This window comes from Sander vitreus, chromosome 17, assembly GCF_031162955.1.
Source record: "Sander vitreus isolate 19-12246 chromosome 17, sanVit1, whole genome shotgun sequence".
NCBI classification, from domain to species: domain Eukaryota; kingdom Metazoa; phylum Chordata; class Actinopteri; order Perciformes; family Percidae; genus Sander; species Sander vitreus.
The window spans coordinates 7197986-7342164 of NC_135871.1; the positions used below are offsets into that span (position 1 = coordinate 7197986).

General features: G+C 39.8%; 1 protein-coding gene across 1 annotated transcript; it reads left to right on the top strand.

Moving 5' to 3' along the window:
* Positions 1–13737: 13737 nt before the first annotated feature.
* On the top strand, positions 13738–82656 carry cfap46 (cilia and flagella associated protein 46). Its single transcript, XM_078273107.1, is given in 60 exon segments — positions 13738–13786; positions 13913–14034; positions 14590–14721; positions 15079–15143; positions 16041–16205; positions 17123–17246; positions 17958–18069; positions 19107–19275; positions 19452–19551; positions 19975–20073; positions 21683–21873; positions 22399–22624; positions 23016–23133; positions 25698–25827; positions 26549–26673; positions 26849–26973; positions 27513–27625; positions 30420–30632; positions 31245–31446; positions 34494–34637; positions 37818–37928; positions 38854–39035; positions 39454–39585; positions 39727–39892; positions 41276–41348; positions 42146–42281; positions 42396–42579; positions 43047–43200; positions 43990–44213; positions 44349–44427; positions 44430–44476; positions 44898–45059; positions 45516–45664; positions 46237–46335; positions 46425–46485; positions 46685–46837; positions 47088–47288; positions 47389–47495; positions 52618–52800; positions 54266–54404; positions 55882–56079; positions 58431–58619; positions 64552–64674; positions 65465–65650; positions 66009–66182; positions 67759–67856; positions 68208–68281; positions 68961–69139; positions 69350–69456; positions 69605–69675; positions 70613–70786; positions 74672–74751; positions 75137–75188; positions 75314–75346; positions 76138–76240; positions 76370–76482; positions 81057–81138; positions 81368–81504; positions 81622–81720; positions 81924–82656. Coding segments are annotated over 60 exon segments (7851 nt in total). The 3' UTR covers positions 82037–82656.
* The last annotated feature ends 61523 nt before the right edge of the window (positions 82657–144179 follow it).

Below are 144179 nucleotides of genomic sequence, written 5' to 3' on the forward strand. Positions count from 1 at the left end.
TATCTGTTTATCCAGGCAATTAAAAATATGGTGCATTGAATAGTAAATAGACTTGCATTTAGTACCTTTCTAGTCTTAGGACTACTTAAAGTGCTTTACACTACATGCCACATTCACACACACACACACACACACACACACACACACACACACACACACACACACACATTCATAAACTGATGGCAGACGGCATGAAAGGTGCTAATCTGCTCATCATGCGGACTGGAGGAGACGGGGATCGAAATGCTGATCTTCCAATTAGTGGACAATTTGCTATAACTCCTGAGCAACCGCCCCATCATACAAAAGCGGAATCATACAAAAACCAACACCTTTGCCATCATGTATCATTCAATTCAATTCAATTTTATTTAAAGTATCAAATCATAACAAGAGTTATCTCGAGACACTTTACAGATAGAGTAGGTCTAGACCACACTCTATAATTTACAACAATTACCGTAATTCGCTCAAGAGCAAGCATTAGCAGTGGCTAATGCGACAGTGGCGAGGAAAAACTCCCTTTCAGGAAGAAACCTCGGCAGACCCAGACTCTTGGTAGGCGGTGTCTGACGGTGGGGGTGTGATGAACAGTGGCAATAATAGTCATAATAAAGATAGTGGAACAGTGACTACAATGGTAGTCGTAGTAGGGCACAGCACGGCGTTACGGGGTGTAATGCGGCACAACAGAGCATGGGTGGACGCAGTGGACGCGGCAGGACGCAGCCGGACACTGCAGGGAATCGCAGAGAGTAGCAGGGTGTAGAAGGTCCATAGCGACAGCTGCACCCAAGACCCAGGTCTTGGTGCCACCCTAATCTAAGGCGATATTCTGGGTGAAGAAGAAACATAAGGACTCCGGGGAGTAAGAGCTAGGTTAGTAACAAGCATTTCTGGGAGAAGGAAGCACACAAAAGGAAACAAATGAAAAGAGAGATGAGAGAGCAGCTCATTGTGTCATAGGAAGGAAGGAACTTCCCCAGCACTCCTACATCAGTCATATGTTCACATTGGGAAACACATATCTCACATACCTGATGCAGTAAACTCAATGAGCCAGGTGGAATGTATTGGGATGAAACAATACAGAACATAGTTGACATATGATTCAGTTGACATTGTCTTGTGATGGCCTTTTTTAGGGGCTACAGCTAATGTTAGATAACTAAAAGCATATTTAGGCCATCAAACCAAAGATTTGGTTAGAATTCAATCTACTAGCGAACACGTCACAAATAAACCGCCACGTTGCTGGAAAACATTAGCAACAAAACATAAAGCTGGCAAACTGCCAATGAACATGCTAATAAACAGTTGAACTGCAAGCATGTTACACTCAACCTCTTAACAGCCAGTGAAGTTAAGGTACCAGATGCTTTAGACATAACATTCTTTACTTGGTTTTCCGTCTGCGTAGCAACACACTGTAGCTGAGAAATACTAAATACAACAATCTTTTAGTTTTGGCTAGTGACAGCTCAGTTTTGCAGATTTGGGTTTAAGTCCTCATCTAAACCTTATCACTCCTTTCCTATTTTAGCCTGCTGCCACACAGCTGATTGAAATATTGTTAACCCTCCTGCACACACCTTAGGTTTCTTTATAGTTTACATTTAAAAGTTCATTTTCATTCATTGAGTTTGTTGACCTTTTGCAACAGCCAACAGATAAACTATCACACACAGCTTTTGTTTAATACATCATACTTATAGTTTATTTAGTATTGATGGCATACATTAGTATCTATTTGCAGTGAACTAAATGTTCACTTCTGTACTCACGCGTTGCCTTAAGTTGTTCAAATGTCTGTTTCTTTGAGTTACCTGTGCTGAGGGTTCCGCTTCTGCTGCTGGAGGGACATGACTTGCCCGACTAGAGTAAAACATGCCCCCCAAAAAGCAGAACTCTTCCAATGTCTATTAATTGATGTTTTTGGTTTGATTAATTTCTAAAATAGTTGGACTGATACTGATAGACAAATTGTCCACCTTTTGTTTTATTTGTAGTTGAGGCGATAGTGTTTGTCTTTGGATTATCCCATTGTTTCAAAAATGGTCTGTTCAGCTATAGCTTCCTTTGATTTCAGTTTTTATTGTAGTTTCTTTTTGTAGTTCTTTCTTTGTTTGGTCTGTTTAGTCCGTTTGATTTACTTTCCTATGGGACTCAGTGCACAAGCTACAGATTATTTATGACAATGAGCCTGAATGATAATCCCCTTAGTGAAGAGACTCGAGGTGCAGTTATGTCTATAAATATGATCTATGGTTTATGTTCAGGTCAAGCTGTACTTAAGCAGTCAGGTGGCAAAAGATACGAGGTAAAAGTGCAACCAGAGTGTGTTTTTAAGTGGTTTATTGATGCCTGTCAATGGAAATCCACAGTGCGGCTCATCACAACCGATACCCTGAGTGAATGGCCTAGAGATGGAGGTGTTGGAACTTCTTAACAAGATCAATCAGCCCAGCTGATCCTTACAGCAGGCTAAGTGGAAATGATTTAAGTCTATACAGTAGGCATTCTGCAGCACTGTAAAGCTGAAATGTTCTTTACATATCAGAAACTTTTTGGATGAAAAAGACAGCTTTGCTATTCTTAGATTGTTATCATTAGTAGGGCAAAAGTTTAAAGTCAAAAGTGTTTCTTTTATTGCGCAGATATCAGAAGTTCCAAAATGTTGTTTCCAAATGTTCCTCTAAATGCAGTTTAATCAGGAGAGACTCGTTTAGAGTGAACAATTATTTATTAAAATGTGCACAGATGAAAAACAAAGTCTTTGGCAATTAGACCCATCATGACGTCATCATGATGGAGGGGTAGAGAAGCCGTGAGTAGAATTAGATAGCGAGGAGAAGTGGCTGAATCTGATTGGTTTAGCTGAAGAGTAAACACACCTTAATTAAGAAGGTAGGTGTCACTACCCGATGTGAGTCAAGTGCAGATGGGAGCTGCGCATGCTCAGATTTAAACGGTTTACGGCATAATGTGTCATACTGAAATTTGTGAAATCCATAAAATAATAAACTTTTCTCATTACAAACAATAACAGAAGATGGAAATCATTTCAAAAACGTTTTAGCTAGCTATCATTGTTTGATTGCTAACGTTAGCTCAAAACGCCATTCAAGTGACAGCCTTTGTTGTGTTTGATTGCTAACTTGTAGCCAGCAGTGAACAAACTATGTAGTTCCATTTTTATTGTATTGACATTACAGAAGGCTCTCGTTAGCATCTTGTAGGCTACTTGTCGCAAAGTGACGCATGCGCAACTCACATCTGCACTCGACTCACATTGGGTAGTGACAGTAGGGACCAAGAGAGGGTTTGTGAAGTAAGATAGTCTTCCTGGTTGAACTTACGCTAAGCTTAGGGTGACCAGACGTCCCGGTTTGACCGGGACAGTCCTGATTTTGAATTGCATGTCCCGAGTCCCGACAAAAGCCTATCGGGACGCTAAAATGTCCCGGTTTACACCAACCATTATGACATTGTACCGGTTGTCAGTGAATACATAGCTGACGTGGTCTTATTATAGCCTGATCATTAACTAAACCCATGTAGAAAGACTAAAGCGTCCAGCGTATGATTTTAACAATGTGTGTGTGTGTGTGTGTGTGTGTGTGTGTGTGTGTGTGTGTGTGTGTGTGTGTGTGTGTGTCAGTCAATCGTACCGGTCTGCATAATCTGTGCAGCCAGCATTACAATGTAGATTATATTTATAAAAATTGTTGCAATGCCTCTTATCTGTCTCGTTTTAACCAGTCCCTCCAGGACTTTCCAGTGGACGAGTGCTGGGTGGAAATGGGGACTAAACTAATAACACAACTTAACTCACATAAATGTAACAGTGGGGTGTGTAAGTGTAGCAAAGTCGTGTTTGCCATGTGTGGATGAGTGAATGAATGGTGTGTTGTAAGATGCAACAAACCAAACAAAGAAGAAAATGGTGGATGGATGCAGTAGGACCAGCTGAGAGAGAGAGAGACTCCCAGGAGGGCAGTCCTTTATGCCTTCTGTAAGCCACGCCCAGATGGCCAGGTACAGACGACCCTCCCAGCTCCACCTACCCGCCCACTCCCAGTACCTGCAGACAAAGGAGCAGAACATGACAGGCAGGCAGATTGGGAAGGGTCGTCACAACTAAACAACCCACATATCTAATGCTTTAGTTGTGTTGTTCGACTGTTCGAACAACACAACTAAAGCATTAGGTATGTGGGCACATCATTATGAATTATGATTTATTAAGCATGAACATGATTATTTATTGTTCTGCAAAAACATGTGGTCATCACTGCACAAATTCTGATTTGAACACAACTTGTGCATAATGATGTACACCTAGAAAACCTTGAAAACTAGAAACTAAGGGGCCATCCATACGGAGACACTTTTTGGTGCAAACGCACGTTTTGCAACATTTTGCATCGTTTTGGCCGATTGTCCAAATGAATCGTGTAAACTCACTGCCTGAAGACGCACTTTTTTTAAACCTGGTCCCAGGGTGAAAAAATTTGAAAACGCCGCCCTTGCGGCTCGTTTGGACGACGAAGCTGCATACTTGCGTATCGATGATGTCATCCCCACACCCCTCGACCTCTAGCCTTCGACCTCTTACCCTGTGACGACGACTCATAACAACAACAACACCTAAATAACATGCATCCGTCCTAATGCCCAACCAACCACTGTAGCATATAGCCAGCTAGCTTGTGTTTGGTTTCTTCTTCTGCTGTCTGTTTGTATACAGCGCGCAAGTTAAAGAAATGGACCAACAGATCCCGTTGCTCTGGACGGAGACCAAGGGGGTAAGCTTCTCCTCGGACCGCAAACCTCCTATGCCGCCATTTTGATGCTAATAAGCCATCACCTCCCGTTAGCATTCAATTGACTGCCATTCATTTTGGCGCCACTTTGGCAGCGAATAACTTTACATCTGAAGCGTTTAAAGACTCTATTTGTCCATTGTTTATTTCTAAAGAAACCCGACAATGTATAAAAGGCTCCATTACCTTGTACCTCACGTTATGGCTCCGTAGCAGACGTTTTTGTAAAAATAGGCTAACGATTGTGTCATAACCACGGGACTTACTGTCGCATAGTAGAGGAATTACCATATAGTACAAGAGAAGCGCGCAGGCAGTTTCGTCTCACATTAGCTGTTTAAGTGTAATTACTAATGTTAACTAGCATTTTAGTTAGCAATATTTAGCCTGTGCCTATGTTATCTCCTTACATATACCTACGCTCACCGTCTCTGCAAGATTCGGAATAATTGAGATTTCTCTTGGCACAGCTACCAGAAGACAGGTTGCTCACGGCACATTTACGTCGTCTCTCTCAGTTGGAGGCTGCTCAGTAACGCTCAGCGTTCACCGGAAAAGTGCTTCTAATGGCCTTCACTGGTCTCCGTCCAGAGCAACGGGATCTGTTGGTCCATTCTTATATACTGTCTATGACGGAGACCAGTGAAGGATATTAGAAGCACTTTTCCAGTGAGGGCTGAGCATTACTGCGCAGCCTCCAACTGAGCTTGAAGACGTGAGCAACCTGTCTGAAAGTTAAAAGTCTTCTGGTAGCTGTGCCAAGAGAAATCTCAATTATTCCGAATCTTGCAGAGATGGAGAGCGTAGGTATATGTAAGGAGATAACATAGGCACAGGCTAATTATTGCTAACTAAAATGCTAGTTAACATTAGTAATTAAACTCCGTAGGAGCTACGCTTGCCAGACGCTCGCTTACCCCCTTGCGTGCAAGCTTTATGCGCCTCTTCTTCTCCATTTTTGGTGAATTTTGGCCTGGAATATGAAGTAGCGTGTTGAGTCATTTACAAATGGATCCGTTTGGATGCTAATTTTCTTGGAACGATGCCAGGGAAGACGGGGGGAAAAAAAGATTGTTTTGGTACATGTGGACATGGCCTAAAACAGCTAATCCAACTGAATTGCCACTTTATTTCGCTTCATATTTAATCTGACATCGTCTTAAGGTTAGTCATTTTCTGTTGAGCTAACAAGGTACCAGACACCTACAATATGTGAATCACTGAAAAAATCTTCAAAGTCTGGAACATTCTGAAACATTAAGCTAGCTTCACAGACAACTCTCATTATAGTAAGCTAACAGTGTTCTTAATACCAGATGCTGAATGCTATCTTTACCATGCTAAAATGCTAATGATAGGTATACTGTAGAGGTCAACTGAAGTATTGGACAAGGGAAAAGCTTGACCCTTTGCTGGCGCTAGACCATCCAACTAGAATTCATAAGATTTATTCTTTGTGGACCATAAACAGACTTTATTTTGGCATTTAAGGCCTTTATTTGATAGGACAGCTTAAACATGAAAGGGAAGAGAGATGGGGAATGACATGCAGCAAAGGGCTGCAGGTTGGATTTGAACCCATGGCAACTGCGCAAGGACTGAGCTTCTGCTGGGGGTGCATGCTCTACCAGGTGAGCTATTCAGGTGCCCACAACCAAAAATAGACTTAATGTGATGGCAGTCACTCCAATAGTTATCTGACATAGATATAGCACTCTGGTCCAATGTATTAGCCAATGAATTGGCCAACCAAAATTGCAGTCCTGAGAATCACGCCTCTACTGCGGCTGACAATACATCTGCGAAATAGAATATGTCATTTATCTTTAATGAACTTCACTGTACAATTGATGAATTACTTCCCAATGGATCAGCAACCTCCATCCGATGCATTAGGGCTTTTTAATCAGTCTGTTGAGCAATTGCAGCAACACTTAAACTGTCTAGTAATGATTTAAGTGTTTTCGGGAAGACCTTGCTAGAGCAGACATTTTAATATTTACATGGGTACAAGATAATCACCCATAAGCAATGAGATAACCAACAAGCACAATACAATAGATTCTGGTGCAGTGAAATGTGAAGCACTACATCAGAAGAATTTAAAACTGCATGTACTTCATGTATTATTGTACCCTTGTTTTACAGCATAACCCCAAACATAGTGTATATATCTTACATATTGAATCTACACTAACTGAGAGCATACATGTAATTTATATGCAGCCAAACAGTTTGAGTGTAATGCTTTGCTTCCATTAATCGCTCTGGAGTGTAACCAAATCAGCAAAAACATGCAGTGAAGGATTAGGCATCGTGTCAGTTATTGCTACGTATGCATCCATGTATCCATCAAATCCAATCCCCACGCTGATGATGTTTAAACAAATCAGTGACATCCATCATCTCCAATAAGTTAGTAAGACCCTCATTAGCTGTCTGAACACCTGCTTGCGTAGATAAGAAACTGTGTGTCTGACGGGCCAGCGCTGACAGACCAGATTATTTTCAAATGTCGAATTGTTTAAGACAGCAGACTGGGAAACCACATCATCCTCAAAGTGTGTTTGCCTAGTGTGCATAAAGTAGGACACTTGAGGGGTACAGGACACATAAACAGCTGGATACAAATTTAGAGGAAATGCAACATTAACACACTCAGTGTTAGAAAAATCAGATTACAAAAATATTGAGGGAAGCATATGTGCAAGCAAAGAACCTGTAAATGATTTATCACTTTAGATCACTCAGTATTACTTGGGGAGAGTGGTATTCTGCGCAAAATCTATGAGGTGTAACAAATGCCTGCAAACGGCTAAAAGCAGGAATCATATTATTGATCAATTAATTAATTAATTTCATTTCATTTCATTTATTATTCAGGAAAGGATTAAAAGTAACATTAAGTTACAGTTTAAACGGGCCTGACTCAGTTTAAAAACTGGTTTCCAGCAGGTTCCTGTTCTGCAGAAACATAGAACATAGAACACAGTTAGGGCACATGAAGACAGAAACACTTGTACAGGACATTAGCATGGGCTAGACAGATACAGACAACTAAAAACAACAATACAGACAGTGCAAACAAGACTTACATGAACAATCAATAAGTGCAAGTGTAACTGTAGAGAAGTAACATGTGATGGTAGTGTTCTGATGTGATGGGGAATGTCATTCCAAATTCTGGTGTATGTACACAACCGGTCAAAAGTTTGGGGTCACTTGGAAATGTCCATTACACTCCATTACAGACAGAATACCAGCTGATCTGAGTGGGTGGCTGATCTTTATCATTATCAGCAACCATTCATACAATGTTGCAAAGGCACATTATGTTTACTAATCTGATATCATTTTAAAAGGCTAACTGAGAAAACATTGGAGAACCCTTATGTAATTATCTGTAATCTGAAAACTGCTGCCCTGGTTAAAAAAAAGCAATGCAACTGATCTCAAATGGTATTCTGTCTATAATGGAGTGGAATGGAAATTTCTAAGTGACCCCAAACTTTTGACTAATGAAAAAATTAGTTTTCTGACCATAGTTGTTTTTGTATGGGGGGGACTGGAATGAATGCCTGTGAAACTGATCTAGTGAGGCGTATGGTCTGTGCAGCAAGTGTTGGTGAAGTGCTATTTTGAATCTGAAAATAAAATATAATAGCGTGGCTGTTTATGTAGTTCTGGTAAGTCAGAGCGTTTGAGCGTGTGAGTACAATGCAATGGTGAGACCACTTTGGAAGATTACTGTGGATCTTGAGAGCTTGATTGTATAGTCGTGCTATTGATTCAGTAATTTCCTTAGTGTTAAGAGACCAGATTGGAAGACAGTAGGACATTGTTGAAAACACAATTGCATGTAGGTAGGTTTCAGAAATAGAAAAGGAAAGATATAATCTAATCTTGTTATACACATAAAGTTTCTGATTCAGCTTTTTTGTTAAGTTAGAAATGTGTTCCCGGTATGTAAGGTGTGAATCAAGTAGCACAGTCTTTGTGACGACAAGATCTTGGTTTGCAAAGGTAATAGAATCAGTGAAAGAAGACTTTTTCTGGGTGAGTGAAAATACATACATTCAGTTTTCTTTAAAACAATGGTCAAGTAGTTCTTTTTCAACCAGTCATGTAAGAACTGAAGATCGGATTAATAATGAATTAATAATTACCCCTATTTAATAGAAAAACCTTATTACTAAGGGGAACTGAACATTATGAATCTATGACTGAAAAGAGACATCATAACAACATTATTTGCCACATTTTTGTTTGGCCTGTCAGTTGAGTTCACGTTAATAACCAAATGATTGATTGGCTGAAAGGATTTGAAATGGGCACTTGGACAGGGCTTTGAATTTAGCCTGGGGCTCATTATTCAATCAATGACTGTTACTGTATGTCTATTTTTAAAAGAAGAGGGCTTTGGTTCACAAGAAACTAATCATACCCATTTTAAGGTGGGCTTTCTTTGCAAATGCACATTGACTTTTGGATGCATTCATTTACTTACACCTACATCTGTTTAAAATTCTGTGCTGGTTGAGTTATATCTTAAATGTGGGTGGTCATGCTGATTAGCTGCTTACTGCGCAGAAAACACTAGCAGTTACGACTCCCTGTGCCTATGCATATGTATAGTGTGTGTTTTTAGCCATGCTAGTAACTTGGCTTTAGGATTTGAAATGTCGGTTGGTCAATCCACCACTTTTTCCAGGTTGAAATATCCCAAAAATTATTAAAGTCCCAGTGAGAGAGCATCTTTAGGTTCTGTACGGTGGCATATTTCCCAGTGAAACAGAATATTTAAGTGGTGAATTTAATCCTTTGCATTTAAAAAGGCATTTTTCATTTCATCTCAACTTTAAAGCTTTAGTGCGTAACTTTTGTATAATAATGAATGTCCGTTACGTTCAAGCCATTGCCAAATGAGTTGATACAAAGCTAATAAAGACTATCAGCTCCACACAACTCTCTCTGTATTTCTCAGTATGGCTGTGTTTAGAAATTGGTGTCATCTGGCGACTTTCGTGCGCAGAAACTCGAGTGAACCTCTCGAAACCTCTTCTGAAGAGCCCATCATGTTTTTGTAATCCTCCTTGTCCTCTTTGGCTACTTAGCAACTCCGTGGAGGACGGGTGGGGGCGGTGTGCGAGCACGGAAGGCTTGTGTCATGTGGATGCACCAACAGAATTGTTGTCATTACTTACAATTCCTCATGGGGGAGACAGAAACTACGCACTATAGCTTTAAGATTTGTTAAAGACTACACTTTAAAGATTAGACTTTAAAGCTATAGTGCGTAGATAACTTTGTGTTGTGTTGTGTGGGAGCATTGCGTTTCTGTTGGCTGTGTAGTCTGTTGCTGTGTGTTCTGTGAGTGTGTTCTGTGAGTGTGTTCTGTGAGTGTGTTCTGTGAGTGTGTTCTGTGAGTGTGTTTGTGTCTGGAGTCTACCTTTTGTCTCTGAGTTCCAGTTTTTGAAATCCTGTTCTGTTTGTTCTGGAATTAGTTTTTGCCTGTTGCTTTCTGGACACTTTTGGTATGTACTTCATTTTTGTTTAATAAATCATCTAAACTGCATTTGGGTCCAAGCCATTCCTGACAAACCGTGACAGAGACGGTGAACATGTTACACATTGCCACATAGCATTTCCATTGAGAGCATGCTGGCATGTTTATGTTGGCATACATTTATCAGAGATTTCTAGTAACATGGCATGTTTGCTCTACCACGAGCCACGTTACTAGAAATCAAAGTAATTTTCCCAAAGAGTCTGTACTGTAGAGAATTATTGGGAAAAATACTTTGATTCAGACCAGTGTGAAACTTGGTACTAGTTGCAGATCATTTTAATAAGCCTATCAAAGACTCACCACATCTTTCTTATACAATATTGATAACATTTTACCAATTTTATATGAAATTCACAAATCTTACAAACTTTTTTTCCCTCATGCCAATGTGTCATCATCTTAATGAAAGGCTATTTCTAAGTATTGCTCTCTATTGCAGTTAACTCGCTCAAAGACTGAAGTGTTTTGTAAACATGCAGATAAAGAAATCTCTCTTTTCAATCGTAGATGATCATAACATTTTTTTGGGCTTTGAGCCCAACAGCAAGACATCTGGTTCTTATTTATACTGTGTTCATATAGTAAAGTAAGTGTACAGAAACAACATAATTTGGGCTGATGTGATCACTGTTTGGCTGCTGCCATTCTTGTGTATGTGGGCTTCACATGTGCAAAATGCTTAAATATTGATAGCAATTTGAGAGTTGATCAATAATTGATTTGATCCTGCTGATTTAACATCTTAAGGATATGCTGGTATTGTGGGGATTTTCAGAGATGTTGAAAGTTATTCCATCAGGGGGCATATAATGCAAGAGTTTATTCCACACAATGGCTTTAATTCATTATAAATGAGAAGGGAACTTTTGCATGTACGTAGCTTGACACAAATAACTACATTTTATATCCAAGATTTGATGTTCAAATGCCTGTTATCTAACAGCAAATTGTCTCAACTTTTAATAGAATTAAGAAATAATTCAAAAGAGCTTCTGTGCGATATATCTTTTCTGACTCTTGTTTATCTGAATGCATGTTTACAGCGAGCTTCCTGCAGTGAAACGCTGGAGCGACAGCCTTTTGGGGTTTTGCTTCTATTCATCTCTGGAAAATGTCGGTGATTAATGTAATGTCGCTGCTGGTGATGCATTGTTTATCTTTGTTCTCCACCTTTTGTGTACATCAGTGCTACTGACAAGATTGTGACGTGGTTAAATCCTCATGTAAATGTGGTAAGCCTCTGTGCACTGGTCCAAAGATAACTCACAGACACAGCAAATGCATTTATCACTTAATGGTATTTCAATTTCCTTTCTTGTCTTACAAGAGACCACGACCCAAACATGCCGCGTGTATGATGGCGTGTAAACAGAAGCTGAAGGGAGCTAAATTCTGCTATTGAGCCCTACGTGGACTTGGCATTGGATTCGACTTCAACGCACTCTTCAGTTTGTTTAATTTAAATGCTGAGGAGAGTCCAGGCTTGTTTTTCATGTAATCCAAGATAGTTAAGTCTCTTTGTGAATATGAGCTATTCTGAGGCAGCTCCAGTGAAATATTGTGGACTGGTTGTTTTTCTGGGACATACTCTGTCCTATACGGTCTTAAACAGATACATGTCCTCTCCAATGAGGGTTTTAATTTTTTTTTTTTAAGATTACCTTTTGGGGCATTTTGTAGGCATTTATTTCCACAGGACAGACGAAGACATGAGGGGGAATGACATGCAGCAAAGGGCCACAGGTCAACTGCATCAAGGAGTAAACCTATGTGCGTGCTCTACCAACTGAGCTAACCCGGCCACGTCCCAATGAGGTTTTGCACTGACAATACATGTTGGTTGATAAGTGAATGAGATTATTGTATGAATTCTGTTTCATATGATTATATAGTAAAGATTATTGTAAACTATACAGCAGGGAAGGGGTGTATTGTTGTAATAAAAGCCTATTCATCATCATATAATACCATCTGTGTTGGCCAGATTGTCTGGCTACTGATTTTTCAAAGCCAGCCACACCCTCTTCTGATATGAATTGATTATTTTATGGATTATCACTAACGTAAAACAAAACTACCTGTTCTGTACCTTAATTTTAAGAAAGTATATTGTGCATGTTTGGTCGCATGCCCATAATTGTATCACTAATATTTGGAATTGCATGTATTATGCACAATGCACTGATACAAAAATCTTAAGAGACATGTTTTGAATTGTATCTGTACACCTGACCACATCACTTTTAAAGGTCCAATCACAGTGATTTGTTCATCCCCTCTCTGAAATGTCCAGGAATACAGCATTTAGTTGCTTTCTCTGCAACTCAACAGTGACCATACAGTAAAACTCACATTTATCAGGAAAAACACTGTGGTTCCTTTGACAGTTGTGAATTTTAAACAAATAAAAGCACCAACTCAAACCATTAAGTAGGTCAAGAGGAAAAATATCTTCCAGTAAATAAATATACATTTCACATTTAACGCAATCCCAAAGGGTGAACATTCTCTTTGTGTGTATATTTAGAGAGATGCCACGGTAAACTGCTTTAACACATTTGCTTGAGGGCCACTGAGGAGCTATGCTGCTTTGAAATTCTGGCAGGTAACACATGATTGTCAATTTAACCTCAAACTAGAAACCAAAAGTCCATCATAGGGAGAGCCACTGTACTTTGCCTTGCCTCACTACTTTCTCCTCTGTCACATCAGTAGCAGTATTTGGTTTGACCAAGTAAATTATGTTTGCACACTGAGGGGCCTGATTTATAATGATGCACTTTGGGCAGGTCACAAGTATAAAGAGGTACTTTTTATGTGTGTGTATGCCTCATTGGCATTTTATATACATTATAGTCTTTTTATTTTGTCTATATATTCTTTTTAAATGAAAATGTATTTTGAAATGTAGTTGTGACATAGATATTAATGCCAAACAAGTATATGGACAAAAAGGGTGACAACGTACGTTATGTCACCCTTTTTGTCCCATTTGTTTACCGTAGTTCAAGCCCAGTCTTCGGTTGCTGAGTAACGCTCCCTAACTACAAACACGGATGGTAGGATAGTGTCTAGAATTTACGTCGACACTGGGTTAACGTTAACGTGGTTGTTAAAGAAACTAATAAGTGGCATATTTACCGTAACACCACATTTAACGTACGGACGTGTTGCTTTTCTAACGGTTTAACAATTTTGCATTCTTGTTGACACCTGTACAGTTTAAATGGGGTAACGACTGTCTGTCGTAATGAACTTTAGTTTCACGGTAACGTTAGCTAACATACACAACTCATTTTTAGCTTAAACGTATTAGCTAGCTATCGTTAACTTTCTCATGTCATGGACCTGGATATTCGCCAGTATCTCACCAAGGCAAAGGAACAACAAGGTTTGTAGCTACGTGTTAACGTTATTTACGTCAATTCAGGAGCAATTAACGTTAACCTACAGTTTTAACGAGTTGGGAAAGTATACCTTCGCTGTGTTTAACGTCATGTAACGTTCATTTATGTAGACTCTGAAGCTCTGCAGTCAGCCTACCAGTTAATTAAGGACATGGCAGTAGCTGGAACCAGTGGACGAACTCCTCGCATTGCCCCAGAGTTGTGCGTTGTTTGTGCGGAAGCAGCTCTGCAGGTGAGAGACTTAGCTAAGGCAGGGATGAGTCATTGTTATATGTGCCTGTTGATGTAGTCAGGGTACGTTAAGAAGGGTCGAAGCAAGGATTTTAGACATAACGTTAGCTAGGTCATCATGAGTCGCAGCCCCTGGATAAAAAGCCTCTGAATCTGTTGAGTGTGTGACTAAGGACAAGAGTACAAGAGTGCTTAAGGACATACTGTATTTCTAAGACAGTGAGTTCCTAGTATGTTGTCCTAATGTACAACATACAGCTTTTATTGAGGGGCTGGTTTCGTCTGGTCTGTTAAAAAATGACCAAACAATTATTAATTTCAATTACGCAAGTAATGCGCAACTTATAACTCTTAATACCAAAAGTGCCAATGTCATAATGGCAATGCCATTTAACTCTGAACTGCACCTGACGTTGCTATTTGCCAAATTCTACTGAATATTAGTTCAATAGAGGAATTAAATTACTACGTACCATAGTCTTATACATTTTGTCACTAGGTTCATATAGAATCATGTGTAGTGTGTCTTTTTTCGTCTCCTTTTCTATGTTTTCAGCTTGGTTGTTTGGAGATAAGCACAGCGTGTCTAAAGATGTTCTTTGAAGGGAATCCGCCGGCTAATCAATTTTTGTGTCGAGCCTACCTCTGCCAGGGCCAGCTGAAGTCTCCACCGGAAAGTGGGAGTGTGGTGAGGACAGTAAATTGGGTACATCTCTTCAAGGGGGTTGTGTGTATTTGTGTGACACACACACACACACACACACACACACACACACACTCACTTACTGTAGAGATATACTTTACTTATTCACACAAAAAAAGGAGCAGATGTCCTAGCTTTGTAAATAACTATTTTTCCACAGTGTGATTCTTAAAGGTATAGCCTAATGGCCTTTGTCTTTTTACTGTTTTGTGTATTTACAAGTTTTTCCTTGGTATTTTATCAAACTGTGGTCTTTATTGAATAGTTGGTTTGTCTGATCTTTGTATGTTTGCATGAAGTGACAAGGTCTCACTTCCCCTTTTGCATTCTTTTCTATTTCAGGAAGACTTTGAAGAGGCTGTGCTTTATTTCCTTAAAGCAATTGAAATTTCAAAGCATGAACCAAGGTATGTTACCTCTCAGAAGTGCACTTGGCTGTCAACTGTGTCAATAAATTTGACCCATTTATGCCATGTACAGTTTATCATCTTATTGTTGGGCAGTTGCCATTATAGTGCTAATGTGCACCTCGAAAGATACACAATGAAAGTGAAATATTCTCATATATTTTTTTTTTAGCTATGATAGGTTATGATGGTTCAGTCCGCTTTATACAATATATTCTGGGACATGGAGGTTTGATTTGAAAAGAACATTGTTGAATATAACATGATTGTTCATGCTTCACCCCAGACCCTTATTCACAGCTGGATGATATTCACCATGTTTTCTTCTAAATTTAACAGCTGACTGGATGTATCGACGAAAAGCATGATAAATATAGATGTAATATTATATATCGTAAAAGATAAGTTCTGTTGTTCCTTGCTCTGAAAGATGTGTTGGGGGATAGCGGTTTAGCCTTTGCGAGCAATTTGCACTGAATCTCTTCGCTAATGAACTCATAACCTGTCAATAAAAGAGCTCAGTGAGCAATTCCAATTAACACTAAAGGGCATACATATTTGATACATCCAGCCCAGACTAATGCGCAACACACTCTCTGGTGAATAAATTAGCAGCACTCAAATAGCCTGTTCACACACTTTCTTCTAAAATAGCGCCTTGAATTCATAAATTTTCCTCATTTTACGTAGAAAGCCATATGCATGATGCTCTGCTGAGGCTCATTCGACGATGGTTAATCCACACACATTTGCAATTCACAGAACCTCTCCATACAGAGTTGACACATGGTCTGAATTTAGTTGTACTAAGAGATGAAATGGCCTGCATAGGCATCATATAAATAATTCAGTGTTCTCTGTCAACATATTTTGCGTATGTGGTTTCATTTCCTACAGATACCACTTCATAGTGTTCAATGCCTCAGTGCTGTACTTCCAGTCAGTGTATCCTCTTCTGCAGCCAGGGCGATGCCGCCACCTTGTCCCCTCCCTCAGGCAGGTGGTTCAAAGTCTGGAGGAGGTGGCAGACCAGGACCACAGCTGGAGGGCTGAACTCATGATGCAAGTGACCCCGCAATGCCCTTTTAGTTCTTCTTCATGAATAAGTCCAGTCCTGATTCTGTCTAGAGATGGTCCGATACCATTTTTTGCTTCCCGATACCGATTCCGGTACCTGAACTTGCGTATCGGCCGATACAGAGTACTGATCCGATACCAGTGTGTCATATATTTGATTATGTTTTAACAACTGTATACTACTATCCCTGTATGGATGTGATATGATTTCTATCTTTGTTGTCGGTCTGGCTCAGGTTAAACTCTTTGTGAAACACAAGCGATGAACGCCCCAGAACTTTCTTTTATTCTGCAGTTTGACAGTCAGTTATAACAGAAAAAGAACATAAATAAACTACTTTAACGTAGATTTTCTTTAGGGCTTTATTACGTGGTATCGGATCGGTGCATAAACTCCAGTACTTCCCGATACCAGCATTTTAGGCAGTATCGGAGCCGATACTGGTATCGGAACAGCTCTAATTCTGTCCAGTCTCATGTTGGATTCATAGGGGATGAGACACAGGGCTAGTTAACCAGCAGTCCATGTGTGACCACAGCTTTCTGGTTTCTGCCTTAATGGAGTGGAGAATCTGTTCTAATCTAAGCTGTTCATGTCCTCCCATGACACTTCAGGCTCAAATGTTAGTTTATCTTTATTCAGGGGACATTGTGTACCATTCATACGGTGTTGTCAGTGATACAGTTAGCCAGGGTATTAATAGGATTGGGTACACTATGTCTGAAATTCACTCATTCACAGTAATAAACTGGGAACCTGGTATAGTACTGTGAATACTGGTGTAGTAAAACTCAACATCATGATCAATGTCCATATGTTCCAAATCCTAGTAATCATTGCAAAACACTGTTCTTTCACACTGAAATAGTATCAGTCTCATTTGCTCTCTGTTTCTATTCAGGCATCTTATCAAATGCCTTATGGACTCTGGGAGAATGGATGATGCTGCAAGTTTTGCCAAAGTTACAGAAGAATTCATCAAGTCACATACCCCACATCTTTACCCAAGACTCTTTACAATACTGGTAAACAACATTTCTTTGTGACTTACTAAAATGATAAAGATTAAGGACTTTTGTAGTAGCATTTATTTCGGGAGTTAACATGTCCATTGAAAACAATGTATGTCCAGAATGTACATTTTTCACTAAATAAGATAAAGAGCATTCCAAGTTTTTAATTGGTCAGAATTGGCCATTGGGGGGACACACATTAAGTGGGGGGGGTCTCGGGCTAAAAGTAGTTCAAGGTTCATTTATTGTCATTGTAGAACACAGGGTTGCACAACAAAATGCAGCTGTGGTCCCTTTATGCTACACAAGAAAAACAAAAACAGTAATGTATTCCTGCATTTTTTTATTTTTTTTATTTGCATCATTAGGAATGTAAACAGCAACAACAAAAACACTGGTGAAAGATTGAACTTGACTAAGATGATACTTGACTAACCAATACTAATTTGCATCTTTATTACATCTCCATAGATTGTGTAACCAGAATCCTGACTTTATCTCTACTTTCACCGTGACCCTAGGTGTAACCCATTGTTAACCTGAACCTATTTATAAAATGTACCCCTTGCCTATACTAGACTGGACACCAGCTGTCTGTGGACTACTTTTCATGCAGTTAATTGAGTTTAAAAAAAAATATAATAATAATAAGTAGACCTTTTAGTGAAAGATTTTGGGGTGATAAATAAAGATTATCTTCTAACTTTACTCTTCACTTCTTAGGTACAACACAAGCTGACAGAGAGGGATGTCCTCATTGAAATGAGCAGGCAGTGTACTACCTTAGCGGTCATTTACAAAATACAGGAATTTAAAAAGTAAGGACATTTTCTTTGTTATATTTATGTAAAATATATTATTTTTTGTGCTCTGAAATTGCTTTAGGATTTGTTTTGCAGAAAGCATTGTTTTTGTGCTCATGATGTCATGATGACAAAAATTGCAAATTTCATCTATCTGCAGTTAAGATGAAGAAGTTGTACTGCTGCTGGAGTTGTTCCGACAAACATTCTTAGATCGCCTTTCATTAAGAAGGCAAAACAGTATTTGAAAGAAAATTCTTTATTGCTTGCTTGATTGTTTGCTTTTGTTGGTCAAAGTTTTACCCTTCTGTTTTTTTTCATGTAAAGTATCATTTTTATATACTATATCATGTTTTCTTAAGCTGTAGGACCTAAAGTGGGATATTGATGCATTTTTGATCCTGAAGGTTGTATGCTTTCAGCTAACTAGGAAGCGCTACAAGCAAAAAAAAAAAAAAAAGTTGGTCCACTGGCGCTCAGCTTAGCTTGTGGCATCCCATAGTGATATAGAGTATTTATTAGAAGCATAACCCTTTGAGATGAATCATCTCATTTTCGAGGGGGTCCTTAAAACAATTCTACAGAAAACACAAAATACATTCACACATGCACACTACTCAAACACCGACTGATTCCCCCCCGAAATACTAAAAAAATAAAAAATACAGTAAAAAAGTAAATACACAATACGTTTGAATATATCCCAGTTGTGCTACCATTTACATTATGCACAAACACATTAAGGAGCAGAAATGTAAGAAACTAAGAAAAAAAAAAAGAAGAAGAAAAAAGTCTGTATGCCTGCCTACAGTAATGGTATAGTAACATGGCTTCTGGTGTGGCATAGTACAAACCCAGTCCCAGCCCCCACCCCCTTTCTGCAGGCATGTATTCAACATGTCAAAGCTCCTTATGGCTCTTCAGCTCAGCTATAAATGTTGGCAGTATGACTCAGTCTGACCCAGCCATCGTCAGCATCATATAGGTCATTTTGCCTAAGGTTTATGCACTGTTCGGATGCATGCATACTTTTGGATGCATAAGTGTTTGTATATTATTGTACAGACAGTTTTTTTTTGTGTGTTTTGTAGCAGTTTGGAAGAAATAAATGAGGATGAGCCAACAAAAGAGCAGCTTGAGCAGATTTTTCATCTTCTGATGGATTGTACCAAAGCATCTGCTATGCCTGTGAACTCCAGTCCTCTTCAGAGCCCAACACCCATCCAACCAGCTGATAGGTCTGTGACCCAAAGCGTCCTATGCAAATCTGCTATCCAACAAGCTTACCTTTGTTGCTCCCTGTCCTTTTCCTAAACCTCCCACTACCACATATGAATATCCCAAGGGCATGGCTCAGATTACTGTACTGAAGTGTTGTGGATTGTATAAATTATGTTTTATCTGGGATTTGCAGAGTTGCCTTCCTCCTGGAGATGGCTCTGCTGGCCTTGCAAGTGAAGCATCAGGAATTAGCTGATGACTGTTTGAAAGAGCTAAAGTCGGTGGGAGAGGCTGTGAGTGTCCAGTATTCTCTTAAAACCTCAGGCAGTAGCGTGGCTACATGCTGTAACTGTACATATTAAACTGTAGAAACATACAAATGTGTGCATGGTGTTTTGACATCCCATTTTAAGTAGGCTCTTGACAGTAGATGAGATTGATTAGCTGAGCTCATGCCTAAGAGCTAAAGAGGTTGCTGCATCTTTGATTACTTTCAGCAATGTAGAATTTATTTTATAGAAAGGTGTGCAGTCTTTTCAGAAATGTGCCACTTCTCTCTTATATACTTTGCGTCTTAGGTGAAAGTATGACATAATTAGCAACATTGCATGTGCAAGAACTTTTGGCATAAAATATGACTACTTAGTTGTAAATATGACATCCTCTCTTCCATGCATTACTCAACGCTGACTCTTGAGATGTTTTTGTCTTTTTAGAGTGTTGGCCAACGCATAATAATGGAATGTATCAACTGTGAGAATAACCTCCTGAAGAGAGAGGCGAAGATGAACGACTATTCCAAATCCAGTGTGGAGGTGCTCAACCAGTCTGAATTATGAGCTATGCGTTTCTGCCGCAGGTTATGCAGGCAGTGGACCCCAGTGGCGGCGCCAGAGATGTTCTTTTGCTGGTGCTTTGGGGTTGCTGGACGTTTCAGTGAGGGTGCTCTGAAATTTTGAGTTTCCCTTGACACAAATAGGCTAACGTTACACACACTCGCGCAGATGCCCGCCCACCTCCGCCGTGGTTTACTAACGAGAGAACGAGAGAGATTGATTTAAAGTTGCCGATACAACAGCACCATAGAACTCTGAGTAGCCCACCAAACATATTTCAAATACCAGCCAACAAGCCGGGTTCAAACAATCATTACTGCAGCTCTCATACAGTGGCTCAGAAGATTAATGCATGTATCCTCACACAGTTTTCACACTTGCATATATGGTCAAAATAACGTAGTCATATCTGTAGTGACTTAATATATCGAAATAAGCCACTGAGGGCGAACGCGTTTTCTGGGCTAAAAATAAACCGATGTCCAGTGCGCTGTATAACTTTAGATTCAGTGATCCATTTATTCACATTTCTGTAAAACACATGTTCACTGTAATGCTCTTCTACGAGACAGAGATAACAGTAAAGTTCTTGCATGGACCCCTATCAGCTGACTCACGCCTGGCTGTTCGATCCCCTGATCTAATGTCATGTACAGCAGGGTGACGTTAAGCATCCTCAGCAGCAATCACAGCCGTGGTCAGATCACCTTCCTCCGGCCGCTTTTCGTCCCGGTTGGTGACAAGTTCACCATATCATCTCACCATCTCTCAGTCTCATTTACAGATTTTGAGAAACACTCCACACCTTGACGTTTAGGGAGTAAAAAACTATCAATTGCTAGCGTTAGACTCACTTCTCTAATCCTAAGGGCTCCACATATTGAGCTCTTCTTCTTCTGTGTGAATACGTTACTGCGGAAATAAGGTCAAAAGTTCAATGTGTGCTGCACCCTTTGACCGAATACGATCACCTGTGTTTTTTAGCCTAAAAATAATCGGTTTGTTTTATTAATGTATTCATTCATTTTTCAAATACAAATTATACTATTTACACATTAACGATTTTTAATTTATTTGTAAATCGACCACAGCAATTTCTTGGGGGTGCTATGGCAATCCTAGGGGTAGCTACAGCACCCCCTAGCCCCTCCCTGGCGTCGCCTCTGGTGGACCCTTTGGCAGAGTCTTGATTAACTGTTCAATAACGTTTTCTCTAATCTCATTCTTTGTTTAAAAGCAGTAAATCCAGAAATCTTTTTTCACTTGAATTGGTGTCCCTGCCTTTAGAACTGCTAACCCATCTAGAAGCGCTTCATCAGTTATTGTTTCAGTGAAGAAGTTTAATTATCATATAATCACCCCAATATATCTTTAGGAATGTTTCGTCTCTGACAAGAAAACAAAATGTTAAAGGAAGTAGGACTATGCCATCTCATTTTGTACATATTAGTTTGTTGTGAAAACTGTCACGTTTAAAAATTGGCACCACCTATGCAATCCAATTCAATCCAAGTATACTTGCCAAATGATAGTGTTTTGCTGTCTTTGCTACAGGAGAGACTTTGAATCTGTAGTTGTTATCCCACAGGCCCGGCTGAAGGATATTGGCAAGCAGGATCAGTGGCTGCAGACTGCAGTGAGGGAGGGGGACCCTCAGGCCATGCAGACAGTGTGTGCTACCCAGTGGAGCCTCTGTCTGCCCCTCTTGCAGCACAACCTCAGGAAACGTATCAAGGCACCTCTGCTCAGGGTGGCCCAAGTACTGGAAGACATGCAAAGGTTTCCAGTTTCTTTAAATCCATCATGATACTTGGTTATGTGTGAATGTCACGGTGCTTTTCCATTTTTTTTTATTGTTGTTTGCACTTCACTGGACATATGTTTGGCTGTGCTCTGTAGCTCAGTTTATCAAAAAAAGTGGCAGACAAACAGGTTGTGTCCTAATTCTACATGCTCTCCATAGGAGCACTATTTTACAGTACACACAGTAAACAGCATGGTATCATGTGTGTGTTATATTATAGCTCAACTTATGCAACTTGTGCATTAGATGCAATAATGTATAGTTTTCATAATGTTCCTTGGTTTTTGAGTTAATGCAGAGTCTGAGTGTAATTTATAGCTTTGAGAATTTTTTGAGTATTATTATTACTGAAAGCCAACCTTTAGGTATTTTTCCTGATGACATAAGTACATGTCATTACTATCTCCCTATTTTAAATTCTGTTATGAGACCTACATATTTGTATTCATTTTGAATGTATTAGTTTACGTGTGTTAAGTGTTTGTTGGCTATTTTCACAGTATGTTGCTGGCGATGCGCTGTCAAATCCACTCAGAGCTGGCAGTTATTGAAGAGGAGGACGGGCGCCTTGAGGCTTCTTTGACTCACCTTCAGAAAGCTATGCTGCTGGATAACGGGACACAACGAGAACGTCTGTCGTCTGCTTTCCGCCTCCTGCAGCTCAGAGGGACCCTCTACCAAACGCCCACCCGGACCGAGGACAAAGCCGCTATGCTTATGCAGCAGGTTGTCAGCCCATCTGTGTCAGACAGTCTAAGACATTACAAAATGAAACAGTTCTTTAAAACTTAACAAGTCAAGACTTTTACGCATAAACATTCTTGGCTTATCAACAGCAATCATACATAGGTACAGTGAAGGAGAATAGCATCCTTTTCCCCAGAACATAGCTTTGCATGATTTTTGGGGGTTAAATTCAAATCATTCTAACAATTAACTCTCATGCAGTGTGCAGGTTCAATGAGACAAGAGTAAGTGTAATTTGTACGCCATAACATAAACATTCAGTTTTTATGTATGGCGTTGGACTTGAAGTCACAGGGGCGTGTGCCTCCTTAGGGTATTTAAGCATCAAGCAACAAGTATTTCTGATCTAACCCTTCCTTCTCTTTCTCAGGCCAGGGACCTGCAGCCCCAAGATAGGACAGACATTCATCCCATCCTGGTTGCTGTGGGTCTCCTTTTGGCCCCTGATGATTTCCAGATGGTGCTGGATGCTGACAACACCTCCAAAAGTACAGATTTCTCTTCTTTGCTTTCAGTTTTCACTAAGACCCAATATCATTTTCTTAAGGCATTTCCTTTTTGCAAGATTGTTGGGATAGCTTGAAACACACATCCATATTTACTCAGCCTTCCACCCCTTGTATCTGCACCTGGAATCACACTTTTGATTTAATTTACTGGCCTGGAAGAATATACCCGAGATACCTCTTATCTGGGTAAAAGTGCACATTTCTCCTTTATGCAAATACATTTAAGGGAGGAACAAGATAATATGATACGTATCTGACTACTCTATGGCATCAAACAATGTTTGGACAAGCACTGGTGTCTTTGTGCTCATTATACTTGAACTTAACATTCGGTCACCTGTAAAATTACTTTAGGCTTCTAATCTTTTTCTCCATTTTCTCCACCTGCTCTGTTTTAAGCTTCTGTAGAAACAACTGCTCGGTCCCACGCATCTCTCTCTCTCTCTCTCTCTCTCTCTCTCTCTCTCTCTCTCTCTCTCTCTCTCTCTCACAGCTATTTCTGCACTCAAAGTGATTTTGGTACATTGTTTTTTTGTCATTCTCTTTGAAGTTTAATTTAATGAGTCCTGTTGCATTAATGATAATAGGCTTACAGATCATGACATTTTATAAATTATTCATTTATTATTCAACAATCATTGCTCTTAGGTGTTGAACTGTTGCACAGATAAATATTTTGGAATCTTGTTAGCTCATTAATGACTATTTCAATGCAGCAAGACTACTTTATAATTTATTTTCTGAGCTCAGTGATCTCAGACAAATCCCACTGTTCTGCACCGATTTAGCACTCCTTTAAAGGCTCTGACACACTAACCCGACGGCCGACCTTCGGCAGAAAAGGCAGTCGGACTGACTGCCCCCCCCCGAGTTGGTCAAAAAAGTGCCTCGGAACACACCAAAGCGACACCGACTTGCGCGTACGTTCTGTGCGTGCTCGAGACGTAATACGTCTCCATAACGGCAGGCGGCGCTAATCTGCATTGTCGCCCAAAAATTGAAAACCGGCAGCTGATTGGACGAACGCGTCACGTGGGTCTGGCTTTCTCCGGAATTTCAAAGCCAGACTATCATGGCGGCTTCGTTCGGAATACGATCTCATATTTTACGAAAATAGTTCACCGAAACGTGTTTCTGAAAACGTTTTAATAGGCCGTGCAGTTGCTGAATCTGTCTTCATTTCAGATCGACAAAGGTCAGTTTAAAAGATTTTCATCAGATTTTGAGAGTCACGCTCATCCCGCTCGTCATTTCCGGGTTAGAACTCCACCAATCAAATTGGTCATTGAGTCCGACTGCCCGCCCTCCGATTCAACAAGTCAAATCGGCCCAAATGAAGGCCGACGGCTCCTCCGACTGACGACGGCACGGGCATGGTGTGTCAGAGCCTTTACTTGCAAAATGCACCTGCAGTCCTCTGTGCTAATTGGGTAATGGGCTGCTGTCTCAGTAAAGCAGGTACTGATTTATACGCATTTTGAATGCAAATTGAATGAACGCCATAGAGCAAAATTGATGTGCACTGTCGTGTTTGCAAATGTGTCCATTGTTCTTCAAGTCTGGTCAGAAGGTCTGTCAGTGGCAGTGGTAAACTTTGTTGCTAGGTTTTGTAAAATGTCTGAGAATCAGTATGTCTTCCAGTGGAGCTCACTGCAAAGCCATATCAACTGTGTGCAGTGGATTATGCAGCAGAGGGGCCTGAACTCTGGGAGGGCCTTTGATCTCAGACTTATTCCAGGCTCCTTGGTCCACAGCATCAAATGAACATTCAGCAGTCTTAATAACCCAGGAAAGAACTCACAAAGGTTCGGTCCGTAGGGGCACCTCTTGTTTTTTAAACCTCAAGCCTCCCCAGATGATGACACTTAACCATTGTGTTTGGAGCTTCAAAGCCAGCACACCAAGTATCCCTTGAGAGGAGGTTTAATTAATTGTAGCATGTATTACTGACACAATTTTGTATTGTTCCTCAGATGCTCATCAACGAGAGGTGTGTGTGCATGCGTGTGTATTCTTAGGGTGAGCACACAGGCACTGGAGCATTTTGCTTATTTAAAACACTTCAGTTAAAGTTCCAGACTTCTATTTATATTCATAAAAAATACCCCTGGAGACTGGTCTGAATACAAATCTGGAACATGCTTCTTTGAGTTTAGTTTTCTGTTTTTGGTCCTAATATGTCTAAATCGGATTACAGTCAGTCAGTAACATCCCTGTTTGAAAGAGTTGGTAATGTTGGAAATGGGCCATTTAATCTTGTAGTCCCTTACTGGCGTGCATTGAAATGACCTAATAATCATTTTGTAACGTCCACAAAAGGATAACATTCTCACTATGTATATTAGTGCACATTTATTACATTTTCTATGAATTATAGACAATCATTTAGGCCCAAGGGTTTGTGTAAAAGAATGACTAAAGATTTTGATATGCAAACTAGACGGAAAATTGTATTGATTAATTTTTTAGAGAAAATGCAGAAGCTTTTCCAATAGCACTAATAAAGATCAACTTATGTATTTAGTCCTCCAACATTTGTCTAGTTCCTGTAGGCAGTCTTGGATCTGGACCAGTGTCTCAGCTCTCTGCTAAGGCTCAGCATCACTCTACATGTATACAGAAGGTGGATGGACACCTGACCAGACAAGGAGATGACACAGACCACACAGAGAGGTGTGTGTGTGTTTGTACATTAACATGTATTATTTGTGATTATACATGTATGTAACTTGTAACTTGTCTTCTTGCCAGTGTAAAGTTCTCTTAGTAATTATGTTTTGGTTGTCAGGCTTCCAGAAACCCAGTTGGAAAGTTGCCTATAAAATCATGCTTTTTTGTGTTGTTGGATTTATTACAACTTTTGACTGCCCCCCCCCCCCAAGTTGGTCAAAAAAGTGCCTCGGAACACACCAAAGCGACGCCGACTTGAGCGTACGTTCTGCGCGTGCTCGAGACGTAATACGTCTCCATAACAGCAGGCGCCGCTAATCTGTATTATCGCCCAAAAAATGAAAACCGGCAGCTGATTGGACGAACGTTGTTGGATTTGTTACTCCTTGCTGTTACTGAACATTATACACTAATGGATGTTTGATCTGTTGGTCCTCTCTACAGTTAAAGTTATTGTGTGACTATAGGAGTCAACAACCTTCTCCTAAATATCCTTATTCATAGTGCATAGTTGAGTCCCCCCCTGATACCAATATCATTTCAGTAAAAAGTGTGTGTCATCAGAAATTGCAGGCTTATTGGTCAGCAGTGAGCAGAGACTTGAAGATTCCTCAAAGGAAACTGTTATTTTTCATAGCCCTGCAAACAAACAACCTTAGATCATATACGGTGTGCTGCTGTGCCCTGGCCCTGACCTGTGTTCTTTATGTCTTGGCTGCTCCAGATTGATTTTGTGGGCAACACTGGTGAAGACAGCCAGGAAACTGGAAGTTTGGGATGTGTGCCGAGCTGCTTGCCGATTCTGTTTGCTTTACGATGATGGGAGATGGAAGATTTCCAAGACTGACAGTAAGATAATGAATGATCCTCAGACTGATGATAAAAAACAAACAAAAAACAGAAACATTCCTCTAATATTAGAATATTGAACAGGGAGTAGTAACTCTAGTTGTATTATTCAAAATACAAGAAAGAAAGAATTTCCTTAATTGAAATAATTCACAACACAGATTTTGTCAATTAGATCCAGAATGTGGCTGCAAGGAGGAAGAAAGCTGTGCAGAATGTCTTGACAGTTGCAATGGAAGCCAAACCTGTGTGAGGGATTTGCTGCTCCTTTTAGCTGAAATCTGCTTCATCAGTGCTGAGGTGGGTGCTTGCTAACTTGTGTCAGAGATTGTTGTACTTTTCTTATGAGCTTGTCTTATTGTGTAATCCTATCAAGCCTTTAGCTCCAAGTCATTATTAAGTACATACAGAGATTACCTTGACAGCACTTTGAAGAAAATGGAGACATCCCCAGCAACTACATGACCTTGTCAAACCTGACTAGCACTGTAGCCTCTATGCTTGCTCCTCCCAGTATTTCTCTCTTCGTTCCATGACACATGGGTATTCTTTTTTGAGAATTGGGTCATAATTCATTAATTTTAAAGATGCGTACGTCTCAGCCTGATGATAAAGACAAGTTGTTGTCTTACCTGAGTTGGCCGCCACTAGAGTAAAATGCTCACCATTCGTTTCTTTGTTCTTTGATGTACTACAGTTGAGCTTTAACAGCTCTCAACAGTCATTCCCATACTGTAACGTGAGGTCTTCTCTTTTCCTTTTATTATGAAGTGATCAAATAAGGTCAACTTTAATATTATTTTTGATGTTGAGAAATGAATGTATTCTGTCTTGTTCAGGCCACTGTCCAAAAGTTGCTAACAGAGGGGGTGCAGCTTAACAGCCCTGTTGTCCCTGCAGTGGAAAGTGAGCCGTGTGTGTCTGAAGAGGATCCACACTGGGTTGTTTACAGGTAAAAAAAACTATGCTCACACATGCTAGAATCATGAAACTAGAATACTCTGTCCGTATTTTTTTTTTATGTTTCTGATTGATTATTTCCATATCACAAATGTAATACATTATTCATTCATTTCTAAGTTCACATTTGTATTAAATGCTTTTACATTGTACACGATCATATCAAACAATTTCAATTTGATGTTGTGTTTATGACTATTAATATCTATAGCAGCAATATCAGCAGCGATTTAAAGGACAAATCTGGCGCAAAATGAACCTAGGGGTTAATAACACGTGTTCTCTGGGATTTGTTTTCATGCTAATTGAATGTGACCAGTTTTATCGCAAACCGCTAATTAGCTTATAATGCTAGTCGTTGTTGCACGGGTAAAGTAAAAAGAAATCGCTATTTCTATATTACTAACAAGGCTCAAAATAGAACCACACTTTAATGGTAGCATAACGAGGGTCCCTACATGTAAACCGAAGCATTGAGAACTCTGTAAGTGTATAGAAAGTTTATTAAAAAGATAGTTTAGAAAGACAGTACCGTTCACGTATACAGGCAGGCGCCATCTTGGGAAAACAGTCTGACCAGTCGAATGACAAACGCCGTGCATCGTGAGCTGAACTGTCACTTGAAATCTCCCATGGTCCGTGGTTTCCCAATGGGTCGATAGGAATTACGTTTGTGAAATGTAATTACATGGAAATGCATGAATTATATCGGTTTATTAAAATATATTGCACGTCGTTCCAAGATGGCGCCTGCCTGTATACGTGAACGGTACTGTCTTTCTAAACTATCTCAATGCTTCGGTTTACATGTAGGGACCCTCATTTTGCTACCGTGGAAATGTGGTGCTATTTTGAGCCTTGTTAGTAGTATAGAAATAGCTTTACCCGTGCCCCGACGACTAGCGTTATAAGCTAATTAGAGGTTTACACATTCAGTTAGCATGAAAACATATCCCAGAGAACACGTGTGTTATTAACCCCTAGGTTCATTTTGCGCCAGATTTGTCCTTTAAGAATTCTTGTACATTTGGTTTTCTTTTGTTATCCAATGTTATTTTTAGATAAGTAGTTTTGACAAAATCATTACTTAATTACATTTTTTGTTTGTCTCACAAAATGTAACTTAAGTTGATAAAATATTGGTAGTGTGTTGTATATCATTATATAATCCTTCACTAATGCCAATGTTAACTGGGAGTGTTGTTCATTTAACATGCTTATATTTGTGGTGAACGGCAAACTGTTATGCAAATGATTAACTTAAACGTGAACGGCTGTTAAGGGTGCTCACGCACAGCTAAATCGGAACCAAATCTTAACCACGGAGGGGGTGCTACGGGAAACGTAATTTAACTGGCGAACAGACTTAAACGTTAGCCACATCAGCACTGAATTTGAAACAACACCTCAAGTAGAAGCATCTGACCAGTCTCTTAGTTCAAAATGATGAGCTATAAACGTGACTAACTAGTTCTGTGTGAACTGAACTTGAGCTAGCTCTTGTGGGAACTTGCGAAACACTGACTAATGCCGCTATGTGCATTGTCAACTCTAGCTGTTTATAGTCTCTGTTGGTGTGGTTATAAAATGTAAGTGTATAAAGGGACAATAACTTGTACTCCAGGTACAGTGGCTCATTTAATGGGGCAGTGAGCAAACTCGTCAGAGGTGATGACAGGCAGTGATGGGAATGAAACAATCTCTTGAACTACTGTATAAAGCCATTGACTAAAAGAGGTTTTGTTTCCTTATCTCTTAAACCAAAACTGCACAACAGAACTGAAACCATTTCTACAACAATAACGTGGTTTAAACAGCCTGAATCACACCTAGTCTCAATAGCCTATTTTCTTTACTGAATTGACAAGACCTGACCTGTTCACATTAAGCAGTGGAACTAATGCACTAAGTTTACCTTCAGCACATTGTTACATAGTGCAGGCTGAGAGCTAAACAGCTCAAACTAATTGGTGTTGAATGCTTCATTAGATATAACTTACATGATGTAGTTAAAGTGCTCATTTTATGCTTTTTGGCTTTTTCCCTTTCCTTTATTGTGTTATATGTTTTTTTGTGCATGTTATAGGTTTACAAAGTGAAAAAGCCCAAAGTCCACCCCAAAGGGACTTACCATCTCCAACAGAAAACACTGTTCACAAACTGCTCCAAACAGCTCTATTGTAGTCCAGCCTTTACTTCCGTGACGGACGTTCGTCACTTTGTAACACACGTTATAATGCTCGCCTAGCTGCTAGCGTGGCACGCCCTCATACTCTGCTTCTGACTGGCTAGTAGTCCTTACCTAGGTACTGCACATGTGCGACTCCCAACAAAGATGGAACAGAAGTGAGATGTCTCACTCTGTAGCTAAAACAGAGAGCTCAACACACAGGGTGAAAAGAGGAGCTGCAGTAATGTGCAGTACAACAAAAATATGGTGTTTTTTGAAAATTAAACCATGTAAACCTATTCTGACATAACCTCTAAATACAATTATGAACCTGAAAATGAGCATGATATGAGCACTTTAATTTGGGGTTCCACTCTCCCTTGTGCATCATGCAGTAAAGCCTGTTAGCAAATGTATTTATGTACATAAAAATCCAATGCATTATAAGTTTAAACAAGCAACTTTATAAAAAGTCATCAACTTTTTCACTTTTGGTTTAATTGGTCACTAGAGACACCATGGGGCCAGGATACTGTCTTTCTCTCTCACACAAAACACACAACTTTCTCTCTCCCTTTCCCACTCTCCACTGTACTTATCTACCTCTCTCACCCAGAGACTGGATCCAGGCTCTGTCTGCCTACGCCACCTCCAACTTCTTGCGGGCAGCGGAGCTCGGAGTAGAGATCAGGGAGCCGTGGGTGGTAGCAAATGCAGCCATTTACCTGTGGAACTACAGCATTCACTTGTTGGAAGCTGGGGAGTACCAATGCCTGCTGCCCACCTTCCAAAGTCTAGTGGCGATGCTTCAAAAGACAGAGTTCACTGGGTAGGCTGGGTCTCTAAATTAGTATCAGTTTTTATTACAGTGTATATACCTGTTAGGTAGAATGGTTTTGGTGTTTGACTTGGACTTCTTGCAAAGTTTATTTCGAGCCAAGCTGCTTCACCAACAATGAATGAAAGAAAAATGTGGGTGTTCAGTTTTTTTTTTTTTTTAATAAACCGGTCTAAACCAGAATATCACGCGTTTGATAAACAACTCACAAAATGTCAACATTTCAGCAAACATGAAACGGCTGTTTTTAGACTGATGACTGTACATTTTTTAAATTACTTAGTGAGTTTTGAAAGTGTTTCATCAGCCCAGCAGTCATCAAAAACGGCTGTTCTTATTTTGGCTATAGAAAGAAGCAGTGAATATTCATAAAAACCGACCAAACTGTCCTAGGGCATACAAATAATTATGCGAATGTTGGGATTCAGTGATATTCTCATGTAATGATGTGGCCAAGGAGACAAACATTTTGCAGTCCTAATCTGTGGTAAGGGTTTTTCTTTTTATTTTAGAAAGATAGGATATTTGGCCTTCAATCCCAACTTTCAGTCCTTGTTTTTCCAGATAATGTCAGTTTGGAGCATTCTTCAATTGTATTTTCAGGAATCGTGCTTTATTTGTGCTGCTGTGTGATGCTGTGGCCCGAGGGTTGATCCAGCCTCTGTGTAGACCAGACAGCGCTGAGCTAGCCCTGCCAGGAGACAAGGACATAAACAAACCTAAGAGGGGGATGGAGAAGGCTGCTGCTGTCAGTGGGGTTCTCTCAGACCCTGTTGCCCTTCAGGATGTCCACAAGGCATCAGAGGTATGTCAGTATGTGTATGTGGGATGTGGGCCATGGGCACCTGTGTGTGTGTGTGTGTGTGTGTGTGTGTGTGTGTGGCTGTGAACTTTCTTATTAATATATTTAATAAGTACCATAGAAGTATTTGTGACGAATAGTGACTTTCGGTTTCGTTAAGTTAAAATGCCTTTTTAAACAAACCCGCCTGTTATGCAGTAGCAGGGGTGAACCACCACCTACACCAGTTCATGTCCCTATGTCCATAACGTGTGCATAAAACCTACCTATGTCAACCTATTTTTCCATAGAATTCTCTCTGACTCCATATATTTTTTATAAAATCATAACCACAGTTGGATACAAACTTCCTACGTCACAATACAGCTGCATTAAAGCTGCACACATCACTATGCATTTGCTTCAAAGTGCCCTCTCTTACCATACATTTATATTAAAACTCCCTATATCAACATTAATTTGCAAAGCAATTCATTAAGTCACCATATTTGCATAAAAGATAATCACTTAGATGGCAACTATCTGGTAAGTCACTGATTATTTCTTATCTTCTACATAATTTTGGGCAGAATTAATCCCGAAGAAGGATTGATGAGGTGGAGAAGGTTTCGAAACCTCCAATTAGTATGCAAATCATGAAAACTCAGAAACCAGTTTTTCTGGGACCTACTGTACATGAACCTCAGATAGTAAAGTAAAATAAAACATGTTTAGTTGGGAGTTTGTTGATTGGTTGTATTTTGTTGAAGCAAACATGATTGACCCTCTGTCAAATCCCTCCCAGACTGAATGTGGTGGCTTGAGCTGCTTCTTTTCACTCTCTGATCTTTCCACTGTGAAAACAAGTTCTGAAATGTCAGCTTGAAAACAGATCACAATCTCTGAAAAAAGCTGAATGGAGTGTGAGTGAGACTCTGAAAGGAGCATGGAGTTTGCCTAATCGTTGCAAGACGTGTTCAGAAACTCAAATTTTAATCTTTTGCACAGATACCGTATGTATAAAACGGTTTACACGCTGACAACTCGTTGCATGTTTTAAACGTTCAAATTTCCTTATTCAAACTACATTTCAAACCATCACAGCTTGCTTTCAACCCTCCACGTGTTCTCTCTTAAATTTATGAATTAAGAAACAGGTTTCAAACCTGTTTTAAAGAATAAATGAGAAGCTTTTTTTTCATGTTATTTCCAAGCTATCAAACTTCATGTCATCCTTGATAAAATGTGGCTAACAAGTAAACTTCTAGTACATCCATCTCTTGGAATGTACTGTATTTCAGCCCTTTTATTAGTATTAATAATACTATATTATTATTACTATGCCATAAAGGTAATGGGGTTTATCAAAGCATACAAGAATGCAAAGTCACTTTTTATATCTTGAGGCTTAGCAATCGATGCAAAAAAAGGGTTAGGGACACTAGGGGTGGAACGGTACACTGAAGGTACACTGAAGTCACGGTTCAGTTCATACCTCGGTTCAGACATCACGGTTCGGTTCAATACAATGGAGGGAAAAGCATAACAAAAATGCAGAAGGCAATTTTTTTTATTGTGCATGTCTCAGGCTGTACCACCTAGTGTCATCTAGTCTCTCCCCTGAGCTAGCTGTAACAGCTTGAAGCGTATTAAGTAAGATGTAAACAGTAAACAATAAGTAGGCTACCCCACATCATCTCCAGACTCCATCTGGAACTTAAACAAAATAAGACAATCAGCTAGTAGTGTGATATGGGAGACTAGCGCTGCTCTCATATGTGAATGCACAGAGCAGGGGTGTTAACAGAGCAGCTTCGGTTACACAGAGCAGTTGGCGAATTGTGGCGTTAGCTTCACACGCTAACTGCGGAGCTAACAGCTAAAGGCGGAGCTAACAGCTAAAGGCGCAGCTAACGGCGGAGCTAAAAGTGGAGCTAACAGCAGCGCAAACAGCGAAGCAAATGGGCCTGGAAGCCATTTGTGGTTGAGGCAAGAAGGGATACAGCTACAGTACATCCGTGTTTGGTTGTATATGGAAGGGACTAGTTTGCTTCGTGCGGTCTCACTGGACCGACTCGACATGTAGGTGGAGCTCGGGAGCTTCAGAGCTAAGGCGGGGCTACAGATTAGGTGTCCCTAAGAAACGCGTATGTAACAGTAGTTCCACATTACATTAATTAATTTACATGCAAGTTTTATTTATTTTTATACCGTGTATTCTCCGTGTAAATTCATGTACCGAACCGAGACGCCCGTACCGTTCCGGTTCCATACGAATACATGTACCGTTCCACCCCTAATAGACACAGACATTGTTTAAGTTTACACATTGCATTTGTATCTGTATTTAAAAACTATGAGGTTTTTCTGTCTGTGACAGATGTTGACATTCCTATGTTCTTTTCTCGTCCATCCTTTGACACACATTACTCCATGCATGCACACACATACATACACACACTCGTATGTAGCTTCCATGACTTAGTGTCTTTATGCCATTGAAGTCTGATGTCTCTGTTCTCTTACTGTGCTGTAGTTGCCAATTAAACCCCGTTTCCTTTCTCCTTTTCTATTCAAAGGATCCACCATGAATATCAGCTCTAAATCCAGATGAAAAGCACACTATATATATATATATATATATATATATATATATATATATATATATATATATCTCTCTCTACTCACTCATCATATCACTCATACTCTCTCTCTCTCTCTCTCTCTCTCATTCCAATACATTTCAGTCTTCAGTACAGCAGGGTCAGATACATTGTCTGACCTGAAGAAAGTGTTTTGTGTCCCTGCAGCTGATAGGCTGGCAGAGGGCCTTGGGCTAGAGAAAACCCAGGTTGTACAGAGTCTTACAGATGTGTATCATCATGTATAGTATTTGATAGATACTTTGATCCACATTAACATTTTTAATATCATTTAGGATTATGCCTAATCTTGACTATGTAAATGTCATGTTCTACTTATTGAGCTTCTCAGACTGCTAATACCATACCAAGTACTCCATCTAGTTTATAGAATGCAAGCTCATTGTTGTTTTCTACACTTCCTCCTAGCTGTGTGACTACGCCCTTTGCATATCCAACATCCCAGGGGAGACCGTCCCCATCGCAGCAAGGAAGCAGGTGGTGGCCACATGGGTGCAGATCAAGAAGCTCTTGCAACAGCAGATTGGCTCAAAGATGGACACTAACGATGAGGTACCATCCTCTGTGTCGTCTTTTTTAGATTGCTAATCCGTTTTTAGGGCATAATCAACATTGTAAAGCACTGTTTATAACATTTTAGTCCAGGATTAGGTTGCACTAGTTATTCATAAATCAATTACTATGTTTGAATATAAAGTCCTTCCCAAGCTCCATCCCATAGTAACTACTAGCTAGTGATTTACTAAATCAGGTTGCACCATTAAAACTTAAGAAATGTCTTAGCTATCAAAGATTTTAGTAATGTGTCGATTATTTTGTGAAATGTAAGATTTACATCATTATGAAAGCATTTGTCAATTTTCAGCTTAGATATGTCAACTTTATTCCATTATTACCTCTTTTACCCTTCACTCATATATTAGCAAGCTTTTGTCCATTGGTTCATTTTAGCCACACAATGGTTAAATCACTAAATAGGAACTATTTAGTATCTTTAATCTTCATGTATAAAACAACCGGTCATAATCCATTGATGTGTAAAACTCCAATTAGTAAACGCTTACTGTATGTTAGAGTTAGGCTAAGTTTGGACTTACAAACATTGGGTGCAACCGGCCCCAGTGGTCGGCAATCTTTTCTCAACAGATTACTGTCAATTAAGGGTTAGCATGTAATTTACTTTCAATGTATGCACTGATAGTTACTAGAGTTACTAGATAGTGACACTGTTATTGGAAGTTTTATCTTGCTTATAATAATGATAGAGATGTGGGCCAATTATTTGCACAGGGTCCCCTCTTTTTGTTACTCATTCACACATATGAAGTAGGGCTGCACAATTAATCGCAATTTTATCGAAATCGCAATATGGACTAGTGCAATATCCAAATCGCAGAGGGCCGCAATATTTGTTAAAGGCGAAATATGTGTCAAACCATTCTGAATGAAGTATTGTGGTGCTGCAGAGACGTCCCGGCCTACAAATCCTATCCTACTGACTACAGAAAACATCTTTGTTCGGTACAGATCCTCGCAAAAATCACACTAAAGATTTTTTCTTCTTTTTTTAAAGATTTAATATTAGTCAACGAAAATGAGAATAATGATACAAACATGATCATTCCCTTTAATATCGTGAATCATATCGCAATCGCAATATCAGTCAAAATAATCGCAATTAGATATTTTCCTCATATCATGCAGCCCTAACATGAAGCCATGTTGTGATGTAGGCAGCTTCTGGGTAAAATGTAAACTGGTCTTACCAATTCTAGTGATCCCTGGCCCTGCCTTTCGCTGCTCAGTTGTACTATGTCTGGTCTGCATGTTGATACTTTCAGCTGCACACATGCCTCTGAATGATCTGTTGTCACCCGACTGTGAGATAGATTAAGCACAGTCTTGAGATGTGAAAAAGATTTGTTTACACATGTAGGTAGATTCAAATGTTGAGATTTATGCAAACGCCATCTTCTTTAAAGAAGCTTTGAAGTCACTTTACACTTCCATGCACCACATTTTAGAAGTTTAATGTTCTACAAACTAGGATTTCTATGCAACTTGTGGGAAAAGCATACTGTGACTGTGAAAAGAACCAGAAATAGTTCAAAGTTGGGTGAATGCATTAGGGGTTGTGATCCCTGCATCACTGCAATTGCAGTTTTAGAACACAGTTAGCAAGTGAAAAAGTGCAGAATAATGGCGGAAATATGTAACCTGTAATGGAAAAATTACATAGACCATGATTTTCTTAACCATGATTGATCATCTATTGAGTAAATTTTAATTATAAGTAGATCCTTAAATATGCCTTTGAAACATGTGCCTCCTAAAGATATTTCTTGAAACAGTCCTCCAGTTTAAAGATAGCTGAAAAGGGTATGACCCTGTGTATTCTCTACTACAAGCAGATGGCAACGACGCACAGGCGTCTGTAGAGATATGCAAAGGTCAGTTTGTCCAAAACCTAAGGTTGGAGCCTGAACCAATCTGTAGACGAGATAGATTCCCGACTCCTATTGAAGGACTTTTTTGACGCACTAGACAGATGTACAGGAACAGTTTTAGACAGCAGTGTTCAAGATTAGAATGTTTTCCAAACATGGTCGTGTTTTCTGCTGTGAAAATGGGATATAAGGAGTTGGCATATGTTGCGAGGCACAGATCGGCTGTCACTTTGTAACTCTGTTCATTGTGAATTGCTGTTCTTGTCACTGTTTGATTGTTCTCTCGAGAAAATAATTAAACCCTTCCACCGAATACCTAAACTTTAATCCAGTTTGCAGCCTGTCTTTATTCTGTTTCAACAAGGTCTCTTCTTCACCCAAATTCCTCCCTCGCTGAACAGAAACTTCCACAACAAACCAAATTGGTCAAAAAAATATTTAATATTGCAAATTTTGTGATGTATGAAGGATGATATTTGTATACTTTCCTATGCAGTTATGTTCTATTTCTTGGAGGGGCTAGTATCCTCTATGTATACTATGTCTAAGATTAAAAATAATCACACGTGTGATATGTAAAGGAGGGTGAATATCTGCTGGAACTGTATAGCTGATTTTCATAACATAATCATGTTGCATTCAGAATGTATTATGGTCTCAGGTCACAGTTATTTTAGAATGTGTTTATAATATTGTAGACTGATGATGCCTGACATTTTCATTAATCTTTTTGATGTGGTAGGTGTTAACTTCCGCTGTATCCATATTACATTATTGTATCCGCTGGTTTGTAATCACCTCCAGCTGTCTTATTTCCTGATATTACTGCTTTTCAGTGGGACAGAAATGTGGGCGCTTATGTAATTTGTCAGTTAAACAGTCAAAATAATCCTACAACCATTTGTCAGCCCAGAATTTCCTGCCCTACATTAGTCCCTTCAGCCTGATGTGCTTTGAGTCACAGCTAAATGGGGTTTGTTTCTTGCTAATTAAGACATCCGGTGTTAATACAGTATAAATGGGGTTGTCTCTAATCTCAATAAATCATTCATCAACTCATTTTCCACACAATAGCAAGTCATACATTATCAATGAGGTTATCTCTGTGGTATTTGGGATACATACTATATCATATAGTATGATAATTACTGCAAGGCCATGTATAATTTATAAGCAAATAGTAATACATCTATATGTCTTTTGAAAAACTAAAGTTAAGGGCTTGGTGTATATTCAGCAAAGGACTGCTTTGCTCAGTATGCATCGTTCTGTTCCCCATTTGCAGAGTGAGAATGACGAAGTGTCAGTGATGACGCGTGTGCTGGTTGGAGTGGAGATGCTCCAGTGCAATAGGAACCCGAGGCATATGGAGTTCTCTGTTCCCAGTCTCTCAACGGTATGTACTTCTTTGGTCATGTTTTCTTACAATAGCTGTTGCCCAGATGGTAACAACAGATGCCAAGATGGCCTATGAGCTCTCAGACCCTCTCTGCATCTCATCATGTGTCAATCTCTTTAAAATACTCTAGCTGCCTTTATTATCATGCTTTGGTAGGACCAAGAATTTCCTTGACATGAGATGTGCTGTGCAAATCTGTGGAGAATCACACTGAAGGCCCTTTGTCCTTTTTCTACACCTATATCATCTTATACTCTCATCCGTCCATCATTCCTCGGCTTTCCTCCTTCCTTTTCTTTACATAAATGCATCGTGTCCTCTTTTGAATCCTGTGCACTTGCCCCATTTTTCCCATAATCTTCCCATCACTCTCTACCCCATTTTTCCTCATCCTTCTTCCATGTCATTTTTCATTTTCTGTGTACCCTCATTCACTATTCTCATTCCTTTGCTACCTTCCTCTCCATCCCTGATTACCTCCTACATTTGCTTTACACCTTTATTCTTTACTATTTCTTTTTCCCACTCTTGTCTTTACTTTTTTTTAAACTACCCCTCTGCTTACCACCTCCTGTCTTTTTCTTTGGCAATCCTTTCTTCATCCCCTTTCTTTTTGACTTCCATGACTGTTTTTGCCTTTCCTTTGCCTTTCACTCACTCCTTCCAATTTCTCCATTCCCTGCTTGCCTTAATTGCCCCTCCCACACACACACACACACACACACACACACACACACACACACACACACACACACGTTTATCTCCCCTGTTTTCATTCCCTTCCTATTTGCCTCCCCTACCCTCTCTCTTCTCATCTTTTCTCTCACTCAATCCTCCTCTCCTTTTCCCACACCCCTCCTTTCCTTTAACCCTCACCACCTCCATTTTCCTCCCCTCCCTTGTTCTCTTTCCTGACTTAAAGCTGGTGAGCATGGCGTCTGAATGCAGCTGGACTGACGCCGTGGTGGAGTTGCATGTGTGGTGCCAGCTGGCTGCCTTCTGCCACAATACCAAGAACCACAGCTTGGTGTTGTGCTGCACCAAGAACGCTCTGCAACTGGAAGAAGCAGCAGCAAAGAGCCTCAACACCATGCCCTGTGTTTTGTAAGTGTAGTTGGCTGATTAGTTTTAACGTTATTTCAACAATAAGAGAATTTTAGAAATGCTCGGGTAGATTGGTCTTTTTTTCTCTAATTCTTAAAAATGGGCAAGAGACAATGCACTTGATATGAATGTGCGCACTTTGTTATGGAAAGCACTAAAAGTAGGTGTTAGGAGTGGTTGAGACTTTTGCTTCCAAAGCTCTCTGTGGAGCAGGTGACATCTTGTGCATATTAGGGTTAGGGTTAGAGTATTGCAGTTTATATTATGAATGAGCAAGCATTGCTTTCCATTTTTATATGAAGTCCCAAAGTTTGAATTTCATGAATATGCAAAATTCTCAGTTTTCTAGGTAATGTCAGTTTTACATAGTGAGTGAGTGAGTTTGAATGACAGCTAATACATGTCTTCATATCCCTAGGTATGGCCCGACTGCGGTGAATGAGATGCTGAGCAGTGCCAGTTGTTTGAGGGGTTTAAGTTTAGTCCACGAGTCCAATGGAGATCTACACACTTACAGAGAGGCTTTGAGGGTGCTTCTGTCCAGTGTCAGGTGCTGTTTACAGTCAGTTTATGTATTGACTAATGCCTTGGGCAGCTAAAAATTAGTTTTGAAAGATTTTCCCCTAATCTTGTCACCCTACAGTTTTAATTATTCACTTTATATGTGCTTGCTATCTTCTCATGTCCATAGCTATGCAGAGAAGGCTGGGAATCCAGCAATGTGTGTCACTGCTGCCAGGCATTACTGGAACACATGTCTACCCCTGACACAGACTCCTGAGGATAGATGGCAGCTCCACGAGTCCCTGGAGAAGATTCTGTTTGCTCTGGTTCATACCAACACAAAACATGCACATGTATGGACCCTTCTTTAGCCATATTCACACATTCACTATAATCCATTTCATTATTTATTTTAGTGTTATGTATAGGCATGAGCCAGAGTTGATTTTTCCTCTAAGTTTTATTGTGAACAAAAGCAAAACTAAATCCTTTTGAAGATACGTCTATGATGTTTGTACCCTCCCAAGTCTTTATCAGGCAAATGGTCAACGTGACGATAGACAATGTACTGTATACAGTAGATAACTGATGACATGTTGTAGTCTTAGCCAAGTGATAAGACAAGAAATATACAGCCACACACAACATTAAAATTGAATGTTGTGAATGTTTCACAAAAGTTTAATAAATTGCAAAATGTAAATACAATATTTCAATATGTAAATATTTGAGATATTTAAAAAGAGGTTTACAGCATTTTCCAGTGCAGTTGGGAGCTTTAATCTAGTGTCCTCCATTTCTCCTTCACTGAATCTGTTATTCAGCACCTGGCTTAAATATAGTACAGCACACAACTACCTTTTTGCATTTTGTTTTGTTTATCAACTAAGTCTTATTAGTGGTGCAACTTCACTCCTAAGCAGGAGCAACACAACAGCACATCAGCAAGAAAAACCATAGAGACACAAAGTCAGACCCTCTGTTTTTAGAAATGTTTCAGCCCCTACCAAGCACCAGCATCAGACAAGTCTTTCCCAACACTTTCAATTTTTAGTCTTGCCAACTGCTGACAGGACAAAAGTTCCGCCATAAAAGTACTAGCAACACAATGAATAGCAAGTGAGCAAAACAAGAGTTGAATGACAGCCAAACTGACATTTCATGTTCTGCTATATTTATCAACTGTACTTTAGTTGCTATTAAACGGAGTAAAATATGCTGCAAAGTTCTTAAACTTGCTCAGTCATGTTTAATTAATGATAGAATTGATGAAAAAAATATTGAGGGTACTACACGGGAGAAGTGGGAGAAAACCTATCCTGCCTGCGGACAGCAATCTAGCCAGGGGGATAAACACTTGTTCAAATGCAAAATAACTTAATATCCATAATTCATTGAGAATGATGTTCATCTGTGGTGGTTTTTCCAACTTATCACAGTTCAGCAGTGCTGCGAATCACAATAAACATGGAAAAAAGCTAACCCATACAGCTGTGTCATGTCTAAACAGACAATGTGATTTGTTTTTCTGCATGGGATGCCCAAGTGAGAACCCGGTAATGGGTGTGAAAGGAGATTTACAGATAAAGGGGCAGAGTGATATACAGGGCAAGGCCAGATAGCAATTTCTGTTACAGTACACTGTACATCAGTAAGCTTTAAGTACGACCAACTATCCAACACTCATTTATCACCCTTGTAGCAACTTAAGTATTAACGCTTTCCCTTTTTTTCAGAAACTGGGTAGAGTGAAAGGCTTGCTGACCTCAACAGCACTGCCTCTCGGGAGTTCTAAACATGAAGCAACAGGTGAGTGGTAAAAGGACCCTGACATGTTTCAACTGAAATGTCTTTTTGAATTTTGGGAGATGGCGTCCTGTTTGTTTTTTTGCTTCCTGTTGTGATTCTGATTGTTTTTCTAAAAACGGGGGTGGCTGTAGGGAGATGGGTTGGGAACCGGCAGGTCGTTGCTTCAAGTCCCCGTATGGACCAAAGTATGGTGGTGGACTGGTAGCTGGAGAGGTACCAGTTCACCTCCTGGGCACTGCTAAGGTGCTGTTGAGCAAGGCACCGAACCCCCAACTGCTCGGGGTGCCTTTCCATGGGCAGCCCCCTCATTCTGACATCTCTCCATTAGTGAATGTAGAGGTACTGAGCATGTGTGTGTAATTCAGACCTGTGTGTAATAACAACAGAGTGAAAACATTGTAATTTCCCCTTGCGGGATTAATAAAGTATACATTATTATTATTATTATTATTATTATTATTATTAATAAATATATATAATATATAGATATAATAGTATATAGATGTTAACTTTTTGCCATTTGAAAAAAACATGAATTTGGATTTGTCTGCATTTAACACCAATTTAAGTTGAGTTAAATGGGACTGAACAACATCAAAGGCAGACTACAGGAATTAATTATGGATGGAACAAAACAATGTATTTATTTCACAACAAACAATTAAGCTTTGGTGCCTGTGACATTTGCATTTGGACGGCTGAATTTCTTAGATCTACATTGATAGTTACATTATTACCACACGCCTACATTAGGTTACTGATTAATGATCTAAATATGCATTTCTGTCTATCCATAGATGAAGAGGACCTAATCCTGAGAGCAGCCATTTACAGCGTGTTGCTCCACAACCACATTGATAAAACAGCCTGGAAAAGTGCTTTGCAGTTGCTGGACCAAGCTATTAGAGACATGCCTCACACCAGACACCGACTGTGAGTAAAAAAAATAAATAACGTTGGGCAAGAGGGGCTGGTGAACAGATATGAGAGGGACTGGCAAGGTAGATAGAAAAGAAAGAAATGTTGTTGTCCTCTGTGTTTTACCAGACCTCTGCTGAAACACCGAATTCTGGTAAAAGCACGACTGGGAGAAAATGTACTGACGGACATGCAGACGTTACAAGACGAAGGAGAGCAGTGCTGTTCATTTATGTGGCACCAGGTGGCACTGTGTGCTGGCAGTCTAACCCAACAGCTCACCTGCTACCAGAAATCCATCACCTCTTTGTTGGTAATACCTCTGTTCTGGCACCATTTTTACATCCTTACCCAAACCTGATACATCAGCAGATTCACGCGGATAGATCATGTTGGAATCTGTCATATTACGAAGTTGTAGTCGTGAAGTTCATAATTTGATCTCCTGTGTAGTCTGACACTGAGCAAAGGCAATGTTTCTAGCAAGGTCTCCAGCACCATCATGTGCAGCCACTGTGTCATTGCAACTGTGTTTCCAAGTGCACATTGCGATGACTTGGAATACCGGAGAAGAGCCTCCCTGTTGGGGATAGGTTGAGTTTAGTGTAAGAGTTAGGCTTAGGATGAAATAAATGTGTTATACCATCAATAGGGGTCACTTCCAAAACATCCAAAAGCTCCAGGCCACAAAAATGACTATTTCCTGTCAACTATCAAACGGAAATGGAAAAAAGAAATGTTTTGATTGACTTGTGTTTTTGTGATGCCATTTGTGAACAGAATGTAGAGACTCAGTGGCAGAAGGCCAACCTTCTACTAGAGTTTGGAGAGTGGCTGTACTGTCACAACTTCCCCAAAGGCAATGCCCAACACCAGGTCCAGTGGGCCATAGATATCCTTCTACACTTGGAAACTGAACAGGCAGAAGGAGCAGGTACAAATCATTGACTCACCTTGTTCACTGTATCATGACAAAACTTTGTGAATGGCTTGTGAGTTTTGTTAATTCTGCTTTTAAATCTAGAAGAAAAGGTAACAGATTTAGAGAATTCTCCTTAACGCATAAATCTCAGGGGTCTTATGCCACATGGATTCAGTTGTGGCTGTGTACTTTTATTTTAGAAAATCCCTGAAGTGTTACACTAAGGGGAATGTATGGTTTTAAAACAGTCTAATAAGAATATACGAACAAATTTCAAGTTACATAACTCGTAAAACACAAACTTGCATTGTTTTACGAATTATGTACCTTGAACTTGATTTGTTTGTTTTAACACCATATAATACAGTAACCTCTGATCTGTCTGATCCAGAAGAGAGCCTTGCCACAGCTTTTTGATTGTTAGATCAGCAATGGAACTCACTGTTTTTACTTTCATTTCAATTGTTACCCTGTGTAAACATTAACCCAAGCAAATGTTCAGAGGAAAAGGAACTGACCAGACAAAGACACTGAATTCTTAACATCCCATGTGGGTACCGCTGAGAATTGCATAGCACTGTCTAAAAGCCTGCTGTGAGAAGTCTTTTTAGTCTCCTGCTATGAGCCTTGTGAACTATTCCCAGAGAGACAAACTGAACACTAATTACATAGATATGTGCCTCTGCTAAAAGTAATGGTAATGTTGCTGTTCAAATATGCTTACAGATTATTGTACATATCTGTCCTGTTTCCTGTTAAAGTCTTTATCACAGTAAATGTTATATGTTATCTTTCCTCCAGAGGATAAGTCCAAAAAAAGGGATTTAAGCTCCGTGAAATGTGAGTCCCTGGTGGGAGTCCAGGGCTTGTTATTCACACAAAGTTTGTCAAATCTGAAGGTGGTGCAGCACCTTGACAGCTTGGTACGAGCACACACTCTGCTCGCTGTCATGGCAGACAAGACCTCACCTGAGCACCAGCTTAACCTGCTCAGAGCCTACAGTTTTGTGCTTCAAATATGGCAGGTACTGTATCTTTACAACTTCATAACATTGTCCTAAACTCACTCAACTCTGACAATGTGGATGAGGATTTTCTTCAAATGCAAATTATGTTTAAGTTGAGTATGGGACATCTATGTGCACTGTTTGTCACTCCAGGTGTCCATGGCAGTGGGTTGTGAGATTTCCAATGAGATGGCAAAGAGCCAGCCACCCCAGCCTCCTCCCTCTGCTGGATCCAAAAAGACAAAGACAAAGACAAGGGCAAAGGCAAAAAAGTAAAAGATGTAGGTCTGTTAATGTGTAACATACAGTACTAGGTATTTACTTTTGAAAAATAATGCAGTTACTTGTTTGTCAGTAACTGTCAGCTATTGTTCACCCTCTCAGTCTGTATGATAAAAAGAAATAATGCTTTGAAATGCTATCTAATGATTTTTTTCATGTTCACTAGTTTCAGTATTTTATTTATTATTGGAAACAAGCTAGGATGTTTTCACCTAATACCTGACACTACACAATATGAAAACTTACAGTATGAAAATTATTAAAATATGACATTTTGCGTATTATTTGTATAAATTATTATACACAAAATATTCTTTACAGATATTTACTTAATTGTAATTAACTGTGGTTTATTTTAAATGCTGACTGCTTTTTTTTTAGTAATAAAGTATCAATTCTGTGTCTAATCTGTTTGACCAGCCTCCCCCTGCAGAAGAGAGACCTAAACCTGTTTCCTTGGATCCGGCAATTCCCTCCAGCCCAAAGGACTGGGCTCGCTACGTCTGTCCTGATCAGGCCAGGCAGATCTTCAGAAGCAACATTAACCCCCACTGTATCAATACACAGAGCATAACAAAGCAGGCAGGACTCCATCTCTTTCCTTTACATTTCTCTCAGTGTCATAACCATCTACCGTCTAGGGTATTGTCACTGATTTCAGTCTTGTTTTTACCATAGCAGGGATTGCATTTGGTGGTTATATATGATCAATGGCTCAGCTGCCTAAAGCATCGACTTGTTATCGATGACGCTCTAAGAAGCGGTCGTTTATTTGTCAAGAGGATGTACATTTATTGATCTGTGTGGCTCCAATTAAGATGTAAGGTTGAAAGCCAAGTATTCTGAATTCAAATGTGTTGTAACTAACTCAGTAGTGGATCTCCAACCGGACTGGGATGGCAGTAATATGATAGAATTGAGAAATGGGGCAAACAGGTGAAACCATGGGCCATTTCCTATTATTGTATTACACTTTTGTGGGTATCCCTGTAAGAATAAGATTTTTATTTTTCCATTTATTTGTTTTTTTTGCTGTAGACTCAAAGCCTGTTTTATCTCAATCTTCTGGAAAAAGAGCTCCACTCTCTCTCACTTGACCACCTCACCCTACCCATAATGCATCTAGCTGAGACCATTGCTAATGACCTTTTGGATAGGAGGAGCCTCTCTGACCTCTACCGACTTAGGTAAGAACATAGACTCCATAGATTTTACATGTTAAAGTCTTGAAGAGAAATATTGTACAAAGCCTCTTGTGGCCCCCGATGGACAACATCTGATAAATTGTGATTTCACTCTGCAGGCCGCTCCTCATCTTTGCTTGAGGCTAGTGACTCCAGGCTACTTTAGCTCTATAACACACATTCTCCAACCAAACTGTCAGCAGTTCAGTTGCATTGTGGGTTATCTAGATGCCAGGTTTTGAAGAATGAGAAAGACAACATCTCTGGTTCTGCTGCATCAATTTTGATCTATTCATCATTTTTCTTCACTGTAAATCACAAGTCTGAAAATGTTATAGTACTACTCTTTTTTATATTTCATAGGGATATCAACAGTACTGAGATATGTCTGTTTTTTTTAGAATACAGGCTGTTTCCAATGTATTTAAATTGTGTGCCACTGCAAGATAATGATTTGACTAAAGTCAGCTGTTAAACGGTAATAAAGTCCCATGAAAGCAGAGAAAACTGCGTAAGTGAGGAATTACATTTTATGTAGTGACTTTGTTTTTGTTGCTTTGTTTTTTCCTAATTAGAATTGTGAGGACCTGTTGTCAGCTGGGATTGGAGACACATTCACCATATCAGGAGAAGCTCCTGAATCTGAGTAGAATCCAAGAACAAGAGCAGATGGGGTATGTCAACTCAGCTATAGCAAAACAATTACATTTTTGTACATTTTGCTTTAATGACCGATCTTACGATATTACGTTTATAATTCCAGGTGCCAAAAAGCGATTGCTTTTTTACAGGAGAGGAGAGGCCTTCACAAAGCTTACAATCAGGTCAGCCTGCTTCTCATAAAATAAATGTTTAAAATTTGGCATCAAATGCTCCCAAGTGTTTAAAATTAACAACATTTCATGATTGGCAGGCACTCACAAGGTGACTTGTATTGGTGAAGGAAATGTATTATATGCCTTTATTAGTACTTTGATAATGTAAACACTGAGTGAATTGTCATAGATCTTGGTGATTTTTCAGAAAGGTAAGGTGGATGAAAAGGTTGCGTCTGGGCAACAACGTATGGATGTGTGTGCTCAGGACATCTGGCTGGACAAAGCTGAGGTTTGCCTCAGCATGGGGCTCTTCCAACCAGCCAGGCAGCTCCTGGCAGAGGCCCACTTTGTGGCTATGGTGAGTTATTACACAGGAAGACCACAGTGTCAGACTCGGTCAGAATCTGACCAATCAGTCTTGCTCACATTGAATTTTCAACAACATTGTTTTACTATCTTACACCTACCAGACTGATCCATTTTATACATCTGCAATGTTGACAAAAACACTGATAGCCGTTAAGTTATGCCCACTAAAATAATATTATAATGGTTCTGCTAATTTTCTGCTTCATTATAACTCTTTTTTTAAATGTGTCTCCGTTCAGGAGCTCGGAGACCAGAAAGCAATGGCTAGAAGTTTGCTCAGTCTGGCCCTTCTGGCTTGTGAAGAGCAGGACAATGCCCTGGCTTTGAACCTGCTGGATAAAGCCCAAGCCCTTGGTGGGGATGAGGAGTTCTGGTACCAGCTCACCCTCACCAAGGTCAGAGCTGTAGTGGGCCAGAGAGACGAGGACGCAAACACCAAGGTCTACAGTAGAATCACTACCTTCCAACAGCCCTCCACAATACATTTACATTCTTTTTGAAGTGCATACTTTTCCCATCATGTCTTTTTTTCTTTCACAGGTTGATCAGATTATAAAACAAGGCTGTGGTGCTCTGAAGCTGCTTCTGGAGCAGCGGGTAAACAGAATCCCAGGAATCACATTCCTGATCACCTCATTAGAGATGAGGTAACCCCAAACTGCTGTGTTCAATCCTGCTAAATGTGTCATTTTTCCTGGTTAAAATGATCTTCAGCGCTGTGTTATCTTTGATTAAGATTTCTATCATTTTAAAGCTGCACTATCCATTTTAAAGCACAATAAGCTCACCGTACACAAGCACACCGTACAGGTCACCCTGTAAATATTTTAGACAAGGTGACTTAGAACAGTGAACTCTAGAGTATGCGTCTTGATTGAAATGTCACGTTGGTAGTCTAGTGCAACACAGTTACTAAAGAACTAGTCTGGCTTACCGGATGTACAATGTGTGTATAAAGCCTAAAATCCAGATGTCAGGCATTCTCCTCCCCTTCTGCTATCACTGTTATCTATTTTGCTAGGGCGCCATCGCTGTATCTGGAGCTTAGCGCTGCCCAGATGATTGTGATTAGTTTAAAGAAATACAAACAACCCAGAGCCTTTTTTCCCCCTATACCAGAATGTTAACTCATGCAGCCAGACCCTCCTCCTTAAGATAGGTCTGGCAATGCAAGACTACCCAGTTTTTTTTCTTTTACTGTAAAGCGCCCATATTATGCTCATTTTCAGGTTCATAATTGTATTTTAAGGTTGTACCAGAATAGGTTTACATGGTTTAATTTTCAAAAAACACCATATTTTTGGTGTACTGCACAGCTCTCTCTCACTGCTGCAGATCCTCTTTTCAGCTGGTCTCTATTTTAGCTACAGAGTGAGACCTCAGTAGCTCAGATGTAGATCATGTCAGCTAGCTAGCTCCATAGACAGTAAAAGAAAGGCTGTTTCTCCAACTTCGGTCAGTTACAAGGCAGGATTAGCTGGGAGACTTCTAAATGAGGGCGCACATGTAAGTAGTTCTTTTGTAGATTATGGTGAACTTGTGTGTGTTGTAGCAGTGCTTTGCAATTGAGATCAAGGTAGCATGCTAGCGTTAGCGTTAGCATGCTAACGCTACGAGCTAATGGTTGCGGTTAGCCAGCTCGTTTCGGCTTGTGACGTCACAAGCCGTGCCGATTTTGAACAGCTCACCCAGAGACTGAAGACAGGACACATTCAGAAACCGTCTCTCACTCTAAACAGCATGGATGGATTTTTTTCAAAGTTTGAATGCATGTGGAAGCACCAGAGACAGAAAAGAACACCCCAAATCCCAGAAAAAGTGTTTTTTTTTCATAATATGGGCACTTTAAGGCTTTATTATGAACTTTTATGCATGTGTTTCAATTATTCCAATGTCTTTTCTAAACTTAGATGCATTCAAGTTAATTATTTTTGTCAAACATGTGACCCTCACTACTTTGGGGATATTTACTGAGGATTTCCAGCACTTTTTAGGCACTAAACAGTAACATTCTGTTAGTCCTTATTTACTAAAGGAAAATGGAAGAAAAAAGCATTAGAAGCATTGCTAAAAATCGTGTGTTTGGCCTAATGCCATATGCATTTTAAGGCCGTCCTGTTCAAAGGCACAAAATATAGGAAGAAAGAATGTAAAAGCACACACATAGCGGCTGCACCTGTTTTATCACCACAGACTGATCACTGTGGCAGAGGAAACTGCATCTAAAATGTAACGTCTGGAAAAAGAAGGTGTAAAATCTGCAACACTGTTTTATAGGACCTATAATTTGTATCTCTGCCGGTGTCTTAATGTATCATGAATAAACTTAATATGGATATTTTACTCAAACAAAAGTCAACTTTAACAAGTGAAACCTACTTTTAGCATGTAACTGCATGCATTTAAACATCCAGTCAATGTCATATTTTTCCCACGGTCATGGAAAACCTGGAAAAGTCATGGAATTACTTGAATCCTTGAAAGTTTTGAAAATGTCATGGGATTTGTTAAGTTTAATGAAATTAATTGTTACATCAATCTTCTGTGGATAACCTTCCACGTAATGTAGTTGTAATAGATGTAATGTAGCTCTAACATGCTTCAAAAAGTTTTGTTTACCATCACGTACGTTTCTTCATTTTCTCCCCTCATTTCATCTCTCTCCATATATGTCAACTAGCTGAAATCATGTTTCAATAGAGTTTAACTCTGATATGATTAAAAAAAGGCCGCAAAAGTATACATTTTATATTTCATGGCTCTAAAATTACCAATACAATTTGACCGAAATAAATTGTCATGAAATATTCTGAAAACATGTAGGCTACATATACTATATTGTTTTTCAGACTTTAATCTAGAAATTAGTTTAAATCCTCCTCCCCCTCTCGCTATCTCTAGCGCTGCCCAATTAGGTTGTGATTAGTTTAAAGAAATGAAGACAAGTCAGAGAGTTTAATTCCCCTATCCCTTAATAGATAAGCTGTGTAGCCAGGCCATAATCCAGCGCTGACACAGCACTGTGGAGATAGGTCTGTCAATGCCAGACTAAGAATACACTGATAGTACAATCGGTTCTGTTTCCCCTCATGTTTGAACACCAGTGCCTGACTAATATACAGTTGTGTTCAAAATAATAGCAGTCCAACATCACTAACCTCATAAATCAATTTTGATTAGAAGTGATATTTCTACATGGCAAATAATGTACTAGTAAGTGTTGTAGAGTCATAGAAAACCAACAGACCCAACAGTCATGACATGCATGCTGCTCATTCTGTGTAATTGAATCTGTAATTGAAAGGGGCATGTTCAAAATAATAGCAGTGTTGTGTTCAATTAGTGAGGTGATTGATTCTGTGAAGAAACGGGTATCAATTATGGCCCATATTTAAGGAAGGAAGGAAGCAAATGTTGTGCATGCTGGTTATAGTGCATTTCACAGCGATATACTCAGCAAAATGGGTCGTTCCAGACATTGCTCTGAGGAACAGCGGACTTTGATTAAAAAGTTGATTGGAGAGGGGAAAACATATAAAGAAGTGCAGAAAATGATAGGCTGCTCAGCCAAAATGATTTCAAATGCCTTGAAATGGCATCCAAAGCCTGAACGACGTGGGGAAAAAATGGTCAACTACCATTCGAATGGATCGAAGAAGGCTCAACCAATGATCAGCTCCAGGAAAATCAAAGAAGACTTAAAGTTACCTGTGAGTACTGTTACGATCAGAAGAAGGCTATGTGAAGCAAAGCTATCAGCTAGAAGCCCCCGCAAAGTCCCATTGCTGAAAAAAAGACATGTACTGAATAGGTTAGGGCTGTCAAAATAACGCGTTAATTTCGATTAATTAATCTGAGAAAAAATAACGCGTTAAAAAAATTAACGCAGATTAATCCATTCCATATTGACGTTTGCATACAGACGAAAATCTGGTGCCACTGATATGTCTGCGCTCCCCTCTGATGCTCTGAAACAGACGTTACAGGAAACACAAACCCCGCTGCACATGACGCTAGTTAACACTATACTCAACAGCAGCTAACGTTAGCCTACCGCTAGCTAGTAGCTGGATTAAACACGGTTAAAATGCTGACAGCTAACGCTAAACGGTGTAAAGTTTGACTGTGTTTTACTGTAGAGGATTCAACACCGGTATGTAACAATCTGCAGCTGCCGTCGGAGAAACAACACAGGTGGTGGGGAAAAAAAAAAAAAAAAACACAGCCGGTGCATTCAATGAAACTGGTAAACTACAGCCTCGTGGTGCATTTGAAGTTATTGTAAATGTCCTTTTCCTATCTGGTTGTTGTTTTTGTCGTTCAACAGCAATTTACTAGTGAAATAAGTTATTGTTATACATTATTATTATTAAATCATTTCATTTTGACCATATGGCCTTAGCAATAAACAAGCCGTTCTTTAATGCCACTAACTGTTGTTTAGTACCCTTTTTTTTTTTTTCTTTTCTTTTTTTACTTTCTTAAAAAGTATCGGTTCAGGCACCGTTAATTATGTATGCGATTAATTTCGATTAATTAATCACAGAGTATGTAATTAATTGGATTACATTTTTTAATCGATTGACAGCCCTAGAATAGGTTGAAATTTGCCAAAGGACACATTGACTGGCCAAAGGAGAAATGGGGCAACATTCAGTGGACTGATGAGAGCAAAATTGTTCTTTTTGGATCTACAGTTTGTCCGACGACCCCCATGCACTGAATTCAAGCCACAGTACACTGTGAAGACAGTAAAGCATGGTGGTGCAAAAATCATGTTATGGGGATGTTTCTCATACTGTGGTGTTGGGCCTATTTATCGCATACCAGGGATCATGGATCAGTTTCAATACATCAAAATACTTGAAGAGGTCATGTTGCCTTTGAAATGGGTCTTTCAACAAGACAATGACCCAAAACACACAAGTGGGCGAGCAAAGTCTTGGTTCCAGATGCACAAGATTGATGTTATGGAGTGGCCAGCCCAATCCCCAGACCTCAATCCCATAGAAAACTTGTGGGGTGACATCAAAAAATGCTGTTTCTGAGGCAAAACCCAGTAATGCGGAGGAATTGTTGAATGTAGTTGAATCGTCCTGGCCTGGAATACCTGTTGACAGGTGCCAGAAGTTGGTCGACTCCATGCAACACAGATGTGAAGCAGTTCTCAGAAATAATGGTTATTCAACTAAATATTAGTGCAGTGATTCAAAATAAAGCAAACCCTTGGGACATTTTTCAGTTTATACAGTAAATGTTTGAGTTTGTAAAGAAAAATGCAAATACTGCTATTTTTTTTATACAGCCTAATATTCCTTTTTCTTCACTTTCTGTAAAGGTATAACACAAACTTGATTTAATTTGGAATTGAATGTGCAGTGTTCCCAATGCATTGATATTATGGAATTAAAATCTATTCTAAGGATTATTCACTTTTTTAAACACACTGCTATTATTCTGAACACAACTGTACTGTAAGTGCTTGTAAAGTATAGGACAGTGTATTGACTGTGCCTGTAGTTTGAAGTATTTGAAGTGACTATGAGCATAACCAGTTGGTTTCAGAAAAGGTTGCTGTTTATGTCCAATCAATAATTACCATTTGGAGTTAATGGTCATGTACATTTTATTATGTGTCCTTGAAAAGTCACGGAATGTTTTTTTTTAAAAATGTGCCTATTTAAATGTTTAGCCAGACACACTCAAATAAGTTTTGACTTTAACGGGCATTCATGTAATCCTGATCTGATGAGATGTGTTGTGTTCCAGAGGTGCCATCGAATGTATACGTTCCCTTGGTGGTGGTGAGCCTGGAGGGCCACTCAGCACCGAGGTTGTCGAGAGGCTAACAGCTGCCTGTGATACACTCAGAGAGTGCGCCAGTGGTTTCACTAAACTCAGCTATAGAGAACACGCAGCAGAGGCACATGCAGAGTTCACACATGGTCTGAGGTTAGTGCATCTGCAAATAGAACAAAAAAAAAGATAATTATGTGGCAACCAGTAACTCCAGCGGTGACGACGTGCACTGAGCTCAGACTCGTACACAGGAGGGGTAGAGTACGCGCAGCGGGGCAAAGAGGCATTTCACTGGTTCTTTCTAAGTGGATTGGTGGGGGTTTTTACAGGACTACAGCAGCAACAGATGATGGATCTTTTTCGCTCCTTATTTGATTTGAATTTTTGATTTATTTAGCACACCAACAATGATACATTTAAGAGACATTAAGTAAAAAAGCACATGCAAAGGAAACCCAGAAAACCCTCACGGGACTTGGCATGTTGGGTTCCCTAAAATTACACAACAATACATAGCATGAAGAAAAAAATTAAAAACATATAGTCTATGAAAAAGGGACAGAAGAAAGGAACAATTAAACGAGGAGAGAAATAAAGGGTGAAGAGAGAGAAAAGGAAAAGTAATCATAATTAATAAATGTATTGCTGTCGGGGTGTAAGTAACATTTCAAACAATATATAAAAAAGTGTTTATTGAAAATAGTTACCAACTCTGCCTTTAAATCTTGACAAGTCAGCACATAAAAAGGTAAGAATGATTTCATAGTATTATTACACCTACACCAGACTCGCACACAATGGAACTGAAGAACATCTTCTTTTAGGCATTTCTTCTGTGATGCTTTTTCCAAGTTGTACTCACTAAAGTTTCTTAACTGGACAAAAATCACTCGTTTAGCCTGATGAATGCCACCTCTTCATGAGGAGGTGCAAGTTTGTGAGATTTGATCATTAGCATAATTAACAACCCTAAAATTGCCTCATACTGTAATGCTAATTGTTGGCTCTGTTTGTGGGCAAGTTAAAAGATTTCCACACTACAGGAACTTTAAGTCTTGCTGTCAGCAGACAATAAGATAAGTTTAGCAGTGTACTGTAGTCATATTAGGGGACCTGAAACAATTACAAAACATTTATAATACAGCTTTTAACAATGTGCCATCAGTTATGTGGCGCTGTTCTCTGATGTAAATGAAAAGTGAATGGTTTAACATGAAGTTAGATACTTAAAAAAAAATGTCTTTCTGAAACAAAGCAGATAATGGCCTAATACAGTATGAGTGGGTGATGCTACACTGTCGATGCAACAGAGGATGCTACTGGACAGCGACCTGCATGAACGCCCTGAGGCAGCTGTTGCAGTAGAATCATTTTATACAGATTAGGGCAATATTATTTCAGGTCCTGACCACTTGTGAATTTCAAGAGAAAATTCTAACTATGAGAAAGTTAGTGAAAGCCACAAGTTCTATAAATTACTTTTTAAACTGTTTGTACGAGTGGTTTTTGTATTAGGCCCAGTGTGATTTTTACATAGTCCGTTTGATTCGGGCTCATTTGATGTCTCACTCAGAAACTGATACTTTGTTTTCTCTGTCTTAACAATATTGTCTTACAGAATCCTAGCCAACCATACCACTTCCACAGAAGACAAACAACGCTTCCTGCTTGATGGGCTTTCCCAAATGCAGCTCGCTGTTACAGAGCAGGAACATGTGGCACTGAATGCTCAGAAACTGCTCATCTCACAGGAGGAGGTAAATAAAGGGCATACATGTTTCTTAAAAATCCATCCTTTACTGTGATGAACCATGGGAGGCGTTTCATCTCTCACATGTTCTGGGAAGCAGTGCGTCGTTTATTATCAACACTTAACCAGTCACAGCCACTCTACTCAGGGGTGTAGCACAGAATTCTGGGCCTTGTTGAAAGGCATTCTCAGTGGGCCCCTCCCCGCATCCACAGCTATTCATTCTAGCACATTTTTGCCCCCACCCCCCCAGTCCAACACCCCTGACTCTACTTAACTTTCCTTCGAGGACACTGATTAGCACAGAAGCTGGCTGAAAATGAACACCAGAAATAGAGAATCTAATTTAAAAAATTTAAGGACGTGCAGATGGCAAAATGTTTGATCCTATTTAGAGAACTTGTATCTGAGCATTTTCTTTCACTTTTGAAAAGAAAAAAAAGGACTTTCCTGTGAAAAGCTCTTTTTATGGCTAAATGACAGAGAGAGAGGCTTTGTTTGTGCTTTCCGAATCTCATTTCCTAAAGAGTCTAATTGACCGAATCACAGTTAAGCTGCTGCATGAGGTTAATTAGGCCCTGTTGTGCCTGTTGTCGTATTCTGGGCTTCTTGGCTGTGTGATATCTTAACTAAATAGTTGTGTGTATGTGTGTATTGCTGTTTATATCTTAGAGATGTTTTGACAAAGATAAAGCCTCCATTACTGTTACTTGTCAACAGCAGATGGCTGTTAGAATCCTATTTTATCTAGACACTATACAAGCTGTCCTACAGATGAGGTTATCTGAGGGCTTCAGTGCCAGAGATGGCCTGGCATTCCACTGGCTGCAGCCTTGATTTACATGTTGATAGAATCATGAAAGATTGATTGAACTCTCACACCTGCTGCTTGCTGTATTCCGTTTTTGATTAAATTGTCTGTGGATGTTTGACTCAGCTATTGGAGGCTGGATTGTAGCAGTGTGCTTTCAGCAGATGGTGCTGCTGCCCTGCTAAGTTTAGCATCCAATCTGCTTTGGAAACGAGAGAAAAAGCTGAAATGTTCATTTATTAATCTTCATGAGCTGGGCTTTTGTTCCATACTCCGTTATGTCATGTTTAAATGATTGGTTTTCAGTCTTATTCAGACCATTGCCCACATTTCTCATTTGCCTTGTCTCACAATATGTGATCACACATCTTGTCTAAGTTGCTATTTGTCTGTGAACTCATCATCACAGCCTACTCCTGCACCCTAACCTGCCACTTGAGAAGTGTTTCAAATGACCATTTTAATTGTAGTTAGACTTTTTAATATTATAAAGAAAAGGTGCTTCTGATTTCAAAGTGGCAGCCCATTGAAATAGGAAAGCAAATATACTGCTGTGGTGTTTTATCATTTAAACTTGAGTTACTTGAATTTCTCCATACTGCATGTGTGTGCCTACAATTTTGAGTGCATTTTCTCTTTTTTGTTTTTATGTTGGTGCTTTTATCCTTGCCAGAGTCATGGACTGTCACTGAGAGCCATGCGGAGGCTGCTGCGTCTGCGAGTGGCCCTGGCAGAATTCTGTCTGGCCGTGCTGGAGGAACATTGTGCTGAAGAGAAACGCCAAGCTCTGGACCGCCAGAGGAAGACCTCTGCTGAGATAGCACTGGAGGAGTTTACACGCTGCACACCTGAGCCCAACTCTCTAACACAGGTTAGACAGTACACAAACACCTCAAACCTGGGTTAACTGTTAGATATAATCTATGACTGCTAGATATAATCACCTGGCACGGTAATGATGTAGACTGTAGTGTTGCCCAATCAATGTAGCAAATTTACAGATTATGCCAAAGCACTTTTACACTAACAACCTATTGCATTACCTACCTATTACATTTCTTTATTATTAGGGTGCAGGATCTTATTTCAAAGGATTATTAATTGATCTTTTTATCATCAATGAATAAAAAGACCAATACCAACTATTTATTCCACTCAGAAATCCAGCGTATACCTGTGTCTCGTAGAATCCCATTGTTGTCTAAAAACTAAAAACATTTTAAGGGCATTGCTTTAGGGCAATATTTCTTCATTACAATATACATGACTAGTTTAGGTCAGCATATTTAGATGAGCTGTTAAACTAGATAAATATATATTAAAAAAAACATACACAAATCACACATACACAAATCAGGGCTGGAAAAGATAGAAACATTCCATTCTATGTAACTCAGATTTGCCCTGTCTAAATTATTTCAAGTTTCGGGTATAGTATTGAGGACAAAATGTTCTTAGGGCACAGGAAGTGACAAATTTACACTTCAAAGAATACAAAATATTACTCTAAACATCAACAAGATAAACATCCATGTTGATAAATTCTGGCTTACTATGTTGGTCAGAAGGTTGGTTGCGTATGATTGCCATTTGGGGACGCTAACATGCAAAGTAACACCAGGCTGTTTTGTACTTTATACCCTTATGTGTGACCACTCTCACTCACCCCTCAGCTTTATTGACAGGTAATTGTGTATTATTATTATTATTATTATCACTGTCATAACCAAACCGAAACCAAAGTGCAGCAACTAGCCATCACTCCAAGGTGGCTTTCCACCAATGTGTTCATTTGGGACACCACTGCCCAAGAATTAAGCTGTTCAGAATGTTTAGCCTTCATTAGAATATTTATGTAGGATTTCCTACTAGAGCGTTGAGTTCAGGAGACAGGCATAGTAAGGTGTGTGTGTGTGTGTGTGTGTGTGTGTGTGTGTGTGTGTGTGTGTGTGTGTGTGTGTGTGTGTGTGTGTGTGTGTGTGTGTGTGTGTGTGTGTGTGTGTGTATAAGATGTTCTAAAAGTTGCCAAGGATCATGGGTTAGCTCACACTCACTCGACTCTTGTAAGCTAATGCTCCTCAAGAAAACGGAGAGCCAAATAGTAACATGGAGTTTGGATTTGGATTTATAATATAATACAAAAATAAAAAATGATTTCCATGTGTACCAAAAAGAAAACCTTAAAACTCCAGTCAGAAGATGGATACACTATGTAAGAAATCCCTCCATTCGGAATGGGCTTAGTCCAGTCAACAAATGTTTGAAAAGCCAAATGAGATGATAGCTATTGCATCACACAGAACTCTAAAACTCATTTCATATTAACTGATGCAGTGCCTGTTAAAAACGTGCCTGATTCCTTGCCCTGTGATATTGCTGCTTGCAGCTTTCTTGAGAACTGCTCATACAAACAACTTTACTACTTTACTAATCACACTGAACACTGTGCTTCCATGGGTCCTGAGCAATACACCTGCCATTTGTGCCACATACCCAAGTCGCGGCCACTCACGGTCAGAAACACTGGTGAAATAGGCCTACACTCTGGCTCACAGGAACAAAAACTCCAAGAGCAGACTTTACCACTAGGCAAGGTAGGCAACTGCCTGGGGGCCTGGGGTTAAGAGCCCCAGACAGCTATAGATTTATTAGGATGTTTAGATATGAATAATAGTGTATGTGTTACTATTCTAACTCACTGTTATACCCAAAATAACTTATAAAGGGCCCCCACCCCCCAAAGCACTTAAAAAAAAATGCCTCATGGGATGGCACCCCGAGCAGTTGGGGGTAACTTACAGGGGTAACTATCAGTCCACATTTGACACTTGGTCCGAGCTGGACTGTCAACTCTCTGGTTCCCATGCCAAGTCCTAATGGACTGAGCTACTGTGATGAATTTAAAAATAGACTACTTACGTTATGTTTTCTCCACAGACACCAAGCCTCCTTCCACTCTTCCAATGCTGCTTTCTGAACAGCTTTCATAACAGCTTTTCCTGGTGAAAAAAGGAAAAAAGTAAATATGTATAAACATGTTAGGATTTGCTTCCAAAATGAGTTTTTGTTTAGCCAAGTACTGAACTTTTTAATGCATCCAGTCAAATTGAGAGAGGTTTGTGTATCCAAAAACTTGTTCGTCAAATGATATTGCAAGTAAGTGCATTGCTTTTCCTCCCTCCATCTCCTCATATGACCTTAACTTCCTTGTGTCTTGTCCAGGAATGGGTGAGTGTGGGCAGTACCTTGGGGCAGGTGGCTCTGGGCCAGCTGGCTACAGTCAGCTCTCACTCCCTGGACAACATAGAGACCAGAGCTTGCTGCCTGAGTCTGATGGGAAAGTACTTTAGACTGCTGGCTATGCAAGAGGACCCCATTTATCTGTGTGCTCTCTGGGACAGACACAAACAGGTAGACAACACAAATGTTCATATATTTACACATAATGCTCATGTGTACATATGTCCGGTACATACTGTAGATAGGGTTTAAAGTGAAAATCAAATCTGCAGAATCCTAAAAAAAAAAAAAAACATAATTTATATACAGCCTATGGTTGACATGGCCACCTAAGGGAAGTGGGCGGTGCTTCTGCCTCTTGTCTTAACCCGACATCTGCCAAAATGAGCTTTTTAAGCAAAAGCTTAACCAGAGAGTCGGAGTGACCAGACAGCCGTGGAGCCTTTACAGTGTTGTGACGGGTTTATTAACTCGTGGGAAAACTTCCTCACAGCAGCATCTCTACTTTTTACCATTGAAGTACAAAATATCTTCAATATTTTGTACTATATCTTCAAGTCCGCACGCCTGTGTAGAACCTTTCTTCTACTTGTCTCCCTCTCCTCACGCGAAGCGAACAACAAAAGCTGACAGTTTTGTCTGGACAGACGAGGAGGTGGAGTTATTGCTCCAAACAATGCACACACACACACACACACACACACACACACACACACGACACACACACGACACACACGTGACGCACACACGTGCAGCGGACACACACGGCACACACGACACACACACAATACGCACACGGCACACACACACACACACACACACACACACACACACACACACACACACGGCGCGCACACGCACATTGCGTTTTTAAGATTTCCACTCTGGAGGGTGGTTTCACTTTTTTTGTGTTTTTAAGCCCCAAAAATGCCATCGCCGTCTAAACGAAAGGCACATCTGACAAAATATTCTGTTGTTTTCACCTGCAAGCGTATTCGTGTAAACGGGGCCTAATGCTGAGCAGCTGGCTTACCTGGACTTTATTTACTGTTGTTTGCTGACATCACTACCTGTCCCTGATGATGGTTTTAAAGTAAAATCTTGAAACTGCAACTATGCATCTGTCCTTTTTTTGAAGTAACTCTACTCCAGACTATCCATGCCTTTAGAACTTTTGTGAACACAAAAACAACATACCAGAAAGAAATCCCTTTTCTGTCAAGTTTTCAACACACTACTGCTTAAAGGGGTGATAGACTGCAAAACCGATTTTACCTTGTCATAGTTGAATAACAACAGTTTGGTGGGTAAATAGGACATACATAGAACCTCAAAATCCCATTGACACCGCTTTCCTCTGCAAATCTCACAATTTGAAACTGCCTCTGAAAACGGGCAAATCTCAGCTAACCATTGGTGGCTCCTCCTTATTTGGCTCTAGTCTCTATCTTTGTCCCGCCCAAACATTTACATAGGCTACACCACTGATCTGAGATCAGCTTAGTCTTCTGAATAGGTCGCGCAGATCTCAGAAATTGTATACATTGTTCATCTGCTATTTTACCACTAAATTCACTTCTCAGACTTTTTTATGCGAGAAATCAACTATGTAGAGGTCAAATTTGGGCCGTTTTACGAAAATTGATGACCAATTGCAAATTTTGTCCGACTGTGTGTCGGAGTTGAGCGGCCGGTGCAGCCTGGGTTGCTGCCTCGCCGCCCGGCCTGTCTTCCTTCACAGACCCCGGCCTGCTGTGAGCTAGATGGAGCTCCGTCATGGCTGGCAGCCCACGGTGCTCAATACCCGTGCAAAGTCACCGTTTCTGGGTTAATGGACTACCAAACGCTGCTGCCCTGACAGAGCTCCAGGGCCTGCAGCTCCCCTTTTTCTGCTAAATGGCCGGTGTGTGTGAGTGAGAGCGCGGTCAGCGAGCTTGTTACGCCCGCAATCGCTTACCACATGTTTCATGTGGTAAGAGAGTTCCAACCATCGGGGAAAATAAACGCCCCTTGTCCATGAGTCTCATTGATAGAGCCCACGGCTGGCTGGAGCTGTATCAATGAGAGCTAGCTAGCCTCCTCCTAGACCTCTGAAATTCACAAAAATGCATTAAATTGAAATCGGACACAATTGTTAGCTTTATAAGACCTTGGGGTATCTGTAATATAAGTGGTGTGACGAAATTCAAACTGTAAATATACTCTAGTTATGCCGAAAGTAAAGCTAACTAGCCGCGATCTGTACACATAGGATTGAAGGGACTAGCTAGCAGCTAACGAAACCCCTCATGTTCACAAAAATGCATTAAATTGCAATCGGACACAATTGTTAGCTTTATAAGACCTTGGGTTAGCTTTAATATTAGTGGCGTGACGAAATTCAAACTGTAAATGTACTCTAGTTATGCTGGCAGTTGGCAGCAGGCCAGCTCTGCAGAGCCCCGAGCCCCGGTAGTCCAGTAACCAAGAAACGGTGACTTTCACTGGGTATGGAGGTTTCCGCTTTCTCGTCAGACTGTGTGGAGCTCCTAAAGCCCGACACGTCTTACCAAATTTGCAATTATCCATCAATTTTCGTAAAACGGCCCATATTTGAGCTTTACATAGTTGATTTCTCGCATAAAAAAGTCTCAGAAGTGAATTTAATAACGAAATAGTAGACAAATAATGTATAACTTTTGCAGTGTCTGAAATATGAGACCTGCTGTCTCGTCTCCAATGTGTTTGTATGTGGTTCGCTCAAACCAATCAGCGTGCAGCTCATCTAAATATTCATGAGCATACCATGTTTGGAAGAAAAGCTCTTGTTACAAATAGGGCCATATTCACAGGGTAGTTAAGGGCCCATAAAATAGCATTCGGGCAATTTTCAGCCCAACCAATTTTACATACCCATTAGGAGACCTTAAGGAACAGTGTGAAATATCCTATATAATCATTCTATCACCCCTTGAAAGGAGAATTCCGGCCAATTTTTACATTAATCTTGATCGTTCATGCGTGTACTTTCGATTGAAAAAACCCCCGAATCAGTGCAGGCAACACGGAGAAGCTGCAGCTACGTGTATGAGCTTCCACTGAGCTAAAACGGCAGTTTTAGAGTGCCTTTGTGCCTCTTAACAGACATAAAATTAAATTAAAATGTCTGTGCAACATGAACGGGGCCCTCACGTGACAACAATATGCATTTTCAACTCAGACATTGTTTAAATTCACTTACCCTGGTCCCTGTCTCGATCCTGCCGGTAGCTAGCTTGCCCTGCTAGCTAATAGCCGTTAGCTGCTAGCTGCCGTCCGGTGAGTGTATTCAGCCAGGCTTCTGTGATAATCATCCCGATAACAATCCACGGAGCGGCGGTGGTGTGGCTATGTCCTCCAGAGGACAGGTCATGTCACGTCTTGAAGTTTATTCCCCCCTAAAAAAAACAGTAGTGCAGTAGTAGCTGCTAGTTGCTAGCTGCCCTCCGTTGAGTGTGTACAGCCAGGCTGTGATAATTATCCCGACAACAATCCACGGAGCGGTGGTGTGGCTATGTCCTCCAGTTGCTGAAGGCTTTTTTTAGCTTGCGCTTGGAGCAGCAAGTTCATCTGCCTGTTGCCCCTCTGTCTGTCTCGTTCTTTCCAACTCTTGTGAGGCTAGTTCTTCGTCTGTATACTCGGGTTTGAATAAATAAGGACGATCATCAAACTCAAAAGGCTCTTCCGTGTGTTGTATATCTGCTATATTCTCCATAGTTGCGTTACTCCAAGCTTCTTCCCTTATAAACAACTCCACTCTTCACACACTACGCTCCAATCTGCACACTACTGTTTACCTTTTCCTGCTACAACTGAATTCCCAGGAGACCGCGCAAGGCTACAGCTAGGCTTAAGTAACGCTATTACTGTGCAAGCCACAGACATCGTTTATTTTGTTTCCATGTAGTTACATAGTCATTGATATGGTCATAACCACTACAGTGCTCAATTACCTATTTTTGAGGCGGAAATAAACTAAAATCTTTCGCCACAAAGGCATGATCTGTCCTCTGGAGGATATCCACCAGACCACTGGGCGCTCAGGGGATTTTTGTAGGCTGCTTACCTGGCTAAGGGAACTACCACACAGATCGACACTGCCAAGCCTCCTACTCACCAACACCAGATCGATCACACACACAAAATGGATGAGCTACAAATACACACGGAACTGCTGCGTGATGATTTTCACAAAAGCCTGGCTGAACACACTTATCACGGACGGCAGCTAGCAGCTAGCAGCTAACAGGCCAAGCTACCCACCGACGGGATCAAGACAGGGTAGGTGAATTTAAACTGTCTGAGTAGAAAACGCATCTTGTTGTCACGTTATGGCCCTGTTCATGTGGCACAGACATATTAGTTGCATTTTGTGTCTGTTAAGAGGCACAAAGGCACTCTAAAACTTGCCCCGACAACTGCCATTTTAGCTCAATGGACGCTTGTACACGTAGCTGGAGCTACTCCAGTTTGCTAGGACCGATCCAGGTTGTTTTTTTTTTAGAGCTGTCAAACGATGAATTTTTTTTATCGCGATTAATCGCCAAATTCCTATAGTTAATCACGATTAATCGCATGTTTTATCACATGAATAAAATTTGATTATTTTGCATTTCAGAACTGTTTTTAAGTACATATTAACAATGGAAAGCAATTCTTACCAGTGTATCTTAATTGGGAATCAAATTAATGCAAAGAAAGTTACTTTATGAACTTGACTTTAAGATTTGTAATTGTTTATTATTTATTTACTGTAAAAAAAAGAAAAATGTGTGAATCTGTCATTGCACAATTCCTACAAGTACCTAACCTAACTGAGATGTAACACTAACACTTTGCTTATAGACCTTTTTTCACGGCAGACATGTTGACATGTCATAGTAGGAAAAGCACAGGTGTATTCAAAACCATTAATGATGGCTGAATTCCACTTAGGAGAGGCCCTGGTATTGTGCATGCTGACTCACTGAAATAGCTTACTGGGACACTTGATGGAACTGAGCCATCCTTAAGGTTATCAATTTCAGCTGTGCTCTTCCTACTATGACAAATCAAAATGTCTGCTGTGAAAAAGGTCCATACAGTACAAACAAAATGGTCCAAAAACCAGATGCCACAGCAGGACATTTGTAACCTTTAAATTTTTCTAATAAGGAATGTAACAATTCTCCTGGACAGAAAAGGGGGTGGACAATGTCCCAAATGACAAAAACAGTCAAAAAAACGATACAAACAACAGTCCTAAAACCATATGCTGATATACATAGTCAATATAGTGTGCAGTAACTTCAAAATAATTTTGATTACTCACTGACGTCCAGTGATCACCGGTTAATGAGACAGCGTTTGCAGCACTTTGCAGCAGTTCCAGTTGGGCTGCTTTCTCCGTGTCGTACAGGCTGTGTATGCGTGAAACTACTGTCCCCCTCGACAACTTTTTAAAAGTAAACTTTCCATTCAGAATCTTCTTGGCATCCATTTCGGCGTCTCGCGCTCGCCATCCACTCAAAACGTAACATTAGCCTACTACTCTTTGGCCGGCTCGCATGCCCAAACAAGTGTGTGCGGCGTGCCTGTTGTTTTGTTTCCGGTCTAGCTAGATCCGGTGTGGTGTTCTAAAAACTAAGTTTGCTAGGCTAAAAAGAACGTTAATCTCGCGATAAAACAATTGACGCCGTTAAAATGGGTTTGCGTTAACGCCGTTAATAACGTGTTTAACTGACAGCACTAGTTTTTTTTTCTATCGAAAGTACTCGCATAGCTATAGCGATCAAGATTAATGTAAAAATTGGCCGGAATTCTCCTTTAAGTGTTGGAAGTCATATCAACCTTGGTAGCTTTAACTTGCATGCCTTTTTGGCAATCCTGATTCAGACGTGTGCACACACACACACACACACACCAATGGACAAATAACCTGGAAAAAGTTACTACACAAGGTGAAAAGCTTATAGTGATTAGAGAGATGGATGTCCGCTTACATAATTTAAGACAGAAAAGCTCAGGTCTTCATGGTTTGTGATCATGAGGGGATTTTATACTAATCACGATTATTGTTCTGTGATCTTGAAATCATTTTGTGCAGAAGGAGGCCTGGGCTGAACCTAAAGCTATTTACATGGAGGAGGAGAATTCAGAGAAAGAGAAAAACAGCGAATCAAGCAGAGGAGAGTCAAGGGCGACCTCTGCCAAAAGTGCTGAGCTGCAGGTACATACCTCCTGACAAGTGAGCCCATCTTTTCTGACTCTTCTCTAGTCTAAGGTCTTTAAACTGATGATCGCCTCACATCTTAAATCCCTCAGAGGTAAATCCCTGGGCTCTCTGCATAGCTCTCATATTGAAAGTCAGCACAGAGAGATCTATTGTCCATATCAAACTTGGTGCAGAATAAAATGGGGCCAATGTATTATTTATGTGGCAACATTTTGGAATAGTAAGTAAGATTCAGTTGGTAATGTTGAATGGCTCAATTTTGACTATTGTGTCTGTATTGGGATAAACTATAATGAAACAAAATGATTTGAATAATATTAAAATTAGATGAATGCAGTCACAGACAGCTTTGTTCAATTCATTTATTGTGCTTTTGTCATTGGGGGTCTTACAATTGTTGTTGCCAGTCAAAATGGCCTGCTTTGAAATAGTGTATAACTTCTTATGTAGAAACAAACTATGAACATAATATTCATACAAATACATCAATACAAATATTCAGGGCCTTTTAAACTATTTTAAAATATATTACCTACAAATTTAAGAACAAAGCATTTAATAAGACACTGTGGGAATGAATCATAATACAGCTGCAATATGATGATATTTTAGAATGATAGAGATATAATGCAGTGTATTGATAGTGTTGTGATTTATATACACAGTGTAACATGCTTGTATGTGTACTGTACGTGCGTATGTTTGACTGATTATGCAGACTTACTTACATACAGGTATTTTAATCTGCCTGTATTTTCTATATGTGTGTCGGTGATGTCTGTAGCAGGGGAGGAGGCGTAGAGCCCAGCAGCTGTTGGCAAGGGCCAGTAAGGCTCTGGCTGAGGCCATCAACCTGTGTCTCCAACACAAGCTGCCTTCCTCCATCCTGGCTGATGCCTCTCTCAACATGTTGGAGTGTCATGGCCAGTCTGACCCTGCAGTGGCAGGTCAATATATTGCCCTGTTTCAGGTATTGTGCATCAGATAATATGGGCATTTTTTTACTACATTGCCTGAGTGTGGATGCATTGTCTTGAGAGTGCAGTGCTTGTATAATGTGTATAAACTACTTGCTAATCATCAGGTTTCACTTTCATTCTCATCACTTTTATGCCCATGCACACTGTAGAAAGGTCCACATAGAGTACATTGTATGAAACAGGGGTCCATATGCTGCCACTGTCCGACTGCAGGCAGGTGGCTCTATGCACAAAACAGTCCCTTGCATCTGTACCCACACATTATCTTCGCTTACTTAATAATCATCGCCTACTATAATTCGTGCTATCACCAACAGCTCTTTCATCCATCTTCTGTTTTTTTCCCAGAGCTGCTGCACTGTCACTACGATGGCCGAGGTCCTACGTTCTGCCTGTGCTGGCACTAGCGTGTCCCAGCTCTCCGCTCTGCTCAGCCTTCACAGGAAGCTGCTCCTCTCTCAGGAGGAGAGGCCCAGCAGCATGCTGAAGGGAGTGGAAGACTCCCTCAACAGTCTCTCCAAGGTACCGGTCACCCCCCCCTTCGCACTCATGATTTATGGATGCTGTCATACTCAGCCCGGAAAATTCCCTTGATGGGCGACACACTCTGTACTGTTATGGCCTCTGCTCTAAATGCACTTCCAAAACCACACAGAGTAGTGGCGCTTCAGACACACTTCTTTTTAGTTACACCAACATGTACAGTAGCTAGTACTGTATGTGGAACAACTTTGTGGCATCTGCAGCTTAATGAACATAATTCAGCAAGAAGTTGCCCCATGTAATGTAAGTATGCTTGTAAGATAGCTTCACTCTGCAAAATGTTTACTTCATTCAATATATATATATATATATATATATATATATATATATATATATATATATATATATATATATATATATTATTATTATTTATTTATTTAGTTCTTCTCTGATTTTAAACACATATTTGAAATTTTATTGTATTAATATAAATCTGAGACTCAAATCAATAAATAGTTAAAGAAATTGATATGATAGATTTGTTTTACAATAAACAGATCTGTAAATAATCTGTTACTCTGTTTGGACCAATTGCTGCTGTAAACCATATTAAACCTGAATTTCTGAAACTCAACAAAAATGACCTGATGCCTTACATTTTAATATTCTTCAGATGTTAGCGCTACTGTCAGTTTAAATGACAAGATCTTTTGAGATCTGTAAAAATATTGCTGGGGACAATTCAGCAGCACCTCAACATTGGTAGAGACATGTCCCTACTGTCTATACCCAAAAATATGCCTATGTTCAAAATACTTGTAAATTGAAACAAATACATATTTCTCTGTTCCTCTTCACATACTGTATCTCTGGTGGAACCTTTGTTATGCAACAGGCTTTCTTATGTTCTGAAATCAAACCAGACCAACAACCTACCTGTTACAAGGCTAAGCTAACCTAGGCTCGTATTACAAAGACACACAGCTAGTAGAGGCTAACCTAGCTTGTAACATTAATGGTATTGTCTCCTGTCCCTGTGTGAGAGTTAGACCTAAACTGACCTGGTTGAGTGTATGCTTTCCTACCTAAGAGGAGTTTGTGCTGTGTTAAACTGACTCACCCAGCCACTGCATGGTTTCAAGTCTAGAGATGGCTGCTCTGTCGGCGTCCTTGCCAGGCCAGCCCCCATCTTCCTTCTTGTTGTAGTTCAGCTTTTAAAAGGTGTATATACAAAAGTTGTGGGAAAACAAGAATAGTCTTTAGGCATCTTTGTCTTCAATAGTGTTCTCTGTGTGGTAAGCGTGTGGTTTGCAGCCATCAGCGTGCCGTTTCTGTGACTGTCTCCCGCCGGAGACAATCTCCTGAATGAATCTCATCCCATACAGCTGCAATGGAATGAGTTATCAGCGTCACACAAACAAAACCCTTCAAGTCACATGTCAGCACTTGCCCTATCAGCTAACTCCTCGAAAAACACTAAACTGATATCATAACACTACCTTTTATTCTTTAAAAAAGTCCTTTATTCACATAATGAAGGGGAAAAAAAATCAAAGGCACTTTAAGTTTGTATAATATGCTGTTTGTGTTCTTGAAATTACTTTCTGGTTTGCAGGCCTTCAGCCACCTGACCATCTATCCCAGCCACCTAAATATCCTTGCAGAGCTCCCGCCTAACCTGAAAATCCTGCTGCTTCAGCACTCTGAAGATGGGTAATTTCTATTTTGTCGTCCTCTGTTTACTCTCTATTCCCTTTTCTTTGCAATGCTGTAAATTCTGTCCTTATCTGGCCCAGACAGTTAATGGTACATGATAACATGATTTAAAAAAGGTCATGCAAGTCACAATAGATATAGGCTAAAGTAATACTGTACCTGTAGAAGAGGGGGCCTGCTGTGTGTTACACGTGCCACTAGAGGGCTGATGTAGTGTATATAGAGAGAGATGGAATTTCTTACTTTCATTATTTGAAATTTAAGGTATTTTAAATACACGTGAAGCAATGCGTAAAGTATACAGGTAAGATGTAAAAAGTTTTTTTTGAGTGTTTGTTTTGTTTTTAGGTCAGAACTTTATGGGGCCTTTTATGAGATGACCAAAGCTCCAAATCAAAAGGGAAAGACTACGCAAGGTACAGGTCAGGACTTACATTTTTTTTAACCAATGTTCATAATACAAAGAGCTGCCAGACTTCCTACTTGTATTAGAGATGCGGGCCATTTCAAACTTTTGTTTTTACTGCATTTATGCATTTTTATACTGTATCTAATTTGTTCCATAGCCCTGGGAATACGGTCTTCACACACACATACGTTGCTGTTCACAGCATTGTTGTCAGCATGTAAATGGAACCAAATGAATTCACTATTCCCATGTAACATTTATCTGCAAGTCAGATGAAAAGTTCAGATTTAATCAAGACGAGACAGGAAAAGATGACAAAGTGTATAATAAGCCAGCTGAACTTCCCTTTCACCTTTTTTCTACTGATCTGGCATGGAACACCAGCTTGCATTAGTCATCACAGGGTATTAGCATACTGTAGTACCTGCTTGCATGACCTTTCCTGCGACTAGTCTGACATAAGTAGTGTAGGAATAGGGAAAAAAAGGATTAGGCTGGCATCTCGACTCATTGTCTGAGAATGAGGACAAGAAACGGAAAAGGAAAAAATAAGATGAGAAAGAATAAGAGAGAGGGGGATCTTACAAAAGGTCCAGGAGGAGGAGGAGGGATTGGAGGTACTCATGGGGACCAATTACAAGGCCTGTATGTGTCTGTCTATACGCATTTGATCGTCAATCCTGTTGTTGCAGGTACCCTGACGTGCTCTAGGGTGGCCAAGGTTTCAGTCTGCCCACAGGCTCTGCTGGCACTGAGGGAGCAGACTCGGACCTTTGGCCAGGAGACAAGACATGCTCTCCTCAAGCAAGCCTGTTGGCACAGTGCTGAGGGCAGGCTGGAGGCCTCTGAGGAGCATCACGTTTTCCCCCGTGTATGTCTTGTTGAGACCTCTGCTCTTATTTCACTCTATTAACAATATCCACTGCAAGCCTCTTAAAAAGGCTCACTCCACTGTAATTATTATCATCTCATGTCTCTTCTATCTTGCCTACTGGGGAGACATGGAAGTAATCAGTGACCTGAAACAATAAAAACTCTCTTTTCTTTTTTTTTTCTTGCCTTGTATTCCTTGCCTATACAGAAAACTGCTGCAGAAGAAATGTTAGGACCCCACTTCAGAGAAATTGTACAAGCTATGGAAGACTATTTGAATCCACTTCTCACACAGTTTGACTTCTCATGCTTCAAGTGTGTGGTCAAAACAAAGTTTGTACCTGTTGCATTCACAAATGCATGCAGCAAGCTTACACAAAGCGATTATGCATGTCTCTATTTCTATTTCTGGTTCTATGGCAGTGTAGCCCTACTGAACTTTAGCTGTCCTTACCTTCCTCAGGCCCCAGGCTGCATCACTACCAGTCCCTGAGATGGCCAAAGCCAAAGATAAAGAAGAGAAAGGGAGTTCAGGTAAAGGAAGAGTATGTTGGGTGTGAGCTTGCTTTCTTATTTTGCTTATTTTTGTACGTTTTATGGGCGTCGGCAAAGAGTCTTTGAGCCCCACATGGGTAGTAAACCCCAGCCAATAACAGCACATTCTCATTCCCATGTTGTCAAATACCACCACTTTGTTAATCCCCTCAGCGACTGATACTGAGGCACAAAGCACCCTTTAGCATCTGCATGATACAAAGTGGCTGTATTTGACGACCTGGGATGAGACTAGGTTGTTATATCGTTGTGTGCTTCAGTGTTTCCCCTGCTCGCCATCTCTCTCTGCTCTGCTGTGTAATGTTATCGGTGTCAGTTTGGCCTGAGGGCGGGTGTGAGCCATACACAGAGTCGAGAGGCACCAGCGGACAGGATAAGCTGCATTTACACAAAATTCTTCTCGTAGGGTTGTGTGGAGGTGTGTGCGTTTATTTGTGCTTTAGAACGTAAATCAGAAAATTGCATTTTATTTCTCCGATTCACTGCTAACGATGCTCCATCTCTTCCCTCACTCTCTACCTTCCTCAACCACCACTGCTCTCTCTCCCTTTCCCTCTTCCTCTGGCTCGTTGCGTTGGGGAGGAGGAGCCAACTTTGCACGCTGTGTGTCAAATGCCTACCAACAAAAATAACACATTATACCTTTTAATGTCATAAACGATTTACAAACACAACTTGATAACTCAGTTCTTTTACAAAGCACTGTGGGGATTGTATTGCCACTGAACTGTTTTATAAGAATTACTGACCAAATTGTTGGAACAACCACTACCAGTTAGAAATGATGGACTTCAGAAATGGAGCAATAGTTCCTTAAAGGTTGCTGTACAGCAACATCTAATTTTTTTAAGCGGTTCTACTGTCAGAGAGCATACAATATGTGCAAAAATGGTTGTACTCATGTGTATGTATACAGGTAAATTACCAGCAGAACCAGGGGAGTATGTGGTATTGCTGGCAGACAAGAAGTTACTGGAGTTGCCGCTGGAAGCCTTGTCCATCCTGCAGGATGAAAGCCTGAGTTCTGTGTCACGAGACTTCTCCCTCCAGCTTCTCTACAGTCGCCTGAACAAAGAAGAACAAGACAAAGGTACCAGAGACATGCATGCACACACATTTTAAGAAATGTTTGCAAGCACTGCCTATGGATTCCTAACCATTCGCATGAACATGCAACTTTAGGAACATAAGTGCTCTAAGTTTTGAATGGATGGCAACCAAGTCATTTCAGACCATTAGGAGAATTCCTGCTCAACATTCATTCGGTCTGTTATTACTGTCCTAATTAAACAAGCACCCTGTTTAAATTGTTTGTAAAACGTTTTCTTATTGTCCAAGGAATGGTTAATCCAGACCTTTGATCACTTATTTCCCCTAATTTCCTTTGTTAATTTCTAAGAAACCAATTTTTTTTGTTGGAGACTAAATATTATACTTCTGCAAAATTCAGGGAAAGGAACATGTTTTTTTTTGGACAACAGTAGTACAGATAATGTAAGACAAGATATGCTTTATTAGAGTTATATCACTTACTTACTTGAAACCTGTCAGATTTAATAAAACTAAACTAAAAGCAAAAGAACTCTAAACGAATGAAAATGCTGCCTCACAACAAGCTGCCAACTCCTTTTCCCCTCTTACTCCAGTCAATGGCATTTGACCTTCTCAGCCTCACCTAGGTGGAACCTTCCACCTGCCCAGGTCAGTATAGAGTGAGCTAAACCGTGCAAGCATCCAAATCACACAGAATAATGGACATTAATACAAGATCTCTAAGTTACTGCTGACATCACAATCTATCTATATATCTATCTACAGTATCTATCTATTAGGGGGGTGTGAATCTTCACTGGTCTCACGATTCAATTTGATTACGATTTTCCTGTCAACAATTCAAAACGATTCGATATCACGATGCGTCACTTCCTAAATGTTATATATTGCTGCACATGGTTTTCCATCGACAAATTCAAGCAGTCAGAGATGTATGAACTCCCCTTTTTATTGTATCTGCTCTTAAAAAGACCCTTCCTGAATGTAGCGAAGTCTAAACAAAAGGCAAAAATTAAAAAAAGCAGCGACAGGGAAATCAACAAGTACCGCAATCAGTAGGCAATAATCGATTATGGTCTGTCACTGCATCGATGCAGAATCGTCTAGGTCCGCATCGCGATGATTCATTTCAACGCCCAATTTGGCGCCGCAGCTGGTGTGATCCCTTCACAAGATAGTCTCTAGTTGATTACTTTCTTGGAGCACAACAAACATTTGGATGTGTGAAGAGTCGGACAGAATCTGATTTAAAAAGTCAGTTTAAAACAAGCTGCTTAAAACGTTTTTCGCAGGTGAAAATAAACAATAACAACCAAAAAGGATTCACTTCATCATTTTAATTAATATTATCCATCACATTGTGTCCTTCTCCAGTCTCTCAGGGTTTTATTTTGTAGGTCTCCTATTAGCGTGAAATCCATTTGTTTTTTGGCAATGATGCTTTAGTTCTCTGGGAAATTATGCACAGTAATATTTTGAAAAGAAACAAAAAGGGAGTAGAAAGAGCACTGAATCTGATGCTGCAGACATCTTTACCTTTTTAAAGGTTGAATCATTTGCATAACTTGAGTGAATGTTTAAAGGTTACTGTTACTAGTGTGAATATGTGTGTGTGTGTGTGTGTGTGTGTGTGTGTGTGTGTGTGTGTGTCACTTGGCAATTGCATATGCCACAGGCATATTTCCTAATACATCTTTTAATGCTTGGATCAAATACATGGGTGACGATGAGAACAGAAAAAAAAGATCATCTTTTTCTGGATCATCATTACCATAATTTTGACATCTACAGTTTACCATTGTGTCAAGAAGATATAGTGCCTGAAACCACTTTTGAAAGGGCTATTTGTTATTCTGTGCAGTGCCCTGCATGAAGTATACACAGGACAAATTAGCACAAACAAAAGAATCACTGCCTTCAGGTGGGAAATGTTTGCCTTTATATGAACTTATGTTTTTACCAGCTCAAATTTGACTGTCTGAGAGTAATTGAGTGATACAACTTAAATTGTGGTTCTTAAATTGTGAACTACACAGACTTCATGACCGATTTTACATTTACAGTCTAGTTTGTCCTTTTTAAAAAGTTTTTCATATTCGCAGGGATTTAGTAAAATAACAAACTCGTACTTTTAGTTAGAGCATGAACAGTAGGAGCCACTACAAATGATGGTTGGACCTGTATAGTTGTAGTGGCAATCAGTGTTACTGAAAAATAGTAATTAGTTATAGTTAGTTACCTCATTAAAAAAAGGAACTAAATTACTTTACTGATTTACTGTAAGTAAGTAACTTTTTATGGGGTTATTTATTAATTCATTTTTATTACATAGTGCAGATAGACCGGAAAGGGGGGGGAGAGAGGGGATGACACGCAGCAAAGGGCTGCGGGTCTGATTCGGATCTGGACCACTGCCAAGGACTCAGCCTACATGGGGCGCACACTCCAGATAAAAAAGTCTACTTTGAAATGCTGCCATTGGTAATGTGCCTATAGCTTTCATTATCTCCACGGGGATCATGATTTCGGTTTTGTGTGTGTAGGCATCTGTTTGTCAAATCTGTCTAATCAAATATTTTATGGTCACAATTCACCTCATAGCTGGTTAGCTTGGTTTCAGGCTTCAAACTCTTGTATAAGCATTTTCTGAAAAGCCGATGAAGCCATTGAATGGGGAAAATCACTTCCGGAACCAGGGCCGTTTCAAAACGTGGGTGGTCACTGTTGAGCTCTATGATGGTATAAAACAGAGCAGTCATTTTCAAAAAAATGTTATCAACGCAACCATGAGGGGTCCAGTCATGAGCATTCAGTCCTAAATGTGCACGAAAATATTAGGCTGATGGCTGAATGAAACACTTTGCCTCTTGTGGACATTAACCTAGTAATCTACTTTATTAGGATTTTAGAATTCCCAATCTCGATGACACACTAAGTACACATTGGGCTTTAAAAAAAGGAAGGCCTATTTTAAGCATACAGCACAGTGGTTTGTGGCAGACTTGGGGCTTCACGGGCAGTAAAACTACTATAAGATTGCCCTGAGCTTGGCATTTAATGTTGACAGTAGTGGCAAGTTGCCTGGGTCATTTCAACAGATTAAACACTCTGGTGTTTTAGCTTTTTCTGTTCCTGTACAGTTGGAAACCTAAGGTGAGTGCTCCAGGCGGTTTGAGATCAGAGTGTGGAAAATCATTGATTCCTTCTTTGTGTGTACGGAATTTCAACAGCATATTTTTTTAGCAGTTGAGTCATTTGTTTTTAAAGCAACTTTTTTTATGAAATAAAGAGTAATGAGTAGAAATTTGGATTTGCTGTTGGCGATCAGTAAAAAGTTCTATATACAGTAAATATTGCATTGCATTTCCTTTGGCAGACACTTTTGTCCAAAGCACGTTATAAGTGTGTGAGCACATTCAGACTCAATAGTTTGAGTTAATCTCAAATGAACACCTAAAAACATGTTGGAGTGGTACAGTACAAGTGCTTAGTTTTTTAGTTGTTTTTTTTATATTACACACAAAGTACGTGCTGGCGTGGGGTTTGGGGATGTAGTGGGTTTCTATCCTGCACATTGACTATTGAGATTTTACGTGAAATATGATAATAATTTGACAATAACGTAAAATGATTGTAAAGATTACTTTTCTTCGTTTAATAAGAAATGAGGGTTTTAAACAAATGAATCGCGTAATTAAATTGATAAAGCCATGCTCAATCAATAGTTAGTGTTTTATTTGCAGAGGGTGATATATGTTACAGCCATGAGGAAACTTTTAGAACTGGTCTTCAGTCACTAATAAATGTCATTGACTTTGCAGATACTGAGAGTTTTTTTTTTCTTTTTTCTTCCAGTCCAAAAACTGTGTAATCTACCCTGCAGACAAGTGTATGTATTAATTCTGCCTCCTGTCTGTGGCAGTTGAAAGTGACAACAAAAAGGAGACCAAAGGTGGCAAGGGAACTAAGGGGAAGGGAGATCAAAGCCAAGCCATCAAAGTGGTGAGTTCAGTAAATGAATCTGGGCCTGCCAGATACAGACAGCAATATTACTTTTACCTGCTGTCAGCAATGGCAATTATTTAAGTTTCTCTCGCCTCTCTTTTAAGTGTGGTTTTTCAATCAATTACATAATTTGTTTCCATAGAGATGCTATTTCTAGCTTATGTCATGCACCACTATTGTTTTCACCAACTCCTTCCTTTTTACTTCAATTTCTTTTGCTTTGTCTCCTTTTTCTTAAAATCTATCATAATCTTTTTTGTAACTGGTGTTTGCAAGATCTGTATGTGCAAGAGACAATATTTGCATGTATATACTGCATACACACTTTATGTTTGTAACTATTCTTGCTTTGAGCTGTAATGACTTTAATTTATTCACTCAGAATCACGTGTTGCCTTCTAACACCTTCCCAGTGGACATACGTAAACTTAAATGTATCCTTTTTTTGTTAAATATTATACCCATTTATGTTGTGTCTAAAATTGTATATGTGTTCTTGACATATAGTTTAAAATAAAATTTTGTTTCATAGATTATTATTCTTAACATACCCCCACAGATGTTGTTGACCCTCACAATGAAGGCATCTTTGGTAAGTAAATGTATTTTTTGGGAGAGATTAGATTACAACGCATACTTTACATTACATATTTACAGAAATAAATGGGAACTTCCCACTTCAGTGAACTGCAATGTAATCCTATGGGGCAATTACACACCGTCAAAACTTATAATAAGAATCTGAGCCTGTCAGTGACAAAAACAAGCTCTTTTAGTGGACGTACATTGACAGTTCGTAATTGCCCCATAGGATTACATAGCAGTCCGTTTCACAGCTGCTGGCTGCAGCGCTCTGGCTCAATATTGGACCAATTTCAACAATTGTTGTCCCCATTAGTCACTAAAATGTGGGAAAATAGGGTTCAGGTTGAAAAATACCAAAGTTCCCCTTTAATAAACTAGTATATTGAAGTTATCAAATGTGGAAATGTACTGCATTATGGCAGAAAATAAAATGCTTGTTGTTAATGATCATTTACACTACTGTATAGCTCTAGCTGTTTTTCTTTTAGGTTCTGTGGGGATGGTGTGTTTTTGTCAAGAATAGGAGTGCTGGGAGTACTTTTGACACTCAAAAAGCCAAGTTCTGAAGTGATTAATGTCCTCTTCATACTGTATTGCAGCCGGGCTTTGCCACAGCTCGCTCTGCATGTCCTCTTCTCAGCTCGTAGCCTCTCATAGCATCCTCTCTTTTATATAATATGTAACAACATTTCTACCTTTGTGGCCTTTATGAGTCACATTTCAGCTCCCAGTCAGGGTCACCCCTTTAGCAAGTGGAGGGTTTCATAATAATTGTGTGTTGCTGTCTATCTGGCATAGAAGGGACCAGCCTGTGCACGAGGATGGAGGAGATTTTGGAAACCCACAGCCAGCATTTTACCCATCTGTGGGAGGGCTTCATGGGCAGCAAACAAACGCCCAGGTTAGAATGCAGTGCAGCATGTCTTTGTTTGGTCTTTGCACTGAGCATACTGAGATCCTACTGTATTTGTTACATTGCAACACACCTGCTTATTTCTACACCGCTCACCCTTCTCCAATATGTATCCAGTCTGTCGGAGGTGGAGCAGCTGCTGTGCAGATGCAGTGCCTTCATTTACCTGGGGATGGAGCGCTTCATGGCAAACATTCCACCTGCCAAACTGGCAGCCCTCAATCTGTCTGGTACTTTTTACACCCATATACAGCATTTGTAGTTGAATTAATGTATGATGTTTTTAAAATGTTAGATGTCAGCATTAAAATTAGCAGTATGCTGAACATATCCATATAAATACCACTGTATATGACTGCACAGAAACTTGATATACAGGTCTGTTGCATGCTATGGTTTGTTTCAATCTGCCCAGACACCCATACTTAATGTCAGGGGATTTTTCTACGGGTTTCTAACAAACTTATGTGTCCATCCCTAACCTGCATTTAACATTAATGACACAAGTCTGCTAACAGCAAGTACTATTGAGTGGCCAGTAAAACAAATAGCAACATTTTGGAAGAAAACTTAAATTTCACTTGGTTTTGCTCAGGCTGACATCATTTACTGCATTCAGGCCCTTTAAAACAAATAAAAATGTAATCTAAACATTACGACTTCATGTTAAACACAAAAAGATGAGAATGATAGAGAGCTTTCATGAAATCACACAGCAGAAGAAAAATAGGCGGCAGAAACTGCAATGACTGCATGACATTTGGAGCAGAGCTGTTTGCGGATTATGTAAGCAGTAAATGGAGCAGTAGGCTTAATCTCTTCAAAGCCATCAATCTTTCATTCCGTGTGGGTATATATAGAAATAGCCCTGTTCTGTAAGAAATCAATGAGGTTTCATTATCAAATGCCTGCTATAACATAATCACAATTTAACTAAGTGCCTGTAAAAATTATTTAACTGAGATAATCTAATTAGGATTGCTTAACAAAACTATAATTATTTCAGTCATTCAATCCTACCAAAAACTCTAGGATTTGTATTTATTCCAGATGTAAAGAACAGCCTTCTTAAAATCTTTAGATACATTTTTTTATGTGGAAAATGGCATAAAGTCATCCAAGATAACAAAATCTGTATGGAGTATTTTAAGATATTTGCTGAATCATTTCAACCTAAAGTCACTCAAAACAGTCTTAAAAGAACCCCTGGTTATCATTTATTTACAGTCAGGGGTCAAGAAAACTCCAAACCCGTCTCCCTCTTCTTAATTATTATATGACGCCTTATCCCTCCCTTAATACTCTTTAAATAAATAATAACCTGCCCCAAATTACCTTTCAGTTCCTCACACCTTTAAATATATTTTCACAAAATCAATATGGCTTCATCATGGCTTCTTTTCCCCTCTTTCACCAGCAGGAGAATGGGTGGACTTAGTGTGATTGACAGAGTGTCAGGTTGTCCTTCCACATCGCCCCAGGCCAGACATATGTACTAGCCTGGCCTGCTGCTAACTATAGTGACACCGTGGTCTGAATTCCAGCTGTTAACAACAACAAAACAAACCGCTCCTACTTAATTGGCCAGGATATGATTAGGCGATGGCAGATTTGTATTTCTCAGAAAAAAAGGTGTCATGCAGTGCACCAGCTGCACTCATATCTTATCTGGGAATTGTTACTCTATCACTGCATCTTTATCGTGTTTAAAGCTTCACAAGGTAGTAAGCAAAGAAACGGCAGAATTTGAAGTAGAGTGAGACCTCTTCCTGCAACTCTCCCTCTCCCATCTCTATCCAGCAACTCCCATCAGACAAGCACGGGCTTCATACACTAACCTGTAATCTGTGTACTAGTCATTCATTTCATCCCAATGCCATTATATAGCAGTAATTAAATGAGAATTACTGTCCTGTTTTCTTTGTAAAGCCTTTTGAGATGTCATACTCCTGCCACAGTTAGCAGATCTTTCATTGAAGGGATGTGCACGCGCATCTTTATTTGTAGAATAGTTATAAGTCTCTCTCTCTCTCTCTCTCTCTCTCTCTCTCTCTCTCTCTGAAGTGACCTGTGATTGGCCAAACTCTCCTGTCATGGCTAGATTTTCTAAAGCCAAGGAGGAGATGCAGAGGTCTAGTTTTCTCTCAGACCACTTGAATTACATAATGCTGAAATATTATTATGCCATTTTTTGCCAAACTACGCCCCGCAAAAACTGCCTACCCCAGCTTTAAGTAATAAAATGACTTATTAACATGACTCTTTGAGGGACGAAGCTCCGTGACTTTAACACTGCTGCGACAATTACTGGATGACTGAGACTCACATCAGAGGGGGTTGCTGTTCTGGCCACAGGCAGCTGTATAGCAAAGGGCAGGGGGGCAGCAGTGCTACAGACAGACGTGTATATATATATATATATATATATATATATATATATATATATATATATATATATATATATATATATATAGCTGCAAGGCATTGCCTATCCTTGCTGCAACAGAGAAGACGGTAAGATGACCTCACTGACACACACCTGGGGCTGGATGCATACAACTCTGTGTAGATTCACGACTAAAACAGTGTGTATGCACAAAGACAGAAATATGCACCTAAAGCTACACCTAAATTCGTTGCTGGGCACACATGCACATCGATACGTGTCCCCGCACCTTTACATTACATGTCATTTAGCTGACGCTTTTATCCAAAGTGACTTAGAATTGCTATATATATCAGAGGTTGATATGAACTATGGGTTAAGTGTCTTGCTCAGGGACACATTGGCTGATGTATCATAGTGGGAATTGAACCCAGGTCTCCCACACCAAAGGTGTGTATCATATCCACGGCGCCACCACCACCGTTCATCAGAGCAGAGAAGTATGGCTAACCTGGTGCAATTTCACCGAGTGTGTCGCATCGGCGAGGTTTTCCAGTGGTGCTAGAGCAGCTGTCATTAAGCACGGCTGTGGCTGTTTGTAGCATTCGTACCACTAATTCATCACATGCAAACCATTATCAGGGTAAAATCTTAATCATCAATATTAAAAATGTCAGAAGGATGATCAATGTACAGTTACAATACAATTAATTCATAGTGCTCATGTTGAAGCTGACTTTAATATGTGCTTTACAATTCAGGATCAAATCAAACGATCATTAACATGGATATAATGCTCAAATGTAAATAAAAATAATGATGAAATTCATCACAAATAATTTGAAATGAAGTTTATATATGCGCCTTTGACATTTTACGCAACACTGTGTAGACTGCAATAAATAACACAATCAGTGAAATTGGCAAACTCAACTTAAATTCAATTTCCTCATCATATCCCCCTCAGCTATCTCAGCTAAAAGTGTATGGTCTAAAGTACACGTGAGGTGCGCACATTTAGACTAAATGCCTGTACAGTAAAAGCCTGTTTTGTGTACTAATACGTGTGTAAATGTGTTGAAGTAACTGTGCTGGAGAGTCTTGCTAGAAGCCTCTTTGGCTCTGTGTATTCTAAAGTGTTTTTCATGTTTGTTTCTTCTCCTTGTGTAAAGTATACTGAGCGTCTGATAAAAGGCCCATGGCTAAAATGTCATGTTTTTGTTCAGAAATAGAGTTGCATACCATTTATATATTGTTCTACAGAGAAAATGCAGCACCTCTTTCTTCAGCTTCAAAGTGATTCCAGGAAACTATAGAAAATGAATAAGTAGCAGAAAAGACCAAATGCTGCCACTGATATTCATAAGTTCAATCATTTAACTTCATACTCATAAATTATACACAGCTCAACTCAACTTTATTTATAAATTTTAAACAGAACACAGTTGATCCATATTTCTAATATATAATATATTTTTAAGTATACACTGAAACTACTTAAACAATAACGTGCAGCATCTGTATTTTTGCCTCTGTGTTTGCTCAATGTTCTATGACAGTTTTCTTGTGTCAAATCACAGGGAAATGGCTAGTGTGGACAGCATATTGTGTTTAGTACTCATACTCGATACAGTACTAATGTGGAATTATCATAATCATTTTAGTCTTTTTTTAAAACATGGCTTTTTAGAGTAGGTTTTTAGACAGTTATGTTTCTTAGTCCCACCCTTTTCCACGCCTCTGCTCCATGATACATTTTTAAATAGAGAGCTTCTTCGATAGAGGGCTTCTTTCGTTATTCTTTGTTGCTGAAACATAATAATAAGTGGGTGATGGGTGTTTTGTCTATATTTTAAGCTAAATGGGTATGTAATACTGTAAATATGTGTAAAATGAACCGCTTGTCATTTCAACAAACTAAAGTAACAAACCAAAGAATACAACAAAAACCCAATGTACTGTGTCACAAAAGGTAGCCTGTAAGTAATGCTGGACTTTGGCTGTTTTATACTGTTGCAAATGCAAAAATAGAACTCTGGTTATTCAAAGCACCTTTGATATTTTTTTACCAGAACATTTCAACAACAGTCTGTACTTTACTATGCTTCATTCTGCCTGTACAGACACTGGCCTTAACCTCCTACTGTACTTTAGATGTGTTCAGGTGGAGATGAGGAAAGCTCTTGTTGTTTAAGGAAGAACATGACGAGCATCCTCAAAGCTGGGGTTTATGCTTCGTTTGAAAAACTGTGCAAGCAGTGTGCATTTCTGCAGCAAGAAAGAGAGAGCCAGTCAGACTGAGGGACCACTAAGGCGCCTAGTACTGTGTTTTTTGTGTATTTTGCTTGTTCTGTTTTTTCTAGAGAATGTCCATTTATTCTGTTTCCAGGTAATGATAATGATGTTTACTCTCCTCAGAGTGTCACATGGCTCTGCTCTTTGACCTGGTTCAGAACAGTGCCAGTGTTCTCCGCCAATCAAACCTTGACATACACAAGAGGTAACACAATAGCTCTAACTCGGTTTGTCAAATTAATTTGCACTTACCTTTCTGTCGTCCCTTTTTAACCTACCTAATGTGTTTTACTGGATGTAACTAAAATAGTAACTACTGATGTTGTCTTTATGCCCTTTCAAAGTACTTTATCATTGTGGTTGGTTATAGTTTCTAGAAATAGGACTTCCCTGCTCTCTGTCTTTGATAATGTCAGTATTTCTCTCCTCTCCAGTGCAGGACAGTTTGACCTGGAGAAGCCCCTGGAGACTGCTCTGCTGCTCAGTATGGGTGGTGTTGGCTGTGTTGTACTCAACCAGTGGCACAGCAGCCTTCAACAGAACGCACACATTATGGCCAATGTCCTAGACAGTATGTTATCAACCAAATACATTGTAATTTAACCTCTTTAAATATGAACTTTTGTTTGCCTGTGGGAATCATTAGGAGTTACAGTTGTACATCTGTGTGTGTTGCCATGTGTTGCAGATATACTGAGGGTCAGACAGACCTCTGGCCAGACCATCCATGCCCTGAGGAGAGGGGACAGTTCAGAGAAATCACATCACATGGTTACAGGATCATATGGTACTGTATATCCTACTCACCTCCCTTATTACGCCTCACATTTCTATTTACTGTAAATACCATGTGTCTCTTTCTCTGTATGTGAGGTATGGGTTTCTTTGCGAAAAGAAATAATGAATGTCGTTCAAAACGAATGAATCCATGTAATCTGGATTTTAGTTCAACTCTCAGATATAGTTGCTTTCTGTGGCTTTCCTCTGCAGATCATGTGCTCCTTACTGACTCAAAGGAAGATGATGTTCATCACAAAACGACTCTCACACCATCAGCCTTCAACTGCATTCTTTATGGACTCCCTAACCTAACTGTAATGTAATATGCTGTGTATCCTCACTTATATTTCACAGTTCAAGATGATTACAGGCATACATGTCGGCTTTGAAGATATTACTGTGTGCAAAAAAACTAAAGCTACTGTAGAATGAGCGAGTTAGATTTTCATCAAAAGTGATCCTCGCTTCTGCGTTTTCCACTGTCATTTCATGACAATACTGATTTTATACTTCCTGTTTTTACCTTAGACGTAACTCCATAAAAAAAGGCTGGAGCTCTCAGTGCTCTGGGAGAGGGTAGCTTGCAAAGATTCACCCTATACAGTACATGTCTTGTATTATTAAAATGCCAATGTTACACTACATTGTCCTGACAAGTTGTACCTTTGGGATCTCTGCCTTGCAGATCACACTCAGTATAGTGTTAGTGTATAGCGTAACCGTGAGAAATGAGCTCAGGCCCAGTAAACACTCTGACAGGACCAGCAGCCCTGCTGTAACAGAACAGACATCCTGCAATAAGAAGACTGAGCTACAAAACAAAGGCTCATAGTAAGGTATGCTTTGCGTGTAGGGATGCAGCTTCATCTTGCAGCTGTAACTGAAGTTCTGTTATTGCGTGTAATGTCTGTTTACTCAAGCCTTTTTAATTCCAGCTGTCATTACAAACAGTGCTGATTTAGTCTCTTGTTGAAAGTGTTTACTACTGTTCTGTTGTCTTGACTCGTGACATGACATTATCTTTTAATTAAACAATTTCAAACATTGAACTCACAAAAGAGTGCACTCATTTTTTGAACATGCTGTGTCGCACTGCGTCAAGATGAAAACCACGAGAACACGCTTTAGTTGACTTCATTTGAGAGAAGCTTGATTCATCCTTTCATGGAAATGAGGCTCAAATTAAATGTAAATGTGATTGCTCATTTTAATTTAGAGAATGCCTCTATCAGAAATTGCAATGCTTAATCCTTGTATTTGTTGTATTTAACTAAATGTTAATTTAGTACTTTTTTAAATGGTAAATACACCCCTTGAGAAAAAAGGGTTCGTACTGTAAGAACAGTGTGACCTGAGGTTTTAAATGCTGCCTTGTTTTTTGTAATTAAGTCTTAACTTAGCATGAAGACAGGAAAGAAATCTGTCCGCCTACTACCAGGACCTCTGTTCATGTTACATCTTGTTTGTTTAATCCGTTAACAAAACAAAGCATTTAAAGTAACAATTTAGCAGTTCTACAGGGTGTTATGTGCCAATCGTGTGTGTGAAGTGGAAAGTTTAGGAAATCACTGCACCTGCCTGGCCAAGAAAAAAAAAAGTTTTTACGCTTTAGTTTCGCAAGAATTAAACAAGATATAAAATAGGTGAGCTTTGGAGGAAATGGAAAGCAGATTTTGTTACCTTTTGTATTGACTTGTCTCAGACCTTCTGTCCTGAGCAACATTCAGACTCATACAACTGATTTGTTTGCGTCCTACCCAAATGTCGCCCCATGTCCCCAATCAGATGATGAGATTTCAGAGCCCCTACTACGCAGACACAGTGATTGTAGTGCTGCAATGGTGCTCATTGATGCAGAGAACTGAACCTTTTAGACCTAAATGCTGGTTATTAAATAACATTTGAGAAATCCAGCAGTTTAAGCTCATGCCTGCATTGCTGATGTCTGGACAGCTTTTTCTTTAGCTGAAGACGTTCAGAGTGGACAAGAGCCCTTCCGGGTTCCGGTGGCATGGTGTCAGCTTGACTGAGCTCCCTCACAAATCCTCCCGAAAATGTAGAGTGATATTTAATTAAATATACTGTACGTCGCTAAAGTTGGGGAATGAATCTTCGTTCGGGCGCTGCCAGTGTAGGGTTGTATGAACTTAAATTCCAGAAGAAAAGCAAGAAACTCAAACGAACCAAAGACGCAAACAGCATGGCGGAGAAACGCGAGATCCAACACCCGTTTGGTGAGTTGAAAGACTCTCTAACTAAAGAACTTCAAGGGCTAAGATTGGAACTAAAAGAGTTTCGCCAAGACAGTGACCAAGACATTAAAACTATAATGCAACAATCAGCGGACTTACGTAAAGGCATGGAGTCTCAAGTTGAACAGTTTACGGAACAGGTGAACTATTTTTGGAAACTAAATCCAGACAGAACAACATATGCATCTACAACGTTCCTGAAGGAAGTGAAAGATCCGATATGACGGCTTTCCTTAAACGGCTGATTAGAGACAGTCTCGGAGTGACAGGAGATCTAAATATCGTGCGGGCTCACCGAACTGCAACTGAGAGACCAAGCTCGGCACGACCATAGACTGTATATTAACGGACAGAGCATGCGTGACGTCGCCCATTGGTCTGTGGAGATCTGCTATCTGTCGTCGAGTTTGCCGTTACGGGCGCAGCCATCCTGGTTGTGGATGTGACGATTATAGCCGAGAGGGAGGAGTGAGGGAGGAGCTGCTTACACTCTACGTTACGTTACACACTTTCACTGGCAATCACATCATAGCCACGCCCTAAAACACCCCCTGCTGTATCGCCGATTTTAAAATCAACGAGACCATAATTCTAAAAAATGAACATCATTCTGTGTTGCAGAAGACTTCAAACTAGAGATTGAGAGCATAAACTCATTATGAAAATGTTTACTGAGGTAATAAATCAAGTGAGAAGTGAGTCACTTTCTCATAGACTTCTACAGAAACCGACCTCCTTTTGCAACTGCACGTGTCGCCCCCTGCTGGAATTCAGATAGAATGCAGGTTTAAGGCACTTCCGCATTTGCAGCACTTCGCCGAACCGGCTGCGTTGTCCATTAATATTAACAGTCTATGAGCATGACCCATCATTGCTGCCTTTCTGAACTATGACTGTTAAATATCATTTTTGGATAACGCTCTTATCAATACATTACGGTAATAGTGTTGGTTGTTATATTTGAGGTATTACGGTTTCTCATATCTGCGTGTATGCCATGTATGCCAGTTCACTTGTGTGCAATGATGGAGACGGATGAACAGAGCCGTGCACGTGGATGGAATAAATAACTATATAAAACAGACGCTTCGCTTATACTTTCACGTCAAGTTAAGCCTGCGCAAATCAGTTAACTTAACAACGGCACTAAAAAGATTGTACTGCAAGCTGCGTGGAGTAAGAAAGTGATTAAACTTTAGGAGGAATGGATTCTATAGGCCTTGAAAAAGACGGGACTTTTTTTTCTTTCTTTTTCTTTGTTTCATTTTGTATGTGTGTGCGTGTGGATGTGGGTGGGTGAGTGTGTGGGAATGTGAGTGTGTTTTGTATGAGTGTGAGTAAGGGAGTGGGTGGGTGTGTATGGGGTATACATTTTGTTTGTAAGTGTGTGTGTGTGTGTGTTTGTGCTGTGTGAGTATGTATCTACAGTATGTATATGGTGTGTGCATGCGTGAGATGGGAAGGGATATGGGTGAGCGCGTGGGGGATGATGATGAGGAAAATGCTGATGATGATATAATTGCTAAAACTTGTTTAATTAATTAAATACCTATTAATTCCATTTAAATGGAGAGAAAATGGGATTTTGAAAATGGGAGAAAGAGTAAGAAATCCAAAGGGAACACTGGTGACTAGATATGGTTTAGAATAAACAGTTTTTTAAATACTTGCAAGTAAGGAGTTATGCTAAACAGAATAAAGAGGGGAAGCTAGACAATAATATATTAAAATTCATAGCGGAAAATGGAAGTAAAAGCACCCTAAAATTAGCAAGTATCTATTCAATCCTGCAAAATGCAACAGCTATGGAAATTAAGATACAGACACAATGGGGGAAAGAGTTATGTATAGACATTTCAGATCAAGAGTGGAGAGAATCCTTAAAAGAACATTTTAAAATAACACAATCTAAACGCTGGAAGGAATATGCCTGGAAAATAAGCCAAAGATGTTTCATTACTCCAGATAGATGTAAAACAAACACAGCAACTGAGGGAACAAGCTGCTGGAGAGGATGCGGTGAGAGAAAAGCAAATCAGACGCACATATTTTTTACCTGCTCAATAATTCAGGTGTTCTGGCAAAAGGTAATGAGCGATATTAAACCCATACTTGACATTACAGTTCCACCCACACCTGGAAATCTTTTGGCTAACCTCAAGATCAATGCTAGTGACAGATACATATTTAAAATGCTCAGCTTAACGCCACTGAAGCCAGTGACCAGGCTTTGGAAACAAGCCAAATCCCCAGATCTTCAAGCATGGTACAAGACAATAGAACAAACACTGGGAATGGAAAAACTCACTCTAACCATCAGAAATCAAATAGAAAAATGGAATAAATTGTATCCAGAGCATATATTTGGAAGAATAATTAAACTTTCTAATACGTGCATACTGTAGATGGATATGCATGCACACACGCACATGCAGACACACACACACACACACAGTGGAGCTGCCCCCTTTTTTTGTGTATGTGCGTTTTGTTGTCGTTGCTGTCTTATTTTCTGTCTTCCTGTGTTTTTTATTTTTTATTATTTTTATTTTTTTCCCTGTTGTGTGATGTGTTCCCCCTGTTCTATTGAATGTTAATATGGGGAGAGAAGAACAATGTAGTGCAATAAAGAATGTAATGCTTTTTGCACACTAAGAAAAGTACTACAATAAAGAAAAAAAGAAAAGACATTCAGAGCAATTTTCTGGATATCATGTTTCTTTTCCTTTTTTTTTTTTTGTTATTCTGATAAATAACTGCTGCTAACTCAGCAGCTTGTCTGTCCTTTCACCCAGGAATAACTTGGCTTTTCACCCCTCTGGGTAGCCAACAGATGTCTCTCCGTTGCTGTTGTGCTACTAAAGTCCAACTTACTCGCGCTTAAGAGCTCCACTTGATGAGAGCCTCCACGTTTAAATGCTGTATAGATATTAACATCACGCTGGAGTCGCTGAATTTAATTTCTTTTTTAATTTGACATGCATTGGTATGTATAAAATGTTGCTTCCTTTTTCATCATGAAAGTTGATTTTTACCTTAATCAATTAAAGCCCTTCTGCCATCAATCAGTTAATCAAACTAATGGTTTCATGAATGTGTCTTATTGATTGACATACAGTGGAAGAATTGTACTGATGACCTATTAAAACAGTGGCATGTAGAGCACACTACTACTACTACTACTACTACTAAAGATAGCTATTTCTAACACATTATTTATACACTTTGTTATATCCTAAAGATTTGGAGTTCACATTAACATTGCATTTGTTTTGACCAAAGAGAAGGAGAATTACAGCTAGAGGATGTTCTTCTGACCTTTGGATGCACTATTTGTATGTAAGTAGGTCAGAGAAAGCTCTTCACTGTGCAGCCGGCTGAGCACACTATAGAGTCAGCAGAGACAGGAGGAAAGAAAGCAGAGGCGCTGGAGATTAGGGTACTAGTACATGCTCAGGATAAACAGTAAGCATCATCACTTCACTACTATGATTCTGGATGGCATCTGCAGCCACTGGCAAGCAGTATGTTGTATGTTGTGGCCTGTTAGCTGGAACAGCTGAAAGGCTCAGAGTCAAATTCCCTAGACATAAATTGTTTCTCCACTTCTACCTGTGCCATGACACTTTCTCGTGACACGTTCTCATTTTCTATAGTTGTATTCCTACTGTTTATTAAATACAACTTCAAGGGGTTGGATTGGATTTGATTCTGGATCCTGGTTTCATGATTCGATTCAGAATCGATTCTCGATTGAATATGTGTGAGAACACAGCCTTCTGTTTCTGAAAAGTTAACTGCACTCATTTGGACGCGTGCTACAGCCTTTAGGCCTGTAAAAGAATAGTCAAGTTAAAATAGCAGTGGAAAAGGAAACACCAATACCAGTGAAAGTCACTTTTAACTACACTCTTTTGAAGTTTAACTATGGACTATTTATTGGAGTTGGTGGAAGTCCTCTGCTCCGGTAACGTTGTCTGGGTGATGGCGCTATAAATTTAATAAGTTATAAAATCAAAATTCACCCGAACACTTGACTTCTTTGAAGATGGTGTGTGTGTGTGTGTGTGTGTGTGTGTGTGTGTGTGTGTGTGTGTGTGCGCTCTACACTGTCGGGGTTCTGCACTGTGCCCTCGTGGTTGAGTTTTTCGTTCCTTCAACATAAAACAAAATTGGCATTTTTGAATCGATTCAGAACCATAGAAAAAAGCGTGATTCATATGTGAATCAATTATTTTCACCCACCACCGTCTGCTATTTCAGCACCACGGACAGCAGCATGGATTTATCAATAGACGGCAAAGTTAGGCTACTGATGTTGTCTGGCTACACCGCTTAGCTATACAGAAAAAAAAAAAAAAGCACTGGCATGTTTGTATTTCTTCTAACCAATCACAATCATCCTCGGCGGCGGCTCAGATGCAGCGCCCTTACAAAATAGATAGCGGAAGGGGGAGAAACATCACGTGTCTGATGTCAGGCTTTATCTCAGCACTAAACTTGAACAAACCTCCGTTTAGAGATTGTTGAGTTTAAAAAAGTTAAAACAATGCTGATCTTTGACGTCTGTGTACTTTTATGTTTTAATGTATTCACAATATACGCTGCAGCTGGGTTAAGGCGGAAGGATTGTATCAATGCTGTTAGACCTTTCTGTTTCATACTGATACTGATTATTCAAAGAGTTGCTCAAGATAATCAGATCATGTCGGTCTTTGTTCCAAATGGGGCAGCCCTGCTTTTGTCACACGGCAAGAAGAAACCTTTTGTCTGTCCATCTTGAAGCCAACCCCTGCTGTCGTGCCGACTACATTAGAGAATGTTAATTCCTGTAGCTTAAAAAGAAGTTACATCCTCATGCGAAAATCTTTCATCTATGACCGAGAGTAACCTAAGAATTTAGAAGTGCGCCCTCCTTATTTGGGCGACGAAGAAAACCAGTGAGATACGCCCGACATGCCACCGTGCCATCGAAGGACCAATGGAAATGGTTTTAATCCACGTGGGGGAAAAGGAACCGCCCACATGTCCAGGAGAATATAGTGAACAAGCGAAGGGTCGTTAGGGACTGAATAGATGTGGATCCGCTAGGAGAGACAGCCCGCTGCAGCGTAAAACTTGTCATTCTCATTTTGTTGTTAAATCTTTTTGTTAATCTTCATTGGACCAAGCCTCTCTTTCCTCAAAATTCAAGAAAACGTAACAAGACAAAGGATCAATGGGACCGGCAGACTAGTCTGACGTTATCAACTAATGTCTACCATATACTAGAAGACTCTGAACAGACTTTGAAAAGACTAAAGTCTGACACCATCTTACATCTAAAGACAATCATCTCAAATCATGACGTTAAAGACTGTCATAGTATGTAAAGACTTGGGATCTTGCAGGATCACGCATTGCAAGACTACAACTAGATTTGTTTTAAAAAGTTTAACCAAGCTAGCTAGCTACCGCTAGCGTTAGCTGGTAACTTGATGGAAAGTTTGCGGATTTTTTTGTTCTGCCTCACATGGAGATGAATGGCGGCAGTACCCCAAGGTCTGTGTTGATCCGCCGGTAAAACTCCCATTGGATTACGTGCTTCATAAGCGTTGAAAATCAGCAACTTTCCCTCTTTAGCGTTTAGCTCAGCACAGCGCCATAACAACCATAAACAACTAGCCGTTTACTGCTTCCTGTTTGGTGCTGGAAGGAGCTCACCCATTGGTTGTTGACAGTGATGATTTAACTTCACTACCAAGACTTAAAACTTACGATAATATCAAACACGTTTGATTTTGTCGGAACGTCAAGACGGGAAAAAGACTGACTCTGAAATACTTATTATTATATACTGAGGCGGACACGCTGTTGGAAGCTTTCCTACTCTTTCTTCAATGCCTTACGAATCTACGGTATCTCTATCTCTCCCAGTGACCTGTCTATATTTCATCTTGAGCAGCACTGGTTGAAGACTGAAAATATTGTAAACAAATGAATAACATAACTTATTACACTGGCCGGACTGTTGAGCTCTGTTTCAGACTGATACCTCCGGTTCAGGCTGGTTCTCATCCTCAACACGTGCCTTTTTCAGTCGCGTAAAATACTTTTCAACACTCATCTGGATTGACGCAGCAAACATTCAGTGTAAGAGTAAAAAAATGACATAACATTATTTATAATAAGTTTATTTGATTCACAGCTGCTACATATAGTGTTTTGACCTCGACAACCCATCTGCATTTTACCGCAAACACAAAAACTTTGTAGGGTCGGGTCGGGACTCCAACATTAACACGCTGACAACATTGTATTCAGAATATAAAATATTTTTAGAGGACTTTTTAATGTGTGATTGTGAACAGCCGTCTTTCTCTCATGTTGATGGAGACAGACGCTGTGTGGACGGAGGGAGGGGCTGTGTGTGTATCTGTGTGTGTGTGTGTGTGTGTGAGTGTGAGAGAGAGAGAGAGACGTGAGTGACAGACGGAGGAGAGCAGGGAAAGGAAATGCAGCTGAACGAATACGCTGCGTGTTTTAAATAGCGTTAAAAAAAAATGAATAACGAAACGCAATATGTGGCGGCCGGTGTTGATTGTATGGCGCACCTCCACAAATAAGTCTGTGTGGGAAACACTGTATTTTGGTAAATTTGCTAACAACAGGATGGTCTCCCACTGGAATCACCTACTGTCCCAAAGGCACTTTATATTATAGAGGAGAAGTTGCAAAAGATGTCCGTTTACCAGTCCAGGGACCTGAAGCAACTCAATTCACATTAACATAAATCTTAGAAAAGTAAGTACACCAACTCGTCTAAAAAGCTGAAACCGAAAATGTGTGGCATATTTACAGTAACAACACAGAAGTGATAAATCCGTTATTAAATATAACCTTTAATCAATTCTCCATTGGTTGACTAATCATTGAATTGGCCCTATCATCCTAACTCCACAAGAAAGTCTGATGTATGATGTTAAATGCAAAAAAAGGAATGTATTCATTATATGTCAATGTTCATCCTGGTTCCTTTGAATATCTTACAGGAAGATGCCCATGGTCACTTACAGCAGAGGCCTAGGTCACTTACTGTATATAGTCATTTAGTTAATCAGGGAAGTCGCTTTGGCTAAAAGCGTCAGCTAAATGAAATGTTATGTAATGTAAAAATTAGGCCCTGATTTCTTTTTTGGGGCTTTTCCCTTTATTTGATAGTGACAGACAGGAAAGGTGGGAGAGAGATGGGGGATGACACACAGCAAAGGGGTTGGACTCGAACCCGGGCCTACATGGGGCACGTGCTCTTACTGGGTGAGCTAGAGGTCGCCCCAGGCCCTGATTTCTGTCTTTTGTCATCTCCCCCAACCTCTGTTGTGGTGTGACCGGCAAATCAATCAGGTTTGCCATCGCTTAGTCTCGCACTGCCAGACCTTCCCGCTGCGGAGGAGGGTCTGGCTAGTCCGCACAGCATTCCAGGATGGGAGAAAAACTCTGGTGCTCTGGTTTATTAGCATTTTTTTAAACCAATCACAATCATCTTGGGCGGTGCTAAGTTCCGGGTGGAGCAACGGTGCCTCTACAAAATAGCCTCGGGAAGAAACTTGTTTTGGTGAAACGTGTACGTTCAAAGGTTGTTAGTTGTGCTGAAGTGAGTTTAGAATGCCAACACAAAGAAAGTGTAAAGTGACGGACATCCGGCCGAAATAAGCGTCATCCGGTGTAATTTCCAGCAGAACCTGAACAATACCGGAAATAAAATGTTGTCGACATAGACTAGCCATCGCTGCACAGTGGAAATAGCCTAATTTTGCAAATACGTATCAGTCTGGAATCTCTCAGTCCATTATCGATTTCAGCTCAGTGTTAAAGTCTTTACTGAGTTTTGCTGCCCCTTTTTGTTTTGGGTCAAGCAAAATGAGGGCTCTTCTATTCAGCACGGTACAGGAAAAATAATACCGTAGTAAGGCAAATTCATACCGCTGTACTTTCTATACTATTTATACCATCCACCCCTATGTGGAATACTAATACTCGTGACTCCTCTTGCTACCTCTGATAGCAAATGCTTGCAACAAAAAAAACCTGTTCCCTGTTACTTGCTACGATCGATGTGCAAGTAACACACAGCCATTCAGACAAGCGAGGTTGATTGATGTAGTCCTGTGAAGTCCATGAAACGTCTGCTTCTTTATTCAAGGCCAGGGCAGTCTGCTTGGTAACTATGGATGCCTAGACACAGCTCTGATTTATGGCAATGCTTTATTTGACAGCCACCTTTCCTTAGCAAAGTTTAGGGGTTTGTTATTTTGCATACTAGAAACATCCTAAATGTTGTTTTGCTTGGTTTTTCATACAGACGCTATTATTATATTATTATTATTATTATTATATATATTATTTTAAGATTATTTTTGGGGGGCTTTTTTCCCTTTATTTTGAGAGTAAGAGACAGTGGATAGACATGAAAAGTGGGAGAGAGAGGGCTGCAGGCCAGATTCAAACCTGGGCCGCTGCAAAGGCCTCAGCCTACATGGGGTGCACGCTCTTACTGGATGAGCTAGAGGTCTCCCCTATTATTTTCTTAGTGAGTTCACAACTTAACCAGCTGCAAGCTGCAAACAACCATTTCCTGTTAAATATAAAAAAATATATTTAGTGCTCTGCCCTGGTGCGTTATGAGAGTGCGCTGATAATAAATGTAAATGGGAACTGAAAGCATTTTTTTTATTATTTAACTAAGAATAAAGTAAGAAATTATGAATTTTTTGTTTTTATCTGGGTTTTTTTGATGGAAAGCACCTGGTGAAAGTGGATTGTAAATTATTAAAAGTCTTTAATTTACACACAGTTCATGAAAGTAAACTGGTCTAAATTGGTGCTGACATCACTTTCCTCTCCATAAGGTGCTGCAGGTTGGACCGAAGCTGCAGTTCCAGTGGTGATACTCAGGGACCTTGGTTTCAGATGCTTTGCAATAACAACACTAAGATCCATACAGATTTACTTTTTTAAAACAAGGAATGTACTGCTGGCTTTTTCTGATATGTACTCTCTCAAATAATGCACTAGTATTTTGACCAAAACCGTATTTATTGGTTCAGGTTATTATTTGCATCTTCACTTTGAACTGGAAGAGGAAAAACAGCCAGTAATCATTTTATTACCAACAATTCCCCCTAGTTTTAAAGCATGGTAAGATTTGGACTTTTCACATTTGGTGTCAGTAGTCATAATCCTATTATCCATGCTAAAAAATGCAATTAGAGGGCACAATCCTAACAGAACAGCAAGGATAGCAGCCCTCAGCCTAAGCACACATGCTATTCTTGATTTTATAATTGAATGTGTTGAGAGGCTTTCTGTTGATCACATGATGAGCCAGTATAAAGGTCTATGGCCATCCGAGTTTCACATGAGAGGTGGAGGGCAGTAGAGAAGAAATTGTTACATTACAAGTCTCATTATTTCACACTTCAGAAACCAAGACAAAGACAATTTCATTACTGGCAGACAGTGCACAAGGATGTAATGTTTCTGCAAATAGAAATGTGCTTGTTTTTTCAGTCATACATGTCAGTTTTTTTCTCCAGGTACACACACACACACACACACACACACACACACACACACACATTTATAGCCAGTAAACTGAAGTAATATCAGCTATGATGAAACAACTGCAGTAAAATAACATTGACTTTTGCAGATGGAAAAGGCCCGCTGACAGCGCTGTAAATTTCACATAAGCCTTGGATCAGTGGAATTGCTGAGGTGGAATTCCAAATAGATAAGCACAGAAATGTACCACTTGCCACAACATTATATATTTACACATATTTGAAGTACACCACAACAATAATGTTATAATTATGTTGGTAAAATACTCTAAACATCTAACATATAGGATGAACATTGTGCTGCCTTACATTACATCCGCTACATGATTATGAACTGCCTTTGCTTTCACTCATATTCTCTGAAGTGAGCTGGAAAAAAATAGATCAAAAGACAAAATTACGATTTGAAATTAATTACACTTGTGTATAAAATAACTTTTTAATTGATTAGATTTATTTTAAAGGTGCAATATGTAATACTGGCAGCTAGTGTTTAAAATAGTTACTGCAGTACAAATTCAAAATACTGGAGAGAGTCGTCTCCCCCGCCCCCCTCCTCCCCAGACTCGAAGTTCACGTTGGTTGCCAGGCTGATACCGGAGCATCCACAACAATGTTGCTAGACGCTTGTCTCACATAGCCAGATATTACTCCACAGCACAGCGGAGTAGCTAACGTTAGATGCTGGCTATATTGACAGTCATAAAAGCCCGTGGTCACGTGGAGCTCAGTACCCAACTGACGGACACACTTTTTCGGCTTAGAATTACCGTAGGAACTGCTAAAAATCCCACAACCTCGCCATCCTCTCCACACGCCAGACAGACACACTTCCTCGGCTTAGAATTACGATAGGAACCGCTAAAAATACCACAACCTTGCCATCCTTTTCCACCCAACTGAACACACTTTATTGGCTTAGAATTACGGCAACAATCGCTAAACACACTGCAAACTCAAGGTCCTCTCTTTCCGATTTACAGCCCCCCTCTCATGGCTTCAAATAACTCACCATTGTCGGCTACAGCCGCTTACACGTTGTAAACAGCCGTGGCTGCTTGCCTGGTCCTTGTAACGTTAGCAGTTAGCAGGGTTAGCATGGCGGCGTTAGCCAGGACCAGTCGGGATCACCTCACTGGCTGTGTCTCAATTATTTTTGCGAGTAACCAACTCGGGTACTCTAGCTATATAATTCAATGTGAGTAGCTACACAAATGTTGAAATGACATAAAATGCCCGTCCCTAGTAGCTGTGATAAATTAGCCTGAAGCTAATGCTTACCTGTTCAGGAGGAAATTAGCCAACTCTGCGTCCTTTTGGGCTCTAAGCTGTCTCCATCTTTCAAATACATCTCCAATATTTACCCAGACAGGTTTGTTACGTCTCTGGTCACACAACTATTAGAAACATGCCGTTTTTTTTGTCGAGTAAAATCCATCTCCGTTGATCCTGTTCGTTTGTTTGCTGCTTTTATGGCTGTACTAACCTCACAGCTGTAGCGCGCTGGGTTTACGTTTTTACAGGTATATCTGGCAATCCGGCCTGGCTGACAAACTGGGCAGTTGATAACAACAAACAGGCCAAAACACAAACAGAAATTCCGTCATGGAACGGAAATTTCAAAAGGAGAAAATACTGGCATTAGCATTGTTGTCAGAAAAGATAGTATTTCAACTTAGCATGTTTCCTTAATATCTGATGACGCATTGGGGTCATTTTTGGATTTATTACAGTAAATATATTATAGCTATAGTGTGCTTCAATAGTTTACAAACACCCTCAGATTTACTGTGTAGGTGTCTAAAAAGCGAGAGGGATACAGAGCCAATCATTAATCATATCATGCAAGGCCAGGTCAAATTAATAAATAAAAAAAATAAAATAAAAATAAATAAAAGGCTATATTTTATTGGCTTGCAAAGTAGCTATCCGTTGCTAACGCTAACGTTAGCTAGCTAATTTATGTCAAAAAGCAGTAGCTAACTAATGTTACTGCCAAGATATGGTTTCATTGTAAGACTGTGTAAACACATGACAACACTTGAAGAGTCTTACAACACCTCTCTGGTCTCTAGTGAAATCATATCTTGGCAGTAGTTAGTAGTAGCTAATGTTTCTGCTTTTTGAGATAAATTAGCGTTAGCAACAGATAGCTCCTTCGCAAGCTAATATAGCAACATAATTCAGGTTACTTCTGGTTATTACTTAACCAGAAGTATTGAAAACTACTTACATGTGGCTATAGTGGGACAGGCCTACTGCTGTTCAGTCTCGCATTGCGAGACCTAGCTAACTTAGCTAGTTACAGTGCTGCGAGGCCTGTTCAGATGACATGTCGGCTGCAGTGTGTGTGAGCTAGATTGCTTGTGAAGGATGAGTCAAACTAACGTTAAACACACAAGGAGATATGAGTCAAACAAAACAATGGCATTATAGTACACACAAATATCAAGTCAATAATACAAAATACTGACCGAAATGTGTTTTAATCCAGTAACATTAGTCGAACAGCTCCACTGTAGTCAGTATTTACTGTACCAACAGGTGTTGACTGAAAATTGCGGTGCAGCGCGATTTGAAGCCACTGCAGTGGGCGTGGTTTCCTTGGGGATTTGAATATTTTCTAAATATTTAGCTTTACACTTGGCGACACATTTAGATATATAGATGTATATTTAGATGATATAACATTTAGATTTAACATTTAACATTTAGATATATATTTAAGATTTAGATTTAGATATAATATTTAGATATATATTTAAGATTTAGATATAACATTTAGATTTAACATTTAACATTTAGATATAAATTTAACATTTAGATATAGATATAACATTTAGATATAAATTTAACATTTAGATTTAGATATAACATTTAGAGTTAGATTTAACATTTAGATATAACATTTAGATATACATTTTACATTTAGATTTAGATATAACATTTAGATTTAGATATAACATTTAAATTTAACATTTAACATTTACATATAATAATAATATATCAGCAAAAAAATTTTAACCGAACTTTTACATTTGGCACCCCATAGCTCAGGTTTGAAAAAAATGCTGTACTGGGAAGCTCCCAGTTGCAAATGTGTGTGTAACTATGAATGTTTGGAAAGGAATTGCTGCACTATGCACTTAAAAAGATGAAACATGGAAAAAAAACACAACACACAGTCTATAAAACAGAATATTGAAAGAACACTCATTTAGAAAACAAAACAATTACACCCCGGTGACACGCTGGTGTGGGTGTGAATGTGTTTTATTTCTTCCTTTTGTTATGCCTGCTGTATGGTTGGTGTGTTTTGGTTTACTGTTTGTTCCCTGCATTCTCCAGTGTGTGGACACGCCTCCTCCTGCTGCTCTCTTTCCGCATCTGGCACCAATCCCCCATCAGCGCACCTGCAACTCATCTGCTCATCATCCACCTATAAAGACTAGTGTGACTTTCCCCTCCCTGCCGGATTGTTGCTTACCAACCAGTATGAGAATCCGCCAGCCTACGTTAGTTATTTCCAGTCTAGTTCTTGTCATGTATCTAATCTGTCTGTTTCGTCTTCCTAGAAATACTCACCTTCAGAATCTTCTGCCAGTTCAGCCTTCCCTCGGACCCAGCATCTCCTCTGCCAACCCAGCTTTCTCCCGAACCAGTACCTCCACTGCCTGCTCCAACATCACCGGACCCACCACCTCAACTGCCAGCCACAGCCTGCTTCGGACTCAGCACCCACCACTACCAACTCACTCTAACTGTTTAATAAACAGATTATTTTGCACCAAATTCCAGTCTGCGCCTGAGTTCTGTCCCCAACCCTGACATAAACATAAGTAAATGTATTAAGTAAACTAGTAAACTGGTACTGTTAATTCTAATGTTATACCACACATAACTGACTCTCTGACTTTCTCTGTTTGGCTGCAGATCTGAGATATTTCAGAGGTAAGATTGGCAAGAAGTAGAAAAGGTCAAATTCTGAAGAGCAAGAGCAGAAAAATGCAGATGCTACTGCACAACTCACACGGGTTTATATTCTTTTATAACTTTACCCCCCTCCACCCTTCTCTCCTTCTATGTATCTTTCAACACCATTTGTTTGTCCCTAATGGGTTCTTTTTTTGTTCCACTGTTTGATTGGTCTTTAATATGTTCTGTTTTATCATCTCTGCCCTTATTATTTTTGTTTTTTTTCTTCCCTTTCCCTCTTTTAGCTGTCATTAACCACAATATGGTATTCCAATACAGTCTCATGGCAGTTCGTGAAATGGTCATGTAATTTACGTAATTTTTAATCTATTGATTCGTGTACACGGACACGTTTATCTCGTTTTTATCGTGATGGTCAGCACGTTTTTTAAACTAATGTATTTCAATGGGAAGCATCTTTCATGATCACAGCACGATTCCGGGTTGAGTTTAGGAAAATGATAATGGGACGCGGGACAACAACGGGGCGGTTGGGTTTAGGAAAAGAAGAACAGGGAAAGGAAACGTGACACGCGGGACACAATCCCTGGTCTCCGGGGTGAAAGGCTTGTGTTGTTTGACCCATCCACCACCCCGACCAATCTCCCTGCGCGGATTATCGGCCTTTCATACTACTCGCTACCATAGTCGCTCTTAGTAGTGCTTTGAGCCAAACAGTAACATTAGCATTAGGGCTGCATGATATGAGATATTGCGATTGCGATATGATTCACGTTATTGGAGGGAATGATCATTTTTGTATCATTCTCATTTTCACTGAAAAATATTAAAATTTTGAAAATGTAAATGATTATAGTGTGATTTTTGTCAGGATCTGTACCAAACAAATATTTTTTCATTAGTCTGTAGGATATGATTTGTAGGCTGGGACGTCTCTGCAGCACCACAAAACTTAATTCAGCAGATATTTAGCATTTAACAAATATTGCGCCCCCACTGCGATTTGGATATTGCACTAGTCCATATTGCAATTTGGAGATAATTGCGATTAATTGTGCAGCCTTACTAGCATACTAACATGTTTTCAATGACAATGCTAACACGCTGATGTTAAGCATATAACACTAACCTGCTAAACAGGACTATTCTAACCATGTTAGCATGCTAACATTTGCTCATTAGCACTAAATACAAAGTGCAGCCGAGGCTGATGGGATGTCAATGGTTTTGAAGGTATTTGGTCAAACAGCAGACAAGTATTGTAATTGAAACATAGCTAGCTAGCTGTATACCTACTAACCTCAACCGTTAGAAACCATTTTAGCCTGTTTACTAGCTAACGCTAGCTAGCTACATAGATAAGATAGTTACGCTACCTGATATGACACAGCATAACCGAAATCCATTGTTTGTGGGCTCCCATCGCTCGGTTTGGTTCTGTCTGCTTCTAGCACGTTTTATGGAAGCAATCCATTTACTTCTTCTCTTGGGATCTTTAGCTAGGAATCCCATAAAATGCTATCCATTATCTTTTCTGTCCACCATGCTGAATCAAGGCGTTTATTGAAATAGGCAGCAAATGATTTCCCCTTGGGGATCAATAAAGTATCTATCTATCTAGCTAACTAGCTTGCTAGCTATCTATCTACAATAGGTGCAACTAGCTAGTAACGTAGCTAGCTAGCTAACTCTGGCTCAGATCCGATGGGTGTTTTGATATTGACTGGTGCATGCTGGGATTGCGTGACATCAACTGCCGGAACTCTTGCTAGCTAACGTTAGCTCTTTCTAACGACAGAGTGAAACAACATAAAGCAACGACAGAGTGACACGACGCATAGCAACGACCCATAGCAACAACACAAAGCAACGAAGCAAGAGAGAGAAGACGACACATAGTAACGACACATAGTAACGACACATAGTAACGACGCATAGCAACGGCGCATAGCAACGACAGAGTGAAACAACACATAGTCATGACACATGCAGCATTGACACAGCAAGACGACAGTCAAAAGTTGAGTCATGTGGGCATAGACATAGACAGTGAATAGACACATAGACATGGAAGACGACACATAGTATAGACAGACAGACATGGACATAGACATTGATGGTAAGCATAGACATTGACAAATAGACATAGAATGTAAGCATGTCGACTTAATTTTGGCACAATCGGAACCCCATAACGTTGAGGTAATAAGCACATATGCCTTGTCAATGCCATGTTGTCCAAACAACATGTTAAAACATCTTAATCAGATCCCCAGAAATATGAGTCCAAATGCATGCTATCTTTCATGTCTGCTGCATAGATAAATAGGCAATTGTTTGCTTCCACCAGCCGGCTGACTTAGCTTAAAGCTCCCATATTATGCTCATTTTCAGGTTCATAATTGTATTTTAAGGTTGTACCAGAATAGGTTTAATTTAATTTAATTTTCAAAAAACATCATATTTTTGTTGTACTGCACAGCTCTCTCTCACTGCTGCAGATCCTCTTTTCACCTTGTGTTCAGGTCTCTGTTTCAGCTACAGAGTGAGACATCTCTTCTTCTGTACTATCTTTGTTTGTAGTCGCACATGCGCAGTAGCTAGGTCAAAGCCTGTCTACGGAAAGCCGTTCCACTCCCTATTCAGCCCCATTCTACCGAATTAGGTTGCAGTTCCACCAGAGTTCTATTGGGGGTGATCGTGGTCCAGTGCTAAATGAATGGGACTCTATGGAGCTAGACGGCTAAATTTGTCTCTTTCGCCTGATTGTCGTTGAGAAATCTCAGATTTGATTGTAGTTTTTGCAAGTTCAACATGGATTATAGTTCAAAAGTTGAATGAATGAGTTGTCAGAAGTTGTCTGAGGGCAGGTGAATCTCTCCTGGTCTCAGGGCAGAATTTGTATTTTTTCTGTTCTCAAGGCAACATAGTTGGACAAAAGGAAGCCAACTGTGATAAATGCAGCCAAGACTTGTAAAATAGAAAAGCGCAAGATGAAAGGACATGTTAATTTTCTTCTTATTATTATTAGACTATGTTAGTTAAATATTCAAAATATTTATCAGGACCGATCAGTTTGATGCTTAGCCTGTGGTTCTCCAAAAATCTATATGTTCAAGTTTAGTGTCTTTTCTAATTTCAGAATATGGCGACACACTGGGTGAATGGTGTTAAAAAACGGTTGAAAAATACTTCTGCACTGAGCAACAGCTTTTGAATTTTGGATCTCACTAGGTTCTTAACTCTCTATTCTGAATTTTCTTGATACAATATTTACACTGTATACTATACACTCTGTCTAATGTATGTTTTTGGGTGTGGTGCAACTTTTTCTCTCTTTTCTTTTCTTTCTTTTTTAATGTTACAGGTCAGTGATGATGGACCGTGACTTGAGAGTGCTTAATGCCATTAAAAGTGTTTTCCTAAATGCAAAGCTTCTCCTTTGTTGGTTCCATGTGCTTCAGGTAAGTCGATGAATATACGATATCACTATTTGTGACATTTAAATCTATGATGTTGTGCAGTTGACATTGACATAAACTAACAGGAAAGGTCAACTGAGCAGGTACAGAGTACTATCTAAGGATCTTTGGCACAGTGTGCTGTTTTCAACAGTGTTCTTTAAAAACGTGGTGGGTGTGTAAACAAGTGGAATCTTTAACTGTACTGTATATGTAAGGGCAATCAACTTGTGGTCTGCAATGTAATTGCAGGTGGTTGTGACAAATACTTACAGTTTACCGTATATGCCTATTTAAAATCCTGAATTCTACTTACATGAAACATACCTGAGCTTTCTGGTGAAAATTTGGGATATATACAGAGTTACATTGCAGTACAATAACATAAATCCCCTTTTGGCCATGCAATGGAAACTAACTGCCACGTGACAGGGTGAAATAACATACCCTAATGTGCATCTGAAGCAATTTATGCTGTTATAGGCCGTTAACCGGTGACTTGTGAAGACAGATGGAGGTCACCTGACACCTGAACAAAGAAATGTGGTCATTCATGCCATGGCATCAATGAAAGCATGCCTGACGGTACTATATTTATATTTTTTGCAACTAAGTGGTCCTGACCAAATTATACATTCTGTAGTCTACATTATAATAGTGAGTTTACAAGTATTTATGCTTTTTCTTTTTAATGTTTGTATATAAGCATCTCAGATTAAATATGTTTTCCCCTAAGGAGGAAGAGTTTCTCAATGTATCTGAAATGAATAATCTCAATGCAAGAAATGCAGTGAGATGGACACCTTTTTGGGTAGTCCCCATATAACAACTTATCTGAAGACAAGTTGGTTTACTTATGCGGAGCTCTGGGTAAACTTTGGAAGAACGTTCTATCACTGTAGCAGTGAGACCAACAACAAGGCTGAAAGGTATTTTACTTACATTTGCCAATTCAAATCATTTCTTTTCATATTGGGAGTCAGAGGATTTGCTTAAAACATTAAGGTGTTGCTTACATCATGTTCCTAAAATTATGCATGCAAACACAGTGCCAGTCTCTGGCTGTTCTCAAAATGGTATGGGCCTACTAAATACTACATACTGAACACTGACTTACTATGCACCACAAGGTCGGCCCACCTCGTGGCCTGACTATTGGGAGGCAAAGTTTACCACGAGTTGAAAAGCCCATATTCCCCAAATCAGCAGTTAATGCAGCTCTTTAGGTTGAATGAGCGAGGTTTCACTAAAGTCAGACAAAAAATGTAGGAATCAGTGTTTTACACTGATAGTTTATTTTGTATTGCTATTCAATTATTTTCTCCCAATTTAACAGGAAGCGGATGGTATGGTGGGTGTCAGATTTGTAATAGAGCTCAACAGTCCCGCCGCTCCTCTGAGAGACCTTGGGTTCCGGAAGTAAATTTCCCATTCATTTCTCCCATTGACATCTGGGAAAATCCATATATAAAGAGTCTTAGACCATGCCTTAGGCTAACCATATGGTACGTGACTCATAAGCATACAACGTATCATTTCAAGTAAAAAAACGAACAGAAAATCCCCAAAAAGTCAAAGGTACAAGACTGTGTACGCATCGTCATCTCAGAGCGAAGGAACTACTCATCCCATAAACCACCACGCACCACTGAACAAAGGAAGCTAACGTTAGTTTAGCTAACAGCTAATTCAGCTAACCGCTAGCTGAGACAGCATGTAATAACTTTAAAAGACCCTCAAAATAAAACCTGAAAGTAACCGTTAACATATATAACGGCTGTTACGTCAGCTGTAGACGGCTTTACCCAGTGTTAAGTTTGAGTTAACGTTATTTTACACTGAATCAAGCTGTCAGCTAGCGGTTAGCCGAATTAGCTGTTAGCTAAACTAACATTAGCTTCCCGGCAGAAGCTAACGTCAGAAGCGTGGGAACAGATCGTGATTCGTGCAGTGTCGTAAATCCTCGTGACGGATCGTGCAGGCAACAGAGATCGGGTAGTGACACCCCCCTCCTCACCAGCATGAGTTCCGAGTCATCACTGTGGGATTGTTCAAGATTGTGGGTAATGAAGTACTTATCCAAGACATCGCGAATAAAAGACATTTATCTCTAAACAAGTTTGGTTAGTGCCCCATGATTTTTGGCGTCTATATGAGCATATACAATCGCTTAGTCATGTACGCAAGCTGGTTTTAAGTCTACCGTTGACAGTTACGATTTTATGGCTTATACTGCAAATGTCAATGGAGAAATTGCATTTTATTTTTACTTCCGGAACCCGCTGTGGGCGGAACTGTTGAGCACGTTTTTCATGCCTTTCTGTCTTAAAGATTCTTCCTTACGTTGAAATACCAGTTTCTGCAAGGCCAGGCAAACCGAAGAGTCAACAACTTCTGCTCTTGCTATGTGGAGATGTAGAAAAGTATTACAGGTTAGTAATCTCTCTAACAGAGAATGTGGATGTTGCCACATGGCTATTTCAGCCTGTTATAGAATAAAATAATTTGAGACTGACACATGGCTACTTTTATGAAGCGTGCCACTCTCTCACAGTCTTAACAGTTAATTTTATTTTTTGCATTAAAAAACAATGACTACACAATAGAACTTGCATTTAGCTTAAATCTACCTAACAATAAGGGCCAATATATGGTTATGAGTTTATGGTGTTGCATTACAAGTTATTGGCTATCCAATCAGAATATGTAGAATGTGCGTCATTAAATAGTTTATGATGGTGCCCTTACCTGTGTTGCAGCTAGCTAGGGCAGTCTCTCACACTGGTGTCCTGTCGCTCCCCACTGTCCTATCTGAGGCAAAGGCTACTATTTTACTGTAGTTCAAAATTTGTGTCCTGTTTTTCATTACTGCAGCTACATGGATGACCTCAGCGAAGCAGGACGACTGACATTATCCACCTCTCCTGCTCACCAGGCTGCTGCGCTGCTATTTAAAAATGGCATGGGCAAAGATTTGGACATAGAAGCGGGGCAGTGCTCTGTGCCGTCACAGTCAACCAACACAGCCTACAAAGTGAACTTGTTACACTTCACGTGTGAATGCACCAATTTCTGGATGGGAAACGTATGCAAACATCTTCTCTTGGTGAAGATGGAGGTAGGCAGGAGAGGTATTGACATTGAAAAAATGCGGACTAATAAAGCGCTAGAAATCATCAGCCTCCATCTCTATCATCAAACTGAAGATGAAATAACCATCTTCAATAGTGATGGGACTATGAGTATTGTGAATAGGAAAACTCTGACTTTGTGCACATGCATTGCTAATAGTTTTGGAGAAAGATGTGTTTGCATACATGTCACACATGTCCTCGAGCCTCAAGACATTCTCATAGACCCCAAAGAAAATGCACAAGTGTCTGAAGCCTCCCATGGGAATCCTCCCATACAGTCCATGTTATTAGACCTACTAGAGTGGAGCAAGTCCGAAGCATTTGAACATACCCCCGAACTGTACAATACCATCCAAAAAGCACACAAGCTGGCTTTTGGAAAATTCACTGCTGTGTCCAGAAAAAGGAAAATTACCCCTTTACATGGTTTGGAACCAAATTCGGTTATTCTGGAGGTGCATTTAAGGTAAATGAAATACTGATAATTAAATCCAAGTTGTATGAAGTTTTGGGAAATAGATTGTTGTTTTTGGATCTTACATTAATGGCACAAGCAATAGTACCGTTTTATCAATATGACATCAAAGATTTTCCAGTACATTACACCAGCAGTGGTGAAGTACACGGGTCCCGTACTTCAGTAAAAGTATTGACCCGCAAGAAAAATGTATGTACTCACAATTACAAATAAAGAAAATTGCTTTATAACTTTGATGCTTTGATACATTCTCAGTCCAAAACCAAGCCTTTCCATACATTCTTATGGTTTAACTTCTCAACATGTATTTGGCAAATTATGTTTTAACCCTTGTGTTGTCTTCCCGTCAACCTTGACGTTGACCTTTCGACGTTTTTGACGCCATTTTTTCACAGTTTGTTTTTGCTTTTTCCAACGTTTTAAATTGTTACATTTTTCTTTTACACATTTTCAGCGCTTATTTCTACGTCCCATATTTTGAAAACGGGTCAATTTGACCCAAAGTCAACACAAGGGTTTTCAATCACATCTATATTGTGCAAAGTGGTTTATTCAGTAAACAATCTAAGACTATTCCTTTGTCAAGGCTACCTATAAATGCTGATACCACTCTAAAATTCTGTGAAATAATGCATCAGAGGTGACTTCAGGTTTATTGACATGCTTTATTGACACGCCAGACACTTTTACTCCTGACGGCAGTGGAGGTTCTCTGCCTCGACCAGGCACGCATCAAATAAAGCAAAAGCACCCTTCAACATTTCTGGCCCAAGGCCATGCGTAGCGAGGTTGTAATTGGACCAGTTGGCCTCCATCGCTGTCTGTGTCTGCCTGCAAAAGTGTTGAAAACAGATGTTATTGACAAGATGTTGGTCCTCCTCCAGGCAAGCCTGGCCAATTTTTTGAATTGGTAGGTATTTAAAACCCATGTAATTGACATCATCCGCAAGGGCCAGACATTCTTCTATAAATAAATACACTGTTAAAGACAAAAAAAAGTTCTGATCAACATGTGAAAGTGCCTTGATGATGCCATTTGATAAGTCCGCCTAGTTGATCATTCTGAAAATTTCAGAATTACAGCCTAATGTTACTTGGGGAAGAGAAAAATCCTGTTAATTCAAGACCTCTCAGTAAGACAAAGGCAAGGTGGATTCTTCCTGAGCCTATCCATCCCAGAATCTTCATCTTCATTTAAGTGGGCTAATATCTTACAGAGACATATGACACGATAATGAGATAGCTTCTATAAACAAAGATGTTTACCCAACCTTCTATCTCAGTTTTCTGCAACCAAAAACATATATATCAGGGTCAATAATCTATGTGCGTCCGTGTTGGTGGCAAATTCTCAGTGAATAGGTCAATGATGCAATAATCAGCTTTGGGACGTAACTTATAATAAATATGAACCTTATAGAACAGTGCAACAAATTGTGGTAAAAAAAAATTCATTTTGGGAAAGGGACTACATTACAAGAGAAGATTATGGTGCTCATTTAATAATTATACAATCATGACTCCTATAGGTAGTACTATGTCCATGTCCAAAATCCATTAATATTTGATCTGCAACTTTCATTCAAAATTGCTCTAGTTAAAGTGAAAACTAAAAATATTTATATTTTCAAAAGAAAACAGAAACATTATGCAGACAATGACCAAACTGTACCATTATTGATAACACTCCACATGACACAGAGTCGTTTTGTAAGTCATGGTCCCTGTTCATCATCTTCCAGGGCCCTTGGCAGCCTCTGCTAGCAGCAAATAAACTGAAAGATTAGAGAAAATAATTGTGAAGGAGATCTCTGCTGAATTTTCATTATCTCATTTTATAGAGCAAAAACCTTGTACCACCAATTTTCGATGATTTGGAAGCAACGCTGTGGTTGCTCCCCCAAGGAGTCAATGTAGGTAATAGTTCCCTCTTTCAAGTTGCAATGCTATACAAAAGATGGGAAAACATATGAGAAAGGTTTGAAGGAGAATTTCAACCAATCTGTGTTGAAAATGACTGAAATTATTTTAAAATGTGAAGCACTAACAGCTCAAACAACACACATGAGAATGGCAAAACAGCAACAATAATGATTAGTGTGATGCTATTTAGCGAATAATAGTCTCTGCATAACCTAACAGCAACCTACAAAGAGGGTCCAGTGGCACTCTCCCAGCAAGTAGGGCCCGAAGACGGCACTGGCTCCTTTAAGAATGTTTTTCTGACAGGAAAAGAAGAAAACATTCATGAACAAACATAAATAAACTTGACACCTAATGTGTTCTGCAGCACTGAACAATAACCTTAAACATTTACATAACTCTTACTTTTAAGAAATATGTACTCCTGGCCCTGGAGCTGCCCTCTAAAATCAGGCGCATAGCCTGACTATTAATTGCCTCTGTCCCAGGCTGGCTCTAAGCAAGGGAGAGAAATGGTTTAAGTCATTAAATCATGTTATATCTATATTTGATTTGTATGTATGTATGTATGTATGTATGTATGTATGTGAGTGAGTGAGTATTATAAAAGGTATGGGTTACCCTGCTGATGATGTAAAATAAGGCATCCATTACCTGGGGAAGTAATGCATTAAAACATCTATATACTGTATAAACTGCAATAAACCACAATAGAGTCAAGGTGAAGTGAAAGGTTGACACAGTTATATAGCCAAGAAGGGGAAGAGGATCATTTTTGAAAATAAATAGAAAATTACCTCATCTGGAAGTTCAAATTGGCCAAAATGTGCCTCCAAACTGCCCAGAAAGATTTTGAAGGGCCCAATTGTCCCAAAGGACATCTTCACTATGAAGTCCTTGGGACTTCAGTGTTTCTAAGTCTGCATGGGTGAAGAAATTAAAAGTCCCAAAATAGGTCACCTTACTTAGGCTAACAGGCACAAATGTAATCCAATCAACTATTACGTGTAGCATACAAAACTACCTTAAAGTAGTGTTGGCAATTCAGCGACTTAGTTTTTTTTCTGATTTTTGTAATCTCTGGCGACTAAAATTCACATTTATCGACTAGCGACTTTTTTACCTACTTCTGAATGTGTTGGATTTACATGTTTTTTTGGTGATAAACATCAAAATACACAGTCTAACTTCCCTACAGTGCTCTGTCTCAAGTGCTTGTCTGTGAGTTAGTGATGTCACACTAGCCTGAAACGGGCAGCTAGAGCATATGGGCAAAAGTTTTAGCCACATGTACTATGATGAGGCAAGTCAGGGCCACATATTATACAATTTAGAAATAGCCTAGTTGTGTTGAATGCCATGCCAATGATGTTTTATGTTACAGTTGATCCAGCACTTCTCATTATTTCACAGATTTTTGGTAGGCTACAGCCTCATCATGGGTCTATTACATAAAAACAATCTTGCAAGTGCCCGGACCTTGTGTTGCCCATGTGTATAATCGTCCTAAAAACACCAACTAAAAAAAGTACCGGAATGTGTTCTACCTGGTTGGATTCAGTCAGGATTTAGAAAGCATCATAGCACAGAGACGGCACTGGTGAAAATTCACCTGCCCTCAGACCAGAGAAGACAGTTGACTCCCTTTTCTACAACTACATTGCCCTGAGAACAGAAAAATATGACTTCTGCCCTGAGACCAGGAGGGATTCACCTACCCTGAGACAAAATTGTGGGAAACCAGATGAGACTAAACAACCATGAAGAAAAGCCAAAATCTAGAAATATCTTTCTGCCCTGAGACCAGGAGAGATTCACCTGCCCTCAGACAACTTCTGCCCTCAGACCAGAGAAGACAGTTGGCTCCCTTTTGTCCAACTATGTTGCCCTGGGAACAGAAAAATACAAATTCTGCCCTGAGACCAGGAGAGATTCACCTGCCCTCAGACGACTTCTGCCCTGAGACAAGGAGGGATTCACCTACTATTTTCAAGAAAATTACGTTTTTGTTTTTACAAACTTACTTAAATGATAACCAGTTCCAGTTCCAGTTCCTCTTGGCTGCGCACTGGTGGGAATATTTGTGGGAATTTTCAAAATGGTGGCCCCGCCTCTGCAATTCTCTCCTCTCTTGTGATTGGTTGTCAGATTGAACCAATCACAAACGTTTCTACCCTCAGGACAACTTTGAGTCAAGAAAATTCCCACCTGCTATAAATTGTCTTTTCAGGAAACTGTGACCTGTAGTAAGTAGCAGTGAGTGATTGGGAAGTATCCTACTACAGCAATCAGAATGAGAGAATTTGATTTTTATTTCATATTTTCCAGAAATAATAATAACTGAACTGTACGTATTGGGAAGTAATGCAATCATCATGAAAACAAATTATTAGTGAATACGTTTTCAAAAGATAGCCAACGTGTTGCATCCCTACTGTCATTGCAGATCTACCAAAACGCTAATTTGTCGACGGTCCCTTACACAGAACCTAGCGACAGAACAGATGATGAAGTGCTATGAAGCTTTATGTCGGATACAAATCTCTAGCAGTAGTAATTGTAGTTGTTTTCTCTTGATACTCTGTAATAATGTTAACTTTCTTTGACCCTGATCACATCATTGACCTGAATTGTGTTGTCGATCTCGAACGAAGGGGAAGTTAAAATTGAATATCATCTGAATATCAAACGTCCAGCCAACTTCACCGCACTTAAAACGAGATAGCTAAGAAGAGTCATTGCAACAATGTTTACAAATATACATTGTAACATTGGCTGCACAGATTATGCAGATGCAGATCGCTACGATTGACTAACACACACACACACACACACACACACACACTTTAAAATCATACGCTGGACGCTTTATTAGTCTTTCTACATGGGTTTAGTTAATGATCAGGCTGTAATAAGACCACGTTGGCTATGTAATCGCTGACAACCGGGACAATTTCATAGTGGTTGGTGTAAACCAGGACATTTTAGCATCCTGAGAGGCTTTTGTCGGGACTCGGGACAAGCTAGTCAAAATCGGGACTGTCCCAGTCAAACCGGGACGTCTGGTCACCCTATAGTTACCCCTTAACACAAAGACTGGAAACAGCTAAAGACAACCAAAGCTGCCAATAGAGTCATATTTACCGTACAGACAAGAAAGGGGTAGAGATCCTCTCATCTAACTGTGGGCAAGCGTATTTCCCAAAATGTTGAATATTTATTTGACAAAGAATTATTAACCAAGCAAAATTCGATAAAACCTTTGCAGTTGTGCAAAAAGTTTTCTTTCACTTGACAATAGAATGGAAACATGACTGATTTGTGGTTAAACCCATTCCACAAGTTCCATCCTCTCTTTCTTTTCCCACTCTTCACTTACCTGATTTGCTTTCCCCAGCCATCACACAAGGTGTAATCTGTAGCAGCTGATTGCAGATAAGGGTTAGACTTCACCTACTAGACTTCAATTTCAGATTTCAGTCATGCTTTGTATGCTACACAAGTCCCATGAAGGTTTCTCAGAGACAACTAACACATCTTGGTCCTCGAAGCAAGGCATTAGTATCAGGAGTGCTCATTTATAAGAAGCGACTCTGACATTGTTCCTCTGCTCATAGGGAGATGGCTCATATAAGAGCACTGCCAGTAAATAGTCATAGCAGCAAGACATGGGAGTTTTAGCATGTAAACAAAATGGGAACAGTTCCTTTTGGAGATGAATAAAACATAGGTTTCCTCAAATATTGCCTCAGCATTAGTATAGTCGGAGAATACATGATGATATATGTCGTTATATATGTGCCTCATTCCTGAGCGAGAATCTGTATGTTTTGAGCACAGAGAACTATATTTTGCAAGCACCTCCTATGGCGCCATTTTGATGCTAACAAGCGCTCACCGGAAAAGTGCTTCTAATGGCCTTCACTGGTCTCCGTCCAGAGCAACGGGATCTGTTGGTCCATTCTATATACAGTCTATGGTTGCAAGTGTGCCACAAAACCAACCAATCGGAGAGTTAAAGGTCAATTCTGATTGGCTGTTCGTCTCCAATTAGATCGCAAGTAGCAGGAAACACATATCTACAGGGAAACAGTCTTTGACACAACACCTGCAGTGATTCCCCAGGAAGGTGTATTTCTGCTGTTGGGGTACTTGGAAAGATTGTGGAGCAGCTTAACTAATCAAAATAATAATTTAAATTATGATTTATTTAAAACAATATATCACTTTAATATAATAAATAGTGTGAACACATTTGGAATTGATAGGGCAGGGTATGTGAGTTAAATAATGACAGGGCTGTGGGCGAACCTCAGACCAGAAAGGTTGGAAAGCATTGCTCTACAGTATTTTATATTATTGACCTACCGGTATATTATAGACATGCCTTAATAGTTGTGTTAATCATAACACTGTTGTTTTGTTTGAATTACAATAACATATCTCTGTGTGTGACTAACGTCATCCTTCACAAGCAATCTAATGTTAGCCCAGCATGGATACAGTCTATGCATCCAACATGTCATCCGAACACACCTAAAATGTCACAAAACAGCCACATGTAAGAAGTTTGTAATACTGGTTACATAGTTAATCGTATTTTATTAACCTAAATTCTGTTTGCCAAGGCTATATTTTATTGGCTTGCAAAGTAGCTATCCGTTGCTAACGCTAATGTTAGCTAATTTATGTCAAAAAGCAGTAGCTAACTAACGTTACTGCCAACTTTGCTTTTCTGAGACTATAGTTCCCAGATTATATACGGTTAGAAGATGGCTGTGTCTCATGTGACCTTGTTATTTGTACACGCTGCGACTATACAAATCACATGTAAAACAAAACATGTAAATAGGAACATTTTGGCGTTATTTTGTCACTTATTCGGAGCAGTAGGCTAGTTGGAACCAATTACCTTCAGGATCCGTGCTAGGCTAAGCTACCAGTGGAGCCCTCGGAAAGAGCTACAACGCGCACGGAGATGAGAAGGGTATGTATGGACTTATCTAACTCTGGGGGTTATGGTGAATAAGCTAAAGTCCCAATAAGTCGGTGTGTTCCTTTAAACATTGTGTTTTCGTTGTTCCTGATCGTTTACATGCTTATCTAAATAAACAATGGATGTATTTAGACAACCAAGGAGATGTAATCATTATGTTGTGCTACTAGCTAGCTACTAGCTAGTGCTAGCTACTAAGGTTAGCCTGCAGTTTCGTGAACAGAGCGTCTCTCCATGGCTTCATTGTGAATATATAAACATGTTACTTATATGCAGTGTTGCCACAGTTACTTTGAAAAAGTAACTTAGTTACTTTACAAATTACTTTATTAGTTACATTGAACAACTGCCGACACACCCCCACAGCCTCAACATAAAAATGACAACCGGTTCACTGTGAGGCAGCTCGGCATTGCTAGTAGTAGGGATCTTGTTTATTATGGCACGAAAGAGAGCGAGTCAACCGTGTTAAGGGCAGCATTTCCACTACAACACTGCCCAATCAACTTCTTCAACTCTCCCCCACTTACTGGTTTTGCACCGAGGTCCAGCTTTTGTTGTTTGGGTGGTGGGGGACCTCTTGCTCTCTGCTTCGCATCACCTGGTGGGACTTGGTCTGTAAGTTTGACTGCAGTGCTGCGACTCCAAATGTTTCTTCAAATTTGACGTAGTGTTTTAGTAGCTAGATAGCACTTTGTCGCCACCAGCACAGTGTACAACGAACCTTAATATTGCCGTCTTCAGCTGACACAAACTCAAAATAGTGACTGTATTTCCAGCTAGAAAACGCGCATCTCTCTCCTCCCTCCATTGTTGTTTACGTTTGTGTCGCTGCGTGGTACAAGTGAACTGTCCACATGCTGAAAACGTGACCTGTCCTCATGCTGAAAACGTGACTTGTCGCATACGTTACTTTACTCCCCGAGACGCAAGAAGAAAGCAAAAATATATATTTTTACTAATGAAAATGACAAAAACAGTAACGCACAGTGACTTGGGTAAGTAACTTTAATCTGATTACTCGTTACTGAAAAAAGTGGTCAGATTAGAGTCATCACAGGCATCACTGCTTATATGTTTTATTAAATAAACTTTTCTATCATTGTTGATGTGACGTGAGCAACCTGTCTGAAAGCTGTAAGTCTTCTGGCAGCTGTGCCAAGAGAAATCTCAATCATTCCGAATCTTGCAGAGACGGAAAGCGTAGGTATATGTAAGGAGATAACATAGGCACAGACTAATTATTGCTAACTAAACTGCTAGTTAACATTAGTAATTAAACTTAAATACCTAATGTAAGTCAAAACTGCCTACAAGCTTCTCCTGTACTATACGGTAATTCCTCTACTATGATACAGTAAGTCACGTGGTTATGACACAATCGTTATCCTACTTTTTACCAAAACGTCTGTTACAGAGCCATAACATGAGATACAAGGTAATGGAGCCTTTTATACATTGTCGTGTTTCTTTAGATATAAACAATGGACAAATAAAGTATTTAAACGCTTCAGATGTAAAGTTATTTGCTGTCAAAGTGACTTCAAAATGAATGGCAGTCAATGGAATGCTAACGGCGGGTGACTGCTTGTTAGCATCAAAATGGCGCCATAGAAGGTACGCGTTGTGGAGAGAAGCTTACCCCCTTTGATCATTCCACACTGAACTTTTTGACCATTTTTAGGGGGTCATCCGGGTATTTTCAGTGCACTGACTTTTTGCATTATCTACACTATATACTTAAAACTAAGTGTTTGAAGTGTGCAAGTAGGCGGTTTGAGACACAGCCCATGTCTGTAGTAATGTTATCTAGGTCAGTGCCTCTGTATCAAGTACAGAATATGAGCTGTCACAGTGTTCACGCAAAAGAATTCCAATATAACACAATTTCATACGATCAACCATAAAAACCTGGATGACATTATACAACAGTGTTGTTGGGTGTTTTCAAAAATGTTTCGAATTGTTTGTCTTCTGATCTTCTACAGATTGTAAACACGTCTCTTCTCTCAGGTATCTTCCCACAGGTCCTGAAAACTGCAGTCATCAAGCCACTCTTAAAAAAGAACAATCGAGACACGTCACTAATGAGCAACTATAGGCCGATATCAAACCTTCCATTTTTAAGTAAAATCATTGAAAAATCGTTTTTTCAACAACTCAACCTTTTCTTGTCACTAAACAACAGTTTTGATGCCTTCCAGTCAGGTTTTTCGACCGCACCACAGCACTGAGACGGCTCTTGTTAAAGTCTTTAATGACATCCACTTAAACACGGATAGTGGCAACATTTCAGTCTTAGTATTACTTGATCTCAGTGCTGCATTTGATACGGTCAACCATACTAGACCGATTGGAAAACTGGATTGGCCTTTCTGGCTCAGTACTAAAGTGGTTTGAATCCTATTTAAAGAATAGGGACTACTTTGTGTCTAATAGGTAGTTATACATCTGAGCATACAAATATGACGTGCGGAGTTCCCCAAGGCTCAGATCTGGGGCCTCTTCTGTTTAACATCTACGTGCTTCCACTGGCTCAGATTATGGAAAACAACAAAATAAGTTACCATAGTTATGCGGATGACACACAAATTTACATAACCGTATCGCCAGGGGACTATAGTCCAATTCAACAACTGAATATGTGCATTGAACAAATTAATGACTGGATGTGCCAGAACTTTCTTAAATTAAATGAAGAAAAAACTGAGGTGGTTGTTTTTGGAGCAAAAGAGGAACGATTAAAAGTCAGCACTTCAAACGACAATGTTAAAAAAAAATTTTTTAAAAACTGATTTTTAACAGCCACATTAAGACAATTACAAAGTCAGCCTATTACCACCTTAAAAATATATCAAGGGTTAAAGGACTTATGTCTCAGCAGGATTTGGAAAAACTTGTCCATGCTTTTATCTTCAGTAGACTTGACTACTGTAACGGTGTCTTTACAGGTCTGCCTAAAAAATCAATCAGAAAGCTGCAGCTGATTCAGAACGCTGCTGCTCGAGTCCTCACTAATACCAAGAAAGTGGATCACATCACTCCAGTACTGAAGTCTTTACACTGGCTTCCAGTGCCTCAAATAATTGATTTCAAAATACTTTTGCTGGTTTATAAATCACTAAACGGTTTAGGGCCAAAATACATACAGAACTGAACAGGGGGAAGCAGCGTTTAGTTTTTATGCTCCACATATCTAGAACAAACTCCTAGAAAACTGCAGGTCTGCTGCAACTCTCAGTTCTTTTAAATCAAGGCTGAAGACCTAACTTTTTGATGTTGCCTTTCTTTAAATAACTGTTCATTTCTTATACTGAAGTTGCATTGTTGACACTGTATGACAATCTATATAAGCATATAAAGAGAAATTCCTATTTTATGTGCTTTTTAGGGCTGTTAACATTAACGCGTTAATCGCGATGGGATTAAGGGCCGAGCATAATGCATTCATTTTTAATCGTATTAATTGCATGCCGCCATTTATTAATTTATTTTCACTTCACTCGGCTTTGCATCGTGCCTAACAGCCTACTATTTTGCCGTACTTCCTCGTAACACATCCTGCTGCTGCAGGAATAGCAACGCGGATTTCGGTGCATCATTCTGGTGCTACTGATATGCCTGCACTTCTCTCTGATGCTGTGAAACAGACGTTACAGGCAACAGAAACATTGCTGCACGTGACGCTAATTAACACTATACTCGACAGCAGCTAACGTTAGCCTACCGCTAGCTAGTAGCTGGATTAAACACGGTTACAATGCTGACAGCTAACGCTAAAAAAGTGTTTAGCGTTAGTGTGACTGTATTTCACTGTAGAGGATTCCGACACCGGGATGTAACAATCTGCAGCTGCTGTTGTCGGAAAAACACAGTGCGTTCAATGAAACTGGTAATTTACAGCCGTGTGGTGCATTCAGCCCCGGCACATAAACCTGCTCGTTTGTGTCCTGATGTGCCTGCTTGCAGTCAGTTGTCTACTGGAAATATGTCACATAAAATTTTATGAAAGTGAGGCTTTTGAAAACATGATATTTCTGACAATAAATTAAAGATTTTTGTCTATTTTGTCTCGGCGGAGCTGAAATGAGAACAATCGGAACACGGGCGTATGCTTATTCAGCTGCTTAATCTCGTCAGTTGACCATCGCACACCGCTCGCGTATGCGCATCTAGGTAGGTTTAGGCTACTATTCGGAACTCTGACACAGATAAATGTATGCAGCAATATAGTTTTTGATGAATATTCCTGGGAGATCCGTAGTTGCGCGGGATGTGGAAGCGCGTGAAAGTTCGAGAAGACCTTCTACTACTGCCTTGGGAAAAAAAAGAAGAAAAAAAAAATCTCATGAGCTGCGGCAGCAGATCGACTTTGTCAAGTTCATCTGAGAGCACAACGTGGGTCGTACAAAAATTGCCCTGGCCTTGAATGACGAGGTAAGGAAAGACTAAATCTCAATTAAATAACCAACCAACTAGGTTGACCGTGTGATTTTTCTCAGGAGATGTTTTGAGCATTTTACTTCAGACACCAGATTATCAGCAAACTGCAATGAGAAATGCTAGCTTGCTACTCAAAATAAACTAGCAATCTATTCAGTCAGCATATTTGTGTTTGATCTGTGTGAATTGTGTGAAATATCAGACTTGCTAGACCTACTTTGAACTACCAAGCAACCTTTCCACAAGGATAATTGATTTTGTTTTTGTGACTTGTGCATAAATGTATGAATGTAAAATGACGCCAGCAAGCTAGCTAGCATTAAATGGTCCTTAATGCATGGTATGAAGCAGAGTAGGATGTGGGGGGAGGGGGGTAATCTCGTGGTTAATGAATAAATGGTTGATTTCATTTCCAACTTTCAGAAATGAATTGAAATGCGTGGAGCATATTCACCCAAGAAGAGGAAACTGACTGATTTCTTCAAAAGGTGGGCTGATATTCCAGACATTTTAGCATGACTAGCTCTGTAACATGTTGGCAGCAGATTTTACAGAAATGTACTCTAGATAGATTTGGTAGATTTACCAGATTATTTAATTGATATCAACATTCTATTAATGTTAAAGTTAAGATGACTAAGATATGATCTGCTTCTAGGTTTGTTATACTGGCATGAGTTAAGCATCATCATTACTGCATGAGATAAGCATCATCAGACGTGTAAATGTCAACAATTACATTTCATATCATGAAGTATTGCACTTCAATTCTTTCAGATGAGACAGTCTGAGTGAGTACAGTATGAGTCTCATCTGAACATCATTTCACCCAGGATGTGGTTCCTTACCCCATTATTATTAAAATGTTTATCAAGTTAGGCTAGACTACAGGAAAACTGATACATTTGAGTCCTTCAAATACAAATTTTCCACTTGCACTTGTGTTTGTCATGATTGTGATGTTCTGTTTCCTGTTTTATTTTGAAGTCTGTCTTGTCTCCCTTGTCCTATCTAATTTACTTCCTGTCTTTTGTTTTCCCGCCTGTTTCATTGTTCTGCCCTGATTTGTTTCAGCTGTTGTGTCACCTGTTTCTTGTTAGTCCTTGTTAACCTGTGTATTTAGTCTCTGTGTTGTCTTTGTCTTGTGTAGGAGCATTATGTTTTTGTTGCTGTGTGAGCTGTTTGCTGTGTGTTCTGTGAGTGTGTTCGTGTCTGGAGTCTACCTTTCGTCTCCGAGTTCCAGTTTTTGAAATCCTGTTCTGTTTGTTCTGGAATTAGTTTTTGCCTGTTGCTTTCTGGACACTTTTGTTATGTACTTCATTTTTGTTTATTAAATCATCTAAACTGCATTTGGGTCCAAGCCATTCCTGACAAACTGTGACGGTGTTAGTAATGCACACAATTGTCTTCTCTGCAAGTGCAGAGAATTTGTAGCCTATTGTAATACATGTAGTGACTGTACCAATATAATTTCTTGCAGAAAATGTTGCAATATTAAACTATATCCATCTCTCCCACCTCTACTCTGGACAGTGCTGAGGAGCTGTGGACATGGGGCAGGTCAGTGGAGCTGTGGACATGGGGCAGGGCACTGGAGCAGAAGGTGGAGCCTGTCACAACTTGCCAGACTGCTGGAAGGTACACCAGTATGAATACTTCTGTAAGACCCACCCATTTCTTATGGTAAAGGAGAACAAGTTGGGATGCAAAACATAGAGTGCTGTAAGATCACTTGGAGCAGAGCATAGTGGTAAACTCAGGTGCATCTTATCAAGTGAATGGCAAAATTGTCTGGTTGGCCCTTATGGTAACACGACTGAAAAACAAATGAAATCTTTGAGGAAAAAAAATTTTACGGTACATAGTGTTTTCCAAAGTCATAAAATAGCTGAAAGTATACTTAAAAAGCAACAAGCCAAAACATTAAAAACAAGTTTTCTCAGAACAGAGTCTGAAATTCTTGAGTCTACTTTCAGTGTGTTTAGAACAGCCTACTATGTAGCAAAGAGCAACCGGCCTTACACTGACCATCCAAAACTCATTGACTTGCAGATGCTTAACTGTGTGAATGTTGGCCGTGTTCTCCAAATGTCACATGTACTGAGATCATTAATTTCATATCCAGGCAGATGAGACGGGCATTGTTGGCCAGCATGAAACAAAGTCAACCAAAGCTGACAGTGATTGTAGATGAGAGCACCTTGTTAAGCAAGAGGTCCTGCATGATTGTGTACCTCAGGACATCTGTCCATAATTCATCCATTGACCTTCTTTTTAGATTTGCTTGAGCCAGAGAGCACCACTTCAGATGGGATTACAGCCGACCTACTTAACTGTCTTCAGAAACATGGTCTTGATGAGGCATTTCTAAAAGAATGCATGGTGGGTTTCTGCTCAGATGGGGCTGCCGTTATGTTGGGCAGAAAGAATGGCATGTCAACCAATGACTATACCACTTCTAACACTCAGACGTGTGGTTGAAACAGTTGCTGTAAGCAGTGCAGAATGTGGTTTTTCCGAAATGAACGCAATTGTTACACCTTTACGTTCCCTGCTGAGAATTGAAAATGTGTCCCCTCAGTTTGTTAACATTGTCGGCCCTCCATTAGCATCCTGGGACCCCACTAAATTTGTTAGAAAGTGGGTAGCAAGGAGATCTGCAGAGCACCTGGCCTGTAAGAAAAGGCAGACACAGAGGTGTTTGCATACCAGCCATTATGGGAAGTAGTAGATGAGTTATGACTTATAGATGTGTGTACAGTTTTTAAGAATTTGTATGAAATGTAAAACCCAAATTAAATTGCATAGGTAAAACACTAATGAATCCAAATGTTGATTGTAAAACTAACCAGTGTTATCATTTTTATATCTTAATAATAGGCAGTTTGTAATGAGGCAACCACTGGAGCCAGTAATCAAAGTGTGTGTGGCTACTGTCATATGCAGCACTCTCTTCATGTGGCACATTGTGTTTGGCACATTGGATGTGTCACTTCTTATATCATAAAAAGGTAATACAATGTGTTATCAAGTGATTAACAGTAATGTAAAATGCTGAATGCCCTAATACCTGTTGATACTACAACAATGCAAAGTATAGACTCTTAGAACTTGCAGTTCTGCACATCTCAATGTAAGACTCGATTTCTCCATTTCTTGGCAGAAAATGCCATTTAATGGTTTCAGATGTTGCCCCCCCCACATAACAAACCCCACTTTAACCTCTTGGTATAGCTATGTTAGCTGTGTTACCGTTCTCTTAATACACCCATGCTAGCTACCGCCGCTGTTAGCTAATAGCTGATAGCCCCGGCAGTTTGGGAAATGCTAATGACATTACATCCACTTTACAGGCTTTACAGCATGCATCCATACATCCCTCGGATGTATCGTAAGATAATACATCCATGGTATTAATAGAACACATGGTGAATAACAACCATTAGCTATATCCATTATTACAGCTACAAGACCTCGGGAGAACAGTCATGTGCAGGGCGACATGGGCGGGCGCAGTCCCACGGGTCTGCTCACGTCCATTATGCACGTTCATCATGTCTAGTTTAGTTTAATAACTCTGGATTTGGCTACTAGTACATGTTAATAATGTGACGTTTTAAACAAGGACACCTGTTCCTGGGGGCTTGGTGTTGACTGAAAAAGACTGTTCATCCTAGATTTTGCAATTGACCTTTAATTCTCCGATTGGTTGGTTTTGTGGCACACTTGTAACGCTGTGAAAATTTGAGCGAGTGGGTCAAGAGTTGAGCGCGCACAGAGTGAAGAGGTTGAGAGGGAGGGAGACATGACTGGAGCGCAGCAGCATCTACCTGCGCACAGTTTTTGAGAGGGCACATGAGGAAACTGCGTGAGAAGGGTTGTTATTGCACGTTAATATGGATAATAGCAAACATGCAAATACACTCATTGAGCAAACAAAATCCTATTCCGTGCTCAAACGAAATATTTTTTTGCGAGCGTTAATTTCTGTTCAAAATGCAATGTGGTTGCAAAATATAGTTCTCTGTGCTCAAAACATACAATTCCTCGCTCAGGAATGAGGCACATACTTTATATAACGCCATAATGATATGGCCTGCAATATATCTTGCTAATTCACGTAAGGAAAACGTATTGAACAGTTTCATTAGCGCAGATGCTCTAATATGCAGTCACCACAGACAAAATCGCCCCTCTCCTGATTGCCTCCAACAGCGACCTTTAGATTTCTCACCTTGTGAGCACGCCGCTCTTATCACTGAGGGTGTGTTTAGGAAATTCTGATTGAGTGGGCTGAGCTAAATCAAATCTCTGGCCTCTCATTAGTAAAGTAGCTACTTAGTCAAATAGAAGAAGTTAATTTGCTGGCAGCTGATTGTGTTTCTGTGCCTAGTGCGGGGATTGATTTCTCATTTTGTTAACTGTACCCCATGGGCTGCAGGGGTCCGCTGTGTTTTCCCTAACATTTTGTCCATTTCAGTTCTTGATGGCTGGTGTATGTCTGTGAATCCTAATCCAAATGTGCCTCTTTGTCTCATGTTTCTTTAACGATTCCCATCCAAATCAAACACATCAGAGGCAGCAGGGTAGTTTTTGTTGCTCTGTAATGCTCTACAGATGCTGACTTGGAGGGTGCACGAAAGAATGTACAATAATAAAAACTAGTAATTAACACTGATTCATGAAGAGACTGATAGCCATGCAAACAATTTAGCTGCAACAGTGGAGCACAACCCTCATTAAGTCGCAGTAGAGACGACTGAAGGCAAAAAGGCAAGACAAAGCAACTTAAAGTGTGTGGTACATTTTAGCAGCAAGACAATTCAAAGTGCTTTACATAGAATACATTAAAGAGCAAGTCAAACATAAAAGAATAGAAAATAAAAACAAGACAGGTTAACATACAAGTTACAGTGCAATCTAATGAATTAACAATTGCTGGATTTTTAAAAAAAAAGTAGCGTCAAACAGAAGTCTTGCCGTGTTTTTAAAAGGACAGGTTTTGTAGAATCGCTCAGTATTGGCGTTCCTTTCAGGCAATCAGATTGGGTTTGACCAAAATATTCTCTTGATATATTCTTCTGCAGACCCAGAAATACAGTACCAACTTATTACCTTCCTATATATTAAGGATACTAAAGACCGTATTAAATTATTTCCACATGTAAGAAGCAGTTGACCAGTTGTTAAGTGGAATCGTTCTCCAAGATTGATCAAAAAGTAAACACAATTGGTTTTTCTTGAGCAGGAGATCAAAATGCATGTTTTCATTGAAATAATCTGCAATCTCACATTATTTTATGCAAACTTCTTGTTGATGTCTGCCATCCATGATACCAGTTTTAGGGGAAAAGATTACACCTTTCTACCATTGTGTGTAAGGGACCATTCGGTATTTATGGAATGGACCACCAGAGGAAAATGGGGGAGGGTCGTGTCACCCAACTTTTGTATTCATGAAAAGAGCAAAATTTCAAAGTGGCTTGTTTGGTGCGTATTTATCCATGTAGCTCTCAGTCTCGGTCCCCTAGCAGATGGGTCTGATGTCTTCTTAACGTTTGAGTTTGGAGAGGCATCTCAACAGATTGTAGGTCCAACACTGATCGTTCACCGTTACACTTTAGTTGAATTTAAGCGTCTGTCTATTGCGTTCCAAGACAGCCGTGCTGCGATTGGATTTCATAAGGGCGAATTGTTAAACTGTTACAATGTAATTTAAAATCTGCTTTAAAAAAAAACATGTTTTGGAATATAATGTTCAGCTTTGGCACCTTTTACCTATGTGCTAAAATATACAATGACGAAGCCTAGTGACAAGTCCATAGTAAGCAGTGTTGAATTATTTCCCAGTGTCCTTTGCTGAATGGTCTCAATGTTTTATTTTATTTCATGTGAATACTAGTTTACTAGCGCAGGAACTTAGTATTTGAAGTAATGCAGGAAGTGTGCATTTAGTTTCCATGCTTATTGTGTTTCCACAACAATGTTGGTGAGTAAATCTACTGAAATGGCCACCACACTATAACAGAGGAGAGGGATGCGTCAGATGAGAATGCAGAGGTTAACTCCTGTATGTCATGGCTGTAAAAATCAAATGTCATCTGTACTTCTTTGCTAAGTGTAAACTTGCATGCAAGGGGAGGGTCATGCCTCTTTTTCAAATCATGTTGCAGGGTCATAGGAAAATTATTGACAAGGAGTGAGAGACTTTTTAGTTTAGAGGCCACAAAACTCCTCCAGTGGCTCCTTAATTAAATAACGAACAGTCCCTAAATGAGATGATCCCGAGACGGCAAAGATCTTATTGCATCAGCGTGGTGATGAGGCCCCCTAGGCAGTGCTGATGTCGGGCTGGGTCAGTCTCACTGATTAATCAGCCAGTAGCATGTCAGTCATGGCTGTGGAGAAACACACTGATGGATTGTGGTCGACATCATGTGGATGGTGGAGTGGCCCTCAGGCAAAGAGCTGCACTTGTGGCACCCCTCTGGGGCTTTAGACTCCAGGTGCTGGCAAGCAGGCCTGTCTCACTCCTATCTCTCTGCGAGGGCATGGGGAGTCATGTGAAAACCTTGGTTGGTCATGCATTTTAATACAGGCTGCGATCACAGTTAGAACTGTGGGACTGTGACTGTAATGCTAGGACAAAAAAGGAGGCTGAAGGATGAAGGTTTTCTCTGAGTTCAAACACTCAGCAGATATCACGGAACAAGAAAGGGTTATCATAAAGTTGTCAAATCAATTTGCATGAGGGAAAGTAAAACAATTAATGGATTACTACTGTTATATAGTGTAACAAATGTATTGTACATCTTGTTCTAGAAGCCACAGACCTCTCCAGTGGCCTCTCCGTCAGTTCCGCAAAAAATTTGCTGAATTGTTATGGAGTTATAGTCCTTTATTCAAGAGCGCATTATTTCAATTTGAGAGCATTTCTCAGTGATATTACGTTCTGATTTCTTGCTCTCACACTCAAATAGTCACTGCTCTGCACTGTTTGGACAGATTTCCTGCTCTCAGCTTTGAACCTTCTTCTCGCACTCAGGCTGATTCTGCTCGCTTGCAAATTTTCTGCTCTCGGATTTCTCCTGCGCGCTCGGATTTTTTTGTTATAACCCTATCAAAATTCAACAACCAATAGAATGCCAGCTGTAGTGTTGACCAATGAAATGATCCGTGCCCTGTTGAGGGTGCGTTCGCTTTACGTTAGAACGTCTGTTGAGGGCGGCTGCTCTGTAACCAAGTTTATTTACCCCCGTGCCGTCCATTGCTTTATAAGTATATGTCAACAATGTGCACAGAATGGTCGCCGCACTTTCACCTGCACCCATCAGGAAACGGGAGAAAGCTTTGAAGTGGGACGTATGAAGTTATGTCCACAACTACGAGGGTGAGTAACATAACTTGCTAGCTAGCATATGGCCTAGCTTGATGTCCATAAACAAAGATTTTTCTTTATTGTTTAGCTAGATTGAACAACGCATGACGGACAGTCTGTGTATATGTGATGACCCCACATGTTCCTGGGGATTTGGCTAATTTCATGATTGAGCCAGTAGTAAAAACTAAACTGTAATATAACTGAAAGAGCACAAGAAACTGGATTGTTGGTGTCAGTTTCTGCATCACTGTTGTGTGTTGATCATCAGAATTTAGTCTTCATTCCTTCATGTAACATTAGTCTGAAAATGAGGAATTCATATCAGTCTAAGTACAATTTCACCACTATAATAAAAACAGATCTAGAAATGATATGCTTTCTTATTTGCTCCTTAAATAGCAGTTATTTGTTTAATAAATACAAAGCAAACTGAAAAAAACAAGTATTTTGTTTTACTTTCTTTTCAGCCAGTGGGGGCTGAGGGGCTCGACCACTGATCTGTGTGTGTCATATCACCAACCCATGATAGCTAGAATTCACTCTGCTGCTACCTACTGTGTGGCTGGCTACAGCCATCCATCTGCTCCAGATCTACCTACTGTATGGCTGGCTACAGCCTACAACCTTCTGCTCTAGATCTACCTACTGTGTGGCTGGCTACAGCCTACAACCTTCTGCTCTAGATCTACCTACTGTGTGGCTGGCTACAGACTACAACCTTCTGCTCTAGATCTACCTACTGTGTGGCTGGCTACAGACTACAACCTTCTGCTCTAGATCTACCTACTGTACGGCTGGCTACAGACTACAACCTTCTGCTCTAGATCTACCTACTGTACGGCTGGCTACAGACTACAACCTTCTGCTCTAGATCTACCTACTGTGTGGCTGGCTACAGACTACAACCTTCTGCTCTAGATCTACCTACTGTACGGCTGGCTACAGATTACAATCATCTGCAAGTTTTATTTATAGTGAACTTCATCAACAGCGGCTGATTCCAATATCATGTTTTGCAGGCATTTGGTCATACATCAAAGTATTGGACAAATTACAAATTTGCCCTGATAATGGCGCTAGATTAAAGTCAGAGGAATGATCCTCATCAAAGTTATTACAATTCATGCTGTGGGGAACATGAATTATACCGTACCATATTTTATGGAAACCCATCCAATAGAGACATTTCACTGAACCAGAAATGTAACCTGCTAGTGGCGCTAAAGGAAACGTTAGGGATGAATGTCTTTAACAAATATAATGGAAATCATTCCAACTTAAGTCTGGATCAAAGGGATTGTGAAATGAAGACCAATATATGCCTGTTGCATTGCTTAAAAGGGTTGCTAAGTCCATTCCTACTTTAAGAAAAGTGCCAAATATGTAAGCAAGACAGTGTATTGTCATTAGTTTATATATTGTAGCTATAGAGTGTCAGAAACAAAAGGACATTTTGCTGTTACTGAATACTACTCCTTGTAGATATGAGCCTTAATTAGGGCTGTTGTGAATACTAACAAAAGGCTAAATCTGTCCTTTGAAATGTTTGCCTCTGACTTTGTACTGCTCTGCAGTAGCATTGCTGTTGGACAGCTGCAGTGCCTCATTAGCTGTGAAGAAGCATGGCTTTGTGTCACTAGAACACAGCGTGACTAGGGAAGTAGTAGGTAACATCATGTCTTCATTCCTGAAAATTACCCCCCTTGTCGTGCTCTCAAATAGGGTTCAAAAGTATAAAATAAAAACATTTGACACATTGCTGGTGAGTTAAAGAATGTATCTCCTCTCTATGCTCTATAGACCGAGGCTCCCAGCCCTGTCCCAGGATTACGGTTTGTGTTTATTCAGTGTTACCCAAATGCAACACAGTGTGTACGTTGTAAATATATTCTCTGTGGTGTCTAGTGTCACAAAAGGAGCTTTCATGTGCAGTGTTTGATGAATGTACTGTTGCATGGATAATCACCATAAAAACAAGATGCCACTTCACAGGTGTATTTTGTTTGTTGTTCGCAACGTTAGTAATGATTACCAGGATCACAGTCCGTTTGAACTAGAAAAGCCAATATGAATTTAAAAATCTGCATGTTTGAAAGTTAAAGATAATGTTGTCTTTCTTAACCATCATTAAAGGACAAATCCGGCGCAAAATTGACCCGAGGGGTTAATTACATATGTTTTCCGAGTCGACCGTTCTCTCGGATATGTTTTCATGCAAGCCATACGCGTATACCAGTCGCAACTTTACAATAGCCATCCACATAATGTAGATCATTGTTCTATGTTGCTGCAGAACAGGAACCTGCTGTAAACCAGTTTTTAAACTGAGTCAGGGCTATTTTATTATAACTTAATTGTTTCTTTTAAATTTTTCTGTATAATAAATGAAATGTTTATAGATGTTCATACCTAATATAGTATATGAGGGATATGTGTGTAACAAACTGTTAATTTACAGCACTAATAAACATTTTTAATTATTGTTTAACAGTAAAATTACTGTTTGCGAACAGTTAAATGACAATTAACTATCAATTTACCAGTTTTATTGCAGATATGGTGGTAAAATTGACAATAACACTGTTAGTGGTTCGTCAATATGCTTTTTCCTGACTTCCTTTGTTTTTCACTAGGAACTAGTGTTTGCTGTCAGTGCTGTCAAACGTTGCCCTCCTCCAAGGCAGAATAATTGATGGGACAACAATCTCCAGGAGCTGCTCTTATGTGAGAGTGTATCTTTGTGTGTACTCACAGTCGTGCAACTAAAGCATGATTAAACTTTTGTACTTAGCTTACTATAGGCAACTAAAAGCACTGGATTATGGTTAGGGAAAGATAACCGTATTAGTTGAATACTGAAAAAGTGAATTAGTAAGTCAAAAGTGAGTTCAAGCATGAGGCACTACATGTATAATTAACAGTTGCCTAAGGCCTGTGCATGCTTCTTGTGTTGGCGTCCTATTGGTCTGTGAGGAACCATGCCCCAATCACTTCCTCTTACATGCCCTTCCAAAACACACCCAGGTAACAAATTAAAGTGACTGTGTAACTTTTTCATGTTTCTGAAGCTCTATCATTTTCCATACAACAGTCTTAAATGACCTAACAGCAAACGAGACTAACAGTGAAAAGAATGCCATTTTTAAATAGTTTTTAGTAAGGCCTCTGCCAGGGTTCGATTTTTTTGTATTTTTTTTCCCCACACAATGATTTGTGGCAGGTAGACGGCGCTACAGTAACACATTCTGATGGGTCACAGATTTCTTTGGAACACCGGAAACCCTGTGAAGGTGTGGACACACAGAGCCGACGGCCAAACGTCGGCAGAAAAGGCAGTTGGGCTGATCAGCCTCCCCAAATTGGTCAAAAATATTCCTCGGAACACACCAAAGCGACGAGATGTAATACGTCTCCATAACAGCAGGCGGCGCTAATCTGTATTGTCACCCAAAAATGAAAACCGGCAGCTGATTGGACGAACACGTCACATGGGTCTGACTTCTCCGGAAATTCAAAGACAGAGACAGTCATGGTGGCTTGTTCAGAATACGATCTCGTATTGTACTAAAATAGTTCACCGAAACGTGTTTTTGAAAACATTAAGTGAGAAATAGGCCATGCAGTTGCTGAATCTGTCTTCATTTCAGATCGACAAAGGTCAGTTTTTTTTCGTCAGATTTTGAGAGACTCTAGTCACTCTCATTCCACTCCCCGTTTCCAGGTTAGCACTCTACCAATCAGATGTGTCATTTCAGTCCGACTGCCGGCAGTGCCCGCCCCGCCAATTATAAATGTAAAATCGGCCAAAATGAAGGACGACACCGAACAGACTTGAGTCACTGACCTCGCCAGACTGTCCGACGGCCGATTATCGGCTCTGTGTGTCCACACCTTTAGCGTATCCAGCCAGTTGAGCCAGGTAAAAGGAAGCAGGAGATTTCTTTATGTATCTTTATAATTGTATTTTAATGTTATTTTACAAGTTATCTGTTGTAGTTATGGCTGATACTGGGGCAGGACCATCACAGAAAAGAAGGAAATTAAACGAAGAACAGCTAAGAGCTAAAAGGGAAAGTGAAAGACAACAGCCAACAACACGAGTCACAGTCGGTCGGGCTATCGACAGATGGAGACAATTACGGGATTGTAAATTATTCAGAACCCACCCTGAATTGGCCCTCAGGTATGTAATATGTCTATTTCATTCATAAAATAACTTTACAGTGCGCGATGTGGTTGGACGTCAGTAGCCAATATTAAATACATTTAGCATGGACGTTTTAATCCTTTTAGTCCGTGTTTGTGTTGTCCTACTATTTTCTTGTGTAAAGCGTCCATGGGTTTCATGAAATCTAATAATTAATTAAATTTTTAATTTAAGTTTAATCTAAGTTATTATAACATTGGTTGCTACAACAAACTCTTAATGCCTTGGCTCGTGACACAGTGACAGTGATAACGTTATCCAGTTTAGCTTACGAGACATCCAAAGTTACCATATGCAACACTACGATGCATCTGTAACTTATTCTTTTATTGTCAATGAATGATTTTCTGTCTGAGCAAAACATTTATCACGACTATACGTCCTCCCCGTAACGCTAACTCTTTAATACAGTGGGAAATACAGCACCGTAAAGAAAAGAGATTTACGACAGCAGGTGTGGTAAAAACACTACCGCTTTTGTCCAAAGCGGCCACTAGAATCAACACAAACTGAAAGTTGCATATAGCCACTTTGAGACAGAGATGGGGACTTGAGTCGCACTTAAGTCGCACAAACAGCTGACTTCAGACTTGACTCGGACTCAACCCAAAAGACTTCAGACTTGACTTGGACTCGACCCAAAAGACTTCAGACTCGAGCTTTGAGACTCGTCAACAACATGTTTTCATGCAATTATTGCTTTTTAAATCTAAATTTATTCATGTATTTCTATTTTCTTTTATTGGCCCATATACGTTGGGGAAACGTATGACGAGCCTCATGTCCCCTGCCCTTTGCCATAATGTGCAACTTATGTGCGTGCACTCACATATCAAAAAATACATTGACATGGCGACACCAAGTCCTCCTGGAGTTGTGCCTTTTGTCATTAGTTTTGCTTTCAATAACTTGGTAAACAGTGGCAGTAAGCGAACAGCTACATGCAAGATTTGTGGCACCAAGATCAATGATGCCGGATCAACAACGTCGAACTTCATCAGGCATCTCAAAACGCACCCAAATAGGTCAGTCACTCACACACTAATTTGAAAGAGATGTTACATTTAGCATATATCGTCACAGGTAACAAGCTAACCATCGCAAAGTGTTATGCTAATGCTGGGAACAGGCACATTGTATCTTTATAGTTAGTAGTTGCTGAGGCTCAGACATCCATGGCGCACAGAAGGTGAGACGCACGGATCCATCTCCCCAGGAACAAACGCTGTGTCGGGTGGGCAAACTCATGTGATGCGTAATTGATCCCGTGGATGATTTGTAGGCTATTAAGTGAACAAGGTGTACCCGGTCCAGCAAACACTGGACCGTCTTGACTGTCTTAATTCTGCACATATTTCTGTTACTGTAGTGCTATTTACTATTTCATTATTTCATCCATGCGTGGCGCAGCGGATCCGTGCGCACTGTCACCTGCCATGGAGACGCTGGCCTCACTAACCTCTCCTCGGATCTCCCTCGCGCTGGACTCAGTTTCACTGAGTGTACTAACACTTAGAAAATAAATGGTATTACATCAATGAGTTCAAACTGCTTATTGTGGGTAATTGGGACTGACACTGAGATGCATGTTGTTATGTCACTGGTGTGGCGCTGCCACTATTCTCTTGATTTCCACTTCGACATTAGACATTTTTTTGAGTGAAAGAGACGTTACATTTAGTATATATCACCACAGGTAACAAGCTAACCATCGCAAAGTGTTGTGCTAATGCTGGGAACAGGCACATTTTTATTCTTTCTTTATTATTAAGTACAGTTGCATACAACAACATTACTTCTTTTGCTTTTCCCATTTTCCATTTTTTGAGTACACAGAACAAAGTTGAACTAGGGAGCTTACATACTATCTTAATGACACACATATACACACAACAAATATACACAAAGAAGATGAAAGCTGGGGATAAATTGACACTTTGGTGGATAGGTTTGCACTTTAGAAATAAGTAACCTTAAAGGCTGAGTTAAATAAAGGGATTATGTTATCCTTCAATACAGATGCAGTTATATGAAGTCCAATCGGACAGGTCAGACAGGTTTTACATACTCCGTCCATTTAGTCCAGATCTGATAGAACTTTTCTGTTTGCACTTTAAGAGAAAATGACAGTTTTTCCATAAACAATATCAATCCATTCCTCGATGGTGGGTGGTTCTGCCCTTAACCATTTTTTTGTTATTGTTTTTTTGCTTGCTGTCAGTAGTATACAAAGTAATTTTTTGTCATTAGTTTTCCAATTGTCAAAATCTATATCAGCCAGATATACTGTTTCCTACTGAAAAGGGATCTTGGTGCCAAATATATTGTTTCTATGTGTATGTATCTCTTTCCAGTAGGTGTTTTATGACCTTACAATTCCAGAAAATGTGGAAGTGGTTGGCTTCTGTAGAAGCGTAGGATCTCCAACAGGCGTCCCCTAAACCCTGATGTCGTTTTTGTGTTGGCGTGACACTTATTCTTTATGTATTCTGTGTTCTCTCGTTTGGACTGTTGGATGCTACTGTATAGTCTAGATATTATTTTGGTGCAAGTTCTTCAAAGAATGATAAGAACACCTGCAGGAAGTCGGGTCCACGTTTCACAGAAGCCTCTTTCAGGTTCTGGTTAAAATAATGCCTAACTTGCAAGTATCCCTGAGAGTACAGAGAACATACTGTGTCTCCTGTGAGTGTGGTGTCAGACTGTTTATAATAAAAGTGACCTAAAAGTGAACTTAAAGCATCCAGAAACCGCCTCCAGAGCCAGAGCTGTGTGCCCCAGAGTCTCCGGAAACAGAGCCGGGACCTGTCTGGACCAAGGAACTGCGATGGACAAACACCAGACCACAGTTACTCCGCTGTTTGTGGGGCCGCCCTCCGCTCTGTTGGCTAGCGGCTGGTGGCTAGTTGTCGTGCTAGCTGTCAGCTGACAGAGGACGACCTAAAGTGACCAGAAACCGTCACCAGAGCCAGAGCTGTGTGCCCAAAGGCTCCGGGACTAGAGCCGGACCTGTCTGGCCCAAGGTCCCGCAACGGACAGACATCAGGCTGTTCTGTTGTTTGTGAGGCCTTCCTCCGCTCCATTGGCTAGTGGCTAGGTGTCGAGCTAGTGGCTAGTTGGCCTGTCAGAGGACTGAGGCAGGTGAAAAGAATCCTGCACGTTCACCATGACACCTAAACCGAAAGGAGAGGACGGCGTCTGTCTATCACAGGTACGCGATCTTTTAAAACAACAAGATGTATACATGCTCACACAGCAAGAAAACAACTTCAAATGCTTCGTCCAAATCTTGGTTGATTCTACCAACAAAAGAATGGATGATATGATTAAAGAGGTCCACGACCTTAAGATCAGTTTGCAGTTTTCACAAAAAGAAGTGGAAGACCTGAACTTTGTTTCAGCAGAAGACCCTTTCAGATCTGCTTTGATGCTATGTGAAACTGTTTTCTCTACATTTGCAAATGTAAATAAATACTCAAAGACCAAACTTTGGTTTAATTCTCTAGTAAGTCTCTATTAGTTTCATTCTTGTTTTTGAGCCACACTCCTGCTGCTAATGAGAAAAACTTCCACTACAGTGACCTGTAACAACATCCCACCAGCAGAGGTTTTAAATGAGGCAGGTGAATGTGCAGCCACACTATTTCAACCGCATTTAACATTAAGTCCTCTCTGAGCTTAACAGGAATGTGACTCTGAATATATATTGCTACTCCTCCCCCATAGGTATCCCGGTCTCTTCTTCTCTGTCATAGCGGATGTATGCGATGTTCCCTTTATCTCTTTCAGCTTTCATGGCAGGGATCAGATCTTTTTTTACTTCTGACGTACAGCCTCTGTGTAGTCCTCATTTAGGAAGATGTTAGTTCCTTTCAGTTTATGTCCTCTGTTCAGAATAGCCATCTTGTCCTTAAATCGTAAGAACTATTGCCCTGGGTTTGTCACCTGAATTGGTTCCCATCCTGTGGGCTCATTCCACCTCTATCCTCTTTTCATCCATCTGCAACTTTACAGCGAGCATCTCCCGAACCTTTTCCTCGGATTCCTCCCAGCTCTCACGTGGGGACTCAGGAATGCCTTCTATAACTATATTGTTCTGTTTTGATTGACCCTCAAGGTAGTTTGCTTTTCCAGTCATTGTTAGGACTGATTCACACACTGTAGTGATGTCTGTTCGTGCGTCCTTGTTTTTCTTATTTAACTCCTTGCAAGTCTCAAGATATCTTTAGCAGGCCAACAGTTGAAAAAACACCATAAACAGTCAAATCCTTTTACAACCTTCCCTTTTGCTCCTGTTCCCACTTCAGCCTAAACACCTGTGTAGCTTAGGAGACAGAAAGAGACACAGATCAAATGTTATGGCCTTTTTCACCCTTATCTGCCAAAATAGAGAGACTGAGGTCTTTAAACAAAGAATAGCTTCAACTAGGCTCAAGGTTTTACGATGCCAGTTGCTTCTCCTTGGAGTCCTAGTGTCTACTCAAAATTAAAGAATATGAGAAAATCTTGTAGAATATATAAGAGAATCTTGTGGGATATTAAACTCGTATGTTAAAATGAAAATTTCCATTACACCACCAAGTTCTAACAATAGTCAGTATAGATAATTTGTGTGAAATTATTGAAAGAGTATGTAATTTGAATAATGAGATTTATCTCCTGGGAGACCTGAACATTAATTTACTTTCATCAATCTGTCCACTAAAAAAGAGACTTCTCACTGTAACTAGTGCCTGTAATCCGGTTCAGGTCATTAATCAACCTACCAGAGTATTCAAGAACAGTACAATAAGTATATCATCCACATGCATTGATCACATTTACACTAATGCTGTTAATCCCATAGGATTTAGCGATTGTAATCTAGTAGCAATATCCAGGAAAGTCAATGTTCCAAAGACAGGGCCTAAAGTACTGTTTAAGAGATCATACAAGCAATTTTCCTGTGAGTCGTATGTGGATGATGTTAAAAATATTTGTTGGTCTGATGTGAGTAAGATGACGGACCCAGATGCTGCAGTTGAAGTATTCATGAAACTGCTGCTTCCAGTTATTGATAAGCACGCATCGGTGAAGAAAATGACTTAGTTAGAACTGTCAGTGCCCTTTGGATTGATGAGGAATTGAAAAAATGCATGGTTGATAGAAATGAGGCCAAACGAGTGGCAAAAAGGTCTGGATGTACATCTGAATGGCAAACATATTGTAAAATACGGAACTATGTGACTAAAATGAACAAAAAGAAGAAGAAATTGTATTATGAAAGTAAAATAAATTACTGGTATGATAATAACTAAGTATGATGGGAAAAAACTCTGGAGTACCTTAAATGATATCATGGGCAGAAAGAGTAACTCAACTCCATCTTTCATTGAGTCAGACGGGTCTTTCATTACTAAACCCTTTGAAATTGCTAATCATTTTAATGATCATTTTATTGGCAAAGTGTGTAAATTAAGGCAACAAGTTGTAATCCATCATATTCATGTATAAACAGACCAAATAATGAAAGACAAGAACTGTAGTTTTGAATTGTGCAAAGTGAGTATAGAACTAGTGGAGAAAATATTGTTGTCCATCAATAATGAAAAACCACCTGGTATTGACAACTTGGATGGAAAATTACTGAGGATGGTTGCTGACCAAATTGTCACTCCTATATGCCACATTTTCAATTTAAGCCTTGTAAGTAATGTTTTCCCTCAAATTTGGAAAGAAGCTAAAGTTATTCCTTTACCCAAGCAAGCTAGGGCTGCCTTCACCGGCACTAACAGCCAACCTATTAGTTTGTTGCCTGTTCTTAGCAAACTATTGGAAAAAATTGTATTTGACCAGATACAGTGCTACTTATCTGTTAACAATTTGACAAGCGAGTATCAGCACGCTTACAGGGTAGGTCACTCAACATGCACTGCACTTACACAAATGACGGATGATTGGTTAAAGGAACTTGATCTGAGGAATATTGTGGGAGCAGTACTGTTAGACTTCAGTGCTGTCTTTGATGTCATTGATCACAAATTATTATTGGAAAAACTTGTATGTTATGGTTTTGCTCCATCTGCTTTATCATGGATAGAAAATTATGTATCCTTTTCTGACACAAAACATTTAGAGTGTGGAATTCCGCAAGAAAGTTTGCTCGGTCCTTTATTATTTTCAATTTTTATTAACGATCTTCCACTTGCCTTTAACAAAGCTCATGTGTCCATTTATGCAGATGATACAACAATATACATGTGTGCACCTACTATTAATGAAATAACTGCAACACTCAACAAAGAGTTGCAGACAGCACTAGAATGGGTTACTAACAATAGACTATTCTTAAACATGTCAAAGACTAAAAGCATTGTATTTGGTACAAATCATTCATTGAGCTCTAGGCCTCAGCTGAATTTGATGTTGAATAATGTAGCTGTTGAACAAGTAGAGGAAACAATGCTTCTTGGTGTTTTCTTAGATTGTAAACTGTTGTGGACAAGACATATATATTCCCTTGTTGCAAAGATGGAGAGGAATATATCTGTTATAAAAAGATCACACCTGACAAACAAGTCCTGCACAACTAGTTTTATCACATCTTGACTATTGGCCAATGATATGGTCAAGTGCTGCAAAGAAAGATCTAGGAAAACTGCAGCTGGTTCAGAACAGAGCAGCTCTTGCCCTTCAATGTCCATTTAGGTCTAATGTAAACAACATACATGTCAAACTCTCCTGGTTGAAAATTGCGGAGATACTTTCAGCACCACTCCTGGCTTTTGTTAGAAACATAAATGAATTAAAAATTCCTGATTGTTTGTATAGTCAACTTACATTTAGCTCTAACACACCTAAATACCCCACTAGACATGCCACTAGAGGTATTTTTAAAGTTCCTAGAACCCGAACACAATCAATGCAACTTACAGTATTGTATCGAGGGATGGTTGCTTGGAACTCACTTCCAGCAGAGATTGCCAAAGCGCATAATAAATCAAGTTTTAAAAAACAAGTAAAGGATCATCTAAGGGCCTTAAGACTGTAACCATATTTTTCTTTTCTTAGTTTATGTATAGGAATATTGATATGTAGACAAAGATGTTGTAAGATTGAATTTGTACTATATTCTGTGCTTATGTATTTATTGTGATATCATATATTACTATTAGAATACATGGAAAGGAATATGTATATCTATATATGCAAGGAAAAGAAGACTAGCTATACTGCTCTTATTTTTATATTATATGACTGTTTTGTCTGAAAATGTCTTATTTTTTATAGTTTTGTTTGTTTTGTCTGAAAATGTAGTTTTATGTTTTGTGTGGACCCCAGGAAGAGTAGCTGATGTTCTGCATCAGCTAATGGGGATCCTAATAAAATCAAATCAAATCAAATCTATAAAAATCATCTTTTCCCAGACCATGTTTTTTCTGTAGGTCTTCAAACTTCTGAAATGCCCCCTTGAGGGTAAATGAATAATAGGTAGTTAACCCCTTAGAGGACCAGTTCTAAAATCTACCATCACTTTTATTGGGTGCAAAATCTGAGTCATAGGCACACCACCTTAGGAGTTTAGATGAATCGCCCAGTCTGCAGAGTTTGGCTGTTTCCTGCCAGGACTTCAAAAGAACAGCAAGCATAGGATAGTCTGAGACCATCAGTTCACCCTGTAGTTTTTTATCTGCCAATAGGGCTGTTATTGGAATATCTTCTAACATCGTGCCTTCTATGTCTTTCCATCCTGCTGAGTATCTTGGTGAGCATAGACATGCCAATGGTCTCAGCTGAGCTGCATAGTAGTATTCCTGGAGACAAGGAAGGCCCAATCCACCTTTTTCTTTTCTTAATTGCAAGGTTTTATATTTTACTCTGGTCCTTTTCCCTTGCCATATGTATCTTGATATTGACCTGTCCCAAATTAAAAATTGTTTTGGTGGTATCTCCACAGGCAGGCATTGAAACGGCAGGCAATTGATAACGGCAGGCAATTGATAACGTTCCATCTTTGCATGTCTGCTTTTATTTTGGAATTTAGAGGTCCATAATTGAGATCAAATATCTTGGAAAGGTTTCAGGCAGTGTTACTCCCAGATATTTGATGTATTCTGCATCCCAGTTCAATTTGTAAAGGGTCTTTATCTCTATTGGAGGGTCATAGTTAAGGGCTAATACCTGGGTTTTGTTAATGTTAATTTTGTAGCCCGAAAGTAGGCCATTTAACATATTCATTCATTTTGGGAGTGTGTGTGTAGGCTGCGTTACAGTTATCAATATATCGTCCGCAAATAAAGCCAATTTCTGTTCCCCTGTGGACATCGTTACCCCTTTAATATCTGGCCTCTCCTGTATCCATTGGCTCAGGGGTTCTAAGAACAGGGCAAAGAGGAGTGGCGATGCACAGCACCCTTGTCTCGTGCCTTTTTCCAAAATAAATGGGTTGGTTAATTTTTATTCTAGCTGTGGGGCTGTCGTACAGTGCTGCAAACATCTTAATTATGGTTGTGTGGAAGCCAAATTTTGCCAGTACTTTATACAAGAAAGTCCACCTTACAGAGTCAAACGCTTTCTCTGCATCTAAGCTGATTAAAAGCGTTTCCAATTTTTTTTTTGTGATTTGCCTCATTATATGAAGTGTCCTCCTGATGTTGTCTTGGGTCTGTCTCTGTTTGATGAATCCCGTCTGGTCCTTGTGTATTAGCTCTGGTAATATCTGTTCCATTCTTTTAGATAGTATGGAGGTGAACAGTTTGTAGTCAATATTTAAAATACTGTCTGGGCAATAACTTCCACAGTCCAATGATAGGTGATGATAGGAAGGTATCTATTTGGTGATCGTTATTTGTTTGAGTTTGAGAATATAATGTCTTATAATAGTTTTCGAAGCATGTTAGAATCTTTTCTAAGTCCGTTTCTATTGAATTTGTTGTAGGGTTTTTTATTTTATGTATCGTTCTGTCTGCTTGCTGTTTTCATATCTTAAATGATAGGAGTTTCAGTGATTTCCCTCCTGCCTCATAATATTGTTGCCTCGTAAACAGAAGCTTTTTTTGTATTTCAAGTGTGTTGATTACATCTATTTCTTTTTTTATATTCAGGATCTTAAGTTTGGTGCTATCTCTCAAGGTTGCTGAGTGTTCCTTTTGAAGTTTCGTCAGTTCTTCCTCTAATTTAAGTTTCTGCTGCCTTTCATAGGATGAGATTGCTATTATTTGCCTCTGATCACTGCCTTTAATGCGTCCCAGAGAATAGATGGCCTCACTTCCTCATTGTCGTTATGCTCCAAGTATGATTTAATTTTGCTTTTCAGGGTTTCTTTGATAACTGGATTGTTAAGGATATTTGAGCTTAATCTCCAAGATGTAGACCTAATTTTATTGTCTAAATGGAGTGTAATGAAGACTGGACTATGGTCTGAAATAGTGCTGGGACCTATTTCACATTTTTCCAATCTATTGAGGTCTTTTTTAAATGTAAAAAAGTAGTCAATTCGAGAATAGACTTTGTGTGCAGATGAATAGTGTGTATAGTCTCGAGCAGTTAGATTAGCCTCCCTCCATACATCTACTATTCCCAATTCATTCATCAAAATATTAAGTTTTTTACTGATTGTTTGTTTTAGCCTCATATTTTCCATTTGAGGAGTCCATTTGCGGGTTTAAACGAATATTAAAATCTCCGCCACAAATTAGGATATGTATTTATAAAAGGACCAGTCACTACCAGGAGGAACATATACGTTAAAGAGGCTCATCAACTTACCGTCTAATTTGCCTATGATCAAAACAAATCTGCCTTCTTTATCTTTATATTCACATAAATGTTCATAGATATCTAGTTCTGGATATCAAAATTGCCACTCCTCTCCGCCTCCCTGATTTATAGGAAGAAAAGTAGACATGTTTAAACCCCATTTTGTTCAGTTTAGCGTGCTCAGAGTCCTCAAGATGAGTTTCCTGCAAGTATGCAATTTGGACTTTTTCTTTCTTAAGTTTCGATAAAATTTTCCACCTCTTAATCGGATTGAGAATGCCATTTATATTAAATGAAGCCATTTTGATAGATTTATTTGTCATCTAAGTTAATCCCCCTTCTATTGCGTTGATGAACGTGGTAAGCTCCCACCTCCCCAAAAGAACAAACCGGGAGTGAACGAGAAAACAATGAACAGACGACACATTAATAAACATGGGCTAACTTAGTCGTCCAATATGACTTCCAATGTAGGGGTCTATTTGTCCTTGACCCTGGCGGTCCTCCAAAGAGGCTCCTAAGGGAAACAAAAAAAACAACTCCTGAGGCGATGGGAGGGGCCCTTAACGATGACGGTGGCGCAGTGAGAAAAGCGATGTCCAACATGAACTGTTATGAATTCCTCGTCTCTAACAATATTTATAGAAATCATAACAATGGATCAGAGTCTTAAACAAAAAGTGAAAAAAATAAGATTTGAGTCTATTAATCTGTTAATTCACCGGGGGTGCTGGTGAAGATCTCCTGAAGGCTTGAATCTTATCTTTGTAGCTTTTCACCGTGTAGCCTCTCCTGGACAGGTCCTCGGTTGCATCCTCTACTGTATCATACAGTTTAATTCCGTCCTTTATATCTCACCCTAAGCCTGGCAGGGAAGAGAGTCTGGAATTGGATCTGATTCTCTTTCAGGACTTTCCAGATTTCAGCATATTCTCATCGTTTTTTGAGGATTAGAGGAGGGTAGTCATGGTAGAGGCTTAGGCACATTGTATCTTTATAGTTGTATCCATATGATGTGACAGACTTAGGTTAATATTTCACCAGGTCCAAGGGCTAGAGGGATGTGTTAAATAGACCCCATAAAGTTATCCCACAACTGATTTTGATACTGTACTATATGGATGGTAGCTACAGGACATGCTTTGAAGTCATAAGATTTAACAATACAGTGTTAGGGACAGATCAGATGGCCAGAGACTTGAGACTTGACTTGGACTCGTGGCAAAAGACTTGAGACTTGACTTGAACTTGCCCCTCAAAGACTTGAGACTTGACTTGGACTCAAGCTCAAAGACTTGAGACTCGACTTGGACTTCCAAAAAATTACTTGTGAGCATCTCTGCTTTGAGATCACAGGAAGAAAAAAACAGCACATAGCATAGTGGTGACATACAGCCTGTTAAAGTCTGAACAAAGAACTGTCACATAGAGAGGCAAAGTCATTCCCCTTCCAGTGGGCCTCCATGGGACTTTGTTTTGGAGAAAATATGTACGGTAGTGAACGAGGTAAAAAGAATATTGTTTTGATCCAATTTGATTTGAGCCATGAATATGTGTGTCAATTGAAAAGATAATTTTGCAAGTCCAGAAAGTCTCAGTTTGTCGTAAAACAGTTGGAAGTGTAAGACTGTGAAAATACGTAACGGAAAAAACTACTTACCCCAAACGTTACTTACACAAGCAACAGGTCTTGCTTGTTCTTTTGCTTCCTGGCTGATAAAAATATGCTGGATGAAATGCATCAGGTAAGATAATGTTACATGTGTTGTGGAATATAGCTAAGCTAGCTAGCGAGCAAGCCGTGAGGCAAGCATTTGTACATTTGCGAGAGCATGGCTAACACAAATGGGGGTCGACGCTATGTTCCCACATCCCAGTGGTCCCACAGCCCTATGTTCCCACATTTCTAAGAATTAGTGTTTCACTGAAAATTAGGCCCTATGTTCCCACATTTCTAAGATTTTTCTAAATTAAATTAGGTCTTGTGTTCCTAGATTTACCTTCAATTTAAGTCCTATCCTCCCACAACATTTTTTGGGGTTAGGGTCTGGGTTAGGGGGATAAAATCTGATACAAATATATGAAAAAATAAATATGGGAACATAGGGCCTAATTTTGTACACATTAAATGTTGTGGACAGTGCTCACACACACATGGGAAAAAGTGTGTGTAATTCCTTGGAACCAGGGTTGGCATTTGATCTAACAAATGAAAAATAGTAAGACAACTGTTACTATACAACTGTTCTGTATAATCAGCTAGAAAGAAACACAAAATATAACATCCTCAGACAAGCGAAGTACACTGCCATGTTCGTCTACAGTCTGCGTCAAACGTCCTGACTTTAGGGAAACTTTGAGAGTAACTGTTAATGAAAGGAAAAAGAGAAATACATTATTCACTTACCAACCCAGATTTTCCCAGTCACTCCCATTTTTCTACCTTTCCCCCAGGCTGCAATTACCTCCATAATTATATCAATTATGTTAAAACAAGCACTTAAAAAGTGGAATGCAGGGTTGTTCAGAACATTAAGATGGTCCTCATAGTGTATATCCATGTTACATGATAGCACTTTTGGATAGAAATGTTTGTGTACCTAACCTAAGACAATTGTGAAATAGCACAGCCCAGTGTGTTTCAGTTGTTGTATAATAACACACACAAAATGTATTTAGACAGCTCCAGGCAGTATCAATTCAAGAACAAAGGTTGCTGATTTATCTGTAGCACTATATGTATGTACATTTGGGAAGTGTACTCCCTGAAATAGAGTGAACCCAACAGATGGAGACACAAGGCAACTCTGGAGCACCCTGTGCTCTCAATTTAATATAGACTCTGAGCAACATTCTATCGGAGAGCGAGCTGTGAATGAGTTACATGTTTACATTTATATTTTTACTTAGATATTCATGGGGTCCAGGCAAAGCAAAGTACGTCATTCAGGATGCAATCATTTCCAAAACGCAGCACAAAATAATGGTGTCATGATTTCTTATCAAAATGTCCAGAGGCCAGAGAGCCGTACTGTGCCAAATTAAATTAGTGTATTATATATATACATATTTTTTTTTTCAAATCAATTGATAGTAGAGAGGTTGGAGAGGTAGAAATAAGAAAATAGAGTTACAGACTCTGGTGTATCTCTCTCTGTCTGCTTTATTCGCTATTATTGAAGACTAAATCGAGCCTTTTTGGCTGCAGTGCCGAAGGAAAATCACAGTCACATTGGCACAGGAGGAATTTAACTAAACCAGACTAATTGGATTTATATGTATGCCCTCAGCCTACATGGCTCTGTCAAATTTTTATTTCTTTATCTCCTACACATACCCCATACGTAACAAAAATACAATATCGCAAAGGTTACACAATCCATTGTTCATATTGACGATGATTTATTTAGGGGATTGCTCTGGTGCCACCAGAAGTTACTTTTAAAAAGTAGTGTTTGCTTGTTACTCGTTACTTCTTAAAAAAGTAATCCGTTACTTTACTTAGTTACTCCCTATGGAAAGTAACTTTTTACTTGTTACTTTTACGTTACTTTTAAAAGCAGGTGTCTCTGGCAGAGACTGAAGTTAATTATACAAAAACTATCTTTGACCATAAAGCCAATCTCTGGTTTATCAGTGAAGTGTCTGAACTACACTGCAGACTGGATTCTCTCCTCACAGAGTGACGGCTGATTCATTATGAACGAGTCCAGCGCGGGTTGAATGCACATCAGCAGATCATCGGCGTTACACGGTGTTAGTGTATACTATGTCTGTATCGACTTGTACCGGGGTCCGTGCATTGTCGTAGACACATGCGGCCTCTTTTCTGGAAATTCTTGAGTGTCCGTGCAACTGACACAAGTCCACAGTGGTCCGCTGCGTGTATGTATGAGGCCATCTCCACCGCATCCATCTGTGAGGTTGTCAGCTTTGTGTCTGCCTGGCTCAGAGCGCCGTCCAGCAAAAAGCCACGAAGCTTAAAAAGCTCTCAAAAGTTAGCTTTGGCTGCTTCTCGCTTGCCATGATTGCTCTGCTACCAGCCTCTGTCACGTCCCGTGTGGAGCTTGTGAGCGCGCAGCTGAGAAGGCAGTGTCGCTGTCAAATCTGTCCCTGGGAAAAGTAACGTTGCGCCGAATTGAAAAAGGAACTACGTTTCGTTACCAAATTTTCAGTAGTAGCGCGTAGTAGTAGTTACACTACTTTTTACCTGAAAAAGTAGGTAGGTTACTGTAACGCGTTACACCCAACACTGGTCTTTCGTGCTTATTGTGGTAGGTGCACAAGTTAAAAATGTTACCTTCGGGACTTTATTGCTATTTAAACCCAAATCATGATCATGTACCCGAGCAGCGCTGGTGATGTTAACACTTTAGAGCAGCTGTAACCGTGCTGCGCATTTATATATTCAATGGAAATTATCTGTTGATATTCATACTGACATCGTACCAGTAACATTACACTACAGTTTCAATGTATAAATCTGTAGAATGTCATAGAACATGAAAAAAATTAAAAAAATATTGTTAATTGACTCAACACTTCCTGTTAAGGCAAAAGCCCTCTGGTGTTATTAAAGGGGTGATAGATTGATTACATAGGGTATTTCACACTGTTCCTTAAGGTCTCCAAATAGGGTATGTAACATTGGTTGGGCTGAAAATGGCCCGGGTGCTGTTCTATGCGCCCTAATGCAACCCTGTGAAATATCCCTGGATTGAAATGAGAGGTTTTCTCCCTTATATGGTATGCTCATGAATATTTAGATGAGCTGCACGCTGATTGGTTGGTTTACAACGAGCGACACACACACACACACACACACACACACACACACCCACCCACCCCTCTTTACAGCTGAGTGAAGTGTTGCCAACTTAGCAACTTTGTCACTAGATTTAGCGACTTTTCAGACCCCCTTAGCGACTTTTTTTCAAAAAAGCGACTAGCGACAAATCTGGCGACTTTCTGTAGAAAAGATGCCAGTATTGTCCGGCAAGCACGCAAAAGTATTTCTCTCTTGTGTCCTCCAAAAGGAGGAGGAGCAGCCCCTCCCCTCTCTGCTTTCTCCTATATAGAAGGGGAGACAGCGAGTCAGAGAGCTTGTTACGCCCCAATCTCTTGTGGAGCATTATAACTTCGAAAAACCACAGGTTCCAGTTAATCTTATAATGGATATGTGTGTTGAGTTATTTAAACAAACGATCGGGGAAATAAACGCCTCTTGTCGGCGAGTCTTCTGAGATAGCTGCAACAGGCTCATAGCGGGGTCTGCGAAGGTGGACAGGCTGGGCGGCAAGCCATCGACCCCGGCAGGCACCCATAGGCTGACACGTTAGACTGTGGAGCATCTGAACTCCGACACAGTCGAACCAAATTTGCAATTCGCCATCAATTTTCGTAAAACGGCCCATATTTGAGCTCTACATAGTTGATTTCTCGCATAAAAAAGTCTCAGAAGTGAATTTAGTAATGAAATAGCAGACGAACAATGTATAAAGTGTCTAAGATCTACGCAACCAACATTCAGAACACCAGCTGGTCTCAGACCAGTGACAAAGGTACAGTTTAGAGCCAAATAAGGTACAGCCACCTGAGTTGTCAACTACTGGCTTTGTTGAGATTCAGAAACAAAGAGAAAAATGTCTACAATACCTCTTCTGCAAGGACCAGGCAGACTTCATGCAGTTTGGTCTGCAGTAATACCGGATGGTGTCATGCCAGAGCTTTAGATGACAACTGTGTTAATCATTGCTTTAGGAACAACAGAATGTTGTGACTGTGCTGGTTATTCTGTTTAAAATCTATCTCTTCTGTAATGTTCATGTCCTACCAGCAGAGATGGGAAGTAACGAAGTACAAATACTTCGTTATTGTACTCAAGTAGAGTTTTCATATATTTTTACTTTACTGTTTATTTTTGTGCCGACTTTTTACTTTTACTCCTTACATTTTTAACATGAATTTCGGTACTTCCTACTCCTTACATTTTACAAAATTGGCTCGTTACTTTAGTTTCAAATCATTTCAGTGGAGTTACCGTTATTATTTTTCACGTCATCAATACCGAATTCAATCTAATTGGATGGGAATATACGTTGCACTTGACACACCACCAGTGGCGTAACGAGCCAACACCGGGCCCCTAAGCAGGATTAGCAAGGCGGGCCCCCCTACTACAGCACGTGATGACGGCGCAATGTCCACGAGTAGGCTACCATCAATAGGACAGGATAGGATCATAGAGACACAGCATATAAGAGATGAGATGACTGACAAAATCAGGAGTAGCCTTCGCGCACCACAACAACAAAAAACACTGGTGAATGCGCACCATAACACATGAAAAAACACACAAGGGCTTTTAGATTGTTGCGGCCCAAAGTTGCGATGTCTTTTGTATGTTTGTTGCAATGAAGTTGCAGAAGACAGTGAAAGTTGCAAAGAAAGTTTTTTGTTTAGCTCTTTAAAAAAAAAAAAAAGGAAACTTGTTTTGGGGAGAATAATAATTATTGCTATTAATTAATTACTCTGGGCTGAGATTTTCTAGGAACCTCACCAAAAAGGCTCAGGATGCTGCAAATGTTGGTATAATATGAAAACGGCTGGTGGATTTAAGACACAAAATAATTTATTGAATGAATCAAATATGAACATATCTGTCATTGTCAGTGGCTTGTTGATCTTTACATTGTTAGTTCATTTCCTATCCTGGCCTGGGACACACATTCATACGGTTTAATAAAGTACTTATTGGACTTTAACTTATCATTGCACTTACAATAACGACCGTAGCTGTCCTCAATTTAGGTCATCCTGTACGTCTCATCTCCGGTTTTTCGCGTTTGTGTGTGTGTGTGTGTGTGTGTGTGTGTGTGTGTGTGTGTCAGTTGCGGGGGGAACTCAGCAGCCCCG